The sequence below is a fragment of the Mobula birostris genome, chromosome 26 (genome assembly GCF_030028105.1).
Source record: "Mobula birostris isolate sMobBir1 chromosome 26, sMobBir1.hap1, whole genome shotgun sequence".
In the NCBI taxonomy this organism is placed as follows: Eukaryota; Metazoa; Chordata; class Chondrichthyes; order Myliobatiformes; family Myliobatidae; genus Mobula; species Mobula birostris.
The window spans coordinates 28,423,706-28,565,652 of record NC_092395.1 but is presented as its reverse complement, the minus strand read 5'-3'; the positions used below and the strand labels follow the sequence as shown (position 1 = coordinate 28,565,652).

The window sequence follows — 141,947 nt, the reverse complement described above, 5'->3', positions numbered from 1 at the left end:
ATTCTCCACCCAGCACCATTCCCCATCTGCCCTTCACTATATGGAGATCAATAGTTCAAAACATTACCTCGCTGTTACCTCTTTATGATAAAGTAGTGTTGGGGAATCTTGCTACTGACAGCCACATCCCAAGAATAATTTTTAAATCCTCTCTGTTCAGTAAAGTGCTACTGCTTCCTATTTTAGACTCAGTTGTTTTCAGGTGCTACGCAATGGAACAATGTATTTGGAAGTTATCCAAATTAAACACTTCCAGGATTTCAAAATAAGAAAATGTTGGAAATGCTCAGCTGGTAGGAAGTAGCTATGATCTGCTTTTCAGTCTTATGGTCTGTCCAGTCTGTCCTCAGAGAAGGACTATGTCCCTTTTCCCTCTCCACAGATGTTGCTTGACCTGTTAGATATTTCGATTTTATTTCAGAATTCCAGGATCTGCAATTTTTTTGCACTTCAACTTACAGATTTATTCTGTGATGTTGAATCAAATGAACATGGGCCAGGAAGAACATAGGCACAAGTGATTCTGCAGATACAATCCTGAAGAAGGGTCTCGGGCTGAAACGTTCATTCGTTTCCATAGAATCTGTCTAACCTGTTGAGTTCCTCCAGCATTGTTTATGTGTTGCTCAGGAAGAACATAGATTAGACAGAAAATAAAGCTCACTTGGGTGAGCATTTAGAAGACTGTGATCACAACTCCCTGATCTTTGGCGCATCCTTGGATAGAGATAGGAGCATTTGGTATGGCAAAGTATTTAATTGGAGGAAGGCTAATCATGATGGTAGTAGGCAGGACTAGGGAATGTAAATTGGAAGCAGATGTTCTGAGGGAAATGTACAACAGAAATATAGAGGTTGCTTAGGGGCCACTTGCATGAGTTTGGATAGATATGTCCCATTGAGACAAGGAAAGGATGCAAGGTGAAGGAACATAAGTTGACAAGGGAGGTGGAACATCTAGTCAAGAGGGAAAAGGAAGCATACTTCAGGTTTAAGAAGCAAAGCTCAGGCAAGGCTCTTGAGAGTTATAAAGTAGCCAGAAGGGAGCTAAAATAAGGGACTTAAGAAAGCTAGACTGAACTGTTGTTGCAAATCCAAAACGTACAACTAATCAAAATATAAACTAAGGAGCCTGAGAGATGTATCATTTAAGTGAGGCATGCACATGGTGGCGTGGTGAGGTATGCAATTCATGTACTTCTACATATAACTATAAATAATAATGAATTATTTAAATGAACAAAAATGCTCAATCAAATAATCTATTTACAATATTACGCAAATATCAAATATACAACACTCCTCCCTGCTTAGCTATAAACTCCAGCTCAATACAGAATGCATCTCAGCTTATAAAGATACATACACATATATACTTCAGTATATCTGCAACTTATATACATACATATACCCTATGGGACTTCCAAATACAGACTGATAAGCAGGTACTGGCCAACCAACCAGACATAGTAATACTGGACAAGGAACAGAAGAAAGCAATAGTCATAAATGTGGAAATCCTGAATGACAGTAACATCAGGAAGAAAGAATATGAGAAGCTGGAGAAATACCAGGGATTGAAAGAGCAGATAGAAAGGATGCGGAGGGTTAAGGCCAGAGTAATCCCGGTGGTAATAGGAGCACTTGGAGCTGTGACACCTGGACTGGGAGAGTGGCTCCAACAAATCCCGGGAACAACATCTGAGATCTCGGTCCAGAAGAATGCATCACCAGGAACAGCAAGGATACTGCGCTGAACCTCGGGCTCCCAGGCTTCTGAAAGAGGACGCGAGATTGAGGGAAAATACACATACACACCCCGCATAAGTGGTGAGAAAAATTAAATATATATATAGGCAGGGGGAGGGGGAGAGAGAGAAAATGCTACATAATAAGACTACTATATAGACAACCACAGCAGTGTAAGTTTTAAATGATCCCATTCAGGACTAAAGATTTAATCACAGTGGAGGTTTTTTTTTACACTTGTGGTTAATGCCTTTCCTGACAAGAGATAAATCAGTCCACTTAGCAGGTGAGACTTGAGGCTGTGAAACAATCTCAGGTTCTGGGGCCTCCTCTGTGATGGTTGTAGGAGTTGACTCTGGGACTGAAGGGAGTGGTTCTGACAGCTCTGAATACCTTTCTTCTGGGTGTGTTGGCATCCTGAATGGTGCATGGCAAACTGCTCGATCTGATCTATCCTGGCCCACCAGACAAAGCTCTGAGCCAATGCTTTCATTTTGACCGCATTTTGTAGCTCCTCCAACAATTTAGCTCTCAGTTGGGATGGTACAACAACACTCAATCCCCACATAAAGCAATCCCTGTCAAAGACAAGTTCATCCTGGCACTGAGAAAAATGAAGGAACTGGAATTTCTGCTGCACATTCCAGCCATTTTGAGTTGCCATGTAGACCTGAGACAGTGTGGGGTCTTTTCTGGTTTCTCTTTGGATCATTTCGGCCATAATCGGGAGACTTCGATTTGCATTTGGGAGAATACATAAAGAGTAATGCCCTCTTCTGTAAATGTTTCACGTATATACGGGACAATCCATCAGCATTTCCATGATTAGTCGTCCTCTTCAATTCGATTTTGTAAATGTCTCCTCTAAGAAACAGAGCCCATCTCTACATTCATGTTGCTGCTGACAGTGAAACACCTCCTGAGGGTTGAAGATGGACACCAGTGGTTGAGGATCAGTATTGAGAATGAACTCCTGTACAAGTACTGGTTGAGTCACTTTACAACCCAAACCAGACTCAAGGCCTCTCTGTCAATCTGAGTGTGATTTTTCTCTGTAGTGGTAAGGGAACATGACAGAAGTGTCTGACGTCATCATTTCCTTTACCGTTTGAAAGCCTCTTCACACTGCCAATTCTTCCTGATCTGTAGTAATGAGTTCAAGGAACGGAGCACAGTAGCCAGTTTTGGCAGGAACTTGTTACAGTCATTGACAAATTGACAGGACCGCAACTGTGACACGTCCTTTGGCTTGGAGCATCCACCACTGTTTAATTTTTTTCTCAGCACACTTATGTAAATCTTGTGAATCAATGGTGTGACCACAGTAAGTGAAGCTTGATTTAAAGAAATCACAGTTGTTGAGTCATGCACTGAGCCCATACCTTCTTAACCTTTCAACACTGTCTTGAGATTTTGGAGATTTTCCTTGTCATCCTTACCAGTAACAATGATATCATCCAGGTAACACTGAATGCCTGGGAAGCCTTTTGGCACCCGGTCTATAGATTTCTGCCAGAGTGCAGGTGCAAATACTACTCCAAAAAATAAGACTTTTACAGCAATAACGCCCCTTGTGGTGTAGGTGTTTAAGGTGAGAAATTCTTTGTGCTCTTCTTCCATCTCCATCTGTAGGTATGCCTCAGCTAAGTCCACTTTGCTGAAGTGTTTTTTTTAGAAAGGTTTGCAAAGATATTCACTATTCTGGGCAGAGGGTATTGATCTACTTTAAGTACTGGGTTGATGGTGACCATAAAATCACCACAGTTCCTGATAGACTCATTCTTCTTGGCTATTGGGGCCACAAGCATTGCCCATGGGCTCCACTCAACCTTGGACTGGAGCCTCCATACGATCTAACTCACTGGCTACTTTATCATGGATGGGAACCGGACAGGCTTTGTAAAACTAGGGTGTGGCACTTTTACTTAACAACATTTTGCCCTTGAAACGTTTGAGTTTTCCGACGCCACCCTTGACCACTGCTGTGGGCATCACCCAATATCTTCCTCAATTTGCTTCCAGTTGACTCTCTTGCAGGAGATGTAGCTTGCAACTGGTGGATTGAGCTCCAGTTAAGTTGTAGTTGTCTCAGCCACTCATGACTCCACATTGCTGGCCCTCCTGTTTTTACCACATACATGGTTATCATATTTCACTGTTACAAATGTCATTCCCAAACGAGTTATCTACTATCCAGTACAAGTTATTAGTTGGATATTTGCTGCCTTCAGTTCGGTATATTTAAAGTGCTGTTCAAACTTATTTTGTGGAATGACTGAAACAGCTGAGCCAGTGTCCAATTCCATTTTAAATAATTTGCTGTTCATATCTTGTGTAAGCCATATTTCCTGTCTCATGTTAGTTTTCACATCTCAAGGCAACACAGTCCTATGTCACTCTCATCATTATCAGATATTTCATCTACCGCATGCAGATTAGTGCTCTTTTTGAAACTGCAGCTTGACTTTTTATCTTAAACACAAAATAATCTGCAATGCTGTTGTCAAAGGAACACTCACAATGCGCTGGAAGAACTCAGCAGGTCAGTCAGCATCAGTTGAAAAGATGGCTGAATTGAAGAAATTGTCTGAGCATTATCAGTTCAGAGATGGGCTTAATGATGCACTGAGAGATCATTTGGTTTGTGAAATCTTATAAGAAAGCGTTCAAAAATGGCTCCTAACTGAAGTACAACTTACATTTAAAAGAGCAGCTGAAATAGCTGAATCAATGGAAACCACAGCGAGAGATGCAATTGAGTTGCAGTCAGGAATAAAGTGAGCATGCACAAAATTGCAACATCTAAACGGGAAGCACTCATCATGTCACCCACTTCAACTCTGCTTCCCATTCCCATTCAGATATGTCCATACATGGCCTCCTCTACTGCCATGATGAGACTAAACTCAGGTTGGAGGAGCAACACCTCATATACTGTCTAGGTAGTCTCCAGCCCCTTGGTATGAACATAGAATTCTCCAATTTCTGGTAATTTCCTCCCCTTCCCTTCCTCTATCCCTATTTCACATCACCTCCCTCATAGTTCCGCCTCCTTCTACTACTTCACATTGTTCTCCTGCCAATCGCCTCCCTGCTTCCCCTCCCCCACCCCTCTGTCTTTCAAATTACTGTTTTTTTCAACTACCAGCATTCTTCAAACCCTCCCCAAAGTTCTTCCTTCAGTCCTGATGAAGGGTTTCGGCCCGAAACGTTGACTAATCTTTTCAACTGATGCTGACTGACCTGCTGAGTTCCTCCAGTGCATTGTGACTTTTTATCTTGTTCTCTTCCCTGTGCAGTCCACTAATTCTTGTCTGCCTGATGTGCTCTTTGTATATGTCCTACTTTGTTACATTTTCTACAAGTTTCACCTTTTAGCCTGCTAACATAATTTGTTTGGCCAGCTGATTTCTGTTTAGATGTTGCAATTTTGTGCATGCTCACTTTATTCCTGACTGCAACGTAATTGCATCTCTCACTGCAGTTTCCATTGATTCAGCTATTTCAGCTGCTCTTTTAAATGTAAGTTGTACTTCAGTTAGGAGCCATTTTTGAATGCTTTCTTATAAGATTTCACAAACCAAATAATCTCTCAGTGCATCATTAAGCCCATCTCTGAACTGACAATGCTCAGACAATTTCTTCAATTCAGCCATGTATGCTGAAATGAACTCCCCTTCCTTTTGATTCCACCTATGAAACCAAAACCATTCTGCAATCAACAATGGTTTCAGTTCTAAATGTTCTTGCATTATGTTCACGATATCAGCAAAACTTATTTTGGCTGGTTTGTTTGGAGCAGTTAAACGCCTGAGCAAACTGCATAGCTTTAAATCCAATACACTGAGCAAAATTGATACTTGTTTTTCATTGGCAATTCCATTTGCTTTAAAATACTGCTCAATCCATTCAGTATACATTAGCCAGTTATCCTTTATGTCATCAAACACATCTATCTTTCTGATGTAGCCAGATATTTCAGCTTTTTTAAAAAATTATGATTATTATCATCCAGTACTCACTGTAATTAACCCATGAATTTAGCCCGTTTTCTGCCTTTTTTTAAAAAAAACTCAACTGTTTTGCTCCCTCTCCCCATAGAAGCATATGCCATGCTGCTTTTTTTTTAAAACTCAAATATCTGACTGTGTTTTTTTTAAAAACAGGATTGTCTCACTGCACTTCAACAAATAGGGAGTCGTCACAGTTTCATTTAAAACCTTCCAGTCACCACTGTGATATTTTGTAACTCCAAAACATAAAACTAATTGAAATAAAAACAAGGGAGCCCAAGACATGCATGCCTTAGTTTAGTTTTTTACTCTAAGTGCTCCACTCATGTATGTCGTGGTGATATGATGATATTTGCCATTCACATACTTTTACACATAACCCATAATGAATTACTTAAACTAACAAGAATGGTTAATCAAGCAAAATGTTTACAATATCACCCAAATATTGCTGAACTATCAAAATCAACCTTGGAGAGTAGAATTAGGGCAAATCCCCAAGCATTCTACATGTAAGTGAATATAAAGAGAATGACTAGAGTGAGGGTAGTACCAAGCAGGGATAAAAGAGGGAAGTGTTGGAATTTTTGAAAAGCATTAGGATAGACAAGTCCCCAGGGCTGGATGAGATATACAACAGAAAGCAGTAGAAGAGATTGCTGTGCTATTGCCGATGATCTTCACCGGCCATAGGAGTAGTTACAGTAAATTGGTGGTGGCAAATGTTATTCCTGTATTCAAGAAAGTTAACAAGGATAATCCTGGGGTAGACTACTGCACAGGACTGAAAGAAGCTGAAGAGGGTTGTAAATTTAGTCGGCTCCATCTTGGGTACTAACCTACAAAGTACCCAGGACATCTTCAGGGAGCGGTGTCTCAGAAAGGCAGCGTCCATTATTAAGGACCTCCAGCACCCAGGGCATGCCCTTTTCTCACTGTTACCATTCAGGAGGGAGGTGCAGAAGCCTGAAGGCACACACTCAGTGACTCAGGAACACCTTCTTCCCCTCTGCCATCCGATTCCTAAATGGACATTGAAACCATGAACACTACCTCACTTTTTCAATATATATTATTTCTGTTTTTGCACGATTTTTAATCTATTCAATATATATATACTGTAATTGATTTATTTATATACGCAGTATATTTATTTATTCTAGATTATGTATTGCATTGAACTGCTGCTGCTAAATTAACACATTTCATGACACGCTGGTAATAATAAACCTGATTCTGATTCTGCTTGCATTTTTTCTGAATCTCCTTGACCTTCCTTTCAGCTTAAAATCAAGCCACATTTCATGAAAATTGCTTGATTAATATATCAGAGGTTTTTTCAAATATGTCACCTACGAAAATTGTTGTAGTCAAACCAGTGCTTTCATCACTTTCACACTTCCTCAGAGCAGCAAGGTTGTCCCTTGGTCCAATATGCTTTCCAACTAGAGGCACTGGGATTGGCATCAACTCCTGTTTGCCCTCTGTTGGGCAATAGTTCATGGTGTACAGCATGGTGACGGTTGTGGCATCATCCAATAACTTCCTTAATTTGTTTTCAGTTAACACTATTGCAGGACATGTGACATGCAATTGGTGGATGGATCCCCAACCAAGCTATAGTTGTCTGAGTCACTCAAGTCCCCACAGTGCTGGCATTCCTGTTTTTACCACACACAAGCCCAATGTGGCTTGCTGGTTGTTGTATTTCACTGTTACAAGTGTTATTTCCACAAGAGTTATCTTTTCTCCAGTACAGGTTCTTAGTCAGATATCTGCCGTCTTCAGTTTAGTATCTTAGAAATACCATTCAAATTCATTTTGTGTAATGACTGAAACAGCCGAGCCAGTATCCAATTCCATTTTAATTAATTTGCTGTTCATTTCTGGTGTAAGCCATATTGCTTGTCTCTGACGAAGGGTCTCGGCCCGAAGCATCGACTGTACCTCTTCCTAGAGATGCTGCCTGGCCTGCTGTGTTCACCAGCAACTTTTATGTGTGTTGCTTGAAATTCCAGCATCTGCAGATTTCCTCGTGTTTGCTCATCTCTTGTTAGTTTTCACATTATAAATGTCAATTCTACAGAGTCCTATATCACCCTCATCATTATCAATAGCATGCATATTAGTGCTCTATTTGAAATTGCAACTTGACTTTTTATCTTTTTTTCTTCCCTGTTCAGTCCATTTGTTTTTGTCTGCCTGACATACTCTTTGTATGTGTCCTACTTTGTTGCATTTTCTGCAAGTTTCACCCTTAAATTGGCATTGATCTGGTGTATGTGAGCCCCTGCCACAACAGTTACACAATTTGTTCGTCCATTCTGCTTTCTGTTTTGGTGTCGCAATTTTGGTCATGCTCGCTTTCGTTCCTGACTTCAATTCAATTATGTCTCTGGCTTTGGTTTCCAGTGATGCAGCTATTTCAACTGTTCTTTTAAATGCAGGCTGTGCTTCAGTTAGGAGCTCTTTTTTGAATGCTTTCTTGTTGGTTTCCACAAACTAAATGATCTCTTAGTGCATCATTAAGCCCATTACAAACTGACAATGCTCAGACAACTTCAGTTCAGCCACACACACTGCAATGGAGTCCCCTTTATTTTGATTCTTGTTTTGAAACCTAAAGCATTCTGCAATCAACAACAGTTTTGGTTCTAAATGTTCCTGCATCACTTTCACAATATCAGCAAATCTCATCTTGGCTGGTTTGGTTGAGCAGTCAAATTCCTGAGCAAACTATGTGGGTTAAAGTGTCTATTAATTGCCGATTAAAGTATTAAGGGAGATTGAGATATCGAGGCAAGAGTGGAAGGCGAGCAAGAGTTCAGTGCCGACTGCCTTCCTTTTGATTGCTGCTGAGAGGGAGTCTATGTGAGGCCTATCACTGTGTGGCTGACTGTTGTAGGCAGGTAGGCCACTTTGTCTCGTGTGGTGTCCCTCTGTGATATTGTAGGATGGTATTGTGGTTCTGTGTTTATGGATTGGACTATTGAGTTTATGGACTGTCGACTTTTTCAGACTTGTGGTTTTTATATTGTGTTTTTTATTGCCCATTCCTTTTCCATTTTTGTTGTGCGAGGGGAAGGTGTTTGGGGGTTGATGTTCTGTGCATTATGTTAGTTCTTTAGTGTAGGAGAGGGGCTGATAATCCTGTTCTGTTTTGTGGGGGGGAGGGAGATGGATGAACAGGATGTTGCTCTTTTTTGTGCAGGGGCAGGTGGGCTTGATGTTTCTCTCTAAATTACTTTCAAGTTCTTCCTTTGTTTCATGGCTATCTGGAGAAGAAAAATTTCAGAGTTGTATATGGATACATGCTTTGATAATAAATTAACCTTTGAACCTTTAAAAATGGCATTTGTCTCTCATTGGCTATTCCATTTGCTTTAAAACACTGCTCAATCCATTCAGTGTACAGCCGCCAGTCATCTTTAGCATAATCAAATATGTCGATCCTTCCGATGTAGAGCACTACTGTTTTATTTATAATTATTATTATCCAGTACTCACTGTTTATGAAACTGTAAATTCTTCCCTTTTCTGCCTTTATTTAAACTCAAGCGTCTTTCCTCTTGCAAAGAAACTGAGCTGCTATGAAGAATAAAAATCACACTGCACTTTTTTTTAAACTCGACCATTTCTCGCTGAGCTTTGTTTTACTCGAATGTCTTGCTGTGTTTCAACAGGTACAGTAGATAGTCATCTTGGGTTTATTTTAAAAATGCCTCATCATCACTGTTATGTTTTGTACCTCTAAAACATAAAGCTAATTGGAAGAAAACAATGGAGCCGGGAATGCAAGGCTAACTTAGGAGTTCATTTTTACTTTAAGCAAGGCACCCATGTATTATGTGGTAGCATCATGACTTACGCTGATCACTTATTTTTAGATACAACCTGAAATGAATTATTTAAATGAACAAGAATGCTTAATCAAACAATTAATTTACAATATTACTCAAATACTACTGAAATATTAAATACACAGAGACAATTGGGAACACTTCTGGCCACTTTCTAGCTGCATCCACTACACCAAGAAATTTGTGCCCACGAATGGTCAGGCAAAATCTACAAGAATCCTCTGCCAAGCAGTGCAAGCCATTCCCAGAGATGGAGAGGTGCTGCTCTAGGAATCTTCCGGATGTGTTGGCATCCCAAACAGTGCATAGCAAGCTGCTTGATCTGGTGACTTACCCCAGGCCACCGGACAAAGCTTTGAGCCAATACTTTCATTTTGATCACACTTAGATGACCAGCATGTACAGTACTGTGCAGAAGTCTGAGACACACATATATAGCTAGGGTGCCTAAGATCTTTGCACAGTACTGCATATTGGTTAAAAAAGAAAGGTGGTTGGGTAATAGAAATAAGAGTAGTTAGCTTTGCATTAGCTCAGTAGTATTAAGTAGTATTTGATAATTGGAAAGACATAATATATAGTACTGTGCCTGAGACTTTTGTACAGTACTGTAGCTCCAATAACACTTTAGCTCTCAGCTTGGATGGTACAACAACTCTCAAACCCCACATAAGGCAACCTCTGTCAAGGGAAAGTTCATCCCAGCAATGGTAAAAATGAGGGAACTGGAATTTCTGCTGCACATTCCAGCCATTCTAGGTGGCCATGTAAACCTGAGAGAGTGTAGGATCATTTCTGGTTCCCTTTGGATCATCTCTGCCATAATGGGGAGACTTCTTTTTTAGATTATGAAGACACGCAGTCCTCTTTTATTGTCATTTAGTAATGCATGCATTAAGAAATGACACGATGTTTCTCCAGAATGATATCACAGAAACACATGACAACCGATTGAAAAACTGACAAAAACCACATAATTATAACATATAGTTACAACAGTGTAAAGCAATACCGTAATTTGATAAAGAACAGACCATGGGCATGGTAAAAAGTCTAAAAGACTCTCGAAAGTCCCATCATCTCATGCAGACGGTGAACCTCCAGCGCTGCAAACCTACCGATGCAGCATCCTGGAAGCATCCGACCACAGTCCAACTCTGAGTCCGTCCGAAAACTCCGAGCCTCCAACCAGCTCTCCGACACCAAGCACCGAGCACCATCTCTACTGAGCGCTTCGACCCCAGCCCCGGCAACAGACAATAGGCAAAGCCGAGGATTTGGGGCCTTCTCCTCTGGAGATTCTCGATCGCACAGTAGCAGCGGCAGTGAAGCAGGCTTTTCAGAAGTTTCTCCAGGTGTTCCTCCGTGCTTCTCACGGCGGTCTCCATCAAATCAGGATTGTGCACGGCGTCCTAGTTAGCATATACGATATCATTCAGAACGGCCGCGCACGCTGCGTTGCGCCGCCATCTTCTCCTCCCTCCTCCTTGATTTTTGACTTTTGATTTGCACTGGGGAGACTACATCAAGAGGAGAGTCCTCTTATGAAGATTTTCCAGGTATTTTCTTTTCCCAGGGCAAGCGGGACAATCCATCAACATCTGCATGATTAGTTGTCCTTTTGAGTTCAATCATGTAAAGTGTCCACCGAGAAGCAGAGCCCATCACTGCATTCGTGCTGCTGCTCTCAGTGCTATGCCTTTCTGTGGATTGAAAATGGACACTAGTGATTGATAATCAATAATAAGGGTAAACTTTCTCCCAAACAAGCACTGGTTGAAACGTTTTACAGCCCAAAACAGGCTCAGACCTCTCTGAAACAGATGAGTCCAATTCCATTTTAATTAATTTGCCATTCCCTTCTGGTGTAAGTCATATTGTTTGTCTCATGTTAGTTTTCACATTGTAAATCTCAAGGCTACTCAGTACTGTGTCCCTCTCATTTTTATCAAGTTTTCATCAACAGCATGCAGTTAATGCTTTTTTTGAAACTGCAACCTCTTCTTTTCCCTGTGCAGTCCATTTATTTTTGTCTGCCCAAGATGCTCTTTGTATGTGTCCTACTTTGAAGCATTTTCTGCAAGATTTGCCTTTAAACCTGCATTGGTCTGGTATATGTGTGCCCCTGCCACTACGTTAATACAATTTGTTCAGCCAGGCAGGTTTCTGTGTAGAGGTTGCAATTTTGTTCATGCTCACAGCTCAATCACGTCTGTCTGCTGTTTCCATTAATGCAGCAAATTCAACTGCTCTTTTAAATATGAGTTGTGCTTCAGATAGCAGCCATTTTGAACGCTTTCTTGTAGAAGTCCATAAATTAAGTGATCTCTCAGCACATCATTAAGACCATCATTGAACTGACAATGCTTGAACAATCTCTTCATTTCAGCCACGTTGTTGTTGTTGTTGTTGTTCGTCCTTTGTAGTCGAAGATGCCCATGGCTTCAAAGTCAAATGGGAGATTGGTGGCTGTGGGTCCGGAGGTGACTGATGAGGCCAATCCGGGCCTTGAAGGCTCGCCCACATGTGGGACACAAGTGGGTGGGTGCTGTCGTGGCAGTGGATGCTGCTCGGGCCTTGCGCACAACACGCTTTCGTTGCGCCTCGATGATGCGCCTGACTTCAGCTGCATGGGCTCCTGTGGTGATCTTGCTGCGCCAAGCTGGACGGTCGAGGGCAAGCGTCTCCCACGTGTTGATGTCGACACCCAGGCCTTTGAGGGATGCTTTAAGGCAGTCTTTGTAATGTTTCTTCTGCCCCCCGACTGAGCGCTTGCCCTGACACAGTTCTCCGTACAGCATCTGCTTAGGCAATCGGCTGTCTGGCATTCTGACCATAAGTCCAGCCCACCTGGTTTGGGCTTTCAGCAGGAGGGTATAGACGCTGCAGAGCCCAGCTCGTTCCAGGATTTCCGTGTCGGGGACTTTGTCCTGCCACCTGATGTGGAGGAGTCTGCGGAGACAGCTCAGGTGAAAGTGTCTGAGCTGTTTGGCGTGTCTGCTGTAGACAGTCCAGGTCTCGCTGGCGTAAAGGAGGGTGGTAAGGACCACTGCACAGTAGACCTTCAGCTTGGTGGTAAGGCTGAGTCTACTCCGTTCCCAGGCGCTCTCACGGAGTCTCCCAAAGGCAGCGTTGGCTTTGGCAATCCTGTTGTTGACCTCAGCGTCTATGTTCACTGCGCGAGAGAGTATACTGCCCAGGTAGATGAAGTTGTCGACTGCCTGGAGGTTCTGGCCCTTCACCGTGACACGCGGCTCCTGGTATGGCTTTCCTGGGGCAGGCTGGTACATAACTTCGGTCTTTTTGGTGCTGATAGTGAATCCGAAGTTGTCGCAGGCTTGTGAGAAGCAGTCCATTTCACGCTGCATCTCCTGCTCTGTGCTGGCGTTGAGTGCGCAGTCATCAGCAAACAACAAGTCTCTGATGACAGTCTCTCGCACCTTTGTAACTGCCTGCAGGCGCCTAAGGTTGAACAACCTGCTGTCAGTCCTGTACCTGACGTGGATTCCTTCTTCGTAGTTACGGAAGGTATCTGTCAGCATGGCAGAGAATACCATACTGAACAGAGTCAGGGCAAGAACGTAGCCTTGTTTGACGCCATTTGTCACTGGGAAGGCCTCCGACTTGTCGCCGTCATCCAGAACTTTCACCATCATACCGTTGTGGAACTGCCGGACGATTGTGATGAACTTGCTGGGGCAGCCAAACTTCTCCATGATCTTCCACAAGCCTTCTCTGCTGACCGTATCGAAAGCCTTGGTTAGATCGACAAGGGTCACGAAGAGGTCGTTGTGTTGCTCCTGGCATTTTTCCTGGAGTTGGCGCACAGCAAAAATCATGTCTGCGGTCCCACGTTCAGCACGGAAGCCGCACTGGCTTTCTGGGAGCAGACCTTGCTCAAGATGTTGGAGAAGGCGGTTGAGCAGGACGCAGGCCAGAATCTTCCCCGCAATGGACAAGAGGGAGATGCCTCGGTGGTTGTTGCAAGACTGGCGGTTGCCTTTCCTCTTGTAGATGTGGACTATGCTGGCATCTTTCAGCTGTTGCGGGACCTGTCCCTTTTTCCACATGGACTGGAAGAGTACAGTCAGCTTTTGCATCATGACAGGGCCTCCTGCTTTGTATACCTCAGCAGGGATTGCATCGGGTCCTGGCGCTTTGCCACAGGGGAGTTGCTTCACTGCCTTCCTGACTTCATCTCCTGTGGGGAGAGTGTCGAGCTTCTTGTTGATCTCTACCTGGGGCAGGCGGGCAATGGCCTCGTCGTTGATGTCGGCAGGGTGGTTAAGGATGTTGTTAAAGTGCTCAGCCCACCGATCCAGAATCTGCTTCTTCTCTGTCAGCAGCTGCGTCTCATCTGCGTTGAGGAGGGGTGAGGAGCCGGAGGACTAGACAGTATACAGCCTTAAGCATCGGCCTTCTTGCTGAACCAGCTGTCCCGCATCTCGCGAAGTTTTTTCTGCACCTTTCTTCTTGCATTGGTAAAGGCATCTTTCTTGGCTAGCGACGTGGGGTTGTTCTGATGCACTCTGTAATGTTGATGTTTCTCCGTTAGTAGTGCCTGTATTTCTTCATCATTCTCATCGAACCAGTCTTGGTTTCTTTGGGTTGCTGGTCCGAGATGTTCGAGGGCGGTAGTGTAGACAGCGTCTCTGAAGGCCGTCCACTGTTCCTCAATGCTGGTCCCGTCATCCTGTGGTGTGTCTGGCAGTCTGCCTTCAAGGTCATCGACGAGTTCTTCTGCAACCCTGCTGCTTTTCAGCTTGGAGACATTCAGCCTCTTTGCAGTCTTCTGCCCTTGGGGTCTTCTCATGGGCAGAATGCGAAGCCTGAACTTGGACACAATGAGGCGGTGGTCGGTCCAGCAGTCGGCACCACACATGGCTCTCGTCACTCTGACATCCATCCTGTCCTTCTTCCTGGTGATGATGTAGTCAATCAGATGCCAGTGCTTCGAGTGTGGGTGCATCCATGACGTCTTCTTACGGGTGGGTAGGCGGAACAGGGTGTTGGTGATGACAAGGTCGTGCGTGGCACATGTCTTGAGGAGCAGAAGGCCGTTGTTGTTACACTTGCCAGTGCCGTGTCTTCCAATGATCCCTTCCCAGGTTTGGTAGTCTGTCCCTACTCTGGCATTGAAGTCCCCGAGAAGGATGAGCTCCTCTGACTGTGGGATTGCTGAGATGAGGGCGTCGAGTTCTTCATAGAACTTGTCTTTAATGTCATCTGGGTTGGTCATGGTGGGAGCGTAGGCACTAATCAGCGTAGCACTCTTCTTGTTTGCAAGTGGGAGCTGAAGTGTCATCAGGCGGTCGTTGATGCTCTCTGGGTGCTTGGTGAGTTTACGGGCGAGGTTAGAATTGATGGCAAATCCCACACCTGCTTCTCGTCGTTCAGCGCTGCTGCGACCGCTCCAGAAGAACGTGTATCCACCACTATGTTCTGTCAGCTGGCCCTTGTCTGCTAGGCGCGTTTCGCTGAGAGCTGCTATGTCCACATTGTAGCGAGCTAGCTCTTCTGCAACCAGTGCAGTTCTTCTCTCTGGTCTGTCTGCCTTGATGTTATCTCGCAGAGTTCTCACGTTCCATGTGCCAAGGTTGAGCACCATCACTTTCTTCTTCACTGTTGTAGGTCGACCGCTATGAGGGATCCCCACCAGCCGCGGTAAGCTGGCCAGGGTGAAGTGAAGCAGACCATGTTTGAGGCACCTTTTCCAGCCCCTTCCTCCATGGAGGTGAGCAGAGCGATCCTAAAGAGGGCTGCTCAGACACCTGGGGGCTGCCGAACTCAACTGCTGCTTTGGTCCAGTAGAGAGCGACCCTATGCCCTGGGCCGCCTGTGTGCAGGTTTGTGACTACAGCTTCCAGTGTATCCGTACCTGCTGCTTCGCCACTCCCCATCGCCACAGGACTTTAGGTTGCGCGTTGGGTGTGAAGTCATGACTTGCGCTTGACTTGGATTAAAGTGAGGGAGAGTTGCGCAGGTCATCAGCTTCACTGCCTCATCCTGGCCTATCTGGACCCAGTGGCAAGACATAGTCGAGACAGCTGGAGATAGGTCAGGATGCAGTGGATGGCCAGCAGTGTTGTGTGTGTCTCACTGTGCCCTCTTAGCGCTCCACGACGCATTGCTGAGAATCGTCTTTCTGCCCGTTGAACCAGTGATGGTTTCTTCCGCGCAGTCCGCCGAATCCAGGCTTCACACGCTAGGTAGACAAGCCCTGAGTGTTGTGGGTCTATGGCAGTTCTTGCGGCGTGCTCGCAAGCCTCCCTACCCATTGTTGGGCATCCTCATTCGCCTTTGCAGCCGTTGGGAGATGTCTCCTCTTCCGCCTGCTCCGCCGTTGGGATGATCACCTTGGCTACTGGCCTATGGAAGTGGGCTCGCAGCTCGCCGCCACGCTGGCCGTACCAGGCGGCGGGGGCGGGCGGCGGCGGTCACGGTGAGCTGCAGGCCAGCTCCAGGCCTCGAGTCTTGCCCCCTCCGCCCGCCGCCGCCTCGCACTGGCTGCAGGCCGCCGACAGTGTGTTGGCGGCGGGCAGCCTGGGGCCAGGCCCCGGCCTTGGCCTCATCAAGAGGCGGCATCACGCCTCCCTGCACCGCGGCGGCCAGAAGACGCACCGGCCCAGCCTGCTGTACCAACTGCACCATCACCGGCCCATCCTTTTGATTCTGCTTATGAAACGTTCTGCAAATGGTTTTGGTTCTAAATATTCCTGCATTACATTCATGTTATCAGCAAAGCTCATTTCGTCTGGTTTGGTTGGATCATTTAAACACCTAAACAATCTGTATGCTTTTCCACGTATTGAACTCAGCAAAAGGGGCACTTGCTTGTCATTGGCTATTTTATTTTCTTCAAAATACTGCTCAATTTGTGCAGTATACATCACCCAGTTATCTGTTGTGCAATCGATGCATCTACCTTTCCATTGTAGCCAGCCATTTCTGCTGTTTTAAAATATATTATTATTACCACCTGTACCCACTGTTTATGAATCTGTGAACTTTGTCCACTTTCTGTCTTTTATTTCAACACGTATCTTTCTCCCCCTCTGAAGGAACACGTCTGTGCTTGTTTTTGAATTGAATGTAGCTCTCTCCCCCTTCCGAAGAAAAAAAAACAAGCTACACTTCAACAGGTAGGTAGTCATCTTAGGTTCATCTTAAAACTTACTCATTGCCACAACTCCAGAAACTAACTGAAAGAAAAACACGGGGGCCTGGGAGAACGTGTACACTTAGTTTTACTTTCCTTTTCTGTAGTGAGGCAATAATGTGTGATATGGTGGCATAATGACGTAAGCCATTCACCTACTTCTACATTTAAGAATACTTAATCTAACAATATTTTTACAATATTACTCATATATTACTGAAATACTAAATATACTACATTTATCACTGTCCTTTCATTGTTGCTAGGTCTAAATCTGAGAACTCCCTCCCCAACAGCATTGTGGGAGCATTGCAACAGTTTGAGAAAGTGCTGAACATGATAATTTTAAGGGAAATCAGGGGCATGTTGTAAATACTGTCATTACTTGCCACACTCATACCCAGAAAAACAAACATGTTATAAAGAATCCACCACCTGTGTGTTATTAGTCCAAGGATCCAATTCTTCCATTCTTATACTTAAAGGTAGCGTAGTGGTTAGTACAATTGGTCTGCAGCGCCGGTGATCACGGGTTGGAGTTCGATTCTTGCTGTTCTCTGTAAGGAGTTTGTACGTTCTCCCCGTAACCATGTGGGTTCGCTCTGGGTGCTGTGGTTTCCTCCCACACTCCAAAGAAGTTTTGTTAGGGTTAGTAAGTTGTGTGCATGCTATGCTGGCTGGCCCCAAAACATAATCCTTGCTGATTTGATTTAACGCTAAATGGCGCATTTCACTGTATGTTTCAATGTACATGTGGCAAATAAAGCTAATCTTTAATCTTTATTTGCTATACTTGTCTGCTTGATAAATTGTTGTTATGGCACATATATTCCTGGTTTGTACGTTTTGAAATTTACAAATATATTAAGAAAACTCTATTAGTATTACAGAAGATAAAAACAAAATGCTAGATATACTCATCAGATCAAGCACAGCTTTGTGGAGAAAGAAGCAGAGCTGAAGTTTCAAATTAATCACCTGCAACACATTTTTGATTTCAGATTTTAAGCACGTGTAATTTTTTTTCGATTTTCAACTTAACTGTGCAGTACAAGCCAAATGATTCTGATTTGCTGTGGAAAGGGAAATTATAGGGTTGGTTTAAGGATAAAAACACATTGCTCTGTTGTGCGTTGTATTCAAAATTGCATTTGAAAAATTGTATTTTGAAACTGGGAGCAGCTGTTGCATCGGAAACAAAATTTGCTTTGTTAAATTGTCAGCATTTGCTAATTATTTTCAAACTTTCTTGCTGTGTTGCTGTACGAGTCCAAAAAAAATAGCCACTAATCTGCAGGCCTACAAGCGAGCTGATCAAACTGCTTTGCCTCCATTAAGTACTAGATCTGCTGATTGCAGGATTTATGTGTATTTGTGCACATCAGGAGGCCAAGTGTCAACGTTACTGTTTACATGGTCAGTGAAGCATATGAAAGGAAGGGCCTGAAGCTCAATATCAGCAAGACAAACTCAACCAACTTTCTCATGCTATTTAAAACCTTTCTTCAATAATAAAGATTCATAGTAAAATGATGTAACATGCACTCAGTGACCTCTTTAATAGGTACACCTGCTTGTTCAATCAAATATCTAATCAGCCAAGCACGTGGCAGTAATTCAATGCATAAAAGCATACAGACATGGTCAACAGGTTCAGTTATTCTTCAGACCAAACATCAGAATGGTGAAGAAATGTGATCTCAGTGACTTTGCCTTGCAATTATTATTGGTGCCTAACAGGGTAGTTTGAGTATTTGAGAAACTGCTGGGATTTTTATGCGCAACATTCTCGAGTGTTTGCAGAGAATGGTGCAGAAAAACAAGGGAAAAAAAAATCCAGTGAGCAACAGTCCTGTGGGTGAAAACGCCTTGTTAATGAGGGAGGTCAGAGCAGAATGGCCGGGCTCGTTCAAGCTGACGGGAAAGCAACGGTATCCCAAATACCAAGTGTTGCAACAGAGCATTTCTGAATGCACAACACATCAAACCTAGAAATGGATGGGTACAGCAGCAGAAGACCATGTACATACTCAGTGGCTACTTTATCAGATACAGGAAGTACCCAATAAAACGGCCACTGAGTATGTAGACCATTTCTCTCATGTTGGGATGTACCTCTCAGCAAAGATAGACAACAACAGTGAAATTCACCATTGCCTTTACTGCACCAACAAAGATGGTTAATTGAGGAAAAGGGTGCTTGAAGATTAAGACTTCAAACTAGAAAACTCATGGTCCAATGGGGAGCCGTCATCCCTGTTGCCGTATATGCTTGTGAAACAAGGAGTAGTCCCATCAAGCATGCCAAGGCATTTGAATGATACTGTAATAATGTCTCCTCAAAATCCTTCCATTCCACTGGACAAATGAGTGACCAATATTAAGAGTCTTCTTGCAGGCCAGCATCCAAAGCATATAGTCCTTGATTAAACTTAGTCAATTCTATTGGGCAAGGCATTTCATTCACGTGCCTGTCACCAGACTCCTGAAACAGGAATTCTATTTTGTGTTCTATTATGGGAAGAACTTACTGGCAGACAAAGGAAAAACTTAATGGATATTATTGAGGACTTCACTAAGAAAAAAATGCAACAACCATACCACCTCCAGGGAATTTTTGATTTATGCAGAAGGAGCATTTGCAATGGCAATGAGAATGAAGTCCCACACTGGGACCCCATTCCCACACTCACTATAAACACACTGAATCCCAAACTGACTCGCTTACAGTACGGTGTTCTCTCACCTTCAGTATTGCCTCACTAACAAAGTAGCGCTCCAGCATTACTCCTCCCTCTTTTGACAGTGCAGTATTCCCTTTGAACTTCTTTCCCAACAGTACAGTACTCCAGCACTGCCCTTCTACAGTATAGATTTTCCTCATTATTGCTGCATCTTCATCTGTCAATGGGAGAGTACGACTCCCTCACTAGAACATAGAACAGTACAGCACAGCGTCTGCCCTTTGCCCCATGATGTTGTGTCAACAATCTGACCCACTCCAAAATCAATTTAAAGTTTTCTTCCCACATATCCCTACACTTTCCTTTCATCATGGTGCCTATCCAAGAGTCTCTTAAATGTCCCTAACGCTTCTGCCTCTACCACCTCCCTTGGCAGTATGCGCCATGCACTTGCCACTCTCTATGTAAACAACCTTCCTCTATACATTCCTCCACCCACTTTAAAAATATGTCCAAGAATCTTGTATTGGCCATTGCTACTCTGGCTGTCAACTTTAACCATGCCTCTTATCATCTTATACACTTCTATCAAGTTGCCTCTCATCCTCCTTTGCTCTAAAGAGAAAAACCTTAGCATGCTCAACCTTTCCTTTTTCGACATGCTCTCCAATCCAGGTTGTACTGTATCTTAGTGAATCTCCCCTGCGCTCTCTCCAAAGCTTCCACATTCTTCCTATAATGAGGCAATCAGAACTGAACACCATTACTGCCACTCCAACAGTGCACTGCTCCAGAGCACCTCCTCTCTGACAGTGCACTCCCTCAGCACTGTGCCTTTTGGAGCAATAAATACAGACCTCTTGCCTATTGGTTTGGTAAGACAGTGAGCTTGGTTGTGTTTTTTCCACCATCGGCTGAACTAGTAGGGAAAAAGTGAATAAACAGGACATCATGTTTTAAAACCTCCAGGAGTACACATGACCTGATTTGGCAATCCTTATAAAGAAGGAAAAGTCGAAGAATAAGATGCCTTCTTGGCACTTTGGGAACTGATTAACTGAATGTTGCTTTAGGTTCTGTGTGTGCCATTTGCTTTTGATGCTCAGGGATGGGTGGAACATCTGCAGGTGGAGCAGAACCTTTGTTCAGGCAGCCCAGTAGTTTGTTGGTGTGTTTCTCAGTACTGTAGAATGCAGACTAAAGAATCAGAAACTGAAATCTTTCCTGCTGGGTGTCACAGGAAAAAAAGCAGGCGGGACGACACAGGCCTTCTCCATCACAAAATGAGTTAGGAGGAGGGACCATAGTAATACTTTCTTCTTTATCCTCTTCTTAGGCAGTCCCTTGGGACTGAAGATAATTTGCATTCATTCTGCTTTGTGGATTCTGAGTGGTTGATGAGACCACAGGATCTTCATTGGGTTAAAAAAAATAGGTCTGTCACTTCTTCTATCTATGTAGGGTACCTATATGCTCCCAATGCACAATCTTGGGATATTCAATAGGACGTGAATTTTCCTTCACCACTATGGGCAGTTATCCGGCAAAGATCCTCAGGAGTTAAGAGATATGTAATATATTTTTCCAGGAGGTTTATATCGTGGAATCTTCTCCTTGGGCCATTTGACATATTCTTCCTGCAAAAGAGCTTGGGATAGACTGTTTTTTGCAATTTTCTATTGGACACATGAATCACATGATCAGCCCAATGTGGCCCTCTGAATGTAGTTAGGGTCCCTGGCTGGTGTTGTTGGTTTGGGAGCAGATACTGACGTTAGTCTTATTATCTTTGGATGATCCAAACATTGGTGGTACTTCCCAATGGTTTGAGGTGCCTGTTGCAGGTAATTTCAAGTCTCAGAAACATAAAACTAGGTAGGGATGAGCCTAGTTTTATGAGCTTGAGTTTTGTGCCAAACTCGATGCCTCTAACCTCACAACACTCTGTTCCTCCATTAACCAACATACATATGAATGTATAGACAGCAATTCTAAATTTTATCATTAATGTCTGTCTTTGCTGAGAGGTGGCATGATAATACACAACATAAAAGAACGATAGCTTGTTTCATAAACTTTTTCGAACAAGGTCATCTACAATGCCTCCATGACTGGTTATGCCAAAGGTCAATCACCAAAGATAGACACTGAAACAAGGTTAACACACATGGAGAATGAATGGACAACCCCAGTTATCTGGACATCTCTGAGAGCAAACCTTTAGATAAGAAGGGCAAGAGGCAAAATGTTTATGGTTAGCAATTGTCTGCCACTCTATGTCTTCACCATCTCATCAGTTAGAAAGCTGGGACATGCCCAACTGAGAAATTTAGTAGTCAGCGAGAAATCCTCAGCAAGGTATGAACGAGCACCTTAATGTCACATTAATTTACCTGAACATAACAAACTGTTGAATACTTTATACTTTATTGTCACCAAACAATTGGTACTAGAACGTACAATCATCACAGCGATATTTGATTCTGCGCTTCATACTCCCTGGATTACAAATATTAAATGTTAAAAATAGTTAAAATTAGTAAATATTAAAATTTTAAATTATAAATCATAAATAGAAAATAGAAAAATGGGAAGTAAGGTAGTGCAAAAAAACCGAGAGGCAGGTCTGGATATTTGGAGGGTACAGCCCAGATCCGGGTCAGGATCCGTTCAGCAGACTTATCACAATTGGAAAGAAGCTGTTCCCAAATCTGGCTGTACGAGTCTACAAGCTCCTGAACCTTCTCCCGGAGGGAAGAGGGACGAAAAGTGCGTTGGCTGGGTGGGTCGTGTCCTTGATTATCCTGGCAGCACTGCTCTAACAGCGTGCGGTGTAAAGTGAGTCCAAGGACGGAAGATTGGTTTGTGTGATGTGCTGCGCCGTGTTCACGATCTTCTGCAGCTTCTTCCGGTCTTGGACAGGACAACTTCCATACCAGGTTGTGATGCACCTTAGAAGAATGCTTTCTACGGTGCATCTATAAAAATTAGTGAGGGTTTTAGGGGACAAGCCAAATTTCTTTAGTAATTTAGTAATAATAGAATTAGAGCCATTTGTCCCATATTTCCAAGTATTCTATGCCAACCGTTCTTGTCAGCTTTATCTCATCTCAAATACAGTTTTTATTTATATGGTCAGAGTTTGTTCTTCAGCCAGGGAACTCTGTAGTTCATTTTCAAAAACTTGATACCAATCCTACCTGTCAAAGACCTTTAATCCACATCCTCTGGTAATCCATAATCTCGTCACAGGAAACTATTTGACTAATAAATTTGATTCTGATTCCAATACAAACACCATTGTGTAAATGGTGAAAAGGAATGCTCCACTCACAAGCTACCCAGCTGCTGCCACATCTGTGACAGAATGTGTGATTCCCAAATTGACCTCATTAACCATGTGAGAACCCATAAAACTAGGGTGGAAGCAGGTCATCCTCAAACCCAAAGGACTGTGTCAGGAAAAAGGAAGAAGGAAGTTACGTTCACAAACAAGAGAAAATCTGCAGATGCTGGAAATCTGAGCAGCACACACAAAATGCTGGAGGAACTCAGCAGGCCAGGAAGCGTCTATGGAAAAGAGTACAGTCAATATTTTGGGCCGTGATCCTTCCTCAGGACAGAAGAAAGTTGTGTTAATAGTTGTGGTTCTATTTTCTCAATTCTGTGAAATGCTTTTTTGTGACCCACCCAAACTGGGCATTTACCAATCACAACATACACCCAGCAAACTGAAAGTACTCTGAAATCCTTTTGGAATTAGGCTTTATGCTAATTACTTCACAAGTCCACAGACTCTGGTGAACTGCAGTGTTTGGGACCAACAGCCAGTTTCAGAGATTTCCTTAAACTACTGTAATTAATTCCTTCATAATTCAGTGCTTCCTTTTTAATCTCAATTACACAGATGAATCCAACGCCAGGAATATTAATGCTTCTTTTTGCCAGCCATAGTTCATTGTAGCAGGTGATTATAACTGTTAATCAACATGTGTAATAAATTGGATTCACACGGAAAACTAATTACTGCAATAAAATATCAAATTAACACAAACTTTTTAAGTAACGCTTCCCTTTAATACTTCTTCCTGAGCCCCCTCATCCACTTTCCAGTTCTAAAGGTGCTAACTTCAGTAAGGATAACATTTAAAGATTCAGGATTCAAAGTACATTTATCATCAGAGTACGTATGCAGTATACAACGCTGACACTTGTCTTTCCATGAACAGCCACAAAACTAAAAAAAACCATGGGACGTGTTCAAAGCAAAACATCAAACCGCTAATGCACAGACAAAGAACAAATCACGCAGACAGCAGAATAGTGTGTAAAACATTACACAGAATGTAAAACATCAAACCACAAAGTCAATGAAACAGTTCAGGAATGTTCAGCTTCAGCTCAGTTCAGTCTAGCGCTGTGTTGTTCACTGACCGCAGGGCACAGAACCAGTCCATGCTGATCAAAATAGCAACAAAAATAGGAGCACCCAGAAACTAGAAACATATCATGACATGAACTACAGGCTCCAACCCACAAAATATGTTGATTAAACCTTGCCCAAATCGCAAGACTCTGGCAGCAACGAGCACGAGAGAAAGAGAAAGAGACTGATCGAACACAGCCACTTTCCTCCAGGAATAGTGAATCTGAGTGAAAGAGACTGGTCACTCACAGGCAGATGGTGCTGAACAACCACTCACCATCCACCCTCGATCTCATTGATTGTAATCTTCCTCAACATTTTAATGGTGTTGATCATGGGCTTGTACACTTTGTTTAAAACCTCACTGAACTTCCTCAGAGACAGCGAAGTGCCAGATTGCTCAATCGGCCCATAAACACACCATCAAAAAGTCGAGTACAGGCTCCAATAGTGGTTCAATCATATTTGAAAGAAGAAGTTGTAAAGGAAGTAAAACAAGTAATTTTGTAAACTAGCTGAAGGATGTTGCCTTTGGACATGTTGTTCACTGGCTTCATCTTCTCCCACATACCAACATTTCCTACGTACCAAATCTTGCTGGGGTTCAGGTACTACAAATACCAATTTTCTCCAGGAAATGAGTTCTGTACACAGGTTCACACTAATTCCTGGGTATCATAACTTTTCTTAGCTCAAGACATTCATAGATAATTGTCCTCGCTGTGATACAGGTGCTGCAGACACTCTTTTCCTTACGTTAAGATAATGTTGAGGATAACGATAATGTGGTTTGCAAAGGCTGCATTAAAAAGTAAAACTTCAATAATAATGTTTGGTGTAACACCATGCTTACATTGATATTGTTGGTCTCCGCAGTTTAGTTGCATGTTCTTGCAGATTAACACAAGCCAACATGTTGCTCAGCTTTTAAAGGAATATTACCAAATACAAGCAGCACTCTTCCAGTTATACAAGTTTTGCTACTGAACTAGCGGATGCTGAGAAGTGACTTAGACAGTGCTTTCGAGAGTAAGAGAAACTGGACACTGGCATGTGAAGAACATTGCTCGGAGAAGTCACTTTCTTTGTGCAAGGGGCCATGGAGATCCTTGCAATAAGTTATTTGGCAGATTTCTGTAAAGACATGAGTACAGGGGAAGTCTGCAAAGAGACAACTGCTCATAGTTGCTCTGTCTGCTCCTGTGTGCTGTAGACTAAATGCTTTCTTCTTTAATCCCTAATTTCCTTACAAAGCCATTTTTGAGCTATTTTTGTGCCAGACATAAGTGAATAATTATTGCTATTCATGTATGCCTGCTTTAAATATTATTAATAGTGAATCTATTTTGTAAATTCCCTACTCTTTCATTGCCAAAATTGTGCTTTTTAGCTTAACAGATTCTATTGTTGAGATTCTACTTTATTCTCCAACTTGAAGAATTCTCGGTTGCTCTTTCCTGGGGAATCACATTTAGCAAGCCTGTATCGACCTTCATCCTCCCCTTCCCCTACATGGCTCCTAATACATGGATAGTGCTGAAGACTAGCAAAGAATGCAGCAGAATATAGACTACGCAAGATTCGAACAGAAGAGGAGCATCCCGCTCCCTCCGGATGAACCGGACCTGGTGGCATCAAGGTTCATCATCACCGAGGAGGACGTTAGAAGGGCCTTCCAGAAGATAAATCCAAAGAAGGTGACGGGCCCAGATGGCGTCCCGGGATGGGTTCTCCGGGCCTGTGCAAGCAAGCTAGCTGGAGTGTTTGCTGACATCTTCAACTGCTCCTTGCATCAGTCTAAGATCCCCTCGTGTTCTAAGAAGGCAACAATAATCCCAGTGCTGAAGAAGAGCAAGATGGCATGCCTGAATGACTATCGACCTGTGGCTCTGACATCAATTGCTATGAAGTGCTTCGAGCGATTGGTTTTGGCACACATCAACCACAGCCTACGGGTCAACCTCGACGCTTTGCAATTTGCCTACCAGAGCAACAGGTCAACGGCAGATGCCATCTCTCTGGCCCTACGTTCCTCCTTAGAACACCTGGAGAATAAAGATGCATACGCAAGGCTCCTTTTCATTGACTACAGCTCTGCCTTTAATACCATCTTTCCAAATAAACTGGATTCCTAAGCTCCAGAACTTGGGCCTTAGCACTCAGATCTGCAGCTGGATCTTCAACTTCCTCACAGACAGGACCCAGGCTGTAAAAGTAGGAGACAAGCTCTCCTCTACAATCACTCTGAGCACTGGTGCCCCACAAGGCTGTGTACTCAGCCCCCTGCTGTACTCACTGTACACCCATGATTGTGTAGCCAAGTTTCCATCAAACTCAATATATAAGTTTGCAGATGACACAACAATTGTAGGCTGTATCTCAGGTAATGATGAGTTTGAGTACAGAGAAGAAATTAAGAACCTGGTGGCATGGTGCGAAGACAATAACCTATCCCTCAACATCAGCAAGACGAAGGAATTGGTTGTTGACTTCAGAAGGAGTAGCGGACCGCATGACCCAATTTACATCGGTGGTGCGCAAGTGAAACAGGTCAAAAGCTTTAAGTTCCTCGGGGTCAATATCACAAATGACCTGACTTGGTCCAACCAAGCAGAGTCCACTGCCAAGAAGGCCCACCAGTGTCTTTACTTCCTGAGAAAACTAAAGAAATTTGGCCTGTCCTCTAAAACCCTCACTAATTTTTATAGATTAACCGTAGAAAGCATTCTTCTAGGGTACATCACAACCTGGTATGGAAATTGTCCTGTCCAAGACCGAAAGAAGCTGCAGAAGATCGTGAACACAGCGCAGCACATCACACAAACCAATCTTCCGTCCTTGGACTCACTTTACACCGCACGCTGTCGGAGCAGTGCTGCCAGGATAATCAAGGACATGACCCACCCAGCCAACACACATTTCGTCCGTCTTCCCTCTGGGAGATGGTTCAGGAGCTTAAAGACTTGTACGGCCAGATTTGGGAACAGCTTCATTCCATCTGTGATAAGACTGCTGAATGGATCCTGACCCGGATCTGGGCCGTACCCTCCAAATATCCGGACCTGCCTCTCGTTTTTTTTTTACATTACCTTACTTTCCATTTTTCTATTTTCTATGTACGATTTACAATTTAAATTTTTAACATTTACTATCGATTTGTAATCCAGGGAGTGGGAAGTGCAGAATCAAATATCGCTGTGATGATTGTACGTTCTTGTATCAATTATTTGGTGACAATAAAGTATGAAGTATAAAAGTATAAAGTATCAGTTGCTGACATGGGCAGAGGAATGGCAGATGGAGTTTAACCTGGCCAAATGTGAAGTGGTGCACCTTGGTAGCTCAAATGAAAAGAGACATTATATTGTTAAGGGCAAGACCCTTAACAGAGAGATGATCTCCTACTTCCCAATACTGACTGCCATCTGCCATAGTATGCCTCCTCCCTAATCTATCAAGGTTACTTATCTATCCTCCCTAAAAGTGGCTACACAGGTTGATAGGCTGGTTAATAAGGCATATGGCATGCTTGCCTTTATTAGTCAAGGCATTGAGTTCAAAAGTCAGGAAGTTAAGTTGCAGCTTTATAAAACTCTAGTTAGGCCTCATCTGGAGTATTGCATACAGTTCTGGTTACCCCATTATAGGAAGGATAGTGAGGCTTTTGAGAGGGTGCAGAAGAGGTTTACCAGCCTGTTGCCTGGATGAGAGGGCATGTGCTATAATGAGAGGTTGGACAAACTTGGGTTGTTTTCTCTGGAGTGGTGGAGGCTGAGGAGAGATCTGATGGAGGTTTATAAGATTATGAGAGGCATAGATAGAGTAGACAGATGGTATCTTTTTCCTAGGGTTGAAATATCAGTGTATTTATGGTGAGAGGGGTAAGTCCAAAAGAGATGTGAGGGATAAGATTTTTACACAGGGAGTGGTGTCTGCCTGTAATGCGCTGTCTGGGATGGTGGTAGAGGCAGATACATTTTGAGGCATTTAATGTAAGGGAATGTAAGGATATGGACGTTGTGTAGGCTGAAGGGATTAGTTTAGTTGGCCTTTTGATTACGAATTTGATTGGTTCAGCACAACATTGATCCTGTCCTATGTTCCAAGTATCGAGCTTGTGTGACTTTCCTAATGCAGCAGTGGATAGAAAGGTAGTGGAATTGAGCAGGATTTAGCAGAGGGAGTCTGGTGTGATCGTGAAATTACCAAACTGAAGGTGACCTTGAAAGTGACCTCTGTGGGGAAAGTAAAACAATCAAGATACAAACAAGGTTGTGGTTAACCTTGTAGGAGAGTGTCCACCAACTTGAGTGCTGAACTGTTCAAATACACTGTTTTAGAGGAAAGTGGATTGCTAAACATTATGGACGTACAAGAATTGTCATTTCTTAAATTAGTGAAGTAGAAAAATAACAATGCAGACAGATTTTCTGTTTTATGCTGATTATAACATAATTTAAGGGAATTTTAAGCCAAAAAAATGGGAGAACCGAGAATATGAATTTTGTGCATCCCCAGAAAAATGCACAAAACTGCTCCATGCTTATGTTAATCAAATTTTTAACAAATCGCTATCCCACTTAGCCTCTCAGGGATATAGGCTTCGGTGCTCAGTAGATTAAGGGAGCCACAGGGACTGACTCAAGGGCATACAATTCCACTGGTTTGCACTGGGTGAGGATCCATCAGACACAACTCTTACTGGGCTACACACTCCATGGTGTGCATTTGCCTGCTCTTCTTACCCAACCTCAACCCCTTCTTCGGCACTGAAAATGAGGACTGAAGTTTTTCTAGCAGTGCCATATCCAACATCGACGTGAGCGAACCACTGCTATGACCAAATTGGTGGAGCTAGAATTTCTAAGTCCTTCACCCTTCTTTCTGCAGTGCACTGGTTACTGCAAGATGGTGCACTATCTCTGACTTGGACTCCAGCCTGGTCTCTAATCCCCCTCATCCATGTGCCTGAACCCTAAACTGACCTCTTACTCCCCTGCTATCCCCAAAACCATTCCTGCAAACCTAAGAAAAACATCTAATGCTTTTCCTAATGCATAAAAACCTACCCGATATAAAAATCTAATCATCACTGTTTTATACAGACACCTCCCTGGCATCTTTCCTGGGACTGCGAGTTTCAGATTCTCACTGCCCTTTGAAGGATGAATCAGTTTGAGACATTTCCTGGAGTGACTCAGCACTAATTTTCTTATGTTCCCTTGTTCTTCACCCTCGCTCAAAATGAAGTAGTTCCTCTCAATTTAGTCCATTTTCATCATTTTTCATGTTCAGCTATCCTACAGTTTTATCTTCTTTAATCAAGAGATTATAAACCTAAGATATACACATTGCTCTCTCGATTTAATTCTTTTGATCCCAGTGTCACTGGTGGAGGAGCCACACCTTATATTCTGCCTGGGTACTCTCCTACCTGACGGCATAATGTCGATTTCTCTTTGTGGTGAACAAAAACCCCCTCCCCACTTTGACATTTTACTTCTTCTCACTTGCCTATTACTTCCCCCGGGTCTCCTTCTCCTTTCCGTTCTCCAATTGTCCACTCTCATCTCCAATCAGGTTCTTTCCCTTGACCTTTCCCACCTACCTGCCTTCACCTATCACCTTCCAGCTAGCCTCCTTCCCCTCCCCCCACCTTTTAATTTAGGCATCACACTCCTTCCCTCTCAGTCCCGAAGAAGAGCCTCAGCCTAAAACATCCACTGTTCTCTTTTTTCCATAGATGCTGCCCAGCCTACTGAGATCCTTCAGCACTGTGTGTGTGTTGCTTTGGATTTCCAGCATCTGCAGATTTTGTGAATGTGTAAAGTCTAAGTCTCCAGATGGTTGCTGTACACAAATGCTCCGGATGGCTCTTGACGTGAGTTGGCAACAGCACATGACGAACGTCGAGCTTTATAACAACCTACCAATGCTCACCACTAAAATCAAGGCGAGAAGACTGCAACTAGCAGGGCACTGTCTACGCCACCCCGAGCTACTTGCCAGCCTAGTCATCATATGGGAGCCCAATCACGGGAGGATGAACCCTGGGCGCCCTCCCAAGACTATGATCAACACGCTCCTAGAAGACAGTGGCGCGGCTAATGTAGATGAACTGAACACACTGATGAGGGAGAGGGAGAAGTGGAGAGTCCGTCATCGTGCTTGACGCCGGCCCCCTAGGCCTGAGTCGACGTAGTAGTAGCAGTAATGTACCCCCTGAATGACCACTCCATCTTCTTGTTACAAATCTTTCGATGCGGTCTGAAACAAGCTCTACACAACTGAAACTAAACTACTTCTTCAAATTCCATTTTCCTCATCCAATAGTCTTCATTATTATTTTTGTGCCTGATCACCAACTTCTAATAATTATTTCTGCTTCTGCATTGTTCCTTGCTTCTCACCATTTAGTAAACGCTCTCACAGAATTTTCACGTCCGTGTAGATGACCTCATACTTCCCAATATGAAATACCATCTGCCATAGTATGCCCTCTCCCTCATCTACCGATATTACTTGTCTATGCTGCATGGTGAACACCACCACATGAAGTAGCTGAGATCAGTTGTATCAATACATATAAAGGGAAGAGGCACATATGGAGAAAAGAACAGCACTTCTGGAGTGGAGTGAAGTGAGAAGAGACTAGGGCAGAGCATAAACACCAGTGAGGGAAATTTGAGCTAATTGAATTGAATTGACTTTATTACTTAATTATACATGAAGAGTAAAAACCTTTATGTTACGTCTCCATCTAAATGTGCAGTGTGCAATTTATAGTAATTTATAATACATAGGATGCACAACAGGACAGTCAATATAACTGGGCTGCCGGTGATGGTGGCGGAGGCGGATATGATAGGGTTTTTTAAGAGACTCCTGAATAGGTACATGGAGCTTAGAAAAATAGAGGGCTATGGGTAACCCTAGGTAATTTCTAAGGTAAGGACATGTTCGGCACAGCTTTGTGGGCCGAAGGGCCTGTATTGTGCTGTAGGTTTTCTATGTTCTATAACATAGAAATACAGTTGTGTCAGCATGAATTAATCAGTCTGATGGCCTGGTGGAAGAGGCTGTCCCAGAGCCTGTTGGTCCTGGCTTTTATGCGGCGGTATCTTTCCCAGATGGTAGCAGCTGGAACAGTTTGTGGTTGGGGTGACTCGGGTCCTCAATGATCCTTCAAGCCCTCTTTACACACCTGTCTTTGTAAATGTCCTGAATCATGGGAAGTTCACATCTACTGATGCGCTGGGCTGTCCGCACCACTCTCTGCAGGGACCTGTGATTGAGAGAAGTACAGTTCCCATACCAGGCAGTGATGCAGCCAGTCAGGATGCTCTCAACTGTGCCCCTGTAGAAATTCATTAGGATTTGGGGGCTCTACCAAACTTCTTCAACTGTCTGAGGTGAAAGAGGCGCTGTTGTGCCTTTTTCACCACATAGCCGGTAGGTACAGACCACGTGAGGTCCTCAGTGATGTGTATGCCAAGGAACTTAAAGCTGTTCACCCTCTCAACACCAGATCCATTGATATCAATAGGGGCTAGCCTGTCTCCATTCCTCCTGTAGTCCACAACCAGCTCCTTTGTTTTTGCGACATTGAGGGAGATTTATTCTTAAAGTCGAGTTTTCTAAGCAATTTTGAAATCGTCAGGAAACAGTTCCGAAGTCCCTGGGTGCATGTCTGACTCAGAGGCTAGAGACTCACAGATCAGAATACAAAGAACTCGTGCCACCGAAGTCCCAACAGGTCACTTGTGAATACCGGCAGCCAGCCTGCACACTTTCTCTACCCACCGGGGAAAGAATAATTGGTTAAACATCACACTGCCAGAAACAAAGGAACCAGCATAAAGTAGGTTCCTGGTGCCAGCACAACGCACTCTGGACTAAATTAGCAGATGGCACTGGGCTTTATCACAGCACTGTGTATTTATGAGCTGCAGGTAGCTGCTCCACTATTCCCAAAAAGAATGGAGATGGTTGAGTAATTCCCTCCCCCTGCTGAGAGAGACTGGAGTTGATTTCAAGCGCTTCATTTATCTTGTGTTTACGTTCCACTTGCTAGCTTTATTTTGCTGAAGAAATCATACTGCTTTCATATGGGAAGGCAGTTTCAATCTTGTCATTTGAATATAATGGAAAGCAGAAGAGTTATCGTCCTTGTCCCCTCAAGTCTGCACCATCATTCAATAAGATCATGGCTCATCCTTTATCTCAAATCAACTTTCCTGCCAGGTCTCATTCTCTTTTTTCTCCCAAGTATAAAATGCTGTTTTGACCTTAGTCTTGGATACACTCAAGGAATGAGCATATGCAGCCTGCTAGTTAGTGAATTTCAAAGATTCGTAACCCTCTGACTGAAAAAAGTGGCTATCTCTTATCTTTGATTTGAAGGATTAAAGATGAGCTTTGCTTACTACATATATTTGATTACAGTGAAAAGAGCCGGGCCATCAATGATAAAACAGTCCAAATATGTGCTGGCACAGCTGGCAAGTGTCACCACATTTCCAGTGCCAACATGGCACGCCCACAACTCACTAACCCTAACCTTAACAATATGTCTTTGGAATTCAGGAGGGAACCAGAGCACATGGAGGAAACCCACGTGGTCGCAGGGATAATATACAAACTCCTTACAGACAGAAGCGAGAATTGAATTCCAATCGCTGCCGTGGTAAATTGTTATCAGATTCAGGTTCAAGTTTCCTTATCATTCAACCATATATGAATATAGCCAAATGAAACAGCGGTCCTCTGGGACCAAGGGGCTAAAGCACACAGCACATATGGTCACCATTACAGAAAAACGTGCAGTCACAAAGAAAAAAGAACAATATAGCCCAAGTTTCTGAGTGGCATGATATGAGAGGCCCTTGTTCTCTCTCTCACACCACTTCAGGTCTCCTCTCCTGGGTGGGTACAGTAGACTGTTGCTTCAGAGGTGGCCCCACAGCCTGGGCCCTATCCTCGTCACAACTGAGGCAACACAGCTCCCCTGCCCTCAGTCTCTTGAACCAGAGCCATAACTTCACTCGCCCCAACACTGAACTGTTTCCACAACCTATGAACTCACTTTCATGGATTCTACAACTCTTGTTCTCAATATTATTGCTTAGTTATTATTTTGTTCTACATGCATGGTTTGTTGTCCTTTGCACTTTGTTTTTTGTCCATCTCTGTTGTATGCAGGTTTTCATTAACTCCATTGTGTTTTTTTGCGTTAACTCTGAATGCCCATAAGAGATCGAGCATTTTGTGTGTGTTCTTTCAGCTTATGGCTTGCCCTTAGATTCTGGCCATAGAGGTGTTGCAAAAGGTTCAGTAGACGGCAGCAGAGGCAAGTTTGGGGCTTTCATGCTCTGTCACCTTTGTAGAATCATCTTACAGGAAGGCAATACTGAAAGCCTCAGTAGAGGTCGTGTGGATTTCAGAAAGTGAATAGAGCAAAAAGTACTTACCTCTTTAATGTTTCCATCAAGATACCCCAAAGGGTTTTACAGCCAATGAAATAATTTTGAAGTCCAGCCTATGTGCCCTTCAGTTGGCAGTCATTCTTACCTTTCTGCATGGTTCTGAGACTGGACTACTTGCAGCAGGCACCTCAAAGCTTTGGAGATGTCATATTGATGCTTCCTCTGCAAAATTCTGCAAATACATTGGCAAGTTAACAAACCAAGATCAGTTTCCTACCTAGGCCAGCACAAACACACAAACAGTTTCAAAGTTTGCATGCCTGAGGTTGGGCTTTCTCCTTTGAGCTACATCAGAGCCAGAGATAATCAGGAAGAGAAAGGAAATGAATTATGATATTCTCAAACCCTTCTTTATGAAGAATAACATCATCACCATCACCAATTTCCCTGGCCTGTAACCACTCAAAAGTGAGCAGCAACTGAGACAGCGATGAACTTCTCGAATCCTTTCATGGCAAGCTCAAGGAACACCTGCAAAAATGGTGAAAAGGAGGACATCTCTCCAAACTATCCACCCACCTGGCCCTCAAGCACTTTGGGTTTCATTTGTGGATGACACATTCACACTTCAGACCCACAGAACTGGAATGGAAGCAAGTCATTCTTGCCAGAAGGACGAGACACAGAAGGAAGTGATCACATCAGTCAATTTGTGCACAGTGAGGTTCGACAGTGCAATGGCTTTGTACTCGGTTTTAGTAACGATAAACAGAATACAAGCGGACTCAGAATCAGATTTATTATCACTGCCATACATCATGAAATTTGTGTTGTTTTGGGCAACGGTACAGTGAGTCATAAAATCACTATGTTATATAAATAATAGTGAAAAAGGCAAATAACGAGGCAGTGTTCATGAGTTGATAAACTGTTTGGAAATGTGATGTTGGAGGGGTAGGAGCTGTTCCCTAAAATGTTGAGTGTGGGTCTTCAGGTTCCTGTACTGATGGTATTAAGGAGAAGAGGGCATATCCTAGATGGTGAGGGTCCTTAACGGTAATGACGTCTTCATGTCCTCAGTGGTGGGAAGGGCTTTGCCTCTGATCAGCTGGCTGAATCTACAACCTTCTGCAGCCTTTTACAACCCTGCTCATTGGAGGCTCCATACCAAGTGGTGATGGTACCAGTCAGAATGCACTCCATCACACATCTGTAGAAATTCACACATCTGCAGAGATTTGCAAGAGTCTTTGGCGACAAGACCGAATCTTCTCAAACTTCTAATTAGGTAGAGCTGCTGGTATGCCTCCTTCATGATTACGTCAATGTGCTGGGCCCCGAACACACCCCCCTGAGATGCTGACTGCCCGGAACGTGAATGGGCTCTCCACTTCCACTACTGACCACTCAATAAAGAGTGGTATGTGTTCTCCTGACTTGCCCTCCAAGTCCATGATCAATTGGTTGATCTTGCTGCTGTTGAGTGCAAGGTTGGTGTTGCAATACTACGCACATACAGCAGTTCATCTCTGTGCAACAGGAGAACAGACATCATGGTACAATATCATAGTACAACATCATGGTCTTCTCCTATCATTTTGGATCTCCCCCTCCCCCTTTCAAATCTCTTACTAGCTCTTCCCTCAGTTAGGTCCTGACGGAGGGTCTCGGCCCGAAACGTCGACTGTACCTCTTCCTAGAGAGGCTGCCTGGCCTGCTGCGTTCACCAGCAACTTTGATGTGTGTTGCTTGAATTTCCAGCACCTGCAGAATTCCTCGTGTCATGGTACAATAGTCTCTCTTTTATTATTTTGTATATTATTATTGCACATTGGTAAATTATTATTGTGTATATCATTATCCTGTACTTTATTATTAAAGTCTGCACACTGTGTGTTTTTAAAGGTTGCTGCTGTAACGAAAGAACTTCCCACTCGGGATCAATAAAGTATTTATTAATATTCTCAGTCCAACCTATCTCCTGTACGCCTCCTCTTCACCGTCTGAGATTGCCAACAACATCGCTGCATTTATTGATGGCATTTGAGCTGTGCTTCGCCACACAGTCATGAGCGTTGAGAAACGGGCAGTGGGTGAAGCATGCATCCTTGAGGTGTGCCTGTGTTGATTGTCAGCAGAGAGGAGAGGTTATTACTGATCAGCACTGATTGCAGACTCCCTATAAGAAGCTGAGGATGCAATTGCAGAAGGAGGTGCCTGAAGCTTGATAATTTCGATCGAGGGGGTGATGGTGTTGAATACTGAGCTGTAATCATCAGCAGACTGATGTACGCTTTGCTGTTGTATAGATATTGCAAATCTGCATAGATATCCAGTGAGTCAGGCAGCATCTGTGGAGAAGATGGACAGTTAATGTTTCAGGTCCAGACCCTACATCTGCACCAGATGAGGGATCTTGTCCCAAAACATGATTTGTTCATTTTCCTCCATAGGTACTGCCTGAACTGCTGAGTTACTCTAATATTATTTTCTTTGTTGTTCCAGATTCCAGCATCGGCAGTCACCTTAGTACGTTGTTCGAGATGATAGTTCGTAAGGGTATTGTGCTTTTTTCCCCCTTCTTGAAGACAGTGAACACAGGATCTATGATGTTCATCTGAGAGGTGGCTAGGATTTAACATCTCATTGGAAATGGTGCAAACCTGACAGGAATTAGTGGGAATGCTGTACCACATTTCTCCATGGAGGTTTTAAGAACTTCCTGTAAGCTCTTTCTCCTTGTATGTGAATCTTATACCATGAGAGAACTTCAAGTCAAGTCAATTTTTATTGTCATTTCGACCATAATTGCTGGTACAGTACACAGTAAAAACGAGACAACGGTTTTCAGGACCATGGTGCTACATGAAACAATACAAAAACTACACTGAACTATGTAAAACAACACAAAAACTAGACTACAGACCTACCCAGGACTGCATAAATTGCACAAAACAGTGCAGGCATTACAATAAATAATAAACAAGACAACAGGCACAGTAGAGGGCGGTAGGTTGGTGTCAGTCCAGGCTCTGGGTATTGAGGAGTCTGATGGCTTCGGGGAAGAAATTGTTACATAGTCTGGTCATGAGAGCCCAAATGCTTCGGTGCCTTTTGCCAGATAGCAGGAGGGAGAAGAGTTTGTATGAGGGGTGTGTGGGATCCTTCATAATGCTGTTTGCTTTACGGATGCAGCGTGTAGTGTAAACGTCTGTAATGGCGGGAAGAGAGACCCCGATGATCTTCTCAGCTGACCTCACTATCCACTGCAGGGTCTTGCGATCCAAGATGGTGCAATTTCCAAACCAGGCAGTGATGCAGCTGCTCAGGATGCTCTCAATATAACCTCTGTAGAATGTGGTGAGGATGGGGGGGTGTGAGATGGACTTTTCTCAGCCTTCACAGAAAGTAGAGACGCTGCTGGGCTTTCTTTGCTATGGAGCTGGTGTTGAGGGACCAGGTGAGATTCTCCACCAGGTGAACACCAAGAAATTTGGTGCTCTTAATGATCTCTACGGAGGAGTCGTCGATGTTCTCAGACAAGGTTATCCATTTCAAGAGCTACTTCTTCAGTATGCAATAATGTGACTTGCTCAGTGGCACTAAGAGTATATAACTAGACAATCTTTGCTGGAGAGGTTAGGCTGGTATCAGAGAAATGTTTTAATCAAGGAAGCAAAAGAGTTATGACGACAGGACAGGAAAGAGTAAATTAAAATCGGAAACAACAGGAATTCTGCAGATGCTGGAAATTCAAGCAACACACATCAAAGTTGCTGGTGAATGCAGCAGGCCGGGCAGCATCTGTAGGAAGAGGTGCAGTCGACGTTTCAGGCCGAAACCCTTCGTCAGGACTAACTGAAGGAAGAGTGAGTAAGGGATTTGAAAGTTGGAGGGGGAGGGGGAGATCCAAAATGATAGGAGAAGACAGGAGGGGGAGGGATAGAGCCAAGAGCTGGACAGGTGATAGGCAAAAGGGGATACGAGAGGATCATGGGACAGGAGGTCTGGGAAGAAAGACGGGGGGGGGACCCAGAGGATGGGCAAGAGGTATATTCAGAGGGACAGAGGGAGAAAAAGGAGAGTGAGAGAAAGAATGTGTGCATAAAAATGAGTAACAGATGGGATACGAGGGGGAGGTGGGGCCTTAGCGGAAGTTAGAGAAGTCGATGTTCATGCCATCAGGTTGGAGGCTACCCAGACGGAATATAAGGCGTTGTTCCTCCAACCTGAGTGTGGCTTCATCTTTACAGTAGAGGAGGCCGTGGATGGACATGTCAGAATGGGAATGGGATGTGGAATTAAAATGTGTGGCCACTGGGAGATCCTGCTTTCTGTGGCGGACAGAGCGTAGGTGTTCAGCAAAGCGGTCTCCCAGTCTGCGTCAGGTCTCGCCAATATATAAAAGGCCACATCGGGAGCACCGGACGCAGTATATCACCCCAGTCGACTCACAGGTGAAGTGTTACCTCACCTGGAAGGACTGTTTGGGGCCCTGAATGGTGGTAAGGGAGGAAGTGTAAGGGCATGTGTAGCACTTGTTCCGCTTACACGGATAAGTGCCAGGAGGGAGATCAGTGGGGAGGGATGGTGTTTTTGCAAGAGACAGGGTGAGAAGAGGAATAGTCCAGAGAGCTGTGAGAGTCAGTAGGTTTATAGTAGACATCAGTGGATAAGCTGTCTCCAGAGACAGAGACAGAAAGATCTAGAAAGGGGAGGGAGGTGTCGAAAATGGACCAGGTAAACTTGAGGGCAGGGTGAAAGTTGGAGGCAAAGTTAATAAAGTCAACGAGTTCTGCATGCGTGCAGGAAGCAGCGCCAATGCAGTCGTCGATGTAGCGAAGGAAAAGTGGGGGACAGATACCAGAATTTTTTTTTTCCAAAAATACTTTATTCAGAAATATTACAAGATAAAAATAATTACATACAGGAAAAGAAAACCATTCGCTGACTGTGAGTCCTTATTCAATACAGTTATTAACAATAAAATTTTGCGTTGACTCTGTTCATTTATAAATGAAAGATGTTTAAAGTAAATCATGCGTTTACTCTCAACCCTTGGTCAAGAGTTAAGACTTAATAACAATCAAAATTTTCAACAATAAAGACAGGCAATGGCTCTAATACTTTCCCAAATTAACAATTCCACCCACTCCTTGGGCACCATGTTGATTATCTGTCCACACCGCTGATGAGGGTAGGTCTCCTCCCCACCCAACCTCTCCCCCTCCTACGGGTGATGAACGTTAAACTGTGGTCCTTCCCCACCGGGCCTTCGCGGTGGCTGCACCAAGTTTGAGTGCATCCCTCAGAACGTACTCCTGCAGACGAGAGTGTGCCAGTCGGCAGCATTCAGTCACGGACATCTCCGTCAGCTGGCAGACCATCAAGTTTCGGGCCGACCAAAGAGCGTCTTTCACCGAATTGATGATCTGCCAGCAGCGCCGTGTGCGTCCCCGGGAACAGCCCGTAGATCACGGAGTCCTCGGTAACGCAGCTGCTGGGCATGAATCTTAGTACTGTCCCTTCCATTCTCTTCCACACCTTCTTTGCGAACCCACAGTGTGCAAAGAGGTGAGCCACTGACTCCACCCCATTACAGTCCTCCCGTGGGCAGTGGGGTGTGGAGGAACTGTTCCGGGCGTACAGGAGGGATCTGACTGGGAGGGCCCCTCTCACCGCCACGGAACATGGATTGTTCCACAAAGCCAACAAAAAGGCAGGCATAGCAAGGACCCATACGGGTGCCCATAGCTACACCTTTAGTTTGGAGGAAGTGGGAGGAGCCAAAACTAAAATCGGATCTTATTTAGTAGGCGAGCAGGCCGTATTTACAGGCAACATTGCTGGTTGAACACCATTCCTCTAAGGAGTTTGTTCGAAGTACATCAGGTCTCAGAGGCATACAGGACGGCTTGAAACACTGCAGTCTATGACTTTTACAACAAAATCGAAATGTTGCTCTTCAAACATCTCTTCTCAATTTGTGCTAATGCCTCAAATTGATTGGGAAGTTACATTATCAATGTTTACCTTCAGAAATAAAGGCCAAAACAACAAACTCACGAACTACTCCCCTAAACAGGAACTCTTTATCACATGCGGTGGTGGGGGGGAGGTAAGGGGTAATTCCATGACGTCATCCCTATAATCACATGCTCCAACCGGACCAATGACATGGCGAAGAGGGACGAGCTCGGTGATTGACTTTGCCACCGGCCTCTCAGGCAGGGGCTTATTGCGTCAAACTGCGTGATCAGCCGCGACCAATGAGAACGGATGACAGGCGCGGTTCAGGGGGAAATGGGCGTGGTTTCAAACGCACAATGGGCGCGCTTTCTGGTGGCGTGTGCGCTGAGTTTAACATCTAGTGGGCGTGTCTCTGGCCATACGTGGGCGTGGTTTCCGCATGATGCAGGTGGGGTTACGGGATTGCACTAGCAGGTTTGGCTACGTCACGCACGCAAGGCCGGGCAGGCGGTCGGCAATTGGGCAGCGGGCGAAGTTCGGTTGAGGCGGCGGCGGCGGCGGCGTCTGTCTGCGGGAAATGGCGGACGGGGATCGGGGCGGCTGTCGGTTCCGGCCGTTTCTATGGCGATGAGGCAGGTCGAGCCGGCTCGGGCCGCGTGAGCAAAATGACTCAAGGAAAGAAAAAGAAGCGGCTGAATCGCAGCGTCCTGCTAGCCAAGAAAATCATCATCAAGGACGGAGGCACGGTAAGGCAGAGACAGCTCCCGGGAGGGACAGGACTTCGATCTATGGGCCCAGGAGGAAGGGTTAATGGGCCAAGGCGGGGTCTGGTTTTGAGGCGTGGGTTATGTTTTTCCGACGGGGGACGAGGAGTGGAGAGTGGAGTTATTGTATTTCGGGGAGGTGTATGTTGGGTGTTGCGTGCTCTGGAGGAGTGGGATTAATTAAAGGGATGAAATTTCAGTAGGAGGGGCGAGTAGATTGAAAGGAGGGGTGATAGTGTCTTCAGAGGTTATCTGTTGAAGTGTGCGGAGCCTCCTTTAGTGAGGGGCTGCGATGTTAAGGTCTGAATGGTTGGTTGTAGAGAAAGGAGTGAGATATTTTGAGGTAACGCATTAAAGTGGAGTCAGTTCTCAGATGAGACGTGATCTTGTTGAATGGATGAACCTTTACGAAAGGATGTGTTGCTGAATATATCCGATTTCTTATGGAAGATGTGAGGTGTGTGTAAACAATCCGATTTGTGTGATGTGTAACTTCTCTGGCATACCTTTGTGGTAAATGTTTTTGGGTAAATTAGATAATTTTCGCGTTGGTGAAGCAGATGTGATTTGTTTATACAAGGACTAGAAAGGATGGATGGAATACGTCAAGGCTGGATTATTATGCCCACTATGAGTACCGTCATTTAAGGTGTGGTGGACGAGCTTGTCCAAAACTATGAATTTAACAAAAATAAATGGTCAGATTATCAGAACCATGAGTATATTGGATTAAGACTCAAAGATTTGGCTGTACGACATTCATAAGGCCGTAAGTCATAAAAGCCATTTGGCCTTTTGAATCTGTTTTGCAATTCAATCATGGCTAATTTTATTTTCCTTCTCAACCAATTCTCCGTCCTTCATTCTGCACCATTTGATGTCCTTAATAATCAAGAATCTATTAAACTCATTGTTAAAAATACCAAATGTCTTGGCCTCTACAGCCACCTGTGGCAATGAATTTCACAGATTTACCACCTGCCTGCAAAAGAAATTCCTCCTCATCTCTGTTCAGAGGCTGTGCCCTCTGGTCCTATACTCTACCACTGTTGGAAACATCCTCTGCATGTCCACTCTGTCTAGGCCTTTCAATATTCAGTAAGTTTCAATGAGAGTCTTTTACTTCCCCCCCTCCCCACAACTCGCGGTCTTTTAAACTACAGAGTACATGTCCCAGAGTCATCAAATGCTCCTCGTAAACTAACCTTCTCATTCTTGGGATAATTTTCACAAATCTCCCCACACCCAATGTTGGCACATCCTTTCTTGGATAAGGAGCCCAAATCTGCTCTCAGTACTCCAGGTGGGGTCTGACTAATGGCTTATAGAGTCCCAGCATTACATCCATGCTTTTATATTCTAGTTGTATGGAAATTAATGCTAACTTTGCCTTCCTTGCCACTGATTCAAACTGCAAGCTAATCTTCAGAAAATCCAGCACGAGGACTCCCAGGTAACTTTGCACATCTGATTTTTGAATCTTCCCCCCCCCCCCTTTAGAAAATGGTCTACACATTAGTTCTACCAAAGTGCATGGCCATACACTTACCTATGCTATATTCCATTGGCCACATCTTTATCCATTCTCCTAATCTGTCCATCCTCTTCTATAGAATCGCTGCTTTATTAACACAACCTGCTTCTCCACCTGTCATTGTATTATCTGCAAACTTGGTCACTGTGCCATCAATTCTGTTTTCCAGATCATTAACATATAACGTGAAAAGCAGTGCGCCCAACATCAACCCCCTTGGAATGCTGCTGGTTACTGGCCAACCTGAAAGGCCTTCTTTATTCACACTCTTTGCCTCTTGTCAGTCAGACAATCTCTTTCCATGGTAGTATTTTTCCTATAATACCATGAGCTCTTATTTTGTTCTGCAGCTTCGTGTTGTGCCTTGTCAAAGGCCTTCTAAAATCCAATTAAACAATATCCATGGACTTCCCTTTGTCTATCCTGCATGTTACTTCCTCAAAGAATTCCAGTAGATCTGTCAGGCAAGATTTCCCTTTAAGGAAACCATACTGACTTTGGCCTATGTGCCTCCAAGTACCTGAAACCTCATGCCTTTTCTATCTCTCATAGTTTGTACCCCACATCCTGGCAACTTTTTGGAGGTCATCAGGGTCTTTTTACCCTTGTAGTTTCTTAATTCTACTCACGATACTACATCTTGTAATTCTCTCATTTCTTTGTAAGTATTTGACTCAATTTTTTTAAAAAAACAAAGTGCTCCACTCCCTTTGTCCACTTGCCTGGCCTTTTGGTATGATGTGTAAGCTCCCGGCTGTGATCTTCTTTCAAGGAATGAAAGATCTGCGATGGCAGGAGGAATTAAGTTGTGTAGGCCAAGTATTAAATCTGATTCTGATCATATGGGGTGGGGTGGGGTGGGAGGGAAATAGTAACAACAGATAGAATGATCAGAGTTAGAATGTTGCAATAATTCATGTGAATTTAAATGCTGTGTCAGATTGGCTGAGTGAAGATTAATGCAGAAAGGCTAGTAGATTGGAAACAATTATAATTGCAAGAAAAAGTTTATGAACCCTTTGCAATTAACTGCTTTTGTGCAATAATTACTCAATGCAGTCTGATCTTCATCTATGTCACAATAATTTGCCTAAACTAATAACACACAAACTATTGTACTTTTCATGTCTTTATTGAACAGATTGTTCAATCATTCACAGTCCAGGCTGGAAAACTTATGTGAACCTTTGTATTTAATAACTGATAGAAACTCCTTTAGCAGCAATAACCTCCACCAAATGTTTTCTGTAGCTACTGATCAGACTTGCACAAGGGTGAGAAGGAATTTTAGACCATTCCTTCATCAATATTTGTGGCATACCTTGCATGAACAGCCCTCCAAGTCATACCACAGTGTCTCAATTTGGTTAAATTCTGGACTCTGATGGCTATTCCAAAACACAAATTTTCTTTTTAAACCATTCCGCTGTAGATTTACTCTTGTGTTTCAGATCATTGTCTTGTTGCGTCGTCCAACTTCTGTTAAGCTTCAGGTGACGGCCTGCTACCCTGACATTCTCCTGTAAGATTTTGTTCCCTCAACGATTGAAAACTGTCCATGCACTGAGGCAGCAAAGCAGCCCCAAACCATGATGCTCCTTCCACCATGCTTCACAGTTGGGATGAGATTTTAGTGTTGGTGTGCAGTGCTCTTTTCCTTTCAGACATAGCAGTACATTTCTGCCAGTAAGTTCAACTTTTGTCTCATCTGACCACAAAATCATTGTCCCAGAAGCATTGTAGAACATTCAGGTGGTCTTTTGCAAACCTGACACATGCAGCAATGTTTTTTTGGAGACCAGTGGTTTCCTCCATGAGGTCCTTCCATGAACATCATTCTTGTTCAGTGTTTTTTTTATAGTGGACAGAGAGATTTCTGCAGGTCATTTGCTATTAACCTTGGGTGGTTCTTCATTTCCTTCAGCATTGTGCCCTTGGTGATCTTTGCTGGAGAGCAGCAACAATACTGAATTTTCTCCTATTTGTAGACAATTTCTCTTACTGTGGGCTGATGAACACTCAGGTCTTTAGAAATGCTCTTGTAGCCTCTTCCAGCTTTATGCATCTCTACAGTTCTTCTAAGATCATCTGAAAGTTGAGAAGTAACCTGTCTTTTTTATACGGCAGGGCACCTCTACAACCCACACCTTCAATCTCATCTCATTGATTGGAGCACCTGACTCCAAAGAGCTTCTGTAGAAGACATTTCCCCAGAGGTTCACATTCTTTTTTGAACCTAGACTTTGATTGTTTAAATGGTGTACCCGGTATGGATGAGGAGAAGTACAATTGTTTGTGTTATTAATTTATGTAGATTGTGTTTGTCTATTATTGTGACCTGGACGAAGCTCTGACCATATTTTATGAGTAATTAATGCAGAAAAGCAGGTTATTGCAAAGGGTTCACAGACTTTTTCTTTAGTGGTGTCCTGTCATTTAAGCCAAGTAAATAGTGGCTAAACAACACAAAAAATGCTGGAGGAACTCAGTAGGCCAGGCAGCATCTGTTGGGGGAAAGTACAGTCGACGATTCAGGCCGAGATCTTTCGGCAGGATTGGAGAAAAAAAGATGAGTAGATTTAAAAGGTGGGGGGGAGGAGAGAAACATAAGGTGATAGGTGAAACTGGGAGGGGGAGATGAAGTAAAGAGCTGAGAATTAGATTGGTGAAAGAGATAGAGAACTGGACAAGGGGAATCTGATAGAGGACAGAAGGCCATTGAAGAAAGAAAAGGTGGGGAAGGGGGAGAAGGTGGTGATGGGTGGGCAAGGAGATAAGATGGGGGAGGGATAAAGGGATGGGGAATGGTTGGTGGGGGGGTGGGGGCATTATTGGAAGTTTGAGAAATCAATGTTCATGCCATCAGGTTGGAAGGTACAACCTGAGTGTGGCTTCATCGCGACAGTAGAGGAGGCCATAGATGTGGGAATGGGAAGTGGAATTAAAATGGGTGTCCACTGGGATATCCCGTTTCACCTGGAAGGACTGTTGGGGCCCTGAATGGTAGTGAGGGAGGAGGTATAGGGGCAGGTGAAGCACTTGATCTGCTTGCAAGTATAAGTGCCAGGAGGGAGATCAGTGGGGAGGGACGAATGGACAAGGGTGTCACATAGGGAGCGATTCCTGCAGAAAGCAGAAAGTTTGGGTATTGGGGGAGGGAAAGATGTGCTTGGTGGTGGGAACTTGTTGGAGATGGTGGAAGTTACAGAGAATTGTGTGCTGGGCGCAAAGGCTGGTGGGGTGGTAGGTGAGGACAAGAGGAACCTTATCCTTGGTAGGGTGGCGGAGAATGGGGTGAGGGCAGATGTGCGTGAAATGGAAGAGATGCTGTTGAGGACAGTGTTGATGGTGGAGGAAGGGAAGCCCCTTTGGTGCTAATTGTTTACAGATTCCTCCATGACATCTCCCTCTTTCAGTCTGCTTCACCCTATTGTCCATATCTATCTGCATCTTGATTGTGTCCACATTTACTTGCCAAAATCCTTTAGCAGTCAAACTTCCTTCCTTAACTTTGCCTTCTTTCTTTGATTGCACTTTGAAACAGATGAGTTTGTCTTAACTTCTTGTCCTCTAATATCTCCTTTACATGGCTCTGGCTCATATAGTTTAACCGATGCTAAAGATATCATCAAAATAGAGCTTATTTTGTTAATCCATTTGTGTTCTAACAAAAAGAAGCTGACCAATTATTTGCCCACGTACCACTGTTTCAAGAGTGCTATGGAATAATGCTGTTCTAAATCATCTTGAGCTTGCTTCCTTGCATCACTTGTTAGGCACTGTGGTTTTAGCTTGCTAATTTTGTAGTTTATGAATTCCTTGACTCTGGACCACTGAATATAAATGAGGCATTTGCAAATATTCACTAAAAGGTGTGTTCCGCCCAAGTTCAGTAGTTTCTGGAAGTTAGGGGTTGATTCCTGCTCTTTAAATTTCTGTGATCTGAAATGTAATGCCTGAAAACAAAATCTGTCATAACTACAAAAGGCATAAATGAAAGACGAGGTGGAATGCTACATGCTTATGGAGAAGGAAGGAGAAGGGGAGAGGGGTTAATCACGAAGATTAAATAGAGCTCTTGCTAGGCTATTGGGCAAGGGGCCTCATTCTGCTTGTAATATGATTCAAAGTGCAATATTGGGCAAGTCTTTGCATTTCTCAATATTGAACATGAGGGTTTATAAAGATTTCCAAATATGTTTGATATTGAGGTCGGTTCTACCAATTCAGCTACACTGTTCAGTTTAAAAAAAACAATAAGTTGTGAGAAGGAGGTAAGAAAAGACTCGGGTTAAATGGCATGGACTAGTCAGGCTGAAATCATTGCACTGCAAATTTTATGAAGTGGAATTCCTTTGCTTTGGACTGAAAAATTGGAAGTAGCAAGGCTTCAGACCCAAGGCCCTACAGAGGATAGTAAAATCTGCTGAGAGGATCACCAGGGTCTCCCTTCCCTCTATTTAAGATGTTTACCAGGAGCATTGTATAAGAAGGACACGAGGCATTGCTGAGGATCCCTACCACCCATCCCACAATCTCTTTGACCCACTACCATCAGGAAAGAGGTACAGGAGCATCAGCACTAGGACTGCCAGACTGGCTAACAGCTTCTTCCCTCAGGCTCTGAGACTAATGAATACCCTGTCATCACCAAGGTCTTGTTACCAGGACAGCCGTTTACTATTTACCTGGGCTGTTCACTACATGCATTTTGAACTATATTTTGTCAACTTGTGGCAATGTTTCGTGCTGTGTGATTTGTGTATTGTGGGTGCACTGGAACATTGTTTCATTTGGCAGTATATATGTACAGTCAATTGACAATAAATCTGAACGAGAGTGGAAAAATAAAAAGGACAAAGAATGAGGAATGGAAGGATTCTGAATAAGGGTCAAAGAGAAGAGTACTAGCTTGCACGTATATATTACATGTAATAGGAGAATATTTATTCAGAGACATTATTGTAGGTGTTCCTTTTATTTATGTCCCAGGTTTCAGGTCTGTATATAATTCCCAAAAGTGGTTGATTAAAATTTCAAAGTAAAATATTCAGCATTCACTCTACCTCAATATTTGTAATGGCCGACAAAGGTGAAAACTCTCAACTTTTTGAAGATGCTTGCATTTTGGATCTGCCACATGCTCTTACCCCTAACTCTGCTTCCTTCCCTGTCCCTATTTAATATGAATTCAGTGTAGATATATCAGCCAAAAAACCTCAATTTACCTCCCCTTCCCCCTCACCTATTACCTGGCATTTTATACTCCTTCCCTTCCCCCACTTTATTCTGGCTTCTTCCCCGTTCTTGTTCAGCCCTGAGGAAAGATCTTGGCTGAAGTGTATTCTGTTCATTTCCCTCCATAGATGCTGCCTGACCTGCTGAGCTCCTCCAGCATGTTGCGTGTGTTCCTCAATTTAGTAATCTGGATGAAGTTTCCAAATATCTAGTGGCAGCTATACCTATAAATGATGGCGCTTATTGCCCTTTACTCAAAAGAGTAACACTGGTTAGCCTGTGCATAAGCTGGAAATGTAAGCTATCGATGAGTTACATAGTGCTCAGTGTTCCAGTGCTAACCTTGGTTGTTGGCATTGTTTAAAAAAAAATCACCTGCACCCAATACACAATACACCAAGGGAATGGGAGGTTAGTAAAGTACTATGTGTTCTGAAATGTTATTTCTGAGCAAAGCCTAAAATAGTAATACTTGCTACTCATTTTGCTGGTCTATAGAAAATAACCCTATTCCAATTCCTACAGAAAACAAAATGGTTGATTACCTGGATCATGCCCCTCTATCTTTGAACTGTAGGTTCACCTATGATTTTTCTGCTCCATGTAGGCATTTAGGATATCAATTTTTACAATTCCCAGAAATGACTATCTGGCCATTTGGTTAACATTCTGTATATGTTTGCATCTGCTTCTGCCATTGTATGAGGTAGTCTTGAAATCAATGATTTCTATCAGAAATCAGCCATTGTTCTTTTAATCACAATTGAGTATGGCTGAAGGCCACTCAGTTACGACCAGACTATACCAGAGTGCTCTAGCTAGTTTGATTTCACCACTTTTCCCATTGTCCTGCAAAATCTTTCTTTCAGCTCTGTTTTGAAGGCAGCAGGTACATCTGATTTTGTTGTACCCTTCAGTTGAACATGTTAGCCACTTATGAAAAAGAATTATCGTATCTTTTTTCTAATGTAACCATTTTGTCTTTTCTATATATTTTAGATCTTGACCATCTACTAACTGCCTATGATTGTCATTTTAAATTCAATCTGATCTTCGTACAATCTTTTCAAAGGAAATAACCCCAGCTTCTTCAGTCTATCTCTGTGATGAAAGTTCCTCATCCAGGAATCATTTTGCTAAATCTGACTGGACTCGCTCAAAGCCTTCACGTCATTCCTAAGCTGTAACATCATTGTGACACTTTATCAAATACCCTCTGGGAGTCTATACTGTATATCATGTCAATCACACTTTCTTTGAATCTCTGTTATCACTAGATTGGTTAATTAGTTATTATTTCCCTTTAACAAATTATATCTGGCTCTATAATCAATTCATACTTGTCAAATGTTACTGATTCTATCCCTGCTTGTTTTTTTGAACTTGTCCCACCACTGAGGTTAAACTGACTGGTCAGAAGAAAAACGTAATATTTGCAATTTTTTTTTTAGTCCTGTGGCACCATGGCTAAGTTTGAAGGTGCTTAGAAGATTATGATCACACCTTGTAGAATTTTTCTGCTTTTGTGCGAGCACCCATTTGGACCAGATTATTTATTTGCCAGGTGCAGCTAACCTTCCAGCTTTTTATAAACAAAAATGTTGAAAGCACTTGTCATTTGTGTGGAGAGGAACAGGCTTGATGTTGCATGCTGATGCTTTCATTCAGAACCATTAAGTTAGAAATCAAGCCTGTTTTGAGTTGCTGAGGAACAGAGAGAACATCAGCAATGTCTGTGATGGGGTGAATGATGCTGCAGGTGGTGTAGTCAGCTGTGGAGGATGGTGAAGGCTTTTTTCCCCCAGCTTGTCTGAGGGCATGTAAATTGAAGTTGAATATGGACTGGAGAGTGTGAAGAAATAAAACAAAACTTGATTCCTGGAAATCCAAAGTAAGTGCTGAAACTACCCAGCATTCACACACAGTGTTGTGGTTCTGTGGAATGCTCTGCCTCAGAAGGCAGTGGAGGCCAATTCTCTGGATTCTTTCAAGAAAGAGTTAGATAGAGCTCTTAAAGATAGTGGAGTCAAGGGATATGGGGAGAAGGCAGGAAAAGGGTACTGATTGTGGATGATCAGCCATGATCACAGTGAATGGTGGTGCTGGCTCGAAGGGCTGAATGGCATACTCCTGCACCTATTGTCTATTGTCATTTGGCATTTGTAATGGGGAGTTATCTTTTGATGTTGCACGATTAACATTAGAAGTCAAATTCAGTGTTGAGTGTCAAGGGTTGTTGTTTGGTGAGAAAATGAAGTACTTGCTTTTGGGCCCAAACTTGCATTGGCTTTGTTTGGAACATTGTCAGAGGACAGAAACAGGTGGTGGGGGGAAGAGATGGAGAGTCAAAACATCCGGGAACTGGAATTCCAAAGTCTTCATTGGGAACTAAAAAGAGGTATTCTGTGAAGTGGTCATCCAGCATGTTCAAGTGGAGTCTTTGTCATGCTTGCACTTGATCAATTTTTAACCCATTCAGAATCTCAATCATCCTTTTGAGATTTTGCTGGACCTTATTTCTGATGAAACTGATTTATTACCTCAGCCTCGCCCTGTGCCTCCAAGTAAATTTCCTTTTTCTTCCCTGATTAATTCCATCTCCTTTTGCTTTTTCAATAATATAGCCGTGGAATTTTTTGTTTTGGATTTTCTTCTTGTATGCTGACAGTTTTTGTTCGTGCTTTTTGCTTCCCATACTTGCGTTCTGACATATCTCTGCACTCGGACAGGCTCAAGGACAACTTTTACCCTGCTGTTATACTATTGAATAGTTCCTTGGAATGATAAGATAGATGCTTGACCTCAGAATCTACCTTGTTATGACCTTGCAGGTTATTGACTGTGTGCACTGTACTTTCTCTCTAGCTGTTACATTATGTTCTACATTCTGTTATTGTTTTACTTGTATTATCTTGGTGTACTATGTAATGACGTGATCTGTGTGGATAGTATGGAGGACCAGCTTTGATTGTGCCTAGGTACATGTGACAATAATAAATCAATTCCATTTCCAACTGTTTGATTCTCACTTGTCTGTTAATAACGTGACATCGGTTGTATTTTTTTTCTGCTCTGCCTTACTCCATCTTTGTTCTTTGTGGGAATGTACCTAGAATTTAGCAAAACTATCTCTTTTAAAGAGCTCTCATTATTCAATTACAATTCTGTCTGCCAAGCTTTGACTCCAATTTTCCTGGGCCAAGTCTATTCTCATTCTTTTCTTGGCTAATTTTACCTTTGTGTTACCTGTATCCTTTCAGGAGCAATTCTAAATCATATGTCCTGTCTTCTAGATATTGCCACAGTGATTGGGCCACTTGGCCTTGGTCAGTTCCAGAACTAAGCCCAGCAATGCGATCAACCTAGACTAAAGAAGTTCTTGCGAACACACTGCGTAAACCCCATCCTGTTTGTAATTCTTGTTTTTGCTGATCCAGAACATTTGAATTTTTGAAGTTTTTATTCTTTCTGCACATCGCTACAATTTACCTATAAAATTTCTGCTGCAATATCAGTCCTGTAGTGCTGTACAGATCACTGCTAAAAGTGTAATCAGAATTTTAATTCTAAACATTCTGTTGTACTGTCACATTCCTCTGGTGCTACAATGCTTTCTTTAATGCTTGCACTCACTACCTTACAATCCCCTCTTCCCTCGCCATTCTACTTTCTGTTTTGTCTGACTTTGATATACAGTGCCTATAAAAAGTATTCATCCCCCCCACCCCCCAGAAGTTTTCATGTATTATTGCTTTACAACATTGAATCACAATGGATTTAATTTGGATTTTTTGACATTGATCAACAGTGTCAAAGTGAAAACAATTCTCTACAAATTGGTCGAAATTTATTACAATTATTAAACACAAAATAATTGATTCCATAATTACCCACCCCCTTCAAGTCAGTATTTAGTAGATGCACCTTTGGCAGCAACTACAGCCTTGAGTCTGTGTGGATAGATCTCTATCAGATTGCATGGGGATCATGAGTGAACAGCCCTTTTCAAGTCCAGCCACAAATTCCCAATTGGATTGAGGTCTGGACTCTGACTTGGCCACTTCAGGACATTAACTTTGTTTTTAAGTCATTCCTGTATAGCTTTGGCTTTATGCTTGGAATCATTATCTTGCTAGAAAACAAATCTTCTCCCAAGTCGCAGTTCTTTTGCAGACTGCATCAGGTTTTTCTCGAGGATTTCCCTGTGCTTTGCTGCATTCATTTTGCCCTCTAACTTCACAAAGCTTCTGGGGCCCGTTGCAGTGAAACATCCCCACCACCATGCTTCACGGTAGGGATGGAGAGGTTTTGATGATGTGCAGTGTTTAGTCTGATGGCCAAAAAGCTCAATTTTGGTTTCATCAACCTTCCAGCTGACTTAGTCTCCTACATGCCTTCTGGCAAACTAGCTGAGATTTCATGTGAGTTTTTTTTTCAACAGTAGCTTTCTCTTTGGCAGTCTCCCATCTCAGCCAGTAGGACTTGTAACTCCCCAGAGTTGTCATGGGTCTCTTGGTGGCTTCCCTCACTAGTCCCCTTCTTGCATGGTCACTCAGCTTTTGAGGACAGCTTGCTCGAGGCAGATTTACAGCTGTCCCATATTATGTCCATTTCTTGATGATTGACTTAACTGTACTCCAAGGGATATTCAGTGGCTTGGAAATTTTCTTGAATCCATCACCTGACTTGTGCTTTTCAATTACCATTTTGTGGAGTTGCTTGGAGTGTTCTTTTGTCTTCATGGTGTAGTTTTTGGCAGAATACTGACTCACCAGCATTTGGACCTTCCAGATGAACGTCTATTTTTACTACATTCAATTGAAACACCTTGACTACACACAGGTCTCCAAAAACAGATCTCCGTTTAATGAATTATTTGACTTCTAAAACCAATTGGCTGCACCAGTGATGATTTGGTGTGGCATATTAGAGGGTGAATACTTATGCAATCAATTATTTTGTTTTGTATTTGTAATTCACTTTGTGGAGACCTGCTTTCACTTTGACATGTGAGTATTTTTCTGTTGGTCAGTGTCAAAAAAAAATCCACTGATTCAATGTTGTAAAACAACAAAACGTGCTAACTTTCGGGGGAGGGGGGGATACTTTTTTTAATATAGGCACAGTATTTAGGATCCAATCCTGTTCTATTTTTTTTCTCCAGCCAGATTGTTGTAACATACACAAAATGCTGGAGGAACTCAGCAGGCTGGACTCTCTCAAACATTCAGTTGACTGTTTTGACAATTGTGACACCTTAATTTTGTGGTTATTTACAGCTATGGCTTGTTAAGCATGGGGGGAAGGGTCTCATTAGTTGTCAAGGCCATTCAGGGGTAGAGCTGCTCATCTTTGATCAGCAAAGCGCTATCACCAATCTGGAAAGTTCACTTCTCATTGGAAGAATGCATCTGAAGGGCACACTGGTTTTTAAAAAAAAGTGAAGATGGGTGATTAGCCAGTAATTGATAGATTAGTCTCGATGTGTGGTGTGTAAATCTTAGCATCATCCATGCATGATTGACAAGTTCTAACAAGCATGGCTCACTGCTGTCTCAGTCTGGAGGCACAAGAGACTGCAGTTGCTATAAACTCTGTAACCTAAAGCAACAAACGCACTGCTGGAGGAATTCAGTGGATCAGGCATGGTTATGAAGGTGTAGGGATGGTTGACATTTTGGATGGAGACCTTACATCAGGATTAACAGTTTCAATCTCCATCTTAGTCTGAATGAAGTTACGCAGTTGCACCTTATTCTGACAGAACTGGGAAAATTATTCATTGAGAATGTGTACCCTCCACAAAAGGTTGTCTCCTCTTACGGACTGAATATTTGCAAATTTAGTGAGGTTAATTTGAATGGAATCATTTGGAATGGACAAAGTGACATCAGTATAAGAGTTCAGGCAGCATCTGTAGGAAGAGGTGCAGTCGACGTTTCAGGCTGAGACCCTTCGTCAGGACGAAGGGTTTCGGCCTGAAACGTCGACTGCACCTCTTCCTACAGATGCTGGCTGGCCTGCTGCGTTCACCAGCAACTTTGATGTGTGTTGCTTGAATTTCCAGCATCTGCAGAATTCCTGTTGTTTCAGTATAAGAGTTTATTAAAATGAGCATGAATGAGATCATTTGTGGCTGTCAAAATTCTGTTGTAAAAGTTATGGAACATGGGGTGATTTTAAAAAAAACATGGTATTATTTTAGGGCATTTAAAATGAATTGGCTGTACAATTCTTTATAAGGTTTCGATATGTGAGCCTGATGGACACGGTGGAGTGGATTAGGTGATGATCGGTTCAACAGTCGTCTGTGCCGATCATGACCCTTGTGATGTTCGCTTCACGGCAGTTCCTAGCTTGGAAGATGACATAGTCAATGAGGTGCCACTGTTTGGATTAGCGGTGCTGACAAGGTGCTTTGAATTTGTTTTTCTGGTGGAAGAGTGTTTGTTATTAGGTTGTGCTCATCACACATGGTGACGTGTGCTCTGTTTGAGTTGATGTCCTATGGTACCCTTCCAAAGGTTGAAGTCTCAGCAGATCCTGGCATTGAAGTCCCCTAAGAGAGCTATCTTCTTGAGGATGCTTGACGATGTCATGTCTATGTAAAGGTAGAAGGCCTCCTTTTCATGCTCACGTGAGTCTAGGGTTGGTGCACAAGCGCTCATGACAGTTGCCATTTAGTTGTTGGTAAGTACCAAACGGATTGTCATGAGATGTTCACTGGTCATGGGGAAAGTCAGAGTTGACTGACAAACTGGTTCCTTATTTCAAACCAACACCATGGATCCCAGGTTGTCAGCTACATTCTCTTTCCAGAAGAAGATTTAACTACCTTTCTCCCCCAGTTGCCCTCATCTGCCAGATGGGTTTTAGAAAGAGCAGCTAGGTGAATCTGGCACTTCCTCAGTTCTCCGATCTGTTTTCCTCTCTGGCCGATCACTGGTTGCACTATCAGTTTATGTGCATTCCAGGCTCAAAAAAGGTCATACTTCTTTGTTTCTGACCACGTGGTGATCCCTCTGGACACAGCCATCCAGCCAGGAGGTGGCTATTTTTAGGGCATCTTTTCAAGACCCCCAAGTGGTGTGAGCAGAGTGGATCCTAAATAAGTCTGCTCTGTCATGGGTGCAGGTGCTGAAGGGCTCTTTCTGCCTCATCCAAGAGCTCGATGACTGAATCAAGCACCCATTGCCCCACGTGCCAGCTCTTGGCTAGGGGCTTCCAGACCTCACAGTCCTGCCCCCTTCGCCACTTGCTGAACAGCACAGTACTTAATCCAGGATGTTGGAGTGGATTCCCTTAATGGCGGAAGCCTCTGTGTGACTTTGTTTAACATGGAGGGGCTGAGTCTTGTAGCATCTGTGGAGTGAAGAATGATGTTTCAGGTCAAATATCTAATTATTTCCAGCTCTATCAGTTTTTGTTTCATGTGTTTGTCTTTTATTAGATTGGGTATGTGAGGTACTTTTGGGTTGATGGGGTAAAGTGGAGTGCGGAGTGGTACAAAGAATGATGCTTTGCTTCACTGTAGTGCATCAGATAGGATGGTCATAGGTGGTAATATTGTCTAACGTTTTTGGTGGGATTCTCATTTTGGAGTAGATCCATTCATTTTGGGGGTAAAAGAAACATTCTGAGGTTCATTTAGCATGCTTGTCATTTCATTGTGCTCTCCTGTTGCCCCTTGAGGTGGTGATGGTTTCCTTCCACTTTCAATGTGTATAGTCTCTGCACTTTTATGAGGGAAGTTTCATAACTTTGACCCAGCAGTAGAGATGTGTCCAAATTAGCCTGACACTTGACCTGCAGGGGAATTTAACAGGTGCAGTATTCTCATGTCATTGTAGACTGTTGAAGTTGCTATCAAGAAGTAATTTGTAATTAAGTAGCCTATAGAAAGTTGTACACTGCCCAACTTTCTGTGGTTAGTCTTTGTGATGTGCTCCCATCACCTGCAGTGTATTACAAAGCCATGAACAAGGTTCAGAAACATGTCATGTTCTTTGGTGCAGCCATTATCCTATCATTCTATCTCTTTATCAGGTTGCTTGTCCATCATCCATTATTGGATAAGTCTAAATTTTCTCCAGCTAAACATTGGGAAGATAGAAGCCATTGCCTTCAGGCCCTCTGGCCACTTTCTCTATTATTTGTGGCTAGCACCCAAGCCAGATTCCTGACATCCCATTTGACCCCCAAATGAATCTCTAAATATAATTGTTCCATGATAACTCTGCCTTTAGTTATTCTGAAACCTCTAGCTGTGCTTTTATTCTGTTTACCACTTCAATGCTCCTTATTGACCTCCTCTCTCCCACACTTCATAATTCATCCAAATATCTGCTTATCCCCAGACTTGAAACAAATCTCATATTATGTTGTTGCTTACATGTAGCAGGCTCAGTTTTAAAATTTCATGCCTTTCCAAATAGTTTGATGTTATTTTCAGAGCATCCTTCTGACATAAATGTAGGAATCTCTGTTCTCCTGTAATTTTCTAATTTGCAGCACTATTGGTGATTCTCCTTTCATGTGCTCTTTGGCTAGGTTTTTGTTCACCTGCTGCCTGTATATTGATGTAACTTTCTGTTGTATTTATATACTGGTAAATTATTAACATGTCAGTATGTAGGTTTTGGTGCAAATCAGAGACCGTGATTAGAAATGCTGTTTCACAGGGCAGTTATCATGGAGGCTGATCTTCGAAGTAGATTTGTGGATGAACTCAAGTTGCAGAAGGAAGACAACTGTGACTTTTTGTGATCAAGTGGCTACTGATTTAAGGATGGATCTTGATGCTGTTTGGGAAACCAATTGAGCTTCTCTTTCTAGCAACTAACAATGCTAAATACAACCGGCTGCATCAGGATAACTATAGTGAGGAGGAAAGGGTATTGGGATCATTATCAGGGTGGTGATGAATGACCTCATGAAGGGGAGCCTCTACACAAGGAATCTCTTCATGTAAGAGGTTCTAATGGATTGCCACAAGTTTGAGGTGAAGGACATCTACTGCCTCCAGGACTTCCCAGACAATATGTACTTTGACGTTGCCTTCAAGAACCTGGTGGGATGACAGAGATGCTGCAGGACTTCTGGAAGAAGGGAAATGAGGTTCTACTGTCACTACTAAAAGTGCTGCCACTCTTCACCCTCTCCTCCTAGAACAGATGTGTGATAACATGTTCAATGCACATGTGCCTATTGTAGAGGGCTTCTTGTTCCTGGCTCTTTGCATTAAGGGAGCTGTGTGGATATCAAAGACCTATTCAGGATTGGGACCAGCAAGTGCCAGGCGGCAGGCCATCTCTGCAAGTCCTGCCCAAAATATGTCTATACCTGGCAACAGCACCCCTCTCCCAAGAGAAGTGATGATTACACATCTACTAGTATGAAGGCAAAGACAGGATGACCATGTACCACGAGCTTCCAAATGCTAGTTGTAAGCTTCCAGGCCCCTCACTGAGAGGAGGAGGAGGAGTCATTAGCAGAGGGAATGGCAGAGGAACAAGTGGAATGGCAGGTGGTAAAAAGAAAAAAAAAGTTCCTGAACCCACTACCCAAGAGACAACAGACTTCTAAGAGTAAATATAATGGGGAATAAAGGGCAATGAGTAGGCTGGCACACATCCGTAACTATCAGAGATAGTTGTGATGGTTGTCCCAGTGATTGTCTATATGGTTGGGGAGTGGGGTAGGAATGATGGACTTGCATCTTGTCTGGGAATTCTACTGAGGAGAGGTAGCTTCTCTATCGCTGAAGTCAAAAATGTGGTGGATGGTATCTCCTTGTGGCTGATGAAATGTACTGTAACAATCCACTCTGGCTAATTAATGTGTGTTGACCAAACAGTATCATTGACATAGTTGGATGATCTAGCATTCCTACAGGAGACTGGGCAGCAGCTCTAGGCTCCTAATGGAAATCATTAAAGATGCAAAGCTGTGCAATGCCTTCGGCACTCTTGCATTTGGAGTCAGCTGCAGCATATTTGAACTGGGATGGGTAGCTCAGTGAGGTCCCAGATAGATTTTGTGTCAAAGACAATGCTAGTCAGATTCACTGCTGTCATGCCAATGTTCCTCTGACCATTGCGGCCTTCATACATTCTGTCACCTGCAGGAGGATCAAAGTGCAAGTTGAGACATGGATATTGAATGTTAAGGTGCTGATCCTAGAGAGCTTCCTGGAGCTAAATTGGGATTACATAGGTTGGATAACCTTAAAGTCCCTCCTTGACTCTCTGATTCACTGGTGGGAGCCAACCAAGCAATCAAGAGATTCTTCATCCTCTAAAAGTGTCCTTAAAGGACAATCAGAGGGAATTTTGCCAACTTCAGACTTGCAATAACATCTGCAGTCATTTGGGGGAGGGAGGGTGAATGTGACAGCAAAACTCCAACAAATTGTGTTCTTTGCCATGAAATTCTGCAGTTCACTTTGTCAAACAAGATGTGACGTAGTCACACTTCCAAAAGGTTTACGGTAGAGCCCTGTAAGAAAGAGGCTGGCTCAGTAACATCTCACAGGCAGACATACTGAGAATTGCAGATTCTTTTATCCCCATCTGTGTAACAGTAAGGCCATGGACAGCACATCCCCTCAGAATTTCCCATGTGCGAGATGACAGTAAATGAAGCATTTGGACCAGCTACAATTGCAGGAGGACCTGACCGGTTCCATCCATTTTCTTGGCACCTAAATCAACAGCTTATTGGCAGAGCTGTATTCAGTTTTGTGGGACAGGATGGGCCTGGACCTGCTGGAAACATATGCTTGTGGCTGGCAGCATGTCAGAGTCCTTGAGAAAGGGTATAAAAACCCTCATCACCAAGCAGAAGTGGAAGAGAGAGGACATAAGAATTGTTGGCTCATTTCACTGTTGAATGTAGATGAAAAGATCCTGCCCAAGGCCATCATCAACCAGGTCAAGTCTGCTGTGAGACTGATGATCCACCCAGAGTAAGCCTGTACTGCTCATGGGAGGAAAATCTTCTGACATCCTTGAGTTAGACCAGAAGCAGGCCTTCAACAGCACATCAAACACAGATATGATGGACTTGTTCTCTTAATTTTATTTTTGTTCGGAGAGGGAATCAGAAATTTGATCCACCACCCTACACAGATATCTGGAGTGCAGTCCAAATCAGTGGGTGGGAAATGGTTAGTTTTAACATTGTCTGGAGTCAGGCAGTGTTGTCCATTCTTTCCTGTCTTTGTGTTGTTTGGAACACTTTGAATCCACCAGGAAGAATGAAAACAAAAGAGGGGTGACATTGCCAGTCATTGGAGGCACAAGTTATAACATCCCTGTATGTTGATAATACTGCAAACTTTTGCTCAGATCTATGCCAAGTTCGCAGAATGGTCAGCAATACCCACCCTACCTCCTGTGGAGGCCATCCACAGGAATAGCAACACCCTGCTTATCAAGTGGCCAGATCATTCCAACATCCCTTTCACCATTAGATCTGACTACCTGTAGGTTCTAGGATCTGCTTTGAAGGGGCTGAAGTGTAACAAGAACTGCTGGAATAGATTGGAAAGGCCAATCAATATTTGGGTTTGTAGAAGCGGCGCTGTCTTGTCAGTAACTGGGAAGATCTTGGTCATCAGGCGTGATAGAGTACTCTACTTGGCACTGGTGTGAATAGTTCCTTGCTCCTCTGCTTCAGTAGTCATCTGTGAAGTCTTCCAGATTGAAACCGATGGGTCAAGATAAACAAGTGTACATGTCCCCAAAGAATAGAGGCAAAGTGTACCAAATGTTACTCTCATCCCGATGACCACTTTGTTTGTAGACTAACATCTTTTGAAAGGTCAAAACTGAATTTTAAGTTTTAAAAACACAAGATGTTTCATAACTACATTGGATTCCAGTTAATTGGGACCCACCAGGTACATTTTGGCCCAATTGAGCAGCTGCCTCAATCTACTGAAGTTTCATGGAAATAGTTGAAAAGATATAAAAAAATTCGCACTACTGGTTAACTGAAGAACATTATGTATTTAAATGAAGAATGAATTTTAACACTATTGCAGTGCTATAAAACTGTCTATCAGTTCCTAATATTTATCGATGGAGGAATTCATCCAGTGTACGCTTCTGTGATTTGTTTTGAGTGATTGTAAATGAACGACATCGGCACAGCAACCTAGTGCAGATAATGGAGTGTTTGCATACATTGTATTTGATGATTGGATCCTCCAAATCTTCATTTTATTGTCACATTTAAGATAATTGTTGATACCTTCAAATTCTTCATAGTTCCTAACTTACTGAAGTAGTGAAATCATTTCACTTTCACTTCTGGCCATTCCTGAGATTTTCAAGCCTGAATGCTTGAAGTTGCAGCAAGCAAAACCGCATTTAGTATCTTGCTGCTTATTTCTCTCTAACAGTGACAAAAATCACTGCATTTTGAACACAAACATTCAAAACTGACACTTAAAAGTTGTTTGCTCTTAGTGTAGTTTCAGATGACCACACAAGTGCACAAAGTTAAACTATTTGGCAATAGTCTCCTGTCTCATTTAAGCAGCATAGTGTCCCAAATAAACAAAGGGTATCCCAGCTATTTTCTCGATTTTAATTTTTGTTCTTTAAGAGTTGTCCCAAATACACAGCTTCCCCGATTAACTGATGGCGCAGTTAACTGGAATCCCATGTATATTCTTAAAATCTAAACATTTATTTGAGGATTGGTCTTTTAAAGAAAGACCTTTAAAATGGAGAAACATTTTTCTCAACTACACAATATATAATTGTCTATAACCAATATCTTTTTTTTTGGAGATTTGTGTATCATTGCCAGCTTCTTTTGCCTGCCCATAATTGCCATTTGGAAGGTGCTGTTGAACTGTTCTATTCACTTTGTAAAGGTGCCATGCACTTTTGGGGGAGATAATCATATAAAATGAAACTGCTTCATATTTTGGGGCTTACATTGTTTTAAGGATTCCATGGAACTTTATAAAATACATCTGTAAATCACCCGTAAACATAATTCATCCTAGGGTTTCAGACTGGTTTTCACTTCCTCTTGGACTGAATGCTTTTTAAGTAATCATTTAGTGTTTAGCCATCCAGTTCTAATTCATTTTGGAACCTTCATAATGAGAGTATAGTTAAGATCCCAGAGCCTTTGAGTTGGCTGAAGCTGATGCAAGGTAACATTATCTATGATGGGTCCTGGTTTCTTGCCCAATTGACCTGGTGTCGCAAAACCTTTTTCTTGATCTTTCACCTTCATCTTGTATCAAGCACCTCTCCGGGCAAGGGCTGACCTGTATGTGTTTTTAGTTAAAGCTGAGTTACTTGAAGTGTATTTGAATAGACTTGAATAACTTTAATGTGCAGTATTTATGGCCTTTTGTCTTACATGTTGAAGCTGTATATCAAATCTGAATTTGTTTTACTGTTTATATTAAATACTGTAAATTGTACTGTTAATGTGTAAGTAGGCAGTTACTCCAAGCAATTACATGTTTATCATACCTCAGTTATGTTCCTATCCAGAAGTCACTGCTTAGACAGGGGTATTATATAATGGGCCATTATATTATTGGCTCTAATTGACTGATAAATCTTAAAAACCAACATGAGTCTGTGCAGGTTGATGTTTAATCTGCACAGAATTAGTTACATAATTGAAGCTTTATGGGATGATGATCACCGGGGATTCAAGAAGTGGATTCATATCTTGTCCACCCCACCCCCACTCTCGAAAGCATTGTGTACTTGCTGACAGAGTATTGAAAGTAACGCTGAAAGGTTACTGCAGATCCCCCTCCACCCACCCCTTGTTTTCTAGCAGTGCTGTTGGGCAGCAGAGAATGAGTGAGGAAAGCTGAGACACTTAAGTGAAGAATTATATTTGTTTTAAGTCCTGTAGTTGACATGTTATCCCTTAAACATAGAGATTCTGCAAACACTGGAAATCCAGAGCAACACACACGAAATGCTGGAGAAACTCAGCATGTCAGGCAGCGTCTGTGGAGACAAATAAACGGACAACGTTTCAGGCCAAGACCCTTCATCAGGACTGGAAAGGAAGGGGGGAAATGGTGGAATAAAAAGCTGGGAAACGTTGACTGTTTATTCTGTTGTGTTACTTCATAAGAACACTTTTCCTCATGTTTCAATACTTTAGTTAATGAAAGCTGATCTGCTTTAGATTTTAAATTAATTATTAACCTAGTAGCAATTATTTACAGCAATTTTCAAGGCTTTACTTGCCTTTAGACATGTTTCCTAACTTGACTTTTGAAAGGTCAACAAATGTGTACGCTATCCTTGGTAGTCTTAGATTCTCCAACCATTGGATATGGTTTCTCATAATTCCACCCTCTATCTGTTTCTCATATAGCTTGAGGAATAATCTTGTAAGTTTGAAGGAATGCAGCCTTGATTTATGAAATTTCACCTTGTAACTAAATCTTGGCAGTCCAGGTATTATTCTAGCAAGTCTGCTCTGCAATACACTCCCTGATAATTTATAAACAAATTAACAAAATTGCACACACTAAAGCTTTGTACGACTGTAGGTGAAGGTCCCATGTTTGTTTGTGTGTGCGAGTGAGTGCATCTGACTTCAGTAAACCAGGTCAAGTAAACTAGTTCTGGATAAATCAGTGATAGAACATGGACTTTTCATGCCCGTAAATCTCATAGAAGACTCGTACAGCCAGATTTAGGAACAGCTTCTTTCCAACTGTGATAAGACTGCTGAACGAATCCTGACCCGGATCTGAGCCGTACCCTCCAAATATCTGGACCTGCCTCTTGGTTTTTTTGCACTACCTTACTTTCCCTTTTCTGTTTTCTATTTATGATTTATAATTTAAATTTTTACTATCGATTTGTACTCCAGGGAGCATGAAGTGCAGAATCAAATATCGCTGTGATGATTGTACGCTCTAATATCAATTGTTTGGCAACAATAAAGTAAAGGTTACTGTACGTCTGGCAGAGTGTTGGCAGTGAATTGAAATGCCAGGCTGAATATATTGTTATTTAACTAGAGATTCTGTTAGAAGAGAGCTCATGCTTTTGTTTTAACCAGACTACTCCAAGTAAATTGAGGATCTGTAGCTGGTTAAGAGTTTGTGATGCCTGAAAGCTTCTGAATAGCATTGAAATATTTCACTGAAGGTTCGAATTTAGCAAGAGCATGATCCACTTTTTCCCCGATACGTAGTAAATCTTTTGCAAATGTATGCTTTCCCAAAAGAAAAACTTTAACAAAAATATGATTTTATTGTAAAAGTGCTCCTTGGGACTCTAAAGAAATTTGGCATGTCACCTTTGACACTCACCAATTTTTATTGACGTACCATAGAAAGCATCCTTTCCAGATGCAACATGGCTTGCTATGGCAACTGTTGAGCCAATGACAGCAAGAAACTGAAGAGAATTGTGGACATCATGTAAACCAGCCTCTGCTCCATAAGCTGTCCACACTTCTTGCTACCCAAGTAAGGCAGTCAACATAACAAAAGACCCCACCCACCCCAGACATTCTCTCTTTATCCCCTCCTAACCATGCAGAAGATTTTTTTAAAAAACCTGACAGCACCAGACACATACCAAGGATGTTTGGCTGGTCCCTCTCTCCCGCTCTGCCTTGCAGTCATCAAACGGCACAGCGCTAAATTGAACTGAACTAAACTGAACATTGGTAACACACATAAAAGTTGCTGGTGAACGCAGCAGGCCAGGCAGCATCTCTAGGAAGAGGTGCAGTCGACATTTCAGGTCTCGGCCGGAGACGTCGACTGCACCTCTTCCTAGAGATGCTGCCTGGCCTGCTGCATTCACCAGCAACTTTTATGTGTGTTGCTTGAATTTCCAGCATCTGCAGAATTCCTGTTGTGAACATTGGTAAACTGTTTCAATTACTGTAGTTTGATGTTTTGCATTTGTGCTTTTCACTCAATTTTGCCATCTGCACAACTTTTTTTTGCACTTTGGGTGTTGTTTTCTTTGAATGGGTTCCATTGATGCTTCTTTGTTTCGTGGCTATCTGTGGGGAAAAACTAATCTCTGGCTTGTATACTGCATAGGTACTACTTTGATAATAAATGTACTTTGAATCTTTGAAAATGAAGATTTGGGGCATGTAGATTGAAAGCGTTGTGTGAAGGTATCTGCACTGCTTTTGTTCATTTACAAACCAACAGGGTAGAGTATACTGGATGAATTCCTTTAAGTATTGGGAACTGTTACAGTTTTATAGTATAGTATTGATAGTGTGCTAATTTGTTCTGTATTTAATTTAAATATACAAACATTGTATAATTTGTTATTCAGTTAAGCAGTCGTTTGAAATTTTTATACCTTTCAAACTATTTCCATTAAACTTTGGCCTGATGGGGCAGCTGCCTAATTGAGCCGAAACCCTCCTATTCTATCTGTATTTTCTCCTCCACTTGACCCTTACCCAGCCTTGTAAAATGTGCTTATCTATGATCTTTCTGAGAAAGATAACTCTAGCACTTCCTGCTTGTATAAACATTAACTCATCCCAAATTATTCCTTTCTTGTCCCAAATCCTTTTTGTCCACTAGTACTGTATTACCAGCTTGCATTGTTCTCTATATATGGCAATGCTTAAGTTTTAAAAATTTCATCCTTATTTTAAAATCTTCTGTTGGATTCATCTTTGCTTTTAGCCTCTCCACTTCTCCAAATCTGGCTGCCTGGGGATCCCTGATATTAATCATCACACTATTGATGGCTGTGCGTTTGGCTACTGGACCATAAGTTCTGTTTCTTCCTTACAGCTGTCTTAATTCTCTGACTATACTGCAGGTGCTAAGTGTATATTTATTTTCCCATTTATATGTGCCTGCCTTGCTATTAGTTTCTTGTGTCGTTAGTCTGCCTACTTGCATTTTGTTTAATTCAAGCTGTAATTTATGACACTTTCCCAAAATCAGTCCGCATTTAGTAACATTTGTGATGAGATCCCTTATTAACTAAATTGTAAATATTAAGATACCAGGGCAGACAAATGGTGAAAATTAAAGAGAATTAAGCTAAATGTATTGGTTGTGTTTATGTGTTTAGTTGATGCCAGTGAAGGAACAAACACAGAAAAAAGCATCAAGAAACATTGGGAGATTTTTTTTTAAAAAGCAGTTCCATTTCTTTGTTCTTCGTGTTGTCTTTGGATTTGGTTTTGACTCCTGAACTTCCTTTTCCAATATCACTTTGCCTCATCAGTTTTCTTATTAAATCTTTAATTCAATGCCCTTAAAGTGATTAGTTTTTGTTTACTGAGATCCATGCATGGGCATTGTATGTGTAAATCATAATTGTCTAGGTGCTGGAAATACAAAAAAAAGCAATGTTAGAAATTCTTGAATCAGGCAGCATTTTTGGAAACCGAAACCAAGTTGACATTGAGTCAGAGGTCTTTCATTGAAAATGTGAAAGAGGGGAAAACACATTGGTTTTAAGTTGTGGTGGTTGAGGAAGGAGAAATGGACAAGAGTAAAGGGAAAGTATGTTGGTGTGTTTGGAGCAAATGGGTAAAGGGGACCAGTTAAATAGGATTGCACTTTGATACTAATATTAGTTCAGTGGAATATGCCCAGCATGTCAGGTTGCACAGACCCGAGATGCTGGATTGGGTTGCTTAGCTAATTGTTACTTACCGCCTTGCTTCTCTGTTGCAGTCCCATTCTGTCATTATCAGTTACACCACTATAACAAGGCCCAGTACAAGTTTCAGATACAGCACCTCATCTTTCGAGCTTGTTGTAGCCTTACAGACTTTTGAATTTTCCAGTAAGAACAGTCCATTTCTATTGTAAGTCATCCATCATTGAATTTTGGCTGTTTTTCTCTACTGGTACAGCCTGCCCTGGTTATAGCCAAAACCCGTACTGTTAGCAACATAGACAAAGAAGCAATCATCTAATTGCCCTTGTTTACTCATTTGATACGGCCTTGTCCTATCAATTTGGCCTATCTGTGCAGTACCCCCAGCTTCTCTACAATTTAAGCTATCTTATTTTGCTCTTTTCCCAACGTTAACTAGGGTCTTTGACTGAAAGTCTTGTCTCTGTTTCCCCTTTCACAGAGACTGCCTGACCTGTTAAGTGTTTCCAGCCTGTTCTGGTTTTGTATTAATCTCCATTCAATTGAATGGCAGAACATGCTTCAATGATAAATGGTCAGTCCTGTTCCTGTGTCCTCCTTGTATCTGCTAATGAGATAATTTTGTATTGATAGTAGGATTGAATAAGCTTTCAGTGAAGTTGGTCTGATTTCAAATTGCATGATGCACTTCTGAAAATAAATTGGAAGTCTTGCTGTGTGTTCATAAGAGCGATGAACATATCTGGTACTTCTCCAAGGTGCATTAATTATGTCTTCACTTGTAAATTTCATTACACTCTTTAACTTATAGTGAAATATGTTTGCACTGGTTCCTTTACATGGCATCAGAATAACTTAAAAACAAACAATGTAAATTTACTCCTTTGTGACTTTATTTGAAATTTATTCCTCTGAAATACAAACGTTTGTAGTAATTTACAATGTTTAAGCTTTATATTACCTTGGAACTTATTGTCAGAATATATTTTGGTGTTTAACACCATCATTCCCTCAATACTAATCAACAAGTTTCAAAATGTGGTCCTCTGTATCTCCCTTTTGTAACTGGATCATTGACTTGCTTACTAGTAGACTTAAAGCTGAAGCTTTAAGGCATTGGTCAGACCACATTTGAAGTATTGTGAGCAGTTTTGGGTTGTGTATTTAAGAACTGATGTGCTGGCTTTGGAGAGGTCCAGAGAGGTTTATGAGAATCTTGGAAATGAAAGAGTTAATTTGATGACATTGGGTACGTAGTCACCGGAGTTTAGAAGAATTAAGGGTGGATCTCATTGAAGCCTACTGAATTTTGAAAGGCTGAGATACAGTGGACGTGGAGAGGATATTTCCAAAAGTGAGAGAATTTAGGACAAGGGGACACAGCCCCAGCATAGAACAATGCCCATTTATAACAGAGATGTGAAGGAAACTTCTTTAGCTAGAGAGCGGTTAATCTGTGGAATTCGTTGACACAGATGGCTGTGGAGGCCGAGTCAGTGGGTATATTCAAAGCAGAGGTTAATAGGTTATTGATTAGTAACGGCATCAAAAGTTTCTGGGAGAATATAGGAAAATGGGGTTGAGAGGGAAAATAAATTGACCATGATTGAATGGCAGAGCAAACTTGATGGTCTGAATTGCCTAATTCTGTTTCATTGTCTCAATCCATGCTGATCAATAATAAAATCTCCTGTTTGTTAACAATCAACAAGGGTAAAATCAAGTATGCTTGCCAGCCAACTGCTTTATTCTCTGCACTCAGGACTGTGTGGTTAGGTACAGCTCAAATTCCATTTATAAATTTGCTAGTGACATTACTACTTTTGGCAGAATCTCAGATGGTGATGTAGTGTACAGGAGCAAGGTAGATTGGCTGGTTGAGTGGTATCACAATAACTTTGCAATCAGTGTCAGCAAGATCAAGAGATTGATTGTGGATTCAGGAAGGGAAATTGAAAGAACATATACTAGTCCTCATTGAGGGGTGGAACTGGTGAGCAGCTGCACGTTCCTGGGTGTCAACACAATGATGCAGTCATGAAGAAGACACACCAGCATCTCTACTTCATTTTGAGGAGACTGTTACAAATTTCAAAAGATTTATGGTGGGAAGTATTCTGACTGATTACATCAGGGGCCCCAACCTTTTTTGCACCACGGACCGGTCTAATATTGACAATATTCTTGCGGACTGGCCGATGGGGGGGGGGGGGGGGGGGGGGATGGTATTCAAGTAGGGTTAAACTCACCTCAACATGTCTTTTACAGTTAGGGTCGCCAACTTTCTCACTCCCAAATAAGGGACAGAAGTAGCAGTCAAATCCTGGGACACTTTACCCCAGGAAAGACTACAATGACCGTGAAGCCTTGCGCGGGAACCAGTGTGCACATGCGTGATGTGCGCATGTGCGTACATGCTGATTTCCGCCCCCCCCCCACAAATCCATTTTGCCTTCATCTTCCTGACTATACTGTACATACATTATTCCTACTTTATATAGGCTGTGTATTTATCATATCATTCCTGCTTTTGCTATATGTTAGTGTTATTTATTTTTGGTTTTATGTGTTATTTGGTATGATATGGTATGTTATTTTTTGGGTCTGGGAATGCTCAAAAATTTTTCCCATATAAATTAATGGCAATTGCTTCTTCGCTTTACGCCATTTCAGCACGAAAGGTTTCAAAGGGACGCTCTACCTTAACAGGAGATATACGGGACAAGGGCGGTCCCGTATGGGACAAACCAACTTAGCCCAATATACGGGATGTCCCAGCAAATATGGGACAGTTGGTAACCCTATGTTCAAGTTCAACAGTGCGTGACAGGGAATGAGGAAAGAGGCAGCTGACTTGTATTGTTTCCTCGCAGACCGGTAACACATGCTTTGCAGCCCAGTGGTTGGGGACTGCTGGATTACATCACATTCTGGTAAGGAGTCTCCAGTTTACACAATCATATGCACAACACTACCCATCATCAGGATGATGCTACAAGAAACTGCCACCTATCATTTGTGACCCTCACCATCCGGATATGCCCTTTTTTCAGTACTACCATTGGGAGGAGGTACTGATGCACACTCAACATTTTTTAGGAGCTTTCTTCCCTCCCACTATCAAATTTCTGATTGGTCCATTAACACTACCTCATTATCCTTCTTTTGTACTGCTGCAAAACTGATTCCACAGCATATACCAGTGTTAATTTCTGATCCTGAATATTCCTAAAAAAAATAGTTTGATACACATGGTGCAAGTCACGTTTCTTTGATATACGGGAGTTCTGTAATCCAATTTTGATTTCATGGATTTTGTAGCTCCTTGTTTTTGTGTCAGCTACTGCTGACATTTTAAATTGTTTATATTTTGGAATGTCAGCATGAGTAACTTCTTGAGAATTTCTGGCACCAGAATACAGAAATTAAAAATAAACCATGCTATCTCAGGCTCTTTGGCCCAAGTTCTAATGACTTAATCTTTCAATCCTGACATTTAGATGATTTTGAGTTATTTTCACTGGGCATAATTCATTGCACAGCATGGCTGGCCATTAATTTTGTGGGCAGTTTCAGAACACAACAGCTATTTTTTTTTTAAACATTATTTACTTTGAGATGTGTGGTGTCATAGTAAGAATAGTACCTGATACCCAGTCTCAACTTCCCTGGAGTAAGCGATGGTGCGGCTTCGTAACTGAAGTCCTGATGAAAAATGCTTCAAGTACTATTGAATAGGGGATTTCGAGACTTAGATCCTGTAACAATCAAGGAACGGCAACATATTTACAAATTAGAACTTGTGTGACTTCTTGTTCTTTTACATGGGTAAGTTAGAGGTGTTAGTCTGAGTAGCTGCAGCAAATAACTACAATGCACTGTGATGATGTACACTGAAATTATAGTGTAGTAGTGGTAAGGAGAATTAATGTTTCTGCTGGTGAATGTGGTTCCCGGAGAGGACCACAGCCTTGTCGTGGTTTAGAGGCTTGTGTGCCTCAATGACCTGGAGAGCCGTGTCGTCTGGAGTCGGGGCTTTATGCTTTGACTTTTGGTAGGGTCACCCATGCTAAATAGGTCAAACGGTAGAGGCCAGACTAAGAGTGGTCCACCAGTCCTTCAGGTTCTGGGGTTCAGCTCAGGGCTAACAACCCTGAATGGTAAAACAAAACTGTTCCAGAAACTGCAGCAAAGAATCCTCCTACATCTGAGTGTGACAGTGTTTGAGTCTGCAACCGGGATTTACATGACTGACATGGTGAGAACTGAGAGGAAGCCCTGAGCACCTCCAGAGATGGAGGAACTTCATAGCTGTCCGAAACACCCGTGGCATAGTGGACAGTAAGGAAGGTGAATGTGTGCCACTCAAACGGGTTTCTTTATTCAGAATGGTGCAAAAGTCTTAAATAGATAGTTCTGGCAGGAGCAAAGGATGCTAGGAACAGTGAGGGTGGAGGGGTATGGGACGGGTAGCAGAGGAGGAGTCCAGAGGTGGTGGTGGGGGGTGATGACGGGTATAGACAGACCCAAACCTGAGACACCAGGCAAGATCATTTGATCTCAAACAATTGGTTTACTGATTTTACCGAAAGTCTCTCTGGTGTTTCCCACTCCCTCTCCTCTCCCATCCCCTTGTCCCTGCCTGTCCCAGTCTCAGTCCACGATAGATCACCATATCAGAATCGGGTTTATTGTTACTCACATATATCATGAAATTTGCTTTTATTTTGTGGCAGCAGTACTGTATAAAAGTCTTGGGCTCAGTACTCTGTAAAAGTCTTGGAACCAGCTGGAAGGTTGCAAGAACACATGATATTGGATGGTACGTTTTGAAACCCTCAACAACTCTGGTAGACAGATTACTATTTAGATAGTACAAACTGAATTTGGGAATGTTGCAGTGGATTCATTTGGATAATATTGAAACACGATTGATTTACAGAGCACATCAATTTGGATGCAAAAATTTGTCGACAAGAGCTGAACTGGAATATATTGAAAGAGTTAGGTTAATGACTGGATCAAAGTGTAAATATCAGACAGTGAGGTTCTGAAACTCTGGCATTCAATTTCTGACACTTTTAACTGTCTAAAAAATCTTGTAATGACAATATTAACACTGCATCATATTCATATAAGTCATTGTTTTCAGTGATGAACCTTGTCAAGTCTAAATATAGTTTTATTGATAAAACTAATGCAATATGCATAGCTCTGAAAACAACCATATACAAACGGGATATAAAATATTTGTCATCGTTAGTGTAGCAACAGAAGTCTCACTGAGAGTAGTGTGTTTTTTTTCTTTTCCGTGATCCTGTATGAATTTGCACCAAAGCTTATAATTTCATTTTCACGTTTCTTAGATGGTACAATAACAGTACTATTTAGAGATGTTACTTTTCAATTGTCTTTAAAAATGTTAATGTTTTTGAACAGGTTTTCTAAAATGCTCATTTATTTCAATGCATCTCTGATATACTTAATAGAATGCTGAATTCACCTAAATATAAAATGGGACTCATTTGTTTTCCTTGATCCATAATTATTACTGATTCATTAATCAGTGATGATCTGCTCAAATTTACCATGGCACGTAAGAGAATTTTTAGAAGATTATCGCCCATTTGGGTCTCAAAGTTTAAAGTAAACTTATTCTCAAAGTATGTATACCATATACAACCTTGAGATTCATCTACTTTTCACGAAAAAGGTTTGTCTTAGCCATAGATGATCTGATATTGAAAATACCAAAGGCTAAATATTTTAGCCATTGGGGTAATTTATGAATATGGGATGGAATTTGAAATTGAGATCAGTAATCCCATTGAATGGTAAGGAGGTTAGCAAGAGCATTTGATAATCAGAGTTGTGAAGTATTTATTTCATTGTTAAGCTTAAAACGTTAATTGTTTTCTAAGCTTGATCGCATTCTTAGTTTCCTTTCCCTTACCGAATTTACTTTATCTTTTTGTTGGCTTAATGTAAAATCTTTTTTTTTGCTCTGTGTGGTGATTTTTTTTTCCTCTTCTCTCCTCCACCATTTCTCATTTTTCTAATCCAATTTGCACTAGCTTTCAGACCACTTCCACTTTCTAATAAATTCAAATTTTATTATTTTAATCCTTTGAAGTTGTGCCCCCGTACATGTTTCTCAACCAAATTTATCAGCCTCTGGCATTCTGTAGGGCAAATAATGCTTCTGCACATTTTTAAAGACTACATCTTCCTTTCTTCTCTCACACATATTCATTACTTTATGAACTCAGCAGTGTCTAGACATTTATGAAACACTTACTAAGTTAGTGCATATAATCTTTTAATCATTGGCTCCACATGAACTACGCTGACTAGTTGCTTTCTGTCCCCCTTAGTGTATTCAATTTCCTTGGTTTCCAGTGCTGTTTCTTACAGAATATTGAAGTGCAAAAATCGTAGAATTATAAGTGGTTGTAGATCTAATTTAAGAACATTAGGCTGCTGAGTTAAAAATTTTCAAACAAGGACCATTAGTTTTTTTATTAACTTAACTGGAAAGGGAATGAAGTGTGTGAAGAACCAAATAATTTGGAAATGTACAGGTTGTAGACCAGTTTCTAGAGGATGTTTGTTCATAATATCAAAGCTATTATAGCTGAGCACTGATAGATTTGTATTCACAGGAAGCAGTTTGGTGTAGGCACTAAGCTTTGTCTTGTCTAGTGGTTACCACAGTTTTGTACAGCTGAATATGTTGGAAGGAGAGAGATGTGTAACTCCCACCACCACCATATTTTCTGTAACTTTGTCTTCATTTACCAGTGTATTCCAGCGCTGTAGCATAATTGATGAAAGACACGATTGCTTGAATTGAGAAGGCTCAAATCTTCCTTTATCAACTAGGTGAAGATTTGTGAGTGATTAATTCAGTATGCGACCTCTTATGTGCACATACTTCAAAGAAACAAATGCATGTTGCAACATTTGAACAAACTTTTTAAAAAGTAAATAAAAACTTGAGTTGAGGCAAAAAATAACCGAGCCAGTTTTGATTCTCTCCGCCGCCCCCCCCCCCAGTGATTTGACTTGGTTTGTGCTGATTAAGTTTTATGCAGCCTGCCAAAAGCAAATGTTGACTTTGTTGATCTTGTGTGTATATTGCTTTGAAACTTCGCTGTTGCAGTATGTAATTGATAGACTTTGCCATTGAAAACAGAAATACTTATGGACTAGATTGTATAGTACTTTGGTTGTGGGGCAGAGGTGGGGGGTGCAGGGGAGGTGGTGTTGATTGTATTTCTAGAAAACTACACAGATCAGTTTTCCAGAACACAGTCATGTCATCTACTCGTGCATAAGAAACATATTTTTAAAATAAATTTTTTTTGAGATTCTATGGGAGTGAATTTTGTTGTGTATCTCAAATTTTTGACGAGTGATTTGTGAATTACGTAAGGGTGAATTTCCATAACTTGATCAACGGTAATGTGGGGGTCACCTGTACTGAATGTCCTTGAAGCATTGTTTGGTCAAACAGTAAGGTAGGTTGTGTACAATGCTGCACTTCTATGCATAGATTTAGAATTGTTCTCCATGCTTGGTAGGTAGTAAAATGATGGCTCCTTTTGGAGAAGGATTCTTAATTCACCTGCAGTTAATTTTGCGGTAACGCGGCTAGCATTATTAATATATTTGATTCCAGTTAATTGGGACACATTGGGACCAATAAATTTTGGCTCAATTAAGCAGCTGTCCCAATTAACCGAAGTTTCATTGAAGTAGTTATGGGTATAATAAAAGGTAAAGTACCGTTTAACTGAGTAACAGATTATGTATTTAAATGAAGTGCGGAACAAATTAGAACATTGCCAATAGTGCTCCAGTACTATAAAACGTAATCGTTTGTAATAATAACTGACAAAGGAATTCATCCACGTCACGTTCTTTTGATTGCAAATGAATAAAATCAGCTCATACATCTACTGAAGATAATGGACTGCCTTCATACAAAGCTGTTGATGATTGCATCCTCCAAATCTTTATTTTCAGTGTAACATTCAAGATGATTGTTGATGCGTTCAAATTCTTGTTAATTTCTAACCTGAAGTAGTGAGATTATTCCATCTTGGCCACTTCTGTCATCTCCAAGCCTGAATGCTTGAAACTACAGTGAACAAAACAGTTTTGAATTGTCTTACTGCTTGTTTCTCATCAACTATCAGTGACAAAAATCACTGCTTTTTAACATAAGCATCTGATTCTATTTTAAAAAGCTGTTCACTCTAAGCATGGTGTATTGTTTAATGGCTACACAAGTGCACGTGACTGATGCTAATTAGAAACTGTTTGGAAACAGTCTCCTGCCCCAGTTAAGCAGCATGGTGTTCCAAGTAAACAAAGGGAATCCTGGTTATTTTAAAAACGCAAACAAGAGGAATTCTGCAGATGCTGGAAATTCAAGCAACACACATCAAAGTTGCTGATGAACGCAGCAGGCCAGGCAGCATCTCTAGGAAGAGGTACAGTTGACATTTCAGGGTCTCGGCCTGAAACGTCAACTGTACCTCTTCCTAGAGATGCTGCCTGGCCTGCTGCGTTCACCAGTGTCCTGACGAAGGGTCTCAGCCTGAAACGTCGACTGTACCTCTTCCTAGAGATGCTGTCTGACCTGCTGCGTTCACCAGCAACTTTGATGTGTGTTTTCTGGTTATTTTATTCAATCTAGTTTTTGTTCTTTAAGAGTTGTCACAAATAAGCAGCTGCCCGATTAACCGGAATCCACTGTACTACTAATGAGTTGTGACAATGAATCTTCAGTGTCAATTAAGTGCAGCACTGAAATTTATCTTTATTATAGTCCTTCAGGATTGACTGACTTCTTTCCAGATGTGAGTTCTGAGATAGTTTATGAGGCCACTTTGGGAACTGCGGAGGTCTGCAGATAGAACAAATGGCCGAGTGGAAGAGGTAATGTATAGTTTGAGGTGGTTTATCACTTTGCCATTTCAGCTGGGCCTCTGTGTGCTCTTGGCCTATGAACTTATCCTTAATACTATCTAGGATGCTACTCCTTCACCTTTGAGTTGTTATGGGCCAGACACCCCCAGCAGTTGGTATGAATATCATGTATCTTCAAGGAAATTTTAGGCACATCCTTGTTTGCCTGTTCTTCTATTTCCGTGGCAGACTCGGAATAATCTCTTTTTGAGTGTGGTGTCGGACATATGGACAATGTGTTCTGCAGTGGAGCTAACTGAGTAATGTTTTCATTGTTGTCCCGGGAGAAGATGCTGTCATTGGTTTGTTCTTCCTCCCAGTGCAGTCGGAGAATTTTGTAGAAATAGCATTGGTGGTATCTTTCTATTGCCTTCAGCAGGCCCTTCGGCTCTCAGGAACATAAGAGGGCACAGAACACTTTTAATTGTGGTATATACTTGTGCCAGCCCTGAGGTCTTGATTTTCAATTTTCAAATTGTCTCATTTGGCCAAATTTGTTTTTTTTAATTGCCCAAAGGCAGATATTTTGATGAAATTCACTACTACCTTCTTGTGTGGCTTAAAATGATGCCTCTGAAGCAGTGCAAAATGATGGATGTTTTCCAGGATCTCTCTGGGAATTTTTAATAACTATGATGTAATAAGAGCAGATTGATTCCTCCCCCCTTCTTCCCCTCCCCCTCCCTTCTTCCCCTCCCTCAACTAATTGAAGTTTATATTTTCTCAAGGGAACTATGAGTGAAGGAATCAAGCTTGTCCTGCCATTACTCACAGGGTGTATATTGTCACTGGGGACAGGAACACTATTGTTATGCAGACCTTGATGAACAAACTCCTACTTGGTCTAAGCAACACACATAAAAGTTGCTGGTGAACGCAGCAGGCCAGGCTTAGTCCTGACGAAGGGTCTTGGCCTGAAACGTCGACTGCACCTCTTTCTAGAGATGCTGCCTGGCCTGCTGCGTTCACCAGCAACTTTTATGTGTGTTGCTTGAATTTCTAGCATCTGCAGAATTCCTTTTGTTTCCTACTTGGTCTAAGTATACCACTGTGCAACTAGGTGTTGGACTAACTAAGTAACTAACCAACAGACCTCAAGTCAGGATGCACAACCGCTCCTCCCTCCCCACCATCAACCCGGGTGCTCCCCAGGACTGTGTGCTGAACCCACTGCTGTAGACTCTGCTCACACACGATTGCACAGCCAGACACCCGTGTAATCACATTGTCAAGTTAGCCTATGACACAACAGTGGTGGGGTTCATTACTAACAACGATGATACTGCCTACAAAGAAAAGATGAAAGAGTTCAAGGCATGGTACCAGGCAAATAAACTCTTCCTCAATGTCAACAAGAGAAAGGAGATAGTTATTGACTCGCACCACTCACAACCCCTCTCTACGTTAGTGGCACAGCAGTGGAAACGGCAACATCTGGGAATGCACATCTCGGAAACCTCTCATGGTCCCACAATACGTCCTACATAATCAAGAATGCTCACCAACTCCCCTAGTTTCTGAGAAGGCTGAAGGGAGCTGAACTATGTGCATCCATGCTCACATCATTGTACAAATGCTCAGTAGAGAGCTTGGTAACATGGTGCCAAGCATGGCACAGAAACTGCAGTGCTGTGGACAAGAAGTCACTACAATGGATAGTCAAAACTGTCCAATGCATCATTGGCACCAGCCTACCCACCATCAAGGTCATAAATACAGAAAAGTGCCAGTAACCTTATGAAGGATCCACCCAACCGGCCTGCTCATGGACTGTTCCTCCCAGCAGGGAGAAGGCTACACAGCTTCCATGCCAGAACCACCAGCCCCAAAAAATGATTACTTTCCCCAAGCAGTAAGGCTGATCAACACCACCACCACCACTACTTCAACTCACGTCAGTCACTTTGGGTATAGACACCCCTGGGCATACAATCAGTTTATGTACAAACCACATTTCCAGAAAAGTTGGGATATTTTCAAAAATGCAATAAAAACAAAAATTTGTGATATGTTAATTCACGTGAACCTTTATTTAACTGACAAAAGTACAAAGAAAAGATTTTCAATAGTTTTACTGACCAACTTAATTGTATTTTGTAAACATACACAAATTTAGAATTTGATGGCTGCAACACACTCAACAAAAGTTGGGACAGAGACATGTTTACCATTGTGTTACATCACCTTTCCTTTTAATAACACTTTTTAATCGTTTTGGAACTGAGGATACTAATTGTAGTAGATTTGCAATTGGAAATTTTGTCCATTCTTGCTTGATATAAGACTTCAGCTGCTCAACAGTCCGTGGTCTCTGTTGTTTGATTCTCCTCTTCATGATGCGCCATACATTTTCAATAGGAGATAGATCTGGACTGGCAGCAGGCCAGTCAAGCACACGCACTCTGTGTCTACAAAGCCACGCTGTTGTAGCCCGTACAGAATATGGTCTGCCATTGTCCTGCTGAAATAAGCATGGATGTCCCGGGAAGAGACGTCACCTTGATGGCAACATGCGTCTCTCTCAAATCCTAATATACACCTCAGAGTCAATGGTACCTTCACATACATGCAACTCACCCATGCCATGGGCACTGATACACCCCCATACCATCACAGATGCTGGCTTTTGCACCTTTCACTAATAACAATCTGGATGGTCGTTTTCATCCTTGGCACGGAGAACTGGGTGCCCGTTTTTTCCGAAAACTAGCTGAAATGTGGGCTCATCTGACCACAGCACACGGCTACACAGTCTTTCAGTCCATCTGAGATGAGCTGGGGCCCAGAGAACTCGCCGGCCTTTCTGCATAGAGTTGATGTATGGCTTCCTCCTTGCGTAATACAGTTTCAAGTTGCATTTCTTTCTTTCTTTTTAAATCTTTTTATTAATTTTTCAAAATTACAAACTCAATAACAAAGTTGGTACACAGAGATTGGAAAAATGTTCATCAACATATATAAAATGAATTTTAAGTAACACAGATATAAAAGACTTCCAAACTCATAATGAGATTAAACATTAAAAAAGAAATAAAAAGAAAAAATATATATAAACAAAAAAAAACCCCAAAAGGAAAAAAGACAAAAAACCCCAAGAAAAAAAAACAAAACAGGGCTAGACCAACAGCTTATATCGGACATGTTCAATAATGTCGTTAACTCCCCTCCTCTCCTCATATAATTTAAGTTTAGAAAAAAGATTCGGGAAGGTCAGATTACATCATATGAAAATGTTGCATAAAAGGTTTCCAAGTTTCTTCAAATTTAACCGAAGGGTCAAAAATATCACTTCTAATTTTTTCCAAATTTAAGCTTAATATGGTTTGAGAAAACCATTGGAATGTAGTTGGAGGATTAGTTTCCTTCCAGTTCAACAAAATAGATCTTCTCACCATTAAAGTAACAAAAGCTATCATTCAACAGGCTGAAGAAGACAAAGATCTAAGTTCTACCATTGGCAATCCAAAGATTGCCGTAATAGGATGGGGTTTTAAATCGAAGCATAGAACTGTTGAAATAATATCAAAAATGTCTTTCCAATATTTTTCCAAAAGTGGACAGGACCAAAACATATGAGTTAAAGAAGCCACTTCAGAGTGACATCTATCACAAGTAGGGTTTATATGGGAATAAAAACGAACTAGTTTATCTTTGGACATATGAGCTCTGTGTACTACTTTAAATTGTATTAAAGTATGTTTAGCACATATAGAAGAAGTACTAACTAATTGAAAAATTTTATCCCATTTCTCTGTAGGTAGGGAAAGTTGAAGTTCCCTTTCCCATTCATTTTTAATTTTGTCAGATATATCTGGCTGTAATTTCATAATTATATCATAAATTATTGCTATTAATCCCTTCTGCAAAGGATTAAAGTCTAAAATTTTATCAAGAGTGCCAGAAGGATTGGAAGTCGGAAAGGTAGGCAACGTAATATTTAAAAAATTTCTTATTTGTAAGTATCTAAAAAAAGTGGGATCTAGGCAAATCAAATTTCTCAGATAACTGCTCAAAAGACATAAAGCAGTTATCCAAAAATAAATCGTGAAAACATATTATGCCTTTCGTTTTCCATATCAAAATGGCTTGGTCCATTACCGAAGGTTGGAAAAAAAATTAGATATGATAGGACTTGATAACATAAATTCATTCAGGCCAAAAAATTTACGAAATTGAAACCATATTCGCAATGTATATTTAACTATAGGGTTGAAAATTTGTTTATTCAATTTAGATAGTGCAAAAGGCAATGAAATTCCTAAAATGGAGGCTAAAGAAAACCCTTGTACAGAATGGCCTTCAAGGTTTACCCAATGTGGGCTTGGAGTTATATTCCAATCTTGTGTCCAAAATATTAAGTATCGGATATTAATTGCCTAGTAGTAAAATCTTAGGACAGGCAATGCCAAAGCACCTTCTTTCTTAGATTTCTGTAAGTATTTTTTACTTAATCTGGGATTTCTATTTTGTCATATATAAGAAGAATTTTTAGAGTCAATAATATCAAAAAAAGATTTAGGGATAAAAATCGGTATCGCTTGAAATAAATATAAAAATTTGGGTAAAATAATCATTTTAAAAGCATTAATACGGCCAATCAATGATAGAGACAAAGGGGACCATTTGGTAATCAGTTGCTTAACCTGATTAATTAATGGTAAAAGGTTGAAATTGAATAGATCCTTATGTCTCTTAGTAATTTTAACTCCCAAATAAGTAAAATAATCAGTGATCAATCTAAATGGAGAATTTCTATAAATAGGAACCTGCATATTTAATGGAAAGAGTTCACTCTTACTTAGGTTCAGTTTATAACCAGAAAAGCTACTAAACTGAGCAAGCAAAGTTAATACTGCCGGAATAGATTTTCCTGGGTTAGAAATATACAATAGTAGATCATCTGCATATAGTGATAATTTATGAGTCTCATTTCCACGAGTAATACCAAATATATTAGGGGAGTCATGAATGGCAATAGCTAGCAGTTCCAAGGCAATATCAAATAATAATGGACTAAGAGGGCAACCCTGCCTAGTACCACAAAATAAATGAAAGAAAGGGGATCTTTGGTTGTTAGTAAATACCTAGGCCAAAGGGGTAAAATATATCAGTTTAATCCAGGAAATGAATATCGGACTAAAATTGAATTTCTCAAGGGTACTAAATAAATATACCCATTCAACTCTATCAAAAGCTTTTTCAGCATCCAATGAAACGACACATTCTGGAATTGTGGGTGAAGGCGTAAAACGATATTCATTAATCTCCTAATATTAAAAAAAGAGTAACGATTTTTAATAAATCCAGTTTGATCAGCAGAAATAATTTGGGGTAAAACATTCTCCAATCTCGTTGCCAATATTTTAGAAAAAATCTTAGAATCAACCTTCAGCAGAGATATAGGCCTATAAGATGCACATTGCATTTCTGGATGCAGCGACGGACTGTGTTGAGTGACAATGGTTTTCTGAAGTACTCCCGAGCCCAGGTGGCTACAATTGTCACAGTAGCATGACGGTTTCTTAGGCAGTGCCGCCTGAGGGCTCGAAGATCACGTGCATTCAACAGTGGTTTCCGACCTTGCCCTTTACACATTGAGATGTCTCTGAATTCTCTGAATCTTTTCACAATATTATGTACTGTAGATGTTGAAAGACCTAAATTCTCTGCAATCTTGCGTTGAGAAATGTTCCTTTTGAACTGACCAACAATTTTCTCATGAATTTTGGCACAAAGGGGTGAGCCACGACCCATCCTTGCTTGCAAAGACTGAGCCTTTGATGGAAGCTACTTTTATACCCAGTCATGATACCTCACCTGCTACCAATTAGCCTGCTTAATGTGGAGTCTTCCAAACCGGTGTTACTTGAATATTCTGTGCACTTTTCAATCTTATTTTAACTCTGTCCCAACTTTTGTTGAGTGTGTTGCAGCCATCAAATTCTAAATTTGTGTATTTTTACAAAATACAGTTAAGTTGGTCAGTAAAACTATTGAAAATCTTCTCTTTGTACTTTTGTCAGTTAAATAAAGGTTCACGTAAATTAACATATCACAGATTTTTGTTTTTATTGTATTTTGGAAAATATCCCAACTTTTCTGGAAATGGGGTTTGTATATAAGCCATCTTTTGTATTTGTATTGTGTGTATTTTTTATGTGCTGCATCAGATCCAGAATACCAATTACTTGGTTCTCCTTTACACTTATGTACTGAAAATGACAAGCATTCTTGAATCCTGAAACTTGAATAAGCATGGCAGTGGTATATCTCATACTTTGCACGGCAAGAGAGCCCACGCTCAAAATGCATGAATTATCAGTGTTTGTTAATCGGCAATAATCTGCAAGGAAGTTGTTCAGTTAACTCCCAGTTTCCTTGGCACTGGACTTCTCACCTGTCTGGTTTGGACACTAATTCTCTTTAACGTCATATGGAGCAACTGTGTGCAAATGCATCTGAAAATAGTTCAGAAATTTGCCTTGAACCTAAGTAATTTTTTGTGTGATAGATGTTGTTTCATGGGTAGTGTCAGAAAGATGGATTCAAAAGGTGAGGTGAAGACATGGCTGTCATTAGATGCATGATGCAAGATTTTTCACAATCATTATTGAATATGAAGCATAATATTGAATACTAAGGGATATGTAATGTTAAGAACTGTGAAGTTTATAGCTGTCTATTTAGCCTTAGCCAGCTAATGCAAAGCTAATCCTCCTGCCCCCACATTTCCTTGGTTTCTGTGTCGTACTGATTTTCCATTACCTTTGCAAATTTACATTGAAATATTTCTTCGCAACTGGCGCTTGTTGCAAAGCACTAGTTACCGGGACTTTGACGCAGTAGCAATGAAGGAAGGATGATGTACTGTATTTCCATGTCAGGGTGAAGTGTGTATGATTTGGAGAGGAGCTTTGATGTGCTAACTGCCCTTGTTTTAGGTGGTTAAAAGGTGGCTGCTGGAGAATGTTTACAAGTTGGTGCATCTTGTGGATAGTACATGCTGCAACCAAGGTTGGTTAGTGTTGAAGATAATAAATGTTTAAAGTAATGAATGAGATGCCAGTTATCCTCACAGTTTGCCATCTAAACAGAACAAAAATAAATTTGGTGTTTTGTGATTTCTCCCCAATCTGGGCAAATCTAATTGTGTTTTGCTCCATCAACCAATTCTAAACTTCCATGTTACATAGGTCCTCCTTCAGTCATCAAATCAATCAGCATCTTTAGGAATTGAAAATAGACCAGGCGGACGCTGTCCTTTCTTTAAACAGCTTGATTCCTTGAAACCATTGAAGCTCACTCGAGAATATTGCCTGTATCTAAATAATTTTATTCTATATTTTATAAAATATTAACATTTCCCAAGTTACAGAGCTACCAGGTGGCCTCCAGTACAACACTATCTGTAGTGGGGTTAAGTCTTCTTTAATGCTACGTTTTGTGTCCAAGCAATTATGATGTTCAGTCTGATGTTACAACTTGGAAGCATTCATAATAACTGGATTAATTTTGGTGTATTTCTCTTGTGTTCTCAGCCGCAAGGGATAGGTGAGCCTAGTGTCTACCATGCGGTGATTGTAATCTTTTTGGAGTTCTTTGCGTGGGGATTATTGACAACTCCTATGTTAACTGTGAGTATAAACTATGCTATTTGCATTTCATCTGCAGATTCAATGGGTAAATTCACCACATAATATAATTAGAGTACATAGATCTCAGCTTTGTTATTAGTTTCTCAATTATGCATTCACTGAACCATTGGTTAACTGTGCTTTGATACTTGGTAAATTCACAACTAGCCAACTAGCAATCTTGACCCAAGCTCTCACAGGAAGGATGACTGTATATTTAAGTTTTGATGGACAGTGGGTTCCTGCAGAACTTCACACTGTGTTAAACTCCTGAGGTGAAAACTGGGCAAAAAAAAACTTCATTACAGCTGAAATTATTGGAGATGTAATCAAAAGAATGAATAAATTGGCATCACTTTGTGGAATGTAAACTAACCTTAATCCCCAGGATTATACATGTGCTGCTTACTATGCATTGCCAAAGTGCTTCAGTGCAGTTGTGCATGATGGCATTGTCCAAATTATTCAGTGCTGAGTGTGATACACATAGGTACCAGTTTGTAAGTTAAGATTTTCCAAAAAATGATTGCTACGGGCTCTACTTAAAGTGAGTGGTGTTCCGGAGGAAGTAGCTGTATATTGTGGATTTTCACTCACACTCATCCTCATCCACTGAAAATGTTTATTATGGGTCTGTTGGCTGCAGTAAGAGCAGATTGGTGTCTTGTGATGTTTTGGGCAGGGGTTGGGAAGAAGTTCAGTGGGGATCCAATAAAGAATCTTCTCACCGAGAGTAGATGGAATCGAGTAGATTGTAGAAATGGGTACTCTCTTCAGAGACATAATTCAGCTTCAGTAACTTCCAGGGATCAAGTTGTTTAAAGAAGGAAGAGTGTGCCTGATTTCTTTACACGGTGCACTTCCTTAAAGACAGGGTGGGGAAATAGATGTCAGTGGATGTGAGGAAAAATAAACTAGAGTACTTTGGGAAAATGGGTGTACTGTGATTCTTTTTAATTTTTCCCACCAATTACAGATCCTCCCTTCTATTTTCTGCCTCCCTCACTACATTATAAAAACTGGACCTCTGAATTGTATTACTTTCATTATGTTTCAAATGGCTGGTCGTAAGTAATTTCTCTTTCCACAAATGTTGGATGACTACTTCTTGCATTAAGTTTTTTATTTCAGGCTTTCAACAGCTGCAGTATTTTATTTTTGTCTGATGGCCTTTGAAAGCAAAAAATGTCGATATTGGAAATTTGGGCTTAAAAACAAAATGTGAAATGTTTAAGGTCGGCATTTATTGCTCTCACTACCTTGTTCTAGACTTTGTTTATTCATAATTCAATTAAAGTTCTGGATTTGTTTTTGTGATAAGAAATATTACATCTATATTACCTACATTATCTTCTCTGTTGGATTCATACAAATTATGACAGCACCGAAGAAAATTGTCTTCATCAATGTGGTACACATTAGCTTTGCCACAGTCTGGAAGAGGCCTTGCTAGATTGCTACTAGACCTTATCAAAACAGGGTAGCAGGATTCTCAGCTGACTGCAATTTTTTTTTAATCCTGCAAAACAATTTTGATATGTAACATTTAGTTTTTCTTTAGGTTTTGCACCAGACGTTTCCTCAGCATACATTTCTAATGAATGGACTTATTCATGGGGTAAAGGTAAGAAAATACAATCACATAGCTTCAAGCAAAATATGTTCTTTTCTGATTGGCATGTGTAGGTTAGAAGCTCTACTAGTCTTTAACCAGCAACATTATTTTTGGCTGGTACATTGAAATTCTAAGACTACTTTTATTAGCACATCTATAAAGCAAAGCAATGTGAGAAATCAGATGATAGGAAATATTGGAAGTTTAGAAATTTGATTTGAAAGTATGGGCAAGAAAGTCAGTTTAATATTTTGACCTTTTATTTCAGATGGTGTGTTGCACACTGTACCATTTCAGCCATTTGTATTGGTTCATTTGTGTTGGTTTATGAACCTTTTCTAAGTGGATTGACCATGCCCTTTAGTTGTCTTACTATGAATCTAATTTCAGCCACTTAGATTTCCCTTGGAGCCAGGTCAATAATTCTGTTCATCACCAGCAGGCTGAATATGAATGTTTGGTGGGTTAGCTATCTCCAACGTATCTCTTTTTTCCCAATTGCCATTTGATCTGTGTATTTTGAGAATTGATTTTATTTTAAGTTTCTAATACTGAGGGTTTTGGTAACTGGAGAACAGTCCATCCTAATAAAGTCACTGTGCTTGCTCTTGTGTGTTCCTTTGTCTGACAGCCGTTGCAGGTGTGCATGTTTTCTGTGCATGAGTATGAAGTTTTTGTATGTCTGACAATACAACTATATGAATTTATTCTGTGAATGGGCAAGTCCTTTTTTAATTTCTGACATAGCACCTCTCTAGTCTTGACCTGGTTGGTTTGGCAAAGTTGCTGCATGCCTATGTGTTTTGGTTTGTGTGCATTTGTTTAATGCATGGGAATGTTCTTGTTTGACTGAGCAAGTGTTTTGTTTATACAGTTTTTGTATGTGTTTTGGATAATTCCATAAAACTGCTGCAAGTCTTGTCTCATCGGACAAAGCCACTGTTCATATTTGTTCTAAGCAGGAATATTTTGGTTAGTTTAACAAAGCCACTGACTGTGTGAGGTTCTGTGCAAGTGTTTTTTGTTTGTTTCAAGCTGATTGCGTGATTGTACCAATGTGTTTTGGTTTCTAATACCTTGTTTTGATCTGCAGGGAATATTATCATTTCTCAGTGCGCCTCTCATTGGAGCTTTGTCGGATGTTTGGGGCAGGAAATCCTTTCTTCTTTTAACTGTGTTCTTCACCTGTGCTCCGATTCCTCTCATGCGAATAAGCCCCTGGTGAGTGTCTGCAAGCTGCTGCATCAAATCACTATTTGTTGTAGTGTCCATGAAGGGCACTTCATCAGGTTTCTGAGCGGTGATAAGTTATGTGGAGATTCAGACACTGTGGATTTGTCCTGCACTTGAGATTCAGATTCATTTATTTAGCACATGTAAATCAAAACGTACAGTAAGATGCGTCATTTGGACAGCTACATCACAGAATGGTGAGGTAGAGTTCTTCAGAGTGAGTTCTGAATCCCACCTTAACCCACAAGGCCAGTGTTTTTCTGATTCACCATTCACCTGACAACATATACAATGTTTCCTTGGTATATTTTTCTTTAAATTCAGTGCTGTGGTCTGTGATGGATCCATTTTCTGTGAAAGAGAGAACTTTCCAGTTAACATACAGTTGCAAGAAAAAGTTTGTAAACCCTTTGCAATTACCTGCTTTTCTGTATTAATTACTCATAAAATATAGTCTGATCTTCAACTCAATCACAATAATAGACAAATGCAGTCTGCCTAAACTAATAAAACACAAACTATTGTACTTTTCCTGTCTTAATTGAACACATTGTTTAATCATTCACAGTCCAGGCTGGGAAAAGGTATGTGAACCCTGGTATTTAATAGCTGGTAGAACCTCCTTTAGCCGCAATAGCCTCCACCAAATGTTTCCTATAAGCTTCTGATTAGAGTAACACAATGGCGAGGAGGAATTTTTGACAATTCCTCCTTATAAATCTGTTTCATTTCATCAGTATTTGTGAATTACCTTGAATGAACAGCCCTTTTGAGGTCATGACACAGCATCTCAATTGGGTTCAGGTCTAGACCCTGACTTGGTCATTCCAAAACATGAATTTTCTTTTTAAACCATGTTAAATTAGTCTTGTATTTTGGATCATTGCCTTGTTGCATCATCCAACTTCTATTAAGCTTCAGAACGCTACCCTAACATTCTCCTGTAAAACACTGTGATACAATTTTGAACTCATTGTTCCTTCAGCAATTGCAAGCTATCCAGGCCCTGAGGCAGCAAAGCAGCCCCAAACCCTGGGTGGGTTGAGATTTTGATGTTGGTGTACAGTGGCCCTTTTCCTGCAACAACTTTTTTTGCATTTATGCCAGTAAGTTCAACTTTGGTCTCACCTATCCAAGAACATCATCCCAGAAGTGTTATGGAACATCCAGGTGGTCTTTTGCAAACTTGAGACGTGCAGCAATGTTTTTTTTGGGAGACCAGTGGTTTCCTTCATGGCGTCCTTCCATGAACGCCATTCTTGTTCAGTGTTTTTCTTATAGGGGATACATGAACAGTGCGATTTCTGCAGGACTTTCGCTATTACCCTTGGATCCTTTTTCATTTCCATCAGCATTGCAGGTTGTGCTCTTGGTGTGATCTTTGCTGGATACCCACGCTTAGGGAGAGTAGCAACAATACTGAATTTCCCCACTTATAGACTGTTTCTCTTACTGTGGACTGATGAACACACAGGTCTTTAGAAATGCTGTGGTAGCCTCTTCCAGCTGCATGCATCTCTAGTTTTTCTAAGGTCCTCTGAAAGTTGTTTTGATGGAGGCATGGTGTACATAAACAGATCTTTCTTGAGAAGAGCAGACTCTGTCAGTAACCTGACTCTGCATGTCTCTTTGTTTTGTGACGAGAATACACATAAAATTAAGATGTTTGCTGACCTGGGTTAGCATCAGTGACATCAGCAGTTGGTCTGCCACCTGTCCTCAGGGGAAGGAGAGATAAGGAACGATGGAGCAGCGTCTGGAGATGTGTAATGAAGGGACGGGTGAGAGAGCTGTCTGGAGCGGCTCCCCCTTTGAACCCTGAACTGTTTGAAGTGATGGACAGGCGATACCCCAGCAGGGGGATAAAAAGGGACAAGTTCGCTAAGGCAGGAGACACACGACACCCGAGGTAACGAGACCCTGGAAGCGGTGCGCCTCTCACGAGTCGGTGGGAAGTACCGGACAACGCACAAGGTGGAAAGGTACGATCAGCGGGAACCCGGTGTGTGTCCGCCCTTGCTTGGGTGCCGGGTTCACTGCAGAGGATCGACTGCATCTGGAGGAGGGGTCACAGTCGGTGACCTCAGGTGACATCACCAAGGACCTGCCCAAAAAGCTGCTTGTGAGCCATATCGCCGGTCTGTGAGTGGAAGCCGTGTCGGAATGATCAGTCGTTCCCGTTCTATCTCTCTCTCTCCCCACGTTGTCCATCGCCATGGCAACGATTACTGCGAACTGAACTAAATTGGACTGAACCTTTGTGTCACTTTGAAATTTGGTCATTTACCCCTAGACAACGATAGAGCTTGATTGATGCTGTTATCTTAATTCTGTGCACATGTGTGTTTATCATTGCTGAACTGTTGCATTTATTATCCTTTCGATTACTGTGTTGCTTGTTTCTTTAATAAAACTTTCTTAGTTCTAGTAATCCAGACTCCAACTGAGTGATCCATTTCTGCTGGTTTGGCAACCCAGTTACGGGGTACGTAACATAAGTGGGGTTCTCGTCCGGGATTTTGAACGCTAAATTTGGGACGGAGTAAATTGGTTGGGTTAAAATTCCCGAAAGAAAGAAAAGACAAACAGCAGAAATGGAGGCTGAGGAATTTATAAAGGCACCGACCTTGGAGGCATTAGAGGATGCCAGGAAATCGGAATTGGTAGCTGTGGCCAAATGGCTGAATCTTGCTAAGGTGAAGTCGACAATGAGGAGAGAGGAGATACACAGAGCTATTGTAGAGCACTATGTATCTAAAGGTGTGTTTCCCCAAGGCGAGCTGGGAGTGGTGTCCATTGAAAAACCTGCTGGAGACGCGGTACAGGTGCCGCTTGAAAAACTGAGACTCGAGCACGAGTTCCGGGTACGACAGTTGGAGTGAGAAGAGAAGGAGAGAGAGAAAGACAGTTGGAGTGAGAAGAGAAGGAGAGAGAGAAAGACAGTTGGAGAGAGAAGAGAAAGAGAGGGACAGACAGTTGGAGAGAGAAGAGAAAGAGAGGGACAGACAGATGGAGAGAGAGGAGAAACAGAGGGAAAGGGAATTTGAGCTGGAGAAGTTAAAGATAAGGGCCGAGCACGGGCTCGTGCCGAACCAAGGTGGAGGGTTCCGGGCAACCCAGGAGGTTAGGCTGGTTCCCCCATTTGACGATACCAACGTGGATCGGTACTTTCTCCACTTCGAAAAAGTGGCTATAAGTCAGGACTGGCTGAGGGATAAGTGGGTTGTCTTACTTCAGAGTGTACTGAAAGGGAAAGCCCAAGAAGCTTACTCCGCTTTGTCCGCGGAAGATGCCCAGAGGTATGAGGTGGTAAAAGAGGCCATCCTCAGGATTTATGAGTTGGTCCCGGAGGCATACCGGCAGAGGTTCCGGAATGCGAGGAAGCAGTGGGACCGCACGTATTTGGAGTTTGCCCGTGAGATGCAGACATATTGTGAGCGTTGGTGCGCCTCAAAGGGGGTAGAGGGGGATTATGACAGACTGCTACAGCTGATCCTGATTGAGCAGTTTAAAGGTTGTGTCCCTGAGGGTATGAGACCCTACCTCGATGAGAAAGAGGCAGCCACGTTAGCCGCAACTGCTAAATTAGCGGATGAGTATGCGTTGACGCATAAAATGAAGTTTGCCCGGAGTAAAGGCTACCAGAAGGGTAGTCAGGACAGCGGGGAGAGTCCGCCAGAAAAGTCAGAAAGTAAGCCGGGGACTAGTGAAAAGGATAAGGTAGACCGGGAGCAGTCTGGTAGGAAGTCTCCTGGGGTCGTCTGTTATAATTGTGGGAACGCCGGACACTTTGCGTCCAGGTGCTTTGCCCCAAAGAAGGAGACGGGAAAAGGAAAAACAGCGATTTTGAATGGCTGTATCGAGCTGTTAAGCGAACCGCTAGGGAAGGACAGGTCTGAAAAAGTTCAGGAAGGGCGCGAGAGGTTTATCTCGACTGGATTGGTGTCAGTTAAGGAGGGGTTAAAACCAGTTCCAGTGCGGATCTGGAGAGAGACGGGAGCGTGTCAGTCACTAATACTGAAGAGTGTATTAAAGTTTAGCTCAGAGACCCAGACTGGGGAGGCAGAGGTCAAAGGTGTTGGGGAAGGGACAGAGTCAGTCCCTTTGCACCAGATACACTTACAAAGCAACCTGGTCTCTGGACGAGTCACGATCGGGGTGAGGTCCGAATTACCGATGAAAGGCGTGGAAGTCTTGCTCGGTAATGACATCGCCGGGGGAATCGTGTTCCCAGTCATGAGATTGACAGGTCAGCCTGCCAGCAGTGAGGCCCCACCCATGGACTCACAGGTTCATCATGGGGCTGCGGTAGTAAATTTAGCTGAGACGTTTCTGCCAATCTTGTACGAGAAGAGGGTAGAAAATGGAAAGAAAGAGTGTAGTGAGACAAGAGGCAGTGAGGGAGCTGAGACAGACGTAGCAGTAGCCAGGAAAGAATTTGTGCCGACGCAGGAGCGAGATGAGGGGCTGATGGTTTTGGCGGAGACAGCTCTCTCTGACACAGTTTTAACAAGGGAACTAGTAGGCTATTGTGCGGGGGAGGAAGTGCTAAGGAAGAAAGGGAGACCAAGTACCGTGCCCGCCGATGAGGAGTGGGGGGTGGTGCAAAAGAGTTATGGGGATGATAACATGGCCCACGAGGTACCCCCCGGTGGACATTTTGTGGTGCTGGAGGAAACAGTTGGTGGAATCATGAAAGAGGTTTACCGGCTGCCCAGGGGAAAGGATGTTATTGATCATGACCGACGTGAACTGAGACGGTCACAGGCTTTTGATATGCTAACAAACCTAGTCGGTGTTAGCGTGGAAATCAATGAAGCTAGGGGCCCCCGATAAGAGGAAAAAACCATTTTGAAATGATTAGTATGGGATCGATCAGATGGGAGAAGGCTATTGTTTTGGCCAGGTCTACTGATAAGATCTCTCCCTTAATCCCCGAACAAAGTGAATCTTTAGCAGAAGTAATTAAACGACTCGCACCCGTGTGCTTGATTGTCCCGAGGCGATGCAAAGAACTGGGACGTTGGGTGATGTCTGTTACAATAGGGCAGCCTAGCAAACAACATCCATATATAATGAGTAATTCAGTGACTAAAGGGCTGATGAACACAGAGGTGTGTATTGGCAATTTAATACGGCTGTCTGAAGCCAGCTTGATAGTGAACCTTGAAAAAAAATGAATTCGGCCACACGAGGGTCACTTACCTGGGAATTGTGGTGACACAGGGGCAGCTGGTAGCGATGCAAGCTACAGTGCAGGCTATCGCTGACCTCCCAACCCCGACAGACAAGAGGGCCCTCAGAAGGCTCTTGGAGATGGTGGGGTACTGTAGGAAGTTTTGCAATAACTCTGCGGTCACTACCCCTCCCCCTCCTATTAAGCCCTTGCGAGAGGAAACTAAGTCGGAATGGGACGACCCTTGTTATTGTGGTCCGGGACAAAACCAAATGAGAGGTTACATTGATCGAAATTCATCAGTGTTTTTGGCCACTATGAAGTTTGCTGAGTTGGAGCCTGGTCTAAGGGATTATTAATAACACATGTAAAAGGAACAGAAAATGTGATGACTGTCTGTCAAGGTGCTGACAACTTCAAATTCTCTGTATTAGCCAAATAGCTGATAAAGATGTATATTTGTGTGTGTATCAAGTAATGTATTCATGTTTGTAATTTTTACCCCCTGGTAAAAATCCTTAAAGGGGGGAAGTGTGACGAGAATACACATAAAATTAAGATGTTTGCTGGCCTGGGTTAGCATCAGTGACATCAGCAGTTGGTCTGCCACCTGTCCTCAGGGGAAGGAGAGATAAGGAACGATGGAGCAGCGTCTGGAGATGTGTAATGAAGGGACGGGTGAGAGAGCTGTCTGGAGCGGCTCCCCCTTTGAACCCTGAACTATTTGAAGTGATGGACAGGTGATCTGGAGATGTGTAACGAAGGGATGGGCGAGAGAGCTGTCTGGAGTGGCTCCCCCTTTGAACCCTGAACTGTATGAAGTGATGGACAGGCGATACCCCAGCAGGGGGATAAAAAGGGACAGGTTCGCTAAGGCAGGAGACACATGACACCCGAGGTAACGAGACCCTGGAAGTGGTGCGCCTCTCACGAGTTGGTGGGAAGTACCGGACAACGCACAGGGTGGAAAGGTACGATCAGCGGGAACCCGGTGTGTGTCTGCCCTTGCTTGGGTGCCGGGTTCACTGCAGAGGATCGACAGCATCTGGAGGAGGGGTCACAGTCGGTGACCTCAGGTGACATCACCAAGGACCTGCCCAAAAAGCTGCTTGTGAGCCATATCGCCGGTCTGTGAGTGGAAGCCGTGTCTGAATGTTCAGTCGTTCCCGTTCTATCTATCTCTCTCTCCCCACGTTGTCCATCGCCATGGCAACGATTACTGCGAACTGAACTAAATTAGACTGAACTTTTGTGTCACTTTGAAATTTGGTCATTTACCCCTAGACAACGATAGAGCTTGATTGATGCTGTTATCTTAATTCTGTGCACGTGTGTTTATCATTGCTGAACTGTTGCATTTATTATCCTTTCGATTACTGTGTTGCTTTCTTTAATAAAACTTTCTTAGTTCTAATAATCCAGACTCCAACTGAGTGATCCATTTCTGCTGGTTTGGCAACCCAGTTACGGGGTACGTAACAGTTTGTATAGGACATGGCACCTCTATAACTGACACCTTCAATCTCATCTCATTGATTGGAGCACCTGACTTCAGGTAGCTTTTGTAGAAGGCATTACCCCAGAGGTTCACGTACTTTTTTGAATCTAGACTGATTGTTTAAATGGTGTATTCAGTATTGATAAGAAGTAGTACAATTTGGTGTTATTAATTTGGGCAGGCTTTGTTTTTCTATTATTGGATCTTAGATGAAGATCAGATCACAATTTATGAGTAATAATTGCAAAAAAACAGGTCATTGCAAAGGGTTCACAAACTTTCTTGCAACTAATTGAAGCTTTTGACTGCAGTTGTCAAATTAACTTGGGTAAAGGGGATCACAATCTCTACCTATGTCAGTGGGGCACAGTTGAACGCCTTAACTACATCTGTCTTTTTGGTATAGAACAAACTAGCACAGTTCCAATGGTATTTTTAATTGTAAGCATACAATGTACTACTGATCTAAGTACAGTACATTATTTAAGTAGCATGTATTTCCATTAGGAATTCAGTATTCAATGAATTGTGTGTTCTTATTTGTACTATTCTCTGCAGGTGGTACTTTGCAGTGATTTCCATGTCTGGAGTATTTGCTGTCACGTTTTCAGTGATATTTGCTTATGTAGCAGATATAACTCAGGAGCACGAGAGGAGCACTGCTTATGGACTTGTAAGTCAAAAAAGCCATTGTTTAAAATTAATATTTCTTATTCTCCTCTATGGCCTTTTCTAGGTTCTTAACATGAACAATCCTTAAGTAAGCATTATTATTGAAAATTGAACACTACTTTGGCAATGGATAACACATGACATTTTAAAAGTATACTTCTGCCTCTGCTCTCCTGAGTTTGAAAGTTTTATATTCATAGAATCCTGAAGCTTGTAGCACAGTAGCTCATTCAGCCCCTTATGTCTTTGTCTTGTCTTTGTGTAAAGGGGCTATTTAATTCCTTTTCGTAATCTCTTTCTCTTGCTTACGTAACCCGTTAAAATTTTTTGAGATGTTAACACAACTTTTCAGATCCTGACAACTAAGTAAAAAGGTTTCTCCTGGCCTTTCCCTTGATCTTTCGTCAATGATAAGACAAATGATCTGGCTACTGGCCTCTGCAATGTAGTTTATATCTCCATTGATACTGTCAAAACTAGCTAACTGCCCACAACATAGAATGTTATGTTGACCAAGTTTTCATAGGGTTCTTGCATGTGCCATACTCAAGACATTAAAACTTAGTTCCATCCCCGCCCTAATTCTCTGGCATGGCGTTACTTGGAGAGTAGCAAGTTCTTCCCAATGCCCTAGATGGCAATCTTCCATTAATCAGCAAGCCTTCTCGCTGTTTTATGGAGTAATTTTGCAGACTGATGGAAACAACATCAATATAATTCACTATTATACAATTGGAAGTATTATTTATTAAGTGTAATTTGGAGTGGTTAAGTTATCCTTTGTCAGAACTGTACATATTTGTAGAAATGGTCATCCGTCAACAAGATGATCTAATTCAGCTTTCCTCTTATTTTTAGTCAGTGATTTCAAAATTTTCCTTTTTATTCTAGCATTTGAAGTCTTCAGTTTTGATTATTAATGAGGAGTAAATGTTATTTAGTGAGATCAGAGCATCTAGTGTAAAATTTGCTTATAAAATTGTTTAACTGTTAGGATTAACAAAAGTGCAGTGAGACTCTGTAATGGGCAAGGTCATAACAGGTAGAATACAAGGTAGAAAAATGAGGACATGCTTAGAAGAGAAATAAGAAGGTGGAGTGTTTTAAATGAGCAATTGAAAAAGACCGGAATGTCTGAATATGTTATTATGCATATAGTAGTTATTAAAGCCTATTTATTGAAAGAAGATTTGAGTACTGTAAAGACCGCCAGCATATAAGGCCCTACTGCACTTACTCTGCAATATTCTTTATAGGTTTTCCTACCTAAAGAAAGATGTACCTTCTATAGGAGTGTAACAAAGATTCATTGGATTGATCTTCTGGGGTGGAGGCTGGTGTCAGAGGAGAGTATATTGAGTAGCTGATGTGATGGTAATGGGTTTGCTGTCTGCCAAGTCCAGAACACAAGTGAAGTACTTAAGCCCTATCCAATTTTAGATAGTTGTGCATACCCTCATAAAGAGAGGTTAGCCAACTAATCTACAAAAGCTAGATCTCTTCCCCGTTTATCCTCCACGGCGAGTTTGGATGCCAATGCCCACTCTTTGAGTACTGGGTCAAACCCCCTCTCCCCCCCCCCCACTGCCACCCACCCCTCCCTACTACAGAAGAGATGCCCCCAGCTAACAAAATAGTTAATTTACGAACACAGTTCATTTATTTTTAATGATACATGTTTAAATTTAGATAAAATTCTTAAAATGCTCTTAAAACTCAGGATTTCTATCTTGTATATGGTTTCAAAATTACAAACTATTTCTAAAACACAGGTAAGATTCTTGTAAGCTTAAAGACATACCCAAGAGTTGCAGATGAATGAGTCGTCCATCACAGAAATCGAAGGTGAAGGAATGGATTCTAGTCACTCCACCATTATTCTTGTCATTCCCAACAAGCCCCACTGCCATGTAACATTTATACTGGTTTTGCTGCTTGGTGACTTCACATATGATATCTGTTTTTCAAATACCTTAGCTGGGAAATTCACATCAATGGTCTAAAAGTTCCTGTGATAGAGATAGCAAAATTAATGCTGCGTGGCTTGACTTTCTGAATACACAAATTTCCCAACTATTGATAGTTCAGCTATTTGATGTGCTAAGTGATAGCTGGCAGACCAGTCTGATACTTCCTTGAACTAAATATCTTACTAGTGTTGCCTGATGTGATGCATGCCCAGTTAACATGGGTTTCAACTCTTGAGCAGCCAGCAGCTATGGGCCAGCAGTCTGTGCTCTATAGACAGTACTGATTATTTGCAAAACTATCCTTTAACTTCAGAATAATAATTCGCAATTTACATTAACAACTGGACACTGGTTCTTGTTTACAACAAGATGGCCAAGGAATATTGGTTGGGAGTTTAAATTATTCCAAAACAACTCAACCCCTGGTAGTGTTAGCTACTGAGTTAGAGAGCTGAGATTGGCAAAAAGGATCTGGGCCCTGGACAATGAATATCCATCACACTTGGTGTATCTCTCTAGAGGTTGGAAAGATGAAAGATAAGTTCAGTGAGGAAAATTATGATGGGGCTTGTTAAGATAAATGCAGGGATGATGTCTCCTTTAATGAGTTGTCTAGAGCTAGGAGTAAGCCTTCAAAACATAGGTTGGCTAGTTAAGGCAGAGATTAAGGTTTTTGCACCTTTAGCATTAAAGTTCACCCCTGAAATGAAGGATCATTTTGTGGAAAAAAAATTTAAGACATACATAATCGGTGTTTTTAAAGTGTTGTGATTACTGAATAGTAGACCAGAGATGAGGCAATGAATATCTTTCTCCTGTGATTTTTTTTAAATATGTAAAGTAGACTCAAACCTTTTGTTCTCCCTATTGCAGGTATCTGCAACATTTGCAGCTAGTCTTGTGACCAGCCCAGCTATTGGAGCATATTTGTCCAGGGCATATGGAGATAACTTAGTGGTAGTTCTTGCCACTGCCATTGCCTTGCTGGACATCTGTTTTATTCTTGTGGCCGTGCCAGAATCTTTACCAGAGAAGATGAGACCTGCTTCTTGGGGTGCGCCAATTTCATGGGAGCAAGCAGATCCTTTTGCAGTAAGTATCTGAATTCTTTCACCTCTTACTTGCCCCTCAAACAGGACCCCACTAAGGAACACTCTGCTGTTGTCTCCCACACCATCACTAACCTTATTGACTCTGGGGATCTCCCAACCACCACCACCAACTTCATAATTCCCACATCTCGCACCTTCTGTTTCTACCTCCTACCCAAGATCCACAAACCTGCTTGTCTAGATAGACCCATTGTTTCAGCTTGTTCCTGCGCCATTGAACTCATATCATCATACCTCGACTTTATTCCCCCCTAGTTCAGTGCCTTCATAGTCATAGTCATAATCATACTGTATTGATCCCGGGGAAATTGGTGACATCTGTGACACCTCACACACCCTTGATCTTTTCAAAGACCTTGTAGGTGGAATAGTGCTACACCTGCTTCTACACCTCCTCTCTCACTACCATTCAGGGCCCTAAACAGTCCTTCCAGGAGAGGCGACACTTCATCTGTGAGTGTATTGGGGTCATTTCCTGTGTTCGGTGCTTCCAGTGTGGCCTTCTGTATATTGGTGACACTCAACATAGATTGGGAGACCACTTCACTGAGCATCTTTCCTCCATCCGCCATAACAAGCGGCCACCTCTTTTAATTCCGCTCCCCATTTCCATTCTGATATGTCCATCCATGGTCTCTTTCACTCTCGTTATGAAGTCACACTTAGGATGGAGGAGCAACAGCTTGTATTCTGTTTGGGTAGCCTTCAACCTGATGGCATGAACGTCAATTTTTCAAACTTCCGGTAATGGCCCCCACCGACCCACCCCTATCCATTTCCCATCCCTTTCCCTCTCTCACCTTATCTCTTTGCCCGTCCATTGCCTCCCTCTGGTTCTCCTCCCCCCTTTGTCTTTCTTCCCTGGCCTTCTATCTCTAGCACCAATCAACTTCCCAGCTCTTTACTTCATCCCTCTCCCCTCCAGGTTTCACCTATCACCTGATGTTTCTCTACCCCCCTCCCCAACATTTTAAATCTACTCCTCAGCTTTTTTTCTCCAGTCCTGCTGAAGGGTCTCGGCCCGAAACGTTGACTGTACTTTTTTCCATAGATGCTGCCTGGCCTGCTGAGTTCCTCCAGCATTGTGTGTGTGTGTGTGTGTTGCTCGGATTTCCAGCATCTGCAGATTTTCTCTTGTTCTTACCTTTCCTTTTTTGTCTGCCATCTTCAGCAACTGAATCTGAGGATGTGTCCAATTTGTTACCTCTTTAAAATGCTTTCAGATGTTCTCATCTTCATTACCAACGCAAAAAAAATCAATTAATTCATTTGCTATTGAGTGCTTGTGTGTTCTCTTGACACCAAGAAGGGAAAGTGCTATGTTGTTCTTAAGTGAGTGATATTCAAGCACTTGAACTCAGCTGAGTCTTGTTTAAGTGATTTTTGACAAGTACATGTCTTCGGGAGTGAAGATTGGAAACAGGAAAGAAGTGTACAATGTGCTGATTTATTCTGAGTGCTGTTGATATTTGTAATCCTACCCCCAGTAATTTTGAAATTCATGTGGAGTAGGACGGGGTCCTTTGGCTCAGTTTGTCACTTTCACTGAGTTGTATTTCTTCTCATTTTGTTCTAGTCTCTGAAGAAAGTGGGTCAGGATTCAACTGTCCTGCTGATCTGTATTACAGTATTTCTATCGTACCTGCCTGAAGCAGGCCAGTATTCCAGCTTCTTTCTTTATCTCAGACAGGTAAAGTAGTCCAATAAAGTTTAAAGCTCTAAGATTTGTAACTGTGGATTTGTGCACTAATTATACATTTTATTTTTTCACTCCCCCCTTCATCTCACTAATTCTGTAGCATAGATGTCCCATTTGCCAGGATAATGCTATACAAACCAGCTTCTGTTCTTGCTGTTTCCCATCTGTTTTCCCCTCTGAAGGTAATACGGCAGACTTGATATGCAATCACCATCTTTTTCACAGATGATGTTTTCACAGATGATGGTTGAAATTGATACGCCCACTCAGTAACAGAGAAATGAGATTGCTTCCTTGGTTTGTAGGACAGTATGACACATGAACCTTTTGTTTTAATGCACGGTGTTTCATCCAGACACATGAAATAGGTTTTGGTCACAATTTAATTTATCGGATATTGATATTATTCTAGTAACCAACTGGAATGCTGTCAATGTTAGAGGTCTGTTGGAATTAACTGTGTAGCCATGTATTTAAAAACATTGATAACACTTTTGATATGATTTGCTGCCAATTTGCTAACTTGTGAGTCATTGCTAGAAATGGTAAAACCACCTTTTTCAAAATGCATTAACAGGAATGTAGAGATAAAAATAGAAAATACTGGAAGTAATCACCATTAACCATAGAAGCAGAGTTAGTGTTTCAATTGGTTGATCTTCAGAACACAAATGAGTGAACTGGGTGCAATGAATTTGAAGTAATGTTTCCAAAATGGGCTGTAATCAATACTAGATAATTGTTTTGCAAAATCATCTATCAGTTTCAATTTGTATTGGACACTGCTTTTATCACTGGTGTGCAAGCAGTTTCCAGTCAGTGTAGCTGCTGATGGTCTTTTTAATTGCATGGCTTAGTACAGAGGCTATTAGCATCATCTGAGTTGAAAGCTTTGAGGATAAAGATCTAACTTTGAGCTTCAAATATAGGCTGAATTTTCAATTTTGATTACTGATGGAATGATGGATTAGCACCTTTTTGATGAGACTTCATCTGTTTGGCTAATGTCCCTGATGGAGAATAGCAACCTGCTTTCCTAATTCCACCTGGCTTTCCAGCCTCAGCAAAAACAGATTGATCAAAGATCCCACCAAGGCTTTTAGACATTTGCTGACTGGCATTTTAGCAGCTGTCTTTGGAAAATGTATTTTATGAAATGATTTGATATCTACTGAAATTATGAAAGTCTTCCAGAAGTTCCCTTTTACACGAAGGGTTTTAGTGACTTAAAAAGAAATAAAGCATTACAGTAGTACTAATGGGACATACCAGAAAAGATGTGTCAGTGTCACAATATGGTAAAACTTGGGAATAAGGAAGGGATGAGCACTTTAAGGCTTCCCAGTAGTCAGATGGAATTGGAGCTGATATGCAAGTAAATTTCAGAAGGGCAAAAGAGTTTTAATAATAGGATAACTTTCCCAGTAGTGAGTTTAGTGGCTTTAATGCATGGGGCTTGGAAAGGGTGGAATTTTTAAATTTGTTTATTATTGTCACATTTACTGATGTGATAAAACTTTGTTTTGCACCAATCAATACAGATTATTTTGTGACATTGATACATCAAGAGAGATGCAATAACAGAATGAGGACTGTAGTGTTACAGAACAAGTGCAAACAATGTGCAAGGCCATGATTAGGTAGACTAAGGTCAAGAGTCCATCTTGTATTAAGAAATGCATCAATATTGTTTTAAAAGAAGTAGGCATTGGGCAGTGGTAGACCTTATGTTAGGGAACATGCATACACTAGTGATAGAATTGTCTGTTGAAGAACCCATTGGAAACAATAGTAAGCTTAAAGGGAAAAGTTAAGGTTGCCCTTGAGAGAGGACTCTAAATTGGAGGAAGGCTGATCTTTTAGTATAAGACAGGACTACTGGGAACAGAGGAGAAAACAATGTCTAGATCAGGGGTTCCCAACCTTTTTGTGCCATGGACCCCTGCCATTAACCGAGGGGTCCATGGACCCCACGTTGGAGCTATTTAAAAACAAGATGGTAAGTGGTAAGTGTCATGTGCATTGTTGGGCTTCAAAATATCCACTGCTTCAGCCTTTGTTTATCTCTTCAGCACTTCGTTTAATTTTTACTGAAGGAGTCTTGTTTGCAGGAGATTGGTTAAAATGTAGAACTTGTAGTCATATGGACTGGGTGATCTGGGCAGTGAATAGGCACTTAAGGAGATGTAAAGTAAAGGCATCCTTTAGTCTTGCAAGACCATGGATTTGCGCCTGGGAAGTCACTCTCCAGGGCGCAGGCCTGGGCAAGGTTGTATGGAAGACCAGCAGTTGCCCATGCTGCAAGTCTCCTCTCTCCATGACACCAATGTTGTCCAAGGGAAGGGCATTAGGACCCATACAGCTTGGCACCAGTGTCGTCGCAGAGCAGTGTGTGATTAAGTGCCTTGCTGAAGGACACAACACGTTCCCTTGGCTGGGGCTCGAACTCACGACCTTCAGGTCACTAGTCCAATGCTTTAACCACTTGGCCACGTGTCCACACACTAAGGAGATATAGATATACACTTAAACAATCTAGTCTCTTTTCTCTTCTGGATCTGGAATGGTGGCAAGGGATTTGTGCAGAATACAAACATCAGTCTGATGGTCATTTTTTATGCTGTAAGTACATGGAAGCTATGTTTCTTGTTCTATTTATTGTGCTTTTCTGTTCTCCAGGTAATTGGATTTTCCTCAGAAACTGTAGCTGCTTTTATTGCAGTTGTGGGAATCCTTTCCATTTTAGCTCAAGTAAGTATTTGCTGCTTGTGAAAGTTGTATTTTAAATGCATTATGTTTACTGTGATCCATTTAATTTAATGTTTAAGTCCATTATTGAATGAGATAACGCTGAAGGAAATGAAATTATACTGAAGTTGATTTGTTTTCCCATCATTCTGATGTTTGTATTTTTATTGCACAAATGTTCATTTTTCTTGTATTTTATTTGCAGACTGTGGTGCTAGGTGTCCTTATGAGGTCAATAGGGCATAAGAACACTATTCTCCTGGGCCTTGGCTTCCAAATTCTCCAGCTGGCATGGTATGGCTTTGGGTCCCAGCCCTGGTAAGTTTTCTGTGTCATCTGAGGTATTGATCAATATACTCTTTATTACAAAGTAGTTTGTGTGAGCTGCACTGTTTTTTTTTAAAATGTGATCAGTTTTGTTTCTGCAATCTTCATAGAAAATAGGCATGTAAGATGTACTGTATATAATATACAGTATTTTAGTAGAAAATTCTTGGATCCAGTAAAAGAGATGCTGTAGAGGAGATAGTAACTCAGGAAAGAGCAGCAATGGGATGGCTCATCAATGGCTGATAGTCTTGATAAACTAGATAACCTGAAGTGTTGTATTTACTGGAGTAATATCAGATGCAGGTGTTTATTCATGGAAGAGTAATGTATGATTATTTCATTTGTAATTTCCTTGTTTTACCAAAAAAAAAGATTTAAAGTACCTAAATGTTTCCAGAGTGCATTCAATCAATATTCGGCCACAAAGGTTGGCTTAAGAACTAGGCTTTAAGGACCACCTCAATGATAGACGCTTAGGGAAGGGTTTTCTGATCTTGCGGCACCAGTGGCTGAAGGAATTCTCCATCTTCCAATGGATCAATTAAACTTGATCATGGTTAAAGAAGTGAGCTGGCCATGATTTAAGAATGTTGCAGAGCTCAAAGTAGGTCACGGGGATATGTAAGGGATGAGAAATTTACACTGAAGCATTGCTTCTGTGTGCAGAGCCGATCAGCAAGCACTGTGATGATCAGCAGGGATTTGGTGCAATTTAAGATGGAGTTATTCCCAGAATCATGAGTTTCCAGAAGGTGAAAAGTAAGCTTGTCGGAAATAATACAAGCATAGGCACAGGTTTCTGCACTTTGAGTCAAGGTAGGGGTGCAATAGGGGAATTAAGAGATCAAATGATGGCATGATAAGTGTTTTAAAAGCTCTTAATAGTAGCACTGAATATGTTGATTGTTGTATAAGATAGCAAGATCATCTTGAAGAGCAATGCTAAACCCAGAAGAGCAAAAACAAGCTAAAGGCAACTGCTACCAGACGAAGTGGTTTATAATACTTCTAAACTTGTAGTATCTTGCTAATCAATTGTGGTTTCTTCACTTTAATTTGCATGGCAAGTCACTAACAGCATTCAATAAGCTCATCTGTGTTCTATCATTGGCTGGCAATGAGATCAGCAGGTAAAATAAGAATAATTATTTAGTGCCTTGAAAAAGTATTCAGGCCCTCAGAACCATTTTTGCATTTTACCGTCCCACTTGCTAAATTTCAAATTTATTGAAGTAGGATTTTTTATCTATAAAACATTTTACCTCATGTCAATTCAAAGGAAAAATTCCAAAACCTGGTAACAATTTATGAAGAGTTAAAATAAATTGTGAGGCTGAAAAAGTATTTCTCCCCTTTGTAATTACGCTAACTTTCCTCAGGTGCTTTTCCAAAGCACCCAGTTTATAGAAACAGAAAACCCTACAGCACAATACAGGCCCTTTGGCCCACAAAGTTGTGCCGAACATGTCCCTACCTTAGAAATTACTAGGCCTCTATTTTTCTAAGCTCCATGTAACTATCCAAAAGTCTCTTAAAAGACCCTATCGTATCCGCCTCCACCACCGTTGCTGGTAGCCCATTCCACGCACTCACCACTCTCCGCATTTTTAAAAAAACTAACAACTTAACCCTTGACATCTCCTCTACTTACTCCCAAGCACCTTAAAGCTGTGCCCTCTTGTGGCAGCCATTTCAGCTCTGGGGAAAAAGCCTCTAACTATCCACACAATAAATGCCTCTCATCATCTTATGCACCTGCATCAGGTCACCTTTCATCCTCCGTTGCTTAAGAGAGAAAAGGCTGAGTTCACTCAACTTGTTTTCATAAGGCATGCTTCCCAATCCAGGCAACATCCTTGTAATTCTCCTTTGCATCCTTTCTATGGTTTCCACATCCTTCCTGTTGTGAGGCAACCAGAACTGAGCACAGTACTCCAAGTGGGGTCTGACCAGGGTCCTGTAAAGCTCCAACATTACCTCTTGGCTCCTAAATTCAATTCCACGATTGATGAAGGCCAATACCCCGTATGCCTTCTTAACCACAGAGTCAACCTGCGCAGCTGCTTTGAGCGTCCTATGGACTTGGACCCCAAGATCCCTCTGATCCTCCACACTGCCAAGAGTTTTACCATTAATACTATATTCTGCCATCATATTTGACCTACCAAAATGAACCACTTCACACTTATCTGGGTTGAACTCCATCTGCCACTTCTCAGCCCAGTTTTGCATCCTATCAATGTCCCGCTGTAACCTCTGACAGCCCTCCAGACTATCCACAACACCCCCAACCTTGTGTCATCAGCAAACTTACTAACCATCCCTCCACTTCCTCATCCAGGTCATTTATAAAGATCACGAAGAGTAAGGGTCCCAGAACAGATCCCTGAGGCACACCACTGGTCACTGGCCTCCAAGCAGAATATGACCCGTCTACAACCACTCTTTGCCTTCTGTGGGCAAGCTAGTTCTGGATCCACAAAGCAATGTCCTCTTGGATCCCATACCTCCTTACTTTCTCAGTAAGCCTTGCATGGGGTACATTATCAATTGCCTTGCTGAAATCCATATACACTACATCTACTACTCTTCCTTCATCAATGTGTTTAGTCACATCCTCAAAAAATTCAATCAGGTTCATAAGGCACGACCTGCCCTTGACAAAGCCATGCTGACTATTCCTAATCATATTATACCTCTCCAAATGTTCATAAATCCTGCCTCTCAGGATCTTCTCCATCAACTTACCAACCACTGAAGTAAGACTCACTGGTCTATAATTTGCTGGGCTATCTCTACTCCCTTTCATGAATAAGGGAACAACATCCGCAACCCTCCGATCCTCCGGAACCTCTCCCGTCCCCATTGATAATGGAAAGATCATTGCCCGAGGCTCAGCAATCTCCTTCCTCACCTCCCACAGTAGCCTGGGGTACAGCCCATCCGGTCCCGGCAACTTAGCCGTCTTGATGCTTTCCAAAAGCTCCAGTACATCCTCTTTCTTAATATCTACATGCTCAAGCTTTTCAGTCCGCTGCAAGTCATCACTACAATCACCAAGATCCTTTGCCATAGTGAATACTGAGTAAAGTATTCATTAAGTACCTCTGCTATCTGCTCTGGTTCCATACACACTTTTCCACTGTCACACTTGATAGGTTCTATTCTTTCACATCTTATCCTCTTGCTCTTCACATACTTGTAGAATGTAGGGTTTTCCTTAATCCTGTCCACCAAGGCCTTCTCATGGCGCCTTCTAATTTCCTTGTTAAGCTCCTTCCTGTTAGCCTTATAATCATCTAGATCTCTAACATTACCTAGCTCTCTGAACCTTTCGTAAGCTTTTCTTTTCTTCTCGACTAGGTTTACTACAGCCTTTGTACACCACGGTTCCTGTACCCTACCATAACTTCCCTGTCTCATTGGAACATACCTATGCAGAACTCCACACAAATATCTCCTGAACATTTGCCACATTTCTTCCGTACCTTCCCCTGAGAACATCTGTTCCCAATTTAAGCTTCCAAGTTCCTGCCTGATAGCTTCATAATTCCCCTTACTCCAATTAAACGCTTTCCTAACTTGTCTGTTCCTATCTCTCTCCAATGCTATTGTAAAGGAGATAGAATTATGGTCACTATTATTGATGTAGAACTTTGGAGGATCACCTGAATAAATGCCCCCTTTCTGTAAGGACCAAAAGAATGGTAGATTTTCAAAAATTCTAACCAGAATGAAGAGAAATGAGCATTCAAGATGAGTCAGGGAAATGATAATGGAAATACACAATTGTGGGGAAGGAGGGAAGGATACAGGACCAACTCACTGAACATACCTCAGGGCTCAGTGCAGTCCATTGTGAAAGAGAAAAATGAAACTAAGCCACACTGCCTAGGTCAAGCATTCCCTCCAAACCTAGTCACTGGAGGAGAACAGCAATTGTAAGAGACTACTGTGATGCCAACAGTCACTCTGAGTGTGCTCCAATTGGAGATGACGTTCGTGGCTCCAGAATTTCTAAGGCCTTGCATACAAAAAGGGTATTTATGGAGGAGTGGTAAGGAGGAAGCCCTGGCAGAAAAAAACATATCGTTGCTCATAAAAACTTTGCAAACTATCACTTAGTAGATACTGTAAAGATGTGGAAAAAGGTCTTGTGGTTGGATGAGACTAAAATGGAAGTCTTTGACCTCAACATTAAGTGGTATGTGTGGCGTAAAGTTAACACTGCGCATCAGCCAGGAACACCATCCCTACTGTAAAACATGGTGAAGATAATATCAAGCACAAGGACTGGGAATCTGGTCAGGATTGATGGGAAGATGAATGCTACTAAATACAGAGGTCCTAGATTAAAAACCTGCTAACCTCAGCCAGAAAACTTTAACTCGGGAGGAAGTTTGTCTTTCAGCAAGACAATGGCCCAAAGCACACTGTCAGAGTAACCATGGGGTGGCTTTGAGTGAAGAAAATTGATGATCTTGTGTGGCCCAATCAGAGTCCTGAACTTAACCTGATTGAGCATTTCAAGCAAGATTACTGTCTCCGGCCCACTCCCCTACCAACCTGGCAAAGTTTGAGTGGACATTGAAGCTTTGGACGCTACCTCACTTTTTATTTAATATACAGTTTTTGCACGTTTTTTAATCTATTCAATATATGTGATTAATTTACTTGTTTATTATTATTATTATGTTCTATTTTTTATTGTTTTTTTTTCTCTGCTGGATTATGTATTGCATTGAACTGCTGCTGCTAAGTTAACAAATTTCACGTCACATGCCGGTGATAATAAACCTGATTCTGATTCTGATTCAAATCTTGCTCCATGTTGTGCAAAGCTGATAGAGATTTATCCTAAAGACTACTGGCAGAAATAGCTGTGAGAGATGGTTCAACTAAGCACTGAGCAAAGGGGGACAGATAATTTTGAACTACTGACATCTCAGTTTTTTTTAGTTTTTCATGCTGTATAATTTTTCCTGTTTTCTGGGCTCTACTGTTGGGGTGGGGGGATGGGGTGGGAGGAGCATGTGATTCACGAAAAAATTCTCAGTTAAGTTGATCTAAATCCCTGGTCGTAATACTTATGTGAACAAATGTTTGGGGGCTGAATACTTTTGCATGGTACTTATCAAACATAATTGAATGTTGCTAGGGATGGAACACCAGTCTTTTTTGGATGAGTTCTCCTAAATCTAATACAGGTTGCACTCTCTGTACTGACATCCACACCACTCTGAGGTGATTTCAAAGAGTAGACTTTTACTGTATTGTCATTATATATCAAGGTCCTAACTGGCATCTAATGTTCCCCATATTCTTAGGTGTGTTTTTTTTTTGTCTAGTTGATAACTTGGTCAGTTTTCTGTTGTTGGGCTAAACCATGAAGGCTCACAGCATCATGATCTCTGCATGTCACAAAGTTGTAACATCTAAGTTAGCAATATTTTCGACATGCACTCTCCATTTCAATCCCTGCCTCCCTTGGAAGTTTATCCAGCATTTTAAATGTTTCTCTATTTGCATTGACTATTTGCTGTGGGGAAACATTTTCATGTTCTTGCCGCTCTAGGTTAAAAAGTTTCTCTTAAATACCTAAATTGTACTTAAAGCTGCCATTAAATATGTTAATAGGAACCATTAAATATATTTGCCACCAGTTCTACATTAGTACAATTCCTTTAATTTCTTCCTTTCTGCTCCTTTGGAATTAACATATTTCACCCCTGCAAGCAGTGCATAGTGGAGTCACTCGGTGTCCTTTTTATTCCAGATATACGTATTAGGGTAAGGATGTCTTACTGCAGCAATACATAGTGAGACTAGATCTGGAGTATTGTGATAGTTACTGAATTCTGTACTGTATTTTTAGCTACCTGAATTGTGGAAGGATGTTCTTGCTATGGGGTAATGCATCAGTTGGGCCTGTATTTGTTGGCATTTAGAGGAACGAGGGGATCAGAGAGAAATCTAAAAAGTTGTAACAGAACTAGACAATAAATATAAGGAGGATGTTCCCAAAGGTTAGAGATTTTGAGTACTCCCTGGCCTCGGGTTATACTAGTGAGAACCAAAATAAGAAGGAACCTTAGAGGGAAGAAAATCTCTAGAATTCTTTATCACAGAAGGCAGTGGAGGCCAAGTCATTAAGTATATTCAAAGTACAGTTGTTATCAAAGTACGTATAAATTATACAACCTTGAGATTTGCCTGCTTTAAAGGCAGCCACAAAACAAGAAACCCGAAAGAACCCAATTTAAAAAAAACAACCAATGTGCAGAAAGAGAAAAGCAAATCATGCAAACAATAGACAATAGGTGCAGGAGTAGGCCATTTGGCCCTTCGAGCCAGCACCGCCATTCACTGTGATCATGGCTGATCATCCACAATCAGTATCCAGTTCCTGCCTTATCCCCATAACCTTTGATTCCGCTATCTTTAAGAGCTCTATCCATCTCTTTCTTGAAAGCATCCAGAGACTTGGCCTCCACAGCCTTCTGGGGCAGAGCATTCCATATATCCCCCACTCTCTGGGTGAAAAAGTTTTTCCTCAACTCCATTCTAAATGGCCTACCCCTTATTCTCAAACTGTGCAAGCATCAGTATTCAGAATGAAATTGAATCCATAAACCCAAAGCAGGTCCATAGCCTCAGTCTCAGTTCATCACACAGTGGGGCAAATCACTGCAAAGGTTGTAGATACTAAGCCTAGAGCAGCTGGAGCATGACACAGCCTCGGCCCTGAGGAGAGTGGAGTAAAATGCTGTGGAGCAGAACCTGCTGTGATCCTCACCTCCAGTCCCCACACCCTGCCTTTTCAGTCCATCTATCCCAGCGTTTAAATTGTCCAAGGGCCGGGTTGACCCTCGTATTAGGACCCAGGCACCATTGCAACGGAATGAAAGGGTTATCATACGAGGAACGTTTGATGGCTCTGCGTCTGTATTTGCTGGAATTCAGAAGGATGAGGGGAGATTCTCATTGAAACCTTTTGAATGTTGAAAGGCCTAGACAAAGTAGATGTGGAAAGGATGTTTCCCATGGTGGGAGAGTCCAGGACAAGAGGCCATAGCCTCAGAGGGTTATCTTTCAGAACAGATGTGGAGAAATTTCTTTAGCCAAAGGGTGGTGAATTTGTTGCCACATGTGGAGGCCAGGTCATTGGGTGTATTTAAGGCAGAAATTGATAGGTTCTGGATTGGACATGGCATCAAAGGTTACAGGGAGAAGGCTGGCAGCTGGGGTTGAGGAGGAGATGGGAAAAAAAAAGATCAGCCATGATTGAATGGCAGAGTAGACTTGATGAGCCAGATAGCCTAATTCTGCTCCTGTGTCTTTTGGTCTTATGATGCGTTCTGGGCTGGCCCATACTTGATGTTTTCAAATCGGCCCAGCACTTAGATGGATCCAACCTCGTTCCCAGTTTAGGTTGACGGGCACCGAGACAACTCTGCTCCAATTTTTCTTCTCTTCGTTGTCACCAACACCATCTTTGGCTCCAATTTCATCTCGTACATGCATCGTCTTCGCTCTGACTCAGTCTGCACGCCTCGACCCTCAGATCAGCCTGACCTTCACTCGCCTCTTCATTGATTACACTGATTGTTTACCACAATTTTCCACATAAAATGTGTTATTAATACACTATCTAGTCGTATTTCTTGCTTATAAAACCGCCAATAAGCTGTCACCCCCTTCAGTAGTGCCATCTTAAACCAGAAGAAGGCAATAGATGTATCACTTAATAATCAAGGGGAATAAAGGGATATGGGAAGAAGGAACAAACTGGTTATTGAAATAGATGAGCAGCTATGATAGTGTTGTGAGGTGGAATAGAGCAGAATAGTCAACTTCTGTTTTCTACATACCTGTACATTAAACCTATAGTATCATTGTAAGTGTGCTGATTGCCTGCAGTATAATAAATGTGCAATTTGCTTTCTCTGTCCTAGGCTACCCATCCTTTTCCTTTCACATCTGATTTTCTCACGCAGCCAAAACCACCTGCTCCTAGCTCTCTTCCCCTGAGGTCAAAGAACAGAGCAAAACTACTTGCTAGTATTTGCTATGGCAACAAAAAGCCTTGGAGTTGTTGGGTTTAAATCACAGCTGACTGGTTGTAAATTTAATCTAGTACAAACCAGCCGTACAAAATTAAAGTGATGAAGTACTGCCGGCTGAACAGTGTAAATAGAACAATTAGCTTGCCTAAGTACATTTCACTGCTGCATGCAGAGTATTGAGTGATGAGAACAGTAGTGAGAATGTTCCTTAAAAACTTACAAACCTCGAAATTAATGAAGTTCTTTTTTTTAATACTTGTGTTCACCCAAATGGTTTTTAAACATGTTACATTGAGTAGTAGTTAATGAAGCGTGGTAGTTTTATCGTCTGTGTGAAAATCAGTTGTTTGAGTACAACCAGGTTTCGTGACGTGGCCTGTTTTTCTTACAATAGGATATTGATGTGAATGCACAGGTTATTAGGAAAGGCAGTAGTCAACCTGCAGCTGCTTTTCCACTTCACTTTTTCATGTGCAATGGCACCGAGTTGCTGCTTGCCAGGCTGCAGTGTAGGTGCCTGAAGCTGATTCACTGCTTGTGCTTCTGTATCTGTTTCCATGGGTCTGCAGAAGGACTTGGAAAGATTAAGAGAATGAACAAAGAAATTGGCAGATGAAATACAGTGTATGGTCATGCACTTTGGGAGAAGAAGTAAAGGCACAGAGTATTTTCCAAATGGGGAGCAAATTCTGAAATCGGCAATGCTGAGGGACTTGGGAGTCCTTGTGCAGGATTCCCTAAAGGTTAACTTACAGGTTGTGTTGGTGGAAAGGAAGGCAAATGCAATGTTACCATTCATTTCAAGAGGACTAGAATATAAAAGCAAGGATGTAATACTGGGTCTTTATAAGGCATTAGTCAAACTGCACTTGGGTGTTGTAAGCATTTTTGGACTCCTTGTCTAAGAAAGGATGTGCTGGCATTGGAGAAGGTCCAGAGGAGGTTCATGAGAATGATCCTGTGAATTAAAAGAATAATGTATGAGGAGGAATCTGATTGAAACGTATTAAATGTTGAAAGGCCTAGACAGAGTGGATATGGAGAGGATGTTTCCTGTCGTTGGGGAGTCTGGGTCAAAAGGGCACAAACTCAGAATACAAGTTCACCCCTTTAGAAGAGAGATGAGGAATTTCTTTAGCCAGAAAGTGGCACATCTGTGGAATTCATTGCCATTAGATGGCTGTGGAGGCCAAGTCATTGGGTATATTTAAAGCAGAGGTTGATAGGTTCTTAATTAGTAAAGCTGTCAAAGGTGATGGGGGCGAGGCAGGAGAAGGGGTTGAGAAGCAAAATAAATCAGCTATGATAGAACGGTAGAGCAAACTTGATGAGCCAAATGGCCTAATTCTGCTCCTATGTCTTATGGGTCACGTTTGCTGTCTGAGGAGTGGGGCATTTAAATTATACCGGCTAGTTGTTCGAGTGTTTACCATTTGATGCACTAAATGCTTCTGTGTTGTTCTTGCAGGATGATGTGGGCAGCAGGTGCTGTGGCTGCAATGTCCAGCATCACCTTCCCGGCAGTCAGTGCCCTTGTTTCTCGGAATGCTGACCCAGATCAGCAAGGTAGGAATTTTCCATCGTCTCCAAACTGCACCCTGTCTAGAGCTAACTATTTTTAAAACTTCCTGAACTTGATATAATTAAACATTGCCAGCAAGCAAATATGCCATTCTTTGTTCCTTGATTGCCCATATTCCGATCAGATGAATGTGAAAAGTCTTTTTTTTTGCTCCTTTTTTTTAATTGTTTACGGCCCTGTAATGAATCCATAAGTCTGAGGAACCTGGTGAATGCTTGGGCTGTGTAGTTGGATGGCAGTACATGAGGCTGATTGCGTTGACAGTAAGTTGTAGGCAAGCAAGGATGGAAGAAATCACTCTGGCTTCAAAGTTCAAAGAAAATGTATTATGTATATGTATATGTCACCATCACAGTAGAACAAAGAAATACAATAGAGTCAATGGAAAGTACACACAAACAAAGCTTCTGTCTCCAATCACTCTTAGCTGTAATCTCCAATTAGCTGTGTTGCCTTTTATAGCCAATCAACCTGTTAACACCTTACTTAGAAACATGGTCAATGGATATGGTAGTGCAGTGTTACTACCATTTATGGAAAATATCCACAGGGAAGTTCCAGTGTTTCTGTAGGAAATGAAGGAAGGAGACTATTCTCACCATTGAATGATTTGAACTGGTGGGGTGGGAATACCAGGATTGAGAAAGCATAATCTAAGTTTAAGTATACAATTAGGGGAAATGTGCACAAGTGAATGGGCAGGAGAAATATAGATGTGTTCTACAAACAGTAATTGATGCTGTGCCTCTGGAGGTCATAAGAAAACATGCTAGAGAAGTTAAGTAGCCTGTATTGTTCTTGTGTTAATATGTATCAAGGGCATGAGCATAACACACAAACTGCTGGAGGAACTCAGCAGGTCAGACAACATCTATTGAAAGGAACGTGGAGCGCAGTTATTATTTTGACAATTGCTAGAACAATTGTAAGATTACTGGGTGCAATTTCAGTAAGTAAATTTTCATTCCTTCATTAGAAAACAATGGCTGTAATATGAAGTTTTTAATTGTTATATATTTGAGTTGATCTTTCCCTGTTTCTGCAGGAGTTGTACAAGGAATGATTACAGGAATTCGTGGGCTTTGTAATGGTCTTGGTCCAGCACTGTATGGATTTGTATTCTACCTTTTCCACGTGGAACTAAATGAAATGGAAGATGTTGACAACCCTGGTAAAGTTCCAAAAGGGAACATGCAGAATCCCACTGATGAGGTAAAAAATGTTTCCTTGTCTGTGCACATCTGTAGATATATCCTGAACTATATTCAGCCTGTAATGTTTTCTTTAAAAAGAAGGCTGCATGGGACTTTTACCTTTACATGTAGTTGTAGGGTATATAAACCAAATTACACTTTATAGAACACTATTTAAGCCTCAGCTTGTATATTCTGTCTGTCCCTTGAGAGCTTTGCTTCAGAAAGTGTATCAAACCATTGCATATATGCAAGGGTGTGTACCAGAATGGCAGCAAAAATAAAGGGAAAAGGAAAACTAATTAAATATTCTGGGCCTTGTAGTTTTAAAAAAAAGTATTTAAAAGCAGTGGTATGAAAAAAAAGGAAATATTAGAAATCCTCAGTTGAGCAGCATCTATGGAGAGAGAAACAAAGTTAGCATTTCGGGTTGATATTTGTTTAGAAGGATCATCTACTTGAACATGTTTCTCTTTCCCTGCAAATGCATCCTAACCTATTCAATGTTTCCAGCATCTGCAGTATTTTATTTTTGGGGAGAGTAATTGTTGAAGTGTTTGAATACACTCAATCTAATGTATTCACAGAAGTATAAATGCTCTAAAAACTTGCGTATCTTCCTGCTTCATCATTATTAAATGATTTGAGTCACTTTTGACAGACTTGACTGCAAGAAAACTGAAGGAATTTGGTGCTGCAGTATTTGACTCCATTTGGCATCCATTTAAATTACTTGAAATTGCAGAGCTTTGTGATGAAACAGTTGAACGCAAGGGGTTCTAGCGTTATGCTTTCTGTATCTTGCTCAGTCATCACCTCTTAAGTCAGATCAATTAATTCATATTGTAACCGTGTGAGACAGCAACTTGCAGAAGTCTACTTGTTCATATTTGCGTACTAAAGTAACCGCAGTTTCAAGTACTTCACAGCTGGATCTCAGTATTATATGTTTTAAATGTAAAAGTTCATTACTTGCTTTCTAATTGTACATCCCCTAGTAAACACAAGTAACAAAGATATTGAAACAAAATGTTTTTAAAGAATATTGTTATGTTGGAAATGTATAGTTCTACTAACCCCTTTTTTCTCCTTGTTCTTTTCAGAGCACCATAATCCCAGGACCTCCTTTTCTGTTTGGAGCATGCTCGGTGTTGCTTTCTCTGCTGGTTGCCTTGTTCATCCCTGAGCATAGCGGTCTCCCTCTGCGTTCTGGCAGCTGGAAAAAACACAGTAATGGGTCCCAAGGTCATACGCACAGTCCACAGAGCACAAGCCCGGATGGAAAGGAACCCTTATTACAAGACAGTTGTGTATAATGGTGAAGAGCTGCCTATCTAGTGCAGCTCAAGATGGACATGGAGGTCAGACATGGCTGTTGACCCAAGGTTTTCATTTCAGAAATACTGATATTTTCTCTGAGTTATTCAGTTCAGAGTTTCATCTATTAATTTAATGTTTAAAAATGTTTTTCTCATAATGCCTTCTGGTCCTCCACCTGTTCAACGTATTGGAGTCTGGAATATCTTGGGTTGTTTGTCATTGGGTACGATCTCCAAATCCCGTAAGTGCAGGATTTCATTTCTCCATTTTTTTTAATGCCTTGTGCAAGACACCAGAAGTCTGTTACAATAGCTTGGCAAATTGCTGCGCTACTTATACTCGAATGTTTTTTTTTCCACACAGTGCTACTATTGGGGCTTCCCAGAAATATCATCTTGTAGGTGGCCACAAGCTTGGTTATAACGCCACTGAAATTTACAAAAAGTAGGAAAAAGATCCGTTTAAAATTTCTTTTCATTGGACAAATTCGGACAGTTCTGAATTCAGATATCTGACAATCTGCTGTAGGTCTGTATTAACCAAATGGAGGGGTGGGGCATACGTAGGAGTTTTGGGTGGGAATGGTGTGTATTAGATGTGTATGCTAATACTAGCTTTTTGGTCTATGCATAAACAGCTAATTGTTTTTAAAGCAGCACATTGGTATTTGAACCATAATCTCTAATCAGTAACACTTATAGTCATAGTCATACTTTATTGATCCCGGGGGAAATTGGTTAGATTATTTGGATGGCACTATGAACACCTGTCTTGCTGTCTTCCACTCATGTGTACTTGGTACTCATTCAGTTTGGTTTCCTGTTGGTACTGAGATTCATCCACTGACAACTTTTCCCAACTTCATGGTGAATTTGTGTTTCCATTCAGTCATTGTGGAGATCCAGAAGGTATGAGGAAGAAGGCAGAGGGAGCTGGTGAACAAGTCAAGTGCCCCATTTGGTACTGTGCAGAAACTACCGTTCCTGATCAATCTTGTTGTTTTTATTGAGGGAGGCGGGAAAAGAAAGCCATGCAAACAACTGGATTCCCAAGCCAATCAACACCGTTTGAGTTGGCTGTGAACTGGGTGATCACTTTTCTCAGTCACGTCAGAAACACTATTTCACCATATTGTACTATAGAAACTCCCCAGTCTGAAGGCAGTTGACAGACTAAGGATGGATGAGTAACTCACACCTTGCTTGTTCTCTCTACCTCCAGCTCCTGCACTTGCTCACTCTAGCTCGATCTGATTCGCAATACTTGTAAGTCATTTTGCTTGTCAATGGGGCAGGAGTAGTAACTGCTGTTCCAGTAGACAGCCTTTGAAGGATGATGTACCTGGTTAATTCCCCTAACTTTAATCTTAGAGCAATCTTAATCCACTTTGATAACTAATGAATTCAAAAAACATTTGGATTTTTATACCCAAGTTATACATAGCCCTGAGTTGAATGAAAGTTTCATGGTACACCAGTCTGTTTCAGTCTAACACCAACCTATTTTCTACGAGCTACCTTTAACAGATTCTTGTAGACTACCATAGAAGTCTTAAGTAATGTTTTATACTGTGAGGTTCAGTTGCACTGGTATTAGAGTTTAGGCTGAGTTCTCTTCCTAGTTACTCTGCTGCCTAACACCTGGTGGGGAGGAACATGTTTACCTCTACGTTCATGACCACTCGCCCTTGTGTTCAAATTATTCAACTCTCACCACAGACATTGTCGTTTGAGTGAACTATGAGACCGTGTGCATGGCTTGTAAAGTGTAAGCCACTAAGCCCCTGTGGTCAACCTGAATACTGGCAGTTCAGAATTATCAAGGGTGAATGTGCATTTGAGTAATCATTGTAAAGAAAACAAGATGCATGTTTTGTCGAGGATGAGATGATACAATAATTTTCAATGCTTCCTGTGCTGGAAGTGGTCTAGTGTGCTATCACCATTTTCAGAATAGCCATTTCTCCCCCTCCAATACACTGCACATCTACATTGTAAATACCCTGCTGTTCTTTGTGCACTTTTGATCCAGACTGCAGGTCATTTTGCAATATGAAGTGCTACTGAAAGAAAGAAATTCACCTACAGAGCTCTCTTGGCATGTGCCTCCGCTATCTCCAGCATCTGGTTCTGCTATTAACAGTGCCATTGTTTTCATTTGCCATTTTTATAGCAATTGTAAATTTTATTTTCATTTTGTACTTTTATATTTTGAAGTTAATTAGAGGGGAGGAGGAGAGGGAGAGAGGACATTGAAGCTACCTTTGTGTAAACTAGTGATCTGTGTTTATTTTCTCTATGAAAGGCTAATTGGTCTACTTAAATGGTGTGAAAGCTATTGACTCTTTACCATAAGGTCAGTCAGTGTTTTTCCTCTACTCCTGTCTCTCATTGCAAATATACTGTGGAAGTAATTTAGTCATTGATATTTGTGGGGAGTCCCTGTGAAAATTAACAATCATAATATATTTTGTGCAACACAATTGTTCACCCCCAAGTACTCTAGTCTTTACTAATGGTTTTGAAAGAGCTGATGTGCTGTAGCCAAGTGTCTCATCACAAACACCAGACCTTTAATGACTGAAAGAGGTTTCAATTATTTTTTAATTACATAACTCTGTTACGTACCAAGAAAAACTTAAAGTTGTGCCCTGTTGACTATTGCAAGCTGTAAATGACTTTTTTTGGGGGTGGGGAGGGTGTGCTGAGCAAAAGCATCTTGAAAGAGATAGAAACACAATGATGCAATATCCAGCAAGGGGCCAAAGCAAATAATTTGCTTGCCACCAGGTTGTAGAAAATGGACATGTTCAACAAAAAAACACTTTAAATTGACAAATTATGACTTTTGATTAGTATTGAATTACCCATATGACGAGTAAAATCTGATGGGATAATAAGCTTTGATGCTCCAATGTGGGCATTGGGAGGTTATTATAGACCTCAAAGGATAATTGTACTTGTAACAGTACACTAAAATTCAACAAGTTTGTGTAACATTTACTGTAAAAGTTTATAGTGAAATTATAGAATTATATTAGATATCTATATATGCCAAACAATATTTCAATTTATCTTTAGATTTTTCTTGAGCGCCAGTCAAATTGGCCTTAATATGTGTGCTATTTTAGAACTGATCTAGGGTGGGCATTATTTTTGAAGCCTTTTCAGGGTTGGTGTTGTACCTTGCACCAAAAGATGTTGTATATCTAAAATGTTTCGGCTGTCCTTCATATGTTGCCCAATGAGAGTTTGGGCAGTGGCTGAGCGTATCTGGACTTGCCTTCATTGGAAGCTGGTAGATAAATGTGGGAACTTGATAGTAATAAGCACTTAAAGCATTATAGAACTTTTAATTGTCGAAGCAAGATGGCTGTGGAGCCCACTATATTTTGGTTCCAGTGTTTGGTCTACGATGAGATTAGAATTGAAGAATATAGGTCTGCAGTTGATCTGATCATGCATAAAATAGTGTGAGCACAGGGTTATAAAATCATCCGATGCTCAACCCCACATGATGACTGCTGTTGAATTCCTTTGTCTTAAGATGCTGATGGAGGACATGTCATTCTGGTTTGGGCTATTCAGCTCGTTGACCCTCACTAACTTTTATGTGATGATTTGCTGTATCAGAGGATGTATGGGACTGTGAAAATTCCCACTGGGTTCTCAGATTCAGGACTTTGGAAGCATCAAGTACAGTCCAGCTAAATACTAGCTTTGAAATGCCATTGCTTCTGAAGTTACGATTTGCACTTGCACTAGCAATAGAAATGTTTAATTTCATGGTGAAAGCTGGACTAATGGTTAATAAAGAATTTGAATTCTCAGAATGTACTTCATATGGAAGTGGGGTAAGGGAATCCACTTCAAATATGACAGCCAAGTCTGCTTTTGTGCTTGCCTGTACTTACCTGTAACCTGTAAACTAAACTAGGCTGAGTTTGCCAACAATATGTTGACACCCAGTGATTTGGAGCAGATGAGAATGTACAACAATCTACTCTATCTAAACATCACCTAGCTGTAGATAATCTACAGAATCTGCTTCAAAAATCTAGAAACTAGAGAAAACAACTTGTCATGATCAAAAGCTTCTGTTCTCACAGTAACAAGTTCTTCCTCTGGTAAAATGAATTGAGTTGGAAGGTAATTAGGTGATGTAGTGAGTTATGTAAACATCGCTGCTTAGCTATATTCAGGTAAGCGTCTGCCCAAGCTGGTGCTCAAAGAAAATACTAAGTGATCTCAACAATAATTTTACCCTCCCTTATCAGCTGGGAGAGCAAAGTTCATAAATGGGCTTTCAATGACATTTGCGAATGGTGCTTAGTGATCAGCTGAGGTAATTTTCTAAATCTCCACTTTCACCCATCCTATCTACCTCTCCCGAGGTTGTCTTTTTATAACTGGTATATGAAAAGCTATGTTTTATGTTTGCTTGAAGTTTTTTGCAGAACGTTAATTTTGTTTTCAAGATTATCTACTAGATTAACTGATCCTCGTTGTCAGAGTTTAGTTCTGTCCCATCTGCACATGTGGAGAAACTCTTCAAACAGTGTTACTAAATGGAATAATTTAATCATGCATTTTAGAAATATATTTTCCTGTTCAAAGCTTTGCTAATTTAGAAGTTTTTAAGCAAGCTTAACTGTTGATGCAGATACTGTGATTGTCAAGTTTCAAACCTAGGTAAACCCATCAGTGGAGGTCATATCTTCAGCTATTGTCCTGCTATTGTCACAGCTTGGTATCATAAAATAGTGATCAGCGCCAGGCTGAATTAACCTGCATTGTAAAAGGTGCTGCTTTTCTTAGTGAAATGTTAAACCAAGACCCAGTTTGCCTCTTGGGAGGATGTAAAAGTTCCTATGGCATTGTTGCACAGAAGAGTTAGGACATTACCCTGATATTGTGGGCTAGTGCTTATCTCAACAAAAAAAAATACATTATCTGGTCAGGAGCACTTTGCTCAATTTTACAAGCTTCTTGTGCAGACTTATGACTGCTTTTCTCATGAGCAGTTATGGATACACTTCAGGATTCCTTCTGTTTGGGAGGCCCTCGGGCTATCGTAGGCACTGTAGAAATGAAAGTCCTTTTATTTCTTTAAGGAGAAAATCATAGTACAGCTCTCATCCTGTCACATATTTCATTGCTTCAGTAAGATCTAGCTTAACAAAGTGCTGCTTACTCGGCACCAAATCACCATGCAACCACACAGAAATGTTGAATGAGAATCATGCTGAAGAGGTTATTTTTCTGGGTAGACAAACACTGAAGAAGAAGCACCAGGCTTGTTTTGTCATAGTAGTATTGGCACTTGTTAGATTTCACTGATCCATTGAATACAGTAAGCTTCCACATCTTTTTTCTGTGCACCACCTCCTCCTGTTTTTACATTCTTCAGCTCTGTGTGATCCTGCATTCAGGAATTTGGAAAATGGTGTTGGTTGCTCAAATGTATCCCATTCTTCATCTCTAACATGGGATGTTGGAGGGATTCAGCTACTGTCCATTCCCCTCCTCTCCCCTCCCCTCCCCCTACATAGGTGCTGTTTCAACTGCTGAGTCCTTCCAGTATCTTGTGTGTTGCTCTGCGGTCTCTTTTGACTCCATATTCTGTTTGACAAGTGCACTCATCAGTTTTGTCTTTTCTTCCAATAATAGGCCAAAAACTACTCTTTACCCACATCTTTAACCTACACACCCCAGCCACTACTCTGTACTAGTTGGACATCTTATGGGTGCCTCCATTGTATGAATCCTGATTTCAGATGCAGCCCAATAAATTTTTGTTATGTTCTAAAACAGGGGTTCCCAACCTAGGGTCCCCAGACCCCTTGGTTAATGGTAGGGGTCCATGACATAAAAAAGGTTGTGAACTCCTGCTCTGAAAAGTGAGAATGTCTACATTTGTAATCGTCTAGGCCCCAATGCATGTAATCACTCCCTACAAACCTCTGAATCCAGGATAGTTGAAAAACTTGTTCCAGAAGAAAGGTTTATCTTTAGATTGTTCTAACTTCAGCGTGATTTACATTAGGTCATATAGATCTGCTTTGAATTGAAAGTTTGGATTTTCTTATTCAGCATTCTATCCACTATATACATTGATATTCTGTGGCCAAGGAATTTGAAAGATGTTTGGATGAGACGACGAACCTGGCTCAGCTAAAACTCTGTATATAAGCTGTATTGTATTTAGAAGAGTGACCACTTTAAAATGCTGGGGTGGGGGGGGGCACAAAATAGTTAAGTAATCTGCTGGAATGGACTCAGCTGGCTGAGCAGTACCTATGGTGGTGGGGTTCGGGAGTGATGAAGAAATTAGCAACGTTTCCGGTCATATCTGCATCAGGACAGTCCATCGGCACCCCCCCCCCCCCCGCCATGCTGCTTGACCCACTAAGTTTCTCCAGCAGATTGTTTGACGTTCCACGTTCCAGCATCAATGGCCTCTTCTGTCCACAGAGTGGTTGTATCTGTAAAGTACAGCAAAAAATAAAGCACTTGAGAAGAGCATGATTGGGGAAGATGATATCAAGATATTTGGAGTGAAAACAATTTACCTGGCTAGTTTTGAATTGGCTTGATTTACTTGGGTGAGAGTTTAAAATTAGTCATTGATAATGTGTGATTTTTTTTTATTACACTTCCTCCCAAAATTTGTTATCAGTTATTAAATGAAAGATATTTCTTCATACCGATGCATTGAATCAAATGAAATACAATTTTAAACAGGAATCACTGACATTATTCAGATGTACAAAGATAACGTTATCCAGGCTTTACAGTGCTTCAGGAAATGCATCACGGATTTGCATCTGGAGTTTTGCACTATGAGCCAAATGCATTTTAGCGGAGCTGTTTATGTCAGCCATACCTCAGTGGGTAAAGCTCCTGTGTACATGAGGTGGTGGCTTCACGTCACCCCACCCAGAATCCTGAGCATGATGTATGTAGTGCCAGTGTCAAGAAAGTGCTACATTGTTCAGAGCTATCATCTGTTCATTGGGACGCTAAATAGAGATCTCAATGCTTCCATGAGTAGAGGGAGAATATTGTATGAAGGGGGAGTGAGGTTTGCTTCCCATGTTCAGGCCAGCATTTATCTCTCAGCTGACAAGTGATTAGTTATTTATCTCATTGCTATTCTGTGGGAACTTGCTGTGTGCAAATTAGCCACCATGTTTCTGACATTACAGCAGTGACTGAACTTCCAGTGTTTCATTGGTTGTAATGTGCTTTTGAAGTGACCTGAAGTTACATCAGTAGCTTTACACAACAAATGAGCCATACTTATTGGTATTTTAACATAACTGCACATCTCCAGCTTCATACCAGAAATTATATGAAGCATATCTTGCCAAGTGAAAAGCCCTATTCTAAAATGCAGCTTAAAAGGTCGGCTCTCTAACTTTTCAGACACTGGGTTTCAGACACTGGGTTCAGTACTGCATCTGCAATGATTATATGGTGTAACATTTTAATTTGTCTCTGGAGGTTTTGTTAAAAGCTTGTCGCCTCCTACAAATGTGCCTACCAAAACTGTACAAATTGTAAATAGGAATTGTCAAAAAAAGTATTTATTAAAATGTACATGAATCTAGCTTGACTGCTTGTGCCTCTTTGTTAATTATACCTTGGCTACTTTTCTCTAGAAAATAAGTTAAAGAATAAACAGGTAGAAAGTTAACTTATTTGGAGTATAAATACACTTGTTTTCACTTGGGAGGGATGGTGGGCACGGGCAGGACAAGGAGCCGTAAACACGAGGAAAAGTCATTAATGTAGTAAAACTCCATTTATGCAGCATGCTTGGGACTTCAGACCAGCAGATTTTCTGGGCTGTAATAATTAAATTAGCTTAATACTTAAGTATTGATGGTAACAATTCTAATTATCATTCGTTTCAAGGTGTTACATAATATAATAAACCTGATTTTTTTTTAAAGGATTTGCTGAGTTTACAGGATGGGTAGGGAAACACTACCCCGTGAGCCAGTGTGGAATCATTGGGATTTTTAAATAATTTCATTAGCAAATTGTAAGAGATTTGCTATAAATCTCACTGGAATTTCAGAATAAATGTCTTTTCACTGAGTAGTTAGAATGTGCCCTCACTCCCACAGGGACTGGTTGACGTGGACAACAGGTTTTCATTTGTATATGAATGCCCATCTCTCTAGTTAGAGGAGGAAAATTGCGTGGAATGGTAACTCCAGCATTGAACATTTGGGCTTGATGGCTAATTTGTGCCATTCTGTTATTTTATAACCATCCGACATGATTCAGTATGGTATTGCAGTGGTTGGGTACTAAAACTGATCTAGTGTGAATTAATAATGGAGTTTGAAATGAGAGTTCAAATTTCAATATGGCAGCTGTGGAATTTGGATTATTATTCCATTTTATAAAAAAAACATACTAAATGTGATGGTTATAAAACGGCCAGATAGTTTTAAAATCTTATTTTGTTCTTCAGGAAAGAAAATCTGCCCCTTATTACCCAATCGTGCATTTATGTGCTTCAGACACAGGTGATTCTTATCTACAGTTTGTCTCATGGGAAGTTGGAGGGAGATTTGCAAATCCTGAAGAATTTATTTTTAAGTTGTAGGTTTGGATACTTTTCTCAGCAAGTGTTATTGAGTGGCAAAGAAAAGTAGTGAATCTGGAAAGATTTGAATGTTTATTAACTTTTTAATTCAGGACTTCCATGGAGACATCCAAAAGAATTTGATGGGTAAATTGGGATGAACTGTTTGCACTGGCAAGACATCCAGTAAAAGAAAGGCACAGAAGCACACACACGAGTTATTAATGCAGTGAGTTGTGCTCAGGAATGCACTTCCAAATGGGGTTCAATGGGAACAGTTGGAACAGAACTTGATAAGTACTAGATGGGGAGAAAGTGCACATAAGTGGATGGCATTCAAGAGCCTTTCAAAAAGATCACAAGCCAGCAGTTAAGGAATCAAACCTGGATATTTTCTGCTTTTTTTTCCCTATCACTTCCACACTATAATAAGGGAATGTTAAATTGCTTTTGGATGAGGTGTTAAACTGATGTCTGTTATTTTCTGGAAGGTTAGTGATTTGCTGTTTAGTGATATTGGTTGAAGGAGTTCTTGTGATTAGAAATTTACTACATTGTTTTCAGAAGCATATTTGAGACATGGCAGGGATTATAAATGCCTCTGTAAATGCAAAGCATAGCCCAAGTACATCTGTTAAAATATTCCCTTTGGAGTTCATTAGCATATTAATCAGTTACCCAGATCAGCAGTCTGTGGATATTGGCAGATGGCTGTCTGCAGATGTTATGATACCTCAAAGCATCTGCCGGGGATTTAAAATCATTTTTAGGATCTGGGTGTGGCTGGGAAGGCTAGCATTTATTGCTCGTCTCTAATTTCCATTCAGCAAATGATGAGCCGCCACCTGTGTAGAGTTTTCCAGGCGTTGAACCAAGTGACCACAAAGGTCCGGCAGTACACCATCCAAATTTGGATGATGTGCAACTTGGAGAGGAATTGGTAGGTGGTGGTGTTCCCCTGCAACTCCTTCCTTTGCTGTTGGTGATATCGTCATGAGTTTGGGAAGTTGTGGTTCAAAGTAAATTTATTATCAAAGTACGTATACGTCACAGATCCTCCAAAATGATGACACTGAGGAAATTAAAGTTGCTAACTCTCTCCACATCTGATTCTCCAATGAAGACTGCTTCATAGACCTCTGGTTTCCTTCTGAAGTCTATAATCAACTCATTGGTCTTGCTGACATTGGGTGAGAAGTTGTTGTTATGCCACCACTCAGCCAGATTTTCAGTCTCCCTCCTTTATGCTAATTCATCACCATTAGGCCAATGAAAGTGGTTGTCAGCAAACTTGAATGTGACATTGGAGTGTGCTTAGCCACATAGTCAAAAGTGTAAAGTAAGTACAGCAGGAGACTCAGCACAGCCTTGTGGTGCACCTGTACTGATAGAGGTTGCCAATCCGAACTAACTGGGATCTGCAAGTGAGGAAATCAAGGATACAATTGTGCAAGGAGGTACTGAGGCCAAGGTCTTGGAGCTTATTGAATAATTTTGAGGGGATGACGGTATTGAATATTGAGCTGTAGTCAACAAAGAGCATCCTGACGTATGCTTCTTTGCTGTCCAGATGATCCAGGGTTGATGAAGAGCCAATGAGATGGCATCTGCTGTGGACCTGTTGCTCTGATAGACAATGGAGTAGATCTAAGTCGCATCTCAGGCAGGAATTTGATATGTTTCATCACCAACCTCTCAAAACACTTCAACACTGTGGATGTAAGGGCTACTGGGCAATGGTCATTGAGGCAGGTCCCCACGTTCGTCTTGGGCACTGGTATAATAGAAGGCCGCTGAAGCAGGTGGGTACCACACACTGCCAAAGCAAGAGGTTAGAGATCTCACACCACAGAAACCATATGTAGATTGGATGACAGCTTTTCAGAACACTACCCATTCAGTCACAGAGGCAACCCTGATCTTCCAGCTGTCAGTCCCCTTGATTCTGTACCCTATTCCCTCTTTAGTCTGCACTCTATCTCTCTGAAACCTTACTTGTTTTCCCTTTTCCAGCCTTGTCAGACCTTCACCGAAAATATCACCAGTTTAAAATCAAGTTTAATTATTATTCAAACCATACATAGAGAACATTCCTCTGGGGCCAAGGTGTACCCAGAGACCCAGAGCGACAATGTCTGGAAGTTGATGATGCAGTCTCCCGGCAGTGTACAGATGCACGCAATCCAGCCTGTCATTCCACCAATTGAACACGGGGTGGGGGGGAGTGGGGCAGCACTGAAGGAAGAGGCCTGGTCCTAGCTGAATGCAGACTCCATGTTGTAGCACTGCTGACCTGGTCTGCAGCAGCAGGCAAGCTTGAGGCCTAGTCCTTGCTACAACTGAGGCTGCACAGCTCCCATGTTGTCTGTCCCTCTGCCAGACAAGGGTAACAGGCCTGCAGCAACTTGCGTTATCACCATCCAAAAGTCTTGCGATCACAGGTGAAATTTCTGAGACAATCTCCCACAGTTCGATGCTATCGAGTAGCAAGCAGCAACACAGTCTGCAGCCAGATCAGCTCTCCTGTGCCCAGACTCCTCCAATATCCCGACTGTCTCCTTTGACACCTCAGCCGGCTCCTTCTCCAATATCACAGCCATCCCCTTTGACACTAAGGCCAGCTCCGCTGCCAACACAAGTCCAGCTACTCCCATCAACGAGCAGCTCACTGATGGAGTAGCCCTGCCGTACTTGAAGTTCTTCGAGAAGAATTGTCTCGCGATCATAAAAAAAACAACAAATTTTACAAAGGAGAAAGCATCTTCGGTTGGCCCCTGAAGGACTGCTGTGTTCACAAGCTCTGCCATCTAACCGGAAGGTGGAAGTTTCTCTTCCAACTGAGGTGGTATGACCTGGGTGAATTCCAGCACTCTGTAGGTTGTGGGACATACTGCCAAGTCTCAAGTGAACATAAGTGAGCTGTATTTCTTTAATATATTGTTAAGTCTTGAGTGTCTTGAATGAAGTACTGATTTTTTGATGGTAAATTAATTCCATAAATGGATATAAGGATATAATAACAACATGGTTATGTTTCTTGGCTAGAACTTCAACAGTCTAGACCAATGGTCTGCTGATTGGAATTTCAATCCAATTAGAGCAGTTAGCAAGTTTAAATTAAATGAACTAAATAAATGGGAGTGGGGGAAGAGAATGTCCAGTTTTAGTAATGGGTACTGTCGTCATATTCTTGAAAAACAGTGGCAGTTTATGAACTGGCCAGGCATATGTGTTTGTAGACCCATGGCAATGCAGCTGATCCTTAAAACAAGAACTGCGCTTCACTACTTAACAGGGAAGGTGGCACCGAGGAGGAAAAAAATGGGGTCAATATCTCAGGTGGGCAATCTTTCATCACTTGTGAGTATTTTCAATAGTTTCTCCCTTATCAGTAGTATTTTGCTTTAGTTTGGTGGTGGGGGGAGGGGGGAAGTACCCTGAAATTTAAAAAGAAGCTTCTTAAAATTTGCCTCTCTTTAAGCTGCTTATTTTAAATTAGTTAGTGGCAGTAGAATTACAGAGAACAAAGAAAATTTGCAGAAGTGCTAACAATTTCTTCAAAGCAGTGCAGGTGACTTTAATTGTTAGGACAGGAAGTTTGCATTAGTACTTCTATTTCAACTTTGACCATAACACAGACCTGATTCCGTGCTGTTGCTGTTCAAGAATGCCTGAAGCTGATACAACTGAGCATCAAAGCATGTTATTACAATCGACGGGAGTAAATTTCTTAAATTCTGAAAGCATTGTTTTGGTGATAAATCTCACAATTGTTAGACGTGTACATTTGAGCCACTGACACATGATTAATGTATCAACTCCTTGCACGTGATCTGCTGCAGCCTTTGACAATCTTGGGGTTAAAGAGACAAAGGATGTTGGGGAACTCCACTATTGTGAGCTCTGAATTCTTGAACTATAAATAATTCTCCATTGTGTTTAGTTTTTAGATGATCCCTAGCTCTGTCAACACTAAGTAAACACTGGGGTTTATAAACAATAGTGGACTGACCTGCAAATGAGTTAAAAGAAAATTTAAATCTAGCATGAAGTTTGCACGCTGATTCAGCACGTAAGAGGATGTTGTGCTCAATGTGCTTCTTTTGTATACTTCTGGAATTTTTTGGGCAGAGGTTGAACATGGAGAAGTTAATTATTTTCCATTCACTGAAATTTGCTGATCCTGGTGTTTGAACTGTTCCAGACCTTGCTTTCAAACCTCTCTGGGTTCTTTCTCTATGCCTGTTCTTCTGCAGCCTTATAAACCACAGCACCCTGTCCCCTTCCTCCAACTCTGCACTCTAAAAATTCTGGTCTCCTGATGATCCATGTTGTCAGGAATGAAAGGGTTACCGTATGAGGAACGTCTGGCAGCTCTTGGGCTGTATTCCCGGGAGTTCAGGAGAATGAGGGGGAGATCTCATAGAAACGTTCCGCATGTTAAAAGGCCTGAACAGATTAGACAGGGCAAAGTCATTTCCCATGGTAGGGAAGTCCAGGGCAAGAGGGCAGAACTTCAGGATTGAAGGACGTCCATTTAGAACTGAGATGCAGAGAAATTACTCTAGTCAGAGGGTGATAAATCTGTGGAATTTGTTGCCACGAGCAGCTGTGGAGGTCAAGTCATTGGATGCAGTTAAGGCAGAGATAGATAGGTTCTTGATTAGCCAGGGCATCAAAGGGTATGGGGTGAAGGCAGGGGAGTGGGGATGACTGGAAGAATTGGATCAGCCCATGATCGAATGGCGAAGCAGACTCAATGGGCCGAATGGCCTACTTCTGCTCCTATACCTTATGGTCTTGTGTTTTTAATCACTCCACACTTGAGGGCTTGCCATTGGCTGTTTTAGAGTTTACTTCCTAAACATTCCTTACTTAAGATACTCCTGAAACTCTATCTTTGTCTAAGTTTTAGGTCATCATCTCTAGTTTCCCATAAGACATTGGAGCAGGATTAGGCCGTCCAACCCATCAAGTCTGTTCTGCCTTTCGATCATGGCTGACTTATTACCCCTCTTAACTCCATTCTCTGCTTTCTCCCTGTAACCTTTGACCTTACTAATCCAGAACCTAACAACCCAAAGGCTTGCCTTCCACAGCCATCTGTGGCAATGATTCACTACCCCCTGCCTAAAGAATTTCTTCCTCATACCTGCTCCCTTCCCCTTGTGGAAATAGGGCAGAGATGACAAGGCTACTTAAGGTGCAGACAGTTTACTTAAGATGCAAAACATGGTATCTAGGCAAGCCTTTCTCACAGTGCTACAAAATATGGCAGTATGCTACTTAAAAATGAGAGTACCGATTCAACCTCGGACAGAATCACGTACAACAGCAGTGAAAAAGATTAGCAAGGCCAGTGGACAACTCTTGGACCTGAGAGATGTGAGGTTCAGACTTGAATAAAGAGAGGTTGATGCTGCAGTACAGGGTCAAAGCCTTGGATATAAGACCATATGCTTCTGCAAACTGAACATCAAAACATGTGACATTATTATATTGCTGTTTTGGAATCTTGCTATGCACAAACAGACAGCTGCATTTCCTACAAGGTGATAGTGACTTGCCATCAAAAGTACTCAAGGGTTGAATTGTCCTGAAGGTGCTGTGTGGATGGAAGTTCTTTCTGCAAGTTGTCTGATTTCTCATGTGAAAGAGGCGGCTCTGCATTGTGAATGCAGTAACCTTACAAATAATAGTTGGCTTTATTAGGCTCTCCACACCTCCAGAGATCATCGATCCATTGAAGGAAATGGTACAGCAGGGACCCATTCGGTCCATTCTTTTTCCAAGATGGCTTGCTGGGTAGGTTGTTAAATCAGTCAGAGTTAAACAAAGCATAATTAAGTCCTTTGGTCCAACTGGTCCAGGTCAACCAAGATGTCCTATCCAAGCTAATCCTATTTGTCAGTGTTTTCCATAACCTCTTGAATTTTCCCAATCCATGTACTTGTCAAACTGCCTTTTAAAACTGGCTATTGCACCCTCCCCAACAACAACTTTGTCTGGCAGCTTATTGCACAATGATCCCATGCTTCTGTAATAAAGAGTTGCCTCCAAGTGCCTAGCAAATCTTTTCCTTCTCACTTTAAGTCCATGCCCTCTTGTTCTTGATTTCCCATGGGGGTGGGGTGGGGGAGCTGAGAGACAGACTGAGTGATTTTACCCTATCTATGCCCCTCATAATTTTACACGTCACTATAATATTTCTCCTGTTTTTCCCCATCCACTGTCCTGCAATTTTTCCTGTGACTATTATCCATTTTTCTATCTCCAAAGTTCCTATTAAATCTGCTTTCCTATCCTCTAATCTCAACATGCTCCATGAGAAATATTCCCTCTGGCTCTTTTGCCATTTGACTTCGACCTATAATCCCTCTTCATTGACTCTTTTACCATGGAAAGCTATTTATTTTGTCAAAACCTTTCATCATTTTGGAAAGAAAGACAGAAAATTTCCATGATTTTGCCCTGCTTTAGCAACACTTTGCAGTTGTACAAGATGCTGGCAAGGCTACATTTGGGATTCTATGCACAATTCTGCTCACCCTGGGTGTAGGAAGAAAATTATTAAACTGGAGAACAAAAATATTACAGGGAACGGAGGGCCTGAGTTACAAGGAAAGGCTAGGACTTTCCACCCCCCCCCCACCCTGAGGAATGGGGGCTGAGGGAGACTTTAGAGATGTATGAACACATGAGAAGATAAGTTGAAAGCCTAGTCTTTTCTGCAAGGTAAGGGTTCCAGTTTAAAGTGAGAAGGGGGAAGATCTGAAAGGACCAGGGGCAACTTTCTCCAGTCAGATGGTGGTGTGTATATGGAGCAAGCTGCTACAGGAAGTGGTTGACAAGCTAGACCAAAAGGGCCTGTTCACCTTCTTTCCTTCCTGTGAACAACTAACACCCCAGTTTTTCCACATAAAGGCTTGGATACCGGTTAGCAAGTTGAAATGCATAATATACCAGAGGGATTTGCGCTGGGGCTTTGACTTTTAACAATGTACAAATAAGATCATAAGATATAGGAGCAGAAGTAGGCCATTCAGCCCATCAAGTCTGCTCCACCATTCAATCATGGGCTGATCCAATTCTTCCAGTCATCCCCATTCTCCTGCTTTCTCCCCATACCCTTTGATGCCCTGGCTAATCAAGAACCTATCTATCTCTGCCTTAAATACACCCAATGACTTGGCCTCCACAGCCACCCATGGCAATAAATTCCACAGATTTACCATCCTCTGACTAAAGTAATTTCTCCGCATCTCAGTTCTAAATGGACGTCCTTCAATCCTGAATTGTTGCCCTCTTGTCCTAGACTCCCCTACCATGGGAAATAACTTTGCCATGTCTAATCTGTTCAGGCCTTTTAACATTCGGAATGTTTCTATGAGATCCCCCCTCATTCTCCTGAACTTCGGGGAATACAGCCCAAGAGCTGCCAGACGTTTCTCATATAGTAACCCTTTCATTCCTGGAATAATTCTTGAATTAAGAGGGCTACGTTGCTACCCAATGTAAGTCTGAGAAACAGCGTCTACCCAAGGATGTTACAGCCTTTAGGACTTAACCATTTAATTTAACACATTTAGGTAACGACCCCTTTCCCCACCCCACACCCCACCCTACGCAGGTGTGGTTGTTTCAGCATGTTTTGTTGATTTGGTTGCCTATTTTAGAGTATTTGTTACTTGACAGCTTTGGTCTCTATCCTATCACAGACAGCAGAGAACTCTGTTCTCACCATCCTCCTCTCTCTTCGAGTTAACATGTTGCTTTTGTCACATTTTAAAATATATCCTTACTTAACCTCATTAATCCCTGATTTCCCCATTGATGTTTCCTGATTTCCTGAGTGCTGTTCTTATTTACTAAATAAGGGTATGTTGTCTCATGAAATGAATTGAATTGACTTTATTTCTTACACCCTTCACATACATGAGGAGTAAAAATCTTTACGTTACATCTCTGAATGTGCAAATTATAGTAATTTTTAATAAATAGTATGTATACTAAGATATAAAACAGAACAGTCAATATAGCTTAGAAATACAATTGTGTCAGCGTGAATTAATTCGTCTGTTGCCCTGGTGGAAGAAGCAGTCCCTGAACCTGTTGGTCCTGGTTTTAATGCTGTGGTACAGTTTCCTAGTGGTAGCAGCTGGAGCAGTTTGTGTTTGGGGTGACTCGGGTCCCCAATGATCCTTCGGGCCCTTTTTACACACCCGTTGCTGTAAATGTCCTGAATAGTGGGAAGTTCACAACCACAGATGCTGAGAAAGAATGCCATTGCCTTGGGGTCCAGGCAGCTGAAGACTCACTGAGATTGACTGAGACATGGAATGAAGGATGCAGATTGAGGGTGTAATTAATCTAGTAGGGTCTTGGGGCTGGAAGAAATATCAATGAGAGGAAGAGGCAGCAACAGGACTTGAGGGTAAGGATGAGATCTAGATATTCTGGATCAGAAGCTATTGTATGTTAGGAAACACTTGGACAAGCTTGGAGTTGGAACACAAGGTAGTGGACAAGCTAGTCTCTAAATGTCCCCTGAATTACTTCCATTAAGGCAAGAGATGTGTGGGATGAATTAACGTAGGGATGTCGACTCTGGACCAAACATCACCTGGTGAAAGCATGCACTGATACATAACAGGGATGGAACCTTACCAGCTCAAGGGGCGAGACAGAACTGAGAAATGATTCCCTGGAAGCACCAACCATGAGGTTTACAAGTGTGTAAAGGAGATTAAAATGGGGGAGAGGACCTGAAAACCAGGCTTGAGACAGAATGTGTCCATTCCTGTTATATGCAAGCCCTTGTTGTCACCGGTATTGTCTTGTGACTGTTCTCTATCCTGCAAAATAGCATATTACACAAAATAATATAAAATTTAAATGTGATACATAGGATTCAGGTTCTTGTACAGCTCCAATGAAGATTTGGATAAAGAGTGATTTAGGTGAAGAGGAGACCATTGAGTCTGTGGTGGCTCTGTATAAGGGAGTTCTTATCTGATAGCCCAGGGTCTCTTGTCCCACCCTGTCTTCTCATTTTCTCCTTAAAGCAAGTTGCTGAATGCTTCCTCACATTGAGTTCTACATCACATTGTATGAGAAGTAAAAAAAAAAATCCCCTTGAATCTGAGGGTCTTTTGTATGTTCACCCACCTGCATCCTACTAACTTCTTGTTCTCAGTGGTCCTGCCACTGAAACAGCCTCCACCAGCTTCCATAAAACCAGCACAGCCCTGTTGTTCGCCTCCTGAGAAGTTCCTGCAGTTCCTGATTCCGACAGCAGGGGGAGGAACTGCTCCATGGACGATTCTCAAATTAAAATCAAAGATACTGGAAATCAAGAGATCAACTCAGAACTGTTGGGAATACTCAAAGGCCAGGCAGCTTTGATGGAAAGGGAGCAGTTAATATTTCAAGTTGAAGATTCTTTGACAGAATGGGAAGACAGGGAAAGCAAGTTGGCAGAGAGGGTGTGGAAGGGAGGGAACAATAGAACAGTCATTAGAGATGAAAGCAAATGAAATGGTCAAGCCTTGAATCTGGGGCAGTTGAGAAAGAAGTGAGGACAAGCACATAATGTGGAGGGTATAAAGTGAAGGGAATGCTGAGTGAGCCTAATTCTGAGCAGGCATCCCTCTGGCCGCCTGTCTCTCACTGCTTTCAGCCCTGGGAACGTGACCTGAAGCACAGAGCTGAGCTACCTCTCATCACAAGGTTATCAGGAGATGGTCATTGACTTCAGGAAGGGGTTGTCGGTGGGGAGGGGTGCTTCAGTCTAGAGCAGCAGTGTTGTGATTGAGAACATCAGGTTCCTAGGTGTGAACATCACCGGTCCCATTCCAATCACATTGACATCACTGCCAAGAAAGCTCACCAGCATCTCTACTTCCTCCAGAGGCTAAAGAAACTCGGCATTTCCCTGTCAACTCTATCAATGTCTATCAACACTGTAGAAAGCATTCTGTCTGGATGAGTAACAGCTTGTAGGACAGCAAGAACCTGCAGAGTTGGGACACTGCTCAGTTCATTACAGGAACCTACCTCCCTCTGTTGATTCTTAGGAAAGCAACCTGTGTAGTCAAAGACCCCACCCACCCTGGCATTCTCTCTCCTCCCCTCTCTCATCAGGTAGAAGATTCAAAAGCCTAAAGCACATACCATCAGACTCGACGACATCTTCTATCCCACTGTCATCAGACTGTTGAATGTACGATAAGACAGACTCACAATACATCCCATTATAGACCATAGACAACAGGTGCAGGAGTAGGCCATTCGGCCCTTCAAGCCAGCACCGCCATTCACTGTGATCATGGCTGATCATCCACAATCAGTACCCTGTTCCTGCCTTCTCCCCATATCCCTTCACTCCGCTTCCTTTAGGAGCTCCATCTAACTCATTCTTGAAAGAATCCAGAGAATTGGCCTCCACTGCCTTCTGAGGCAGAGCATTCCATTGTGATCTTGCCTGCACTGCACTTCTTTGTAGCTTTTACATTTTATTCTGCATTGTTATTGTTTTACCTCATTGTGTAACAACCGGTATGCAAGAGAAGTGTTTCTCGTTATCTTGGTACATATGACAATAATAAACAAGAGCGTTGTGACTCTAAACAAGGGAGAGGTAAATAGTCCAGGAGAGTTTCACCTAAACACGATGCAGTTGCTCTCAAATAGAAATTGTTCCTGTTATAGAGTGTGTGTGTGTGTGGTGGGGTGGAGACAGTGGAGCTCAGGGTGACAGTAACTGAGGGTTAGATTAGAACTTTCTGCTCAGAACAGAAAGTTTAAAAAGTTTTAATTGCTGCCCTGAACTCAGTTGTAGTGTCCTGAGGGATGCGTGTGGGTAAACTGTAGGTCTGTACAGCCAGGCTATGGACCCGGTGGGCATTGCCCTCAGCCTGTGCCAAGGCTGTGACATCAATTTCTGAGCTGTTCTGTCCAATCACCCCAGAACCTTGTATTTACATAGGTTCATTGACATTGGAAACATCGCATGGTGCTTCAGAGGAGGGGCCAGGTAAATGAATGCAGAATACAGCACTAATATGAAAGATCAGTCAGAATCCTTGTCAATGGAGGAACAGGCACAAGGGACTTGTGGCTTTTTGTCACTTTCACCCAGGATGGGTACAGAGCACTGAGCACGGAGTTGGAGTCTATGCCAATCACTAAGCACCTATTTTACACTGTTTGCATTAATCCTGTTCTATTCTCCACCCACATTCCCACCGACTTCCCACCTATTCTACTTGCTTACACACACACTGCAATTTGCGGTGGTTAATTAAACTACCAACATGCACATCTTCAGGTTGTTGGACGAACCTCGCGTGTCCAAGAGGATTGTGTATTCTCTACACAGACCATGCCCTCTTCGCGCTGCTGCCATTGCGAAGGGCTACAGGAGCCTTTGGTCCCACCCCACCAGGTTCAGGAATTGCTACTACCCCGCAACCATCAGGCTCCCGAACCAGCGTGAGTGACTTCACTCACCTCAGCACTGAACTGACTCCACAGCCGTAGACTCACTTTCAAGGACTCCACAACTCATGTTCTCATCTTCCCCTCTCTCCCTTCCTACACCCCCTCTCCGTCCTTCCTTCTTTTCTTTCCCCCTCCCTGCCTCCCCTCCACTATCCTTTGTCCCCCTTTCTGTTCAACAATGTTCTTCAGAACATTGGTAGCTTCTCAGTCATTGTTCCAGTGTAGATTTTCATTTATTCTATTGTATTTCTTTGTTCCGGTGTGAACGCCCACAAGAAAATGAATCTCGGGGTAGTATGTGGTGACATACTGTATACAAAATTTGATAATAAATTTACTGTGAACTTCGAACAGGACCCGAGGTCAGGATTGAAACTGGGTTGCTGGAGCTGAGAGGCAGAATCTCTAATGACTGGGCCCTGTGACATTCCCAGTAGAGGGTAGTACACAGCTTTGGGTGTATTGTGTGGAGCTGAGAGGCAGAGTCTCTACAGGCTGAGCCCCGTGACATTCCCAGTACAGCTGCAGTAGGTCAATTGTCCAGAGTTACTGGGCGGTGTGGTTCGGAGGGCCGAAGCATTGCTAAACAAAGTGGTCACTGAACACAAACTATGGACTCACTTTCAAGGACTCCACAATTCTTCAGATCAGTCTTATTTATTTATTTATTTATTTAATATTTGCAATTTGTTTTCTTTCGCACATTGCTTGTCAGTCTTTGTGTGTAGGTTTTCAATGATTCTATTGCCTTCTGTTCTACTGTGAGTGCCTGCAAGAAAATGAATCTCAAGGTAGTATATGGTGACATACAGTGTACGGACTCTGATAATAACTTTACCTTGAACCCAAAATATTAGCTTTATTAGCTTAAAACATTATCAAAACATTGAGGGAAATGCGTTTTGTATCGATGGCACAGTCCGAGGATGTGGTGGGGGCTGCCTGTAAGAGTCTCTATGCTTCTGGCACCAACAGAGCATGGCCACAAATGACTAACCCTAACCCATACACCTTTCAAATATGGGAGGAAACCCCACGTGGTCACTGGGAGAATGTACAAACTCCTCACAGACAGTGCTGTCGGGTTAATCTGACAGCAACATCCAAAGTTTGAACCTTTACAGTGAAGAGAGGGAAGGACATGATTATTCAACTTGTGACCTCAGGAGTTCAGGAACCGCTGAAGTGAGTGGGAGCTCAGCCCCCCCCCCCCCAGCTGGTCCCCCCCCTAAGTAGTGACGTAGACATCTTTTGCCAGTCCTCCTTCACAGCTAGATTTAATTCTGCCAAAGCCTTCCATTTCAGCAGAGGCTGCTGGACATGGTGGTCTTGTCTACGACATTTAGGGATAATAAACAACCCTCCTTCATGAGTGACTCAGAATTTCTGATGGTCAGAAGTTGCGGGAATAAAAAAAGTGTACATAAAATAGAAGAAAGTATCAAGTCCAGGATTACCCACTGTGTAGCAATTACTGGGGGCAAAGTGGAAGATGTCTTACTTTATGCAGAATCAGGCCATTTAAGCCATCAGATCCATTCTGGCTTCCAAGGGCATAATCCATCTTACAGCTACCCAAGACTTCCTTTCCCCTGCACCCGCCCATCAGCTCACCCATGAGCTTGTGGTAAGGAGTAATTTTGAGTGGAGAGTTGATTTGGGTGCTGTGTAACCAATGGGGGAAGCGTAGAGACTGGGCAATCGGAAGCATGGGATGAGCCTCCTGGAATTCTCCATTCAGAGTTGGCAGCCCACGTTTGAAGGGCTTAAGAATCAGATTTCCCAGGAAAATGCAAGGCAGCCAACCAATCACTGCAGAGCTGCTTACCAGGAAGTACTTCCAGGGTCCCAGAAAGTGCAAAAGTTAATGACACTTGCAGATTTCTGCTGTGTGTATCCAATCCAATAATAGTTTAGCACCAACAAGATGGGCCAAAGGGCCTGTTTCTGTGCTGTAGGTTCTCAATGACTATGGCTCTGTTTACCACTGCAAATCGTGTGGGAAATCCGTGTCATCTCGGGAAACATCCCATGGGAGTTACATCAGAGGAAATTCTGAGCTGCACAACGATAAACTCCATCAGAAATGAAGCAGAGGGGGCCTGGAAATACTGAGTGTTTTGTACTCTTTAAAGGAGCATCTTCGGAGGAGATGAATTTGAGAGTTGGGGTGGGGCATTAGTGTTCAAAGTTGGATGCACAGAAGGCCAAAGATCTTGGTGGGTTGTGGTGGGTAACACATTAAACATTTCGCCAGTCAGTGTTGGTGAAGTATTAAATCTTCCTTTACTTTTGATATGTAATGCATTAAATATTTCCCTGTGATGAATAAATGTTCTTCCGTTTACTCTTGGGTGTTTGATTAACCCTGATGACGAGATTCAGCCCAAAATATCGACTGTTTATTCCCCTCTTTTGATGCTGTCTGACCTGCTGAGTTCTTCCAGCATTTTGCATGTGTTGCTCAAGATTTCCATCATCTGCAGAACCTCTTGAGTTTACGATTTATTAATACTTTCTCTAAGTATTAACAGTGAAGCTTAAACACCAGCCTTGCCTCGACCCCCACCCCCGATACACTGAGCACCAGCCTTGCCTTAATTGCTCCTCCGTCCCCTGATACACTAAACACCAGCCTTGCCTCGAGTTCTCCTCTGCCTCCGATACATTAAACACCAGCCTTGCCTCGAGTTCTCCTCTGCTCCCTGATACACTGAACACCAGCCTTGCTCCTGGTCCTCCTCTTCTCCCGATAAGTTTGTTGATATTTGCAGCCTCAATCTGCCTCCTCCGCACAGGGAAAACGCAACCAGCCCCTCCCAAACCACAGCCACAGGATCCCATCAAGGGTCCTTCCATTAGCTGCCCAACAAGCCAGCCTAGGCAAGGGCAGTGCTTAACCACTGCAGATGTAGCAGTTTGCTCACCATACACCGAAGGCTCTCACCTCAGTTCCTGCCACACCAATACACACAGTATGCTGGAGGAGCTCAGCAGGTCAGACAGCGTCTGTGGAGGGGAATAACACTCGACATTTCAGGCCAGGACATACTTCTAGATTAGTTTAAAGCTTCCCTCCCACAAAGCCCTCATCCATGTGCCTATCGAAGTCTCTTAAATGTTCCAAATGTACCTGTTTCCACCTCACACCACCATTCACTGTAAAGATAAAAAAACTCTACCTCTGACAACCCCTGTATTTCCTTCCAAACACCTTTAAGTTATACCCTCTTATATTAGCCATTTCCCCCTACGAGAAAGGTGTTGGCTGCCCACTCTACCAATGCCTGTTATCGTCTTACACACCCCTCACCCTCCATCGTTTCAAAGAGAAAAGCCCTAACTCAGTCAACCTTTCCTCATGCCCTCGAATTCAGGCAGCATCCCAGTAAATCTTCTCTGCACCCTCTCTAAAGCCTCCACTTCCTTCCAATATGAGGTAACCAGATACGTACTGAGGGATTATTACATGGTTGAGAAACACTGCTCGATATCACTGGAGATAAAACCCCTTCTCCTCCCTTCATCCATAACTTCCCACACCCTACTCTCTCTCAGACCTCTCTACTCTAATTCCGGTTTCTGACGATCTCTAATTTATTTGCTTGACTGTTGTTGGCTTTGCCTTTAGCAGCCTGGGCCCCGAGTTCCCTAAACCTTCCTTTCTTGTCCTCAAAAATGCTCTTGTAAGCCTTCCATTTTGATTTTGGAATACAGATGCTACAACAGCAAGCAGCCATTTTGAGCACCAGAAGATCCCACAAAATGCAGAGTAACTATGACTAGATTGTTGACTGTGGGACAAGTACTGGCCCTGGTACACAAGACAGTCCAAAAGACACCAGAACAGAATTAGGTCCTTTGGCCCATTGTGTCTGCTGCACCATTTCATCATGGCTGATCCATTTTTCCTCTCAGCCCCAATCTCCTGTCTACCCACCATCCACATCCTCTCCACATCCACTCTATTAAGGCCTTTTGCTATTCAATGGGTTTCAATTGTTTCACCCTTCATTCTTCTGAACTCTAGTGAACACAGGACCAGAACCATCGAAGGCTCTTCATATGGCAAGCTGTTTAATCCTGGAATCATTTTTAAGAACCTCCTTTGAACCCTCTCCAATTTCAGCACATCCTTTCTAACATAAGGGGCCCAAAACTCCAAGTGAGACTTCGCCAGCACTTTATAATGTCTCAACATTACATCCTTGCTTTTATATTCTAGTCCTCTTGAAATGAATGCTGGCATTACATTTACCTTCCTCGCCACAGACTCAACCTGCAAATTAACCTTTAGGGAATCCTGCACAAGGACCCCCAAATCCCACTGCAGCTCAGATTTTTGTATTTTCTCTCCACTTAGAAAGTAGTCAATCCCTTCATTTCTTCTACAAGGTGCATTACCAAACATTTCCTGACGCTGTATTCCATCTGCCACTTCTTTGCCCATTCTCCTAATCTAAGTCCCTCTGTGGCCTTCTTATTTCCTCAAAACTACCTGACCTTCCACCTATCGTCATATTGTCTGCAAACTTTGCAACAAAGCCATCAATTCCATTATCCAAATCATTCACATATAGCTTAAAATAATTGGTCCAACATGGACCCTTGTGGGACACCACTAGTCACTGGCAGCCCACCAGAAAAGGCTGCCTTTATTCCCACTCTTTACCTACCCATGCTAGAATCTTTCCTGTAATAGCATGGGCCTGTAGCTTGTTAAGCAGCCTCGTGTGTGGCACCTTGTCAAAGACCTTCTGAAAATCCAAGTACACAACATCAGCTGATTCTCCTTTGTCTATCCCATCCGTTATTTCTTAAAAGAATTCCAAAAGATTTCTCAGACAAGATTTCCCCTTGAGGAAACCATGCTGACTACAGCCTATTTTATCATGTGCCTCCAAGTACCCTGAGGCCTTATCCTTAACAATCAACTCCAACATCTTCCCAACCACTGAGATCAGACTAACTGGCCTTTAATTTCCTTTCTTCTGCCTGTCTCCCTTTTTGAAGAGTGGTGACATTTGCAATTTTCCAGTCTTCCAGAATCTAGTGGTTCTTGAAAGGTCATTACTAATGCCTCCACGATCTCTTCAGCCGCCTCACATGGGGACAACCCCACCCCTTCTCTTTGAAAAGGTGACAAGGGACCACTCAACAGCTTCCACCCCCACCCCGAGAGAGTGGGTGGGACCTCCAGCTCCGCACCGCTCATGTTTTTGAATCAGCATTAACCCACCCGAGACCCAGCACCACCACTGCATCAAATGCTCTTCTCCATAGTCCCTCAGCACTCCTCATCTCCCCATGCACGGCCACCTTACACTTACAATCCACACCTCATTGCCGACACTGACAGTCGTTGTCCTACTGTGTTTTCAGATGCCCTGCTGCTTCCTGTAAGAGTTCCCCTTGATAAGAATCACCTTGTTACTTTATTATTTCCTGTCAGGGTAATCTTTTGTTCAGATACTCCTGCGTCTGGCGTGGGCATACACTCGGTCTCTGTGCAGTATATAAGCTAATCTTATTTATAAACAGCTGAACTCAGTTACCAGTTCATTGTGTTTTATGACATTGCTTTCATATGTACTGTCTTGTTTGTTTGTTTGTTGTGTTGTTTATGTTTATTGTGTTTTTTTTTAATGATGCAGCAGATCTGGAGTAACAATCATTTTGTTCTTTACACCTATGCACTGAAGAATGACAAACAATTTTGAATCTTGGATGACAAAGGGGTTGAGCCCATTGTTCCGTGTGGTACCGCGGGGAGGGAGTGCAGGACTGCCACAGACACAATGGCAACTCTTCACCTGCGAAATGTTGGGCAGTCTGATATATCTGACGCCCCCAGCGCAGCCTCCTCTACATCGATGAGACCCGAAGTAAATTGGGGGGCCGCACCTCCATCTGCCCAAAGCTGAATTTCCTGGTGGTCAGCTATTGTAATTCCTATCCCATTCCCGTTCCAACATGTCAATCCATGGCCTTTTCTGCCACAATGAGGCCACTCTCTGGGCAGAAGAACTAAACCCCATATTCTGTCCAGGTAGCTTCCAACCTGATGGCAGGAACATCGATTTCTCTTTCTATAATACTTTTCCTTGTCCCCCCCTTCTATTCCCCTCTCTGGCTTCCTACCTCTTCTCCTCACCTCCCCCTGCTGCCCCTCCTTCTTCCCTTTCTTGCAGAGTCCACTCTCCTTTGCTATCAGATTCCTTCTTCTGTAGTCCTTGACCTTTCCCCACCTGGCTTCACCTACCACCTTCCAGCTATTTTCTTTTCCCTCCCCCCCCCACCCACCTTTTTATTCTGTTGTCTTCCACCTTCCTGTATCAAATGCAACTGGGCCAGGAAGAAGAGACACAGGAGATTCTGCAGGAGCATTCCTGACGCACTCGCTGGAATTGAGAAGGATGAGAGGAGATCTTATAGAAACAGGTAAAATTATAAAAGGGATAGATAAGATAGAGGCAGGAAATTTGCTTCCACTGGTAGGTGAGACTACAACTAGGGGACATAGCCTCAATGCCCAGGGGAGTGAATTTAGGATGGAAATGAGGAGGATCTACTTTTCCCAGACAGTGGTGAATCTGTGGAATTCTCTGCTCAATGAAGCAGTGGAGGCTACCTCGGTAAATATACAGAGTATTTGAGACAAGTTTGGATAGATTTTTGCATAGGAGGGGAATTACGGGTTATAGGGAAAAGGCAGGTAGGTGGAGATGAGTCCACGGTCAGATCAGCCATGATCTTATTGAATAGCGGAGCAGACTTGACGGGCCAGATGGCCGACTCCTGCCCCTATTTCTTGTGTTCTTATGAAGGGTCTCGGCCTGAAAAGTTGACTGTTTATTCATTTCCATAGACGCTGTCTGACCTGCTAGGTTCCTCCAGATTTTGTGTGTGTTGTATTGGATTTCCAACACCTGCAGAATCTATTGTGTTCTTTTAAACCTAAATTGGCCATTCCTTTGCCTCTATCTCAAAGTGCCCCCGGTCCACACTGAAAGGTGGGGCTGTGGAATGTCGTCCTCAACATGATGAAGCAAAGAACAGCAAATCAGAATTGCATCGGTATTTACAAACGCTCACTTCTGGGTAAGATGCAGTTTAAGCCCGGAAAACAGTTGGTTGACTGAAATAAACAGCTTGTCTTACAGTGCTGGGCTGGAGCCATAACAAAAATAATTCCCGCCACTGCCTGGTGATCTATAATTAACAGTGACCCCTTATTTAGAAGCTGATACTGTCTTGCTGGACGTTGAGGTGCTGCGCCCATTAAAAAACAGATTATAAATATCTCTTGTTTGTATTTGCCTAAGAAAGCATCCCTGGTAAACATCAGGGCTCTTTCTCCTCAAAAGTGCAAGGTTCTAATCTCATGTCAGCATTATCACGAGCAACACAACTGTTGGGAGTTCAAACTGCCTGCAGTTCATGTAGTGTCCAAACGTTTCCCTGGCATGGGTTGGATCTAAATTGAAGCTCCCTCTACTCTCTCCCTCCCAGTGCATGGCTTATATATGGAGTGAAGCCTTCTCTCTCACTCCCAGGGCATAGCTTACATGTAGAGCAAAATCCCTTCCACACTACCCTCTCTCAATCCCAGGACATGTGTACGTACAGAATGAAGCTTCCTCTACACAGTGCTATCAAAGTTCAAAGTAAATTTATCATCAAAATATGTGCATATACAGATATGTTACCATATACTACCTTGAGATTCATGTTCTTGCAGACATTTACAGGAAAATAAAGAAAAAAATAAAGAATCTATGAATCTTTTGTAGAGTAAATGGCAGGGAATACAGGAGCAATAATGTCCAGAAAAACCCTGGGGTGTTGATCTATAGCTTCCGGAAAGTGGCAATGCTGATGGATAAGATAGTGGTAAAGGCGTTTGGTATGTTAGCCAAAGCATTAGGTATAGGAGCTGGGATGTCATTTTGAGGCTGTACAAAGCTTGGTGAGACTGCCCATGTACTAGTGTCACACAACGGAGAGGATGAGGTGGTGATAGAGAAAGTACAGAGGAGATTCACCAGCACGTTGCCTGGAACAGAGGCCGGTACTAACAAACAGAGAAGGTGGGTAGGCTGGATTACTCTCACCGGAACGTAGGAAGCTGAAGGGTGACTGTTTAGAGATTTGTAAAATTATGAGGAGAATCAATAAGCCAAATGGTCCAAACTGGAAGGAACAAATGAGAGGGGAGAAATCGAAGAGATTTGCGTGCTTAAGATTTTCCACGCAGAGGGGGGTGAATGTTTGGAATGAACTGGCAGAGGAGTTATTGGAAGTGGCTATTACCACGACGTTCATAAGCATTTTGGACAGGAAGGGCACAGAGGGATAGGGGTCTAATGCAAGAGACAGAGATCAGCATAGACAACCTGGGACAAAGGTGTCTGTTTCTCTGCTATGATTCTGTAACTCTCATTATCCCAGGGTCTGAGCTACAGGGTGAAGCCCTCTCTACACCCTCTTATCTCACACTCCCAGGGCATGGATTATAGACAGAGTGAAGCTCCCTCTACACTGTCCTCTCACAGACGCCTAAGGCAAGAGTTGTAGATAAAGTGGAGATGAGGGATCTCTCTATACTGTCTTGGCTCACGCTTGCAGGAGGAGCAGCACAGATAGAAGCTGAAGCTCCCTACAGTTCCATCAAGCATGCCACAAACAGGTACAACATCAGTTAGACACAGAGAAAAGCTCCCTCTATATTATCCTAAGAAGCATCCCCAGGGCAGAAACAGAAAGCAAGTGTGAGGGATAACCATGTCTTTGCTCAGCATCTGAAGATGGAGGTGTCAAAGCTGCTGAACTTTGGCAGCCTGTCCAATCTCTAGCTCACCCTTAAGCATCCTTCAGTGGGAATGATGTTTGGGACTCCCACAATATGAGCTTATTTCTGCTTTGGTTTTCGAATGGAAAAAGAGGGGCTGGGTACTGAGTAAATCTCTCTCTAAAGAAGCAAGCAATCTGCTGCGGGAACTCAACGGCATCAACGGCATCTGTGGGAGGAAAGGAATTGTCAATTTTTGTGTTCTATCAGGTCCTCGTGAAGAGTTTCAACTCAAAACAATTCCTTCTCCCTCACAGATGCTGCTTGATCTGCAGAGTTCCTCCATAAGATTGCTACTGCGGATTCCAGTATCTGCAACCTTCTGTGTCTCCAAAGTTCTCTCTCATTGTCCCATTAGATACTGAATTGAGCCTGCAGAGGGAAGACAGAGAGCAACTCCCTCTATGTCGTCCTGTCTCACCTTGTGTAACACTGTCAAATGATGCCAGTGTCCACTGCCCAGCTTCTGTTGTCACCTCTCAGAGCTCTCTTGTCTCTGCAGCTGGCTGGCACGCTGCATGATAGTGCGGGGCCATTGGGTTCATACACGAAGCCTGGCTTAATCCAGGTAGCTACAGTCTGGAGCCTTCCCGTTGCCAGTTGTCTGGGTGCCAGGGAATAGCTGGTGAGTGACTCGACAGGCTGAATATAAAGCTAGCATGCTGTCAACCCTACCAGATGCCTCTGGCCACATCGTGAAAGGATTTGCCATTAGTAGACAGAAGCAGCGCTCCTGAGCTGGGAGCCAGGCCTTGGCTGCTATGTAGCCTGCTTTCGTCATCCCCCAGTCAGGCTCATCACTCCCCACCCCAGGGTCACCAGGCCAGTGCGAGGGTCCGGGTGGGAAGGGCGGAGGTGGGGGATGAGGAAGGCGGGTTATGCAGCAGCTGAGATGGGCAAGCAGTCGGTACCAAAACCTAATATGCTCCAGCCTCAGCCCCTCATACCTTGATGGGGATCTGCCCAATCCTGTTCATGAGATCCTGAAGACAACTGGAGCACTGTTCCACCTTCATCCTCACCACCCCAGCAAACCCAATACGGTCCAAGCACCTTCCCGACTGCGGCTCAGAGAGGAGGGTGGGAACCAGGGTCAATGGTGAGCTAGGGCCTCTTCCGATGTGTCACTTAGGCCTGGTCTGTACAGCAGGGAACTGAAAAGATTTCAAGATTAGCCTTATTTGTCATATATGCGTCAAAGGAGGAGGGAGGAGAAGATGGTGACGCGACGCAGTGCGCGCGGCCTGTCCGGTGAAATATCATATTTGTTAAATAAGGGCCATGCACCATCCTGATTTGATGGAGACGGACGTGAGAAGCACGGAGGAACACCTGGAGAAACTTCTGAAATACCCGTTTCGCTGCCGCTGCTACTGTGCGATTGAGAATCTCCGGAGGGGAAAGCCCCAAATCCTCAGCTTTGCGTATCGCCTGTTGCCGGGGCCGGGGTTGAAGTGCTCGGCAGAGATGGTGCTCGGTGCTCGGTGTCGGAGAGCTGGTTGGAGGCTCGGAGTTTTCGGACGGACTCGGAGTCGGACTGTGTTCGGGTGCTTCCAGGATGCTGCATCGGCAAGTTTGCGGCGCTGGAAGCTCATGGCAGGGAGAGTTTTCTTCCTTCAACCATCTGTGTGAGATGTTGGGACTTTCGAGAGACTTTGAGACTTTTTTTTACCGTGCCCATGGTCTGTTCTTCTATCTAATTACGGTATTGTTTTGCACTGTTGTAACTATATGT

General features: G+C 42.1%; 1 protein-coding gene across 1 annotated transcript; it reads left to right on the top strand.

Moving 5' to 3' along the window:
• Positions 1-39,736: 39,736 nt before the first annotated feature.
• LOC140188010 (hippocampus abundant transcript 1 protein-like) lies at positions 39,737-118,855 on the top strand. Its single transcript, XM_072243887.1, has 12 exons — positions 39,737-40,032; positions 80,949-81,044; positions 82,606-82,668; positions 83,753-83,880; positions 91,125-91,239; positions 94,082-94,300; positions 95,897-96,010; positions 98,699-98,770; positions 98,973-99,085; positions 108,632-108,729; positions 109,791-109,957; positions 111,042-118,855. The coding sequence occupies exons 1-12, from the start codon at positions 39,952-39,954 to the stop codon at positions 111,252-111,254; spliced, it is 1,479 nt and encodes a 492-aa protein (XP_072099988.1). The 5' UTR covers positions 39,737-39,951; the 3' UTR covers positions 111,255-118,855.
• The last annotated feature ends 23,092 nt before the right edge of the window (positions 118,856-141,947 follow it).

Excerpts from the sequence above, each read along its gene's own strand:
- LOC140188010 (XM_072243887.1), top strand. The coding sequence starts at position 39,952 with ATGACTCAAGGAAAGAAAAAGAAGCGGCTGAATCGCAGCGTCCTGCTA. Across the intron at positions 82,669-83,752 it reads GACTTATTCATGGGGTAAAG|GGAATATTATCATTTCTCAG; the intron begins GTAAGAAAATAC and ends TTTGATCTGCAG. Across the intron at positions 83,881-91,124 it reads CTCATGCGAATAAGCCCCTG|GTGGTACTTTGCAGTGATTT; the intron begins GTGAGTGTCTGC and ends TATTCTCTGCAG.